At 42.8% G+C, this 122,659-nt stretch overlaps 1 protein-coding gene and 1 non-coding gene across 2 annotated transcripts; both read right to left on the bottom strand.

Annotated features, from left to right (window-relative positions):
• Positions 1-61,154: 61,154 nt before the first annotated feature.
• Positions 61,155-122,424, bottom strand: ETV5 (ETS variant transcription factor 5). The gene is made up of 13 exons (XM_043594662.1): positions 122,128-122,424; positions 118,920-119,038; positions 118,695-118,782; positions 118,484-118,531; positions 118,339-118,389; positions 93,952-94,081; positions 92,748-93,035; positions 80,690-80,949; positions 78,611-78,670; positions 73,754-73,822; positions 73,421-73,590; positions 68,955-69,056; positions 61,155-63,708 (listed from the first exon to the last, which is right to left on the bottom strand). The coding sequence occupies exons 1-13, from the start codon at positions 122,345-122,347 to the stop codon at positions 63,487-63,489; spliced, it is 1,827 nt and encodes a 608-aa protein (XP_043450597.1). The 5' UTR covers positions 122,348-122,424; the 3' UTR covers positions 61,155-63,486.
• On the bottom strand, positions 100,206-100,308 carry LOC122492444. The gene has a single exon (XR_006299631.1). It is a non-coding gene; the product is annotated as a U6 spliceosomal RNA (small nuclear RNA).
• Positions 122,425-122,659: the final 235 nt, after the last annotated feature.

Raw genomic sequence — 122,659 nt, 5'->3', positions numbered from 1 at the left:
ATAAAGATGAGAAGCCAGCTGTTTATTTTTAGTTTTTTTTTTTTTTTTTTTTTTTTTTTATAGAGAGAGAAAGAGCACATAGGGAAGAGAGACAGAGGGAGAGAGAGAGAATCTTAAGTAGACTTCACACTCAGCATGGAGCCTGATGCGGGGCTCAGTTCCATAGCCACGAGATCATGACCTGGGGAGAAATCAAGGGCTGGATGGATGATTAACCAACTGAGCCACCATGGGATCCCAAGAAGCCAGCTGTTTTAAAGAGCAAGAAACTTGGTTATGCATCCAATTTTTTATTTCAGCTCAGGTTGTGATCTCACATCGGTGAGACTGAGCCCCACATCCACATCAGGCTCTGCGCTGGCAGCACAGATCATACTTGGGATTCTCTCTCTCCCTCTGTCTCTGTCTTTCTCTCAAAATAAATAAATAAATAAATAAATAAACGTTAAGAAAAAGGTGGGGGGGAGGGGAAGGCAAGAAAGCAGTATTCCTAGGAAGGAATCAGCCAGGGCACAGAGGCATTGAGGTGAGAATGTTTGGCAGGTTCTAGGAGCCTAGAGACCAGACCATGGGATGTCAGTGAGTACGTCAGAGAACGAAGAGGGCTTGGTGCCCAGAGCAGATCTACCACATGAAGTAGAATCCTGTCTCCTTCATGACTGACTGAGAGACCCTGGACAAGTTTAACCTCTGTACTTCATTTGCTTCATCTATAAATTAGGAATTATAAGGATACCTACCTCACAGACTTGTTGTTAGGATGCCATGAGTTAGTAAATATAAAACATTTAGAACAACTGTCTAGTCCTTAAGTTAGCAAGTATTATGTAGGTCATAGAAAGGATGTCAGATGTTATTTATATGCAGTGTGGAACCCTGCAGGGGAATGGCTTGACTCAATTTTTATTTTTATAAGATCCCATTCCCTGTTGGGTGGAGAATGGGATAGAAGGGGGGGAAAATTAGACCAGTTAGGGAGCTGTCATGCTGGTCCAGGAGAGAGACCATTGTAATAGGGTGGTAACAAAGGAGATGGGAGAAATGGACAGATTTTAGATCTATTTTGGAGACAGAATTGAGTTGCCTTGGAGGGTATGGGGATAGGGATGTCAAGAAGGACTCAAGAAGGGTGGTGGTCCTCCAGACAGAGGAGGAAACCTGGGAGACAAGGAGTTTAAAGGGGGTGAAGAGAAGGGATAAGGGTTGAATTTTGAACTGAGTATGTTAGAGATGCTATGAAACAGAGTGGAAGCCTGTCAAGTAGGCAGTTGCATATAGTACAAATTGGACATACATTAAAATCTTATAATACATCTGGTATTTATAAATCATATTTGTTTTCAGTCAGGAATTTTTATGCAGCAAGTTGTAAGTAAACAACAAATTATGTACTGAATACTAAAATATCTTGTTGGCAGTTGGAACATTTTAATTGGATTCTTTTCTCTGATTATAAAAGTGATATTACAGCTTGCACGTATACCTACTGGCTGTATAATATTCTACCGTATGGCTGTACTGTATATAATTTTTTGAACAACTTTCTATGTTTTTTCCCTAATTTTTCAACATTTCAAGTAATTCTTCAGTGAATAGTTTTGTTAATAAGTCTACATCTGAATTTAAAATTTTTTTCTTTTGCTTGCTTAAGATAGAGTCCTAGGAGGAGAAATACTTTGTCAACAAGTATGATCTTTTTTAGGACTTTTTTTTTTTTTGAATAGTACAGTATCATTGTCTATATTCATTTACTCTACATTAGATCCCTTTTCCAGGACTTTTGAAACATAATGTCAACTTGCTTTCCAGAGTTGAATTACTTTACATTCCTAGTTCCAATCTACAAATGTTCACCATACCATTGCAACCCCAGTGAAGAACTCTGTTAATCTAATAAGTGAAACAGGACATCTGGAAGCCATTTAATTTAATTTGCATTTCTTATAAACCAGTGATAGAAATTATCTCTGCTAATCTGTTGCTTTTTTTTTCACCTTTTTTTTTTGAGCGAGTGCAAGTGGGGGAGGGGCAGAGAGTGGGGGGACAGAGGATCTAAAGCAGGCTCTGCACTGACAGCAGAGAGCCCCATGTGGGGCTTGAATTAATGAACTGCGAGATCATTACCAAAGTAGGACGCTCAACCCACTGGGCCACCCAGGTGCCCCTAATCTGTTGCTTTTACTACTGACTGATGGCTGTGGTTCTCCTGGCCTACAGCTCTTTCTCCGCCCCACCGTCCCTTTCACCTGGTTAATTCCTACCCAGTTCTTCCCTCCACCCTACCATGCCTCCCAGTGACTGACCTCCTCCTCCTTCTTGCTGCTAATATACGTCTATTTTCTTTGAAATATGTTCTCAGAATCAAGTTCCTCTCCTTCAGAGAACTTATTTCTGTTTGTAATTATATACTAGTGGAGGCAGTTTATCAATGCGTTGACTAAAATGCTAAGCTTCAAGAAGACAGGAATGCTTTGCTCATTACTGAATCCCCACTCAATTAATAGTTATGGAATGAGTGGAGAAAAAGATGAATAGGAAGTGAGAGGAGAGAGGTGCTATGATTGGCTAACTTGGGTCATGTGCCTGTCCCTTTCCCAGGATGCAGCTGTTACTGGAAAAAGAAATAATGGAACAAACATGGTCAATAGGAAATCACTGTTAGCTCGGCAGCTATCTCCATGTGCGTGGACCACAAGAAATTCTAAATTTTCATGTAATCAGAGCTACACATTTTCTTTGTTAGGAATTTTTTTTAATTATATTTAAGCTGAGAAAATTCTTTCTCACCCTAAGATAAATGTACCCTTACATGTCCCTCTAGGTTTTTCTTCTCATGGTTTCTGTTAAACATTTGACAGCAGTTGTAGTTTTCTTATGAAAACACAGGAGGAGGAGCACCTGGGTGGCTCAGTCCATTAAGCGTTTGATCTTGATTTTGGCTCAGGTCATAATCTTATCCTTTGTGCTGACAGCACAGAGCCTGCTTGGGATTCTCTTTCTCTGCCCCTTCCCACCCCTCTAAAAATAAATAAATAAACCTTAAAAAAATGAAAACATATGATGAAATATAGAAAACAGGGCGTGGCACGCAGGAAAAATTTTCTGAACAGGACAGAAGTGAGAGAGAGGGTTAAAACTCTCTTTGTCTTCTGATGTTTGTCTATTAGACAAATCTGATATGAGAGATTCTCTTTTGCTGATTTGCTGTGGAGAAGATGAGTGTCTTAATGTTAATAACGCCCTCATCAGAATATTTATAGGGCCAATACCATTAAAATTGAGCAGATAGAGTTTTTTAAAAAATTTAACACAAATCTTCCCAGACCACATCAGCACGGCATGGTGAGAGGTCGAGTGATCAGTTACAACACACTATAAATCTCCAGCTAAATCTCTGGAACCTTCCCTTCCATCCCCAGTCACTCCTGATTTAGTCCAAGAAGGCCCTAAGAGGGTGTCTGTCACTTGCTTCCTCCTTGTGGCATTTCTCTACCACTCCTATCCAGGACCATGGGTATTCAGGGCTCTGATTTAGGCTGCATGGCTTGTCCCTCAGCATCTGATGGAGATTCTGGTGCTATAGCTCTTTCATTTGATATGATCCCTGTTATGGTCTTAAACTGGCTACCAGTGTACTGAGAAATTTTATTTATGAAGCCTTTCCTTGATCATAAATTATAAAGATATTCTATACTTTGTTCTATTTACTGTTTTCATTTATCACATTTAGGTTAAATTCCATGTAGAGTCTACTTTTGTGTATGGTGTGAGACATAGATAATTTTACTTTTGCCCATATAGGTACCTCCTGCTTCCCCAATACTGGGGGAAGCACATTAAATAATGTGTCCTTTCCTATGTGGTGCTCCATTGTAAATTAAGTTCCCATTTGTATACAGTTTTATCTTGGAGCTGCCATTGTCCCCCATCCAGGGTCAGCAGTATGGGTGGCTCTAAGCTATGGTGGCTGTGCTCAGGGACAGTAGCCCTTGTATCTTTGCCAGTTCTATAGCATCATTTTGAGGCATGTTCTGACCATTCAGCTTCTGAGTTTGTTCTCAGAGTTTCTGAAGAGTCTAAAATTCACTGATATCTTTTATTTTTATTTTTTATTAAATATAATTTATTGTCAAATTGGTTTCCATACAACACCCAGTGCTCATCCCAACAGGTGCCCTCCTCAATGCCCATGACTGATATCTTTTGAATAATTTCCATAATCAGTGTCTATGGTTTGCAAATGAGAGTCCTGACGAATAAAATCCTGAATATACTAACATGTTTTTATTAGATTTTCTTCATCTTTATTTTTGTTCATCTTTATTTTACTCCTTAATAGCTGTCAAACTGTATGTAAAGAATTATCTCAACTATATAGAGAAGAAAATGAATAAAAGATATGGGACCAAATATGTCAAATGTGGCTCCCTCAAGGAAGGTAGTGATAGTTGGGGGAAAGTGTTCCTAATTTATACTTACTAGAATTATCCAAATCCTCTTCAGGGGAATGCATTATTTGATAAACAGGGGAAAAAAACATTAAAATCTGAGAAACAAAAACAAAAGCAAAGAGCTTCATCTAAACTTTTTCATGCTTAAAGTAGTCATGGGCTTGTAAAGCTTTTTCTTTTAGCAGGAGTATCTTTCGTAGCCAGTTCTGCAGTCCTAATTCCTATCTAAACTAGCATACCATGCCTTTCATAAGTATTTCCCTTGTTTTTTCCCTTTAACCAGCTTCTCTCCAAGTGATAAGTAATTTTTTCCCTTTTGAAAAGTCCAGCAATTTAGCTTAAATTTACTGTAATATTGAGAAATTCTTGAACAGTTATCATGTCCTGCTTTTAAAAAACATGTATTTTGTTTACTTTTGAGAGAGAGAGAGAGAGAGAGTAAGAGCAGGGGAGGGACAGAGAGAGAGGGAGATACAGAATCTGAAGCAGGCTCCAGGCTCTGAGCCATCAGCACAGAGCCCGATGCGGGGCTCAAACTCACAGACCGCTAGATCATGACCTGAGCCGAAGTCGGCCGCTTAACCGACTGAGCCACCCAGGTGCCCCTATCATGTCCTTCATATATAGAAAGGGAGGCAGTGTATTTATTGCAAAGAGTGCGGGCTTTGCAGCTAGACAGAAAGAAGAACTGAATTCTAATCTTGGCTCTGCCAATTACTAGTTCTGTGGATTTAGACGAATCCCTGGAATGTCTTTCTAAACACACTTTCCTCATCTGAAAAGTGAAGGCAGTGATACCTAAATGACAGGGCTAGTGTAAGGGGCAGATATTTTGTTAATACCTAACATAGTGACTGAGATGGAGTAGGTATACAATCTGTGACAGCACTGAATAAAGATATCTACAGTCTCAGCTGTGTAGACTGTAAGTAGATACTTACCCAAGTTAGGCCAATCAGATTCTCTCCCCTGAGAATTTGTCCCCATTGTCAGGGGTGAGGACACACACACACACACACACACACACTCGAGGCCGGTCTGGGAAATGCAGGACACCGAGGCTAGTCTGCTCCAAAGGGAACCTGCAGAAGGAAGGATCCTAGGCCAGGCTCCTACACAAAGGGAATCAACTAGTTTAAAAGAAAATGACACAAACGTGTTTTTTACTAGAGAGCAGTGCCTGCCTTGTGTAAAATGTGAGAATTTAAGATGCTCTGGTGTCCTATACTTGCTAAGGAGACTTGGCCTCACTTGCCTTACCCTAATCCTGGCCTTATTGGATCCTGTCTTTATTGAACGTTTTGATATATTTTCATCATGGATTTGGGTTTTTTTTTTTAAAGTATCTATCTTTGGGGCATGTAGATGGCTCAGTTTGTTGAGTGTCCAACTCTTGATTTCAGCTCAGGTTGTCATCTCATGGTTCATGGGATCAAGCCCCATGTTGGGCTCCACACTGAGCATGGAGCCTGCCTAAGATTCTCTCTTTCCCTCTCTGTCTGCCCCTTTCCCCACTTGTGCATTTTAAACATTAAAAAAAAAGTTTTTTAATTAGAAAAAAAATTTTAAATTCCCCTAAGCTTCAATGTCCTCCTTTATCAAATGGGGGTTATAGTAGTGTCTGCCATATATAGGTGTCGTGAGGATTAAGTGAAATCAAGCTGCTTAATCTATGCAGTACAGTCGGAAGAAATTAACTGTGTTTATCTCTCAACTGGTGTCTCACCATCAGGATAGTTGCTTCCCCACTACCTGCTCCCTACTGCAGTTCACCTTCCCCACTGCACTAAATGGATACGCACTCAAAAAGCAGCAATTGGCTTATCAAAAAGGAAAGTATGGAAATACGTCTGCCTGGGGGTGGAAAGGTATGAAGCACATTCCAATCCCAATGGAAAAGATTGAGCGGTTAGCCCAGTCTGGGGGCTCCATTTCCCTACTCCCCACCGCAGTTTCTCTGGAAGTCTGAGTGGCAGACTGGACTCTACCCTTTTCCTCAAGTCTTAATAACACCATCCAAGGAAACAGAAGCTTGGGGTTCTGGAGAGGGTGTCTTGACCAGGGTGAGGCAAGTGAGGTACTCACCTCAGTACAAAATTTAAGGGATTGCCAAAACTCCAGGATGAAGATATTTATCATTTTTTTTATTTTTAGAGAGAAAGAGAGAGAGAGAGAAAGAGAGAGAGAGAGAGCAAGCAGGGGAGGAGCAGAGAGAGAAGGAGACACAGAATCCCACTTTACAAATGAGGACTTCAAAGCTCAGAAAAATTAAACAACTTGCCTAAAGTCATACAGTTTACAAATAAAGGATCAAGATACTTCAAAAAAAAAAAAAAAAAAAAAAAAAAAAAAGAATCCAAAGCAGGCTCCAGGCTCTGAGCTGTCAGCACAGAGCCTGATGTGGGGCTCAAACCCACGAACCTGTGAGATCATGACCTGAGTTAAAGTTGGATCTTAACCAACTGAGCCACATAGGCACCCCAATGCATAGAGGAATTTTGAAACTTGTCTAAGCTCACACAGTTAAGAAGGGGTAGAATTGGGTGTTAAACCTAGTCATAGTCCACAGCTTTAATCACGTTATGGAACCTTCTAGCTGACAGTTGACTGGGTTCAGTTAATTACACTTGCAAGTAAGAGACAAACATAGGCAAGAGAGTGTAGAGCTGAACATTAGGAACAGAGAACTCTGCCCATTCTCTTCACTGGGTGGACCAAAAAAAACCCAAACCCAGGCTCCTTTCATCAAGGGAACCCTAAATAAATGCTTTGACATCAGCTTAGGATGCCTTCAAACCACAAGAAAAAGGCATCATTGACTACTCTCCATGAGAACATAGTCTTTTCTTTTTTAAGTTTTATTTTGAGAGAGAGAGAGCGAACAGGGAGGGGCAGAGAAAGAGAGAGAGAGAGAGAGAGAGAGAAAATCCCAAGCAGGCTCCAAGCTGCCATCGCAGAGCCTAATGCAGGGCCCAAACTTTGGAAGATGTGAGGTCATGACCTGAGCCAAAACCAAGAGTCGAATGCTTAACCAACTGAGCCACCCGGGTACCCCACACGTAGTCTTCTTAATGGGTCACTACTTGCCCTGGCGGGGATTAGCTTAGTTACAAAGCCACAGGTTTTTGTTTCCAGACAGCATAAATGTTTATAGGCTGGTATCTGCCCATGTTAGCTTTTCCTGTTCAGTCACTCTAAACTTATTTTTCCTTAAAACATATTTTTAAAGTAAACTTTCTAATGAAGTAGAAGATATATACAGAAAGGTACATGGTGCACAAATCTTAAGTGTATAGCTTGATAAATTTTCACACAATGAACATTATCAGCCCTGCAGAAGCCCCTTTTAACCTTCTTTCAATCACTATCCCCAAAAGCAACCACTATTCTGATGCCTATCACCGTAGATTAGTTTTTTCTTTTGCATTTTATATAAACTGAATCATATGCTGGCATTCCTTTTCTCTCTCTCTCTTTTTAAATGTTTATTTCTGAGAGACAGAGCATGAGTGGGGAAAGGGCAGAGAGAGAGAGGGCTCCGAAGCAGGCTCCAGGCCCCGAGCAGGCTCCAGGCCCCGAGCTGTCAGCACAGAGCCCGAGGTGGGGCTCAAACCCACGAACTGTGATATCATGACCTGAGCCGAAGTTGGACGCTCAACCACTCAACCAGCTGAGCCACCCAGGCACCCCAGTGTATATGCAAATGTGGCAGTACCACAAAGACACTGAAAGCCCAGGGGGAGGGGCCAGTTTTTCCTGACTATTCCCACCAGGTTGCCTCTCAGCTTCTCATGGGTCCCTGGAATGCTTTTTTCTCTGCCCCTTCCCCTCTTTCCTCTTCTACTCCCTGCCACTTCCCAGTGTCCCAAAGTCTATGGCCCTAGTGAGAGCAGGCTGAGGGCTTCGGTATTTTGACATGGTGGAGCTTCTGCTTGCTAATATTGGTGGCCTCTCATATGACACCTTAAATATATTTTGATGCTGGGAGAGCGCCCTGTCCAAGGAGAACAGTAAGAAAAAGAGGGGGTGGAGAGGACCCAGCACCCATCCTCTTGTCTCTATGTAACTCTATCTAAAAAATTTACCTTTGTCCCTTAGGGAAAGCTGATGGCAGAGGCTGCCAAATGCCTGGGTCTGAAGCATGTGACACGGTGGCCTGGAGATGGTCAACTGCCTGAGTATGTGGCAGGTTGGAGATACCACACATTGATGGGAAGGGAAAGGTAGAGGAGTATTTCTGGTCCATTGGTGTCCCCATGACACTGGTCCCCACGACCAGCATCTGCATGCAGCCTCTTTGAAAACTTTCTTACCACGTGGAAGCCCATGATTACTACACCTTGGGCAGGTTGTAGTGTAAGTTACCCCTTCTCTCCTCCCTCTTTCCCCGGCTTCCTCTCTTCAGTGGACACATGTCATTTGAATGTCTTCCATGTGCTTAGCTCTATGTGAATTTCAGAGGGACACCAGGTTGTCCTGGACTTCACAGAGAACGGGATCTTGGACTGGAAACACAAGGGGTTACACTTCTTACTGATGTTTCTTATATAAGTAGTCAACTTTGTGACCTCAAGCCTTAGATCTTTCACGTCTAATGGGAAAGTTGGACAAGATGACTTCTCCTAGCTCATCCACCTGACCTTCTGTGGCAGGAGGGAACACATTCTCCTCTTGACCTGGGTCCCATGGTCAGAATCCCTCAAGGGATGCTGACTCCTCAGGGACAGGTTCCCAGTCCTGCCTCCAGAGCCTGATTCAATCCATCTGGGCTGCGGCCCCAAAGACTGTAGTTTAATGAGGACTCCTGGTAATTCCGGTGCTGCCAGTCACTGACGAGCATCCCCCTACCCTTTGGGAGGCATTTTCTTTGTCCACAGTCCTAAGTGGCTCTGGCACAGGGAGAATACCACACTGTAGTATCAGTGCAGCAACACAGTCTTTCTTTCTTGTCACATACTGGGGACACTTCAGAGGCATAACTAGCAGTAGGCAAAGTAGACTGGAGCTAGAGCCAGCAGCATCTCCCTGAACCATAGACAACTCAGGTGATAGTTCAACAAATGACTAGATAAATGTGTAAATGTGGCCCATCCCTTCACCTTCGTTTCTTCCCATGCCTCCTCTACCAGCTTTCAGAACCCAGCTTACACAACACTTCCCAGATCGAGCCTCGGTGAAAAGATGATGTCTTTAACTTCTGATGGTACCCAGTCCCATTAGGGGCCCCAAAGTCTGTAAAACACAGCCTCAGGTATCCCCAAATCTCATCTTCCACTATAGGAATAACTGACATTTACTAATGTAAATGTAATGACACTTACTAGGTACCTGACGCTGTGCTAATTGCCTCCATTTTACAGATGAGGAAACTGAGGGACAGATACACTAAGTAACTTCCCCAAGAACCAGGACTAAGGCAGAACCAGGACTTGAACCCAGGCACTTTGGCTCCAGAGCCATATTCTTTACCACTGTAAATATAGCTGCTTTTATTTTTATTAAAGTTTGTTTATTTTTGAGAGAGAGAGAGCAAGTGAGAGAGAGAAAGTGGGGGAAGGGCAGAGAGAGAGAGGCAGAGAAAGAGGGAGAGAGAGAATCCCAAGCAGGCTCTGTGCTGTCATTGCAGAGCCCCACCTGGGGCTTGAACTCAGGAACCATGAGATCATGACCTAAGTGGAAATCAAGAGTCAGATGCTTAATGAACTGAGCCATCCAGGCCAGAGCCATATTCTTTACCGCTGTCCCACAGCTGCTTTTAAACTCAGCCCAAGAACATCAACTCTGAAGTAAAAACAAACCTCAAAGTCAGAACAGACTTGACTCTGAGTGCCTCAAATAGAGAGGCTTTACAAATAGGAAATTTAATTTAATCTAAGGAATAAGCAGACGTTTTGCCTATAAGATATTCAGTCAGGAAGCTAATTTTGTTACAAAAGACAAAATATGGTATTTAGTCCCTGGCCGCTAAGCCTGAAGTCACTTTTACGCTGGAATGACATTCGGAGGCCTTGATTCTTGCCTGAGCCGACTGCCTTCTGGCTGTGAGGCATTGGGCACGTTAATAGATTTAGTTTCTTCATTTAAAAAATAAGCATGCTGGCGTTAGGTCATGTCTACGCTGGGTTCTGGCCTGGGATTCTGGGAATCTATGAGAAACCATATCACCCCAGAAGCAGGGCACAGGCTTTGGAGTGACAGATGAGGGTGTGAATCTCCTTCTGCTGCTTGCTGGCTGAGTAACCTCAGGTAAGTACCTAATATTCGTGTGTTTCAAGGTTGTCTTGAGGATTAAACCAGCCAATATGTTTGTTCATTCATTCATTCATTCATTCAATAAATATTTGAGGGCCTATTCGCTAATCACTCATTGGGGAATCAGCAATAAAGAGTTCAAGACAGACAAAGCGCTGCCCTCATGAAGCTCATATTCTGGTGCAGAAGACAGATAATAAACATAAAACAGGTAAGTAAAATATATTGTACGTTAGAAGGTGATAGTGCTATAGAAAAACCAGGGCGGGGAAAGTATCTGTGGAGAGAGAGCAGTAAGGATGGGATGTGAGGTTTAAAGACGACCGGCAAGCCTCCTCAAGAAGGTGACATCTAAGGGGTGCCTGGGTGGCTCAGTTGGTTAAGCGTCCGACTTCAGCTCAGGTCATGATCTCACAGTTTGTGGGTTCGAGCCCTGCAATGGGCTCTGTGCTGACAGCTCAGAGCCTGGAGCCTGCTTCAGATTCTGTGTCTCCCTCTCTCTCTCTGCCCCTCCCCCACTCACACTCTGTCTCTGTCTTTGTGTCTCTCTCTCTCTCAAAAATAAATAAACATTAAAAAAACATTAAAAAAAAAAAGGTGGCATCTAAGCACCTTCTGATGGAGGTAGATAATGAGCTCTGTGAATATTCAGGACAAGGAGAACAGTCAGTGTCGTTGGAACAGAGCAAGTGTGGGGGGAAGTAGGAGGTGAGGACAGAGCTAACAGAGGGTCTGGTCCTGTAAGCCACTGGTTTTTCTTCTGAGAGACTCAGAGAACCATTGCCAGTATGGACAGATATGACATGAGCTGACTTCGGTTTTTACAGAATCATTCTGACTTTTGTGTGGGAAAGAGACTATGGAAGGCAAGAGTGAAAACAAGGAGACCAACTTTGTAATAATTCAAGTCAGAGAGAATGGTGGCTTGGACCAGTGTGGTAGCAATGAAGAAGGTGAAAAGTGTCTGGCATGCAGTAAATATGTATCATGTCCCTATTATGTCCTGGGGGCATCTTTGACCAATTTACAGCAGAGGTGGGGTAAAAATCCTAATGCAGATGAAGTCACCATGATCAATACAAAACAGGATGCCATGGGTGCTCGGTTGTGTTGACCACACTATCTGTGCTACAGGTGACCAAAGAAGGGTAGGAGAAGGCTTCATGGAGAAGTGGCCTTGAGGTGGTCCTTGAGGGTGGGCAAGACTGTGTACGGGTGGAGGGAGAGACATGCTGGTCTGGCTAAAATCTAGAATCAACATGAATGAACCAGAGGCTCTTTGGGGGAAGTAAGGAAATCCTGGTTCTCCCCTCATCTATCCGTGGAATTTTGGCAAGTTATGTAACCTCTCCAGCCTCAGTTTATTCATATGTTTAAAAAGGTTGTCACATCCCTCTCCTGAGACTGTTGCACGGATGAAATGAGTTACACATGGGAGGTGCCTGGCACTGGGTCTGGCATTTAGTGAGCCCTCAGTAGCTGATCAGGCTGGAATGGCCTGGACGAGGGTGTGGCTAGCACAGAGCTTTTACAGACCAGCAAGAGAAGCTGATAACATTAAGCACCACCAGCCATTTCTCCAAGGAAAGGGAAAGAGAACAGAGTTTCTCAGAAGGAAGTGTGTGTTTGTGTGTGCCTCACACAGAGTCTGTCAGAGCTGAAAGGAGGGCCCATGACTTCTCTCAAGCTGGCAGGCGTTAACTAATGCGCTCTTTGCCTCTCTTGGCTGCAGTTCTCCCAGCTGTGAAAAGAGTGTTTTCTCATGATTTCTAAGGTCCTATCCAGCACCAAGGTCTCTCCAGAGTAGGGGGTCCCTTCTTCCTTACAGAGTTCAGGGCTGCTGTTGTAAATACCGATTTATTGGAACACAGACACACCATTGTTTATGTATTGCCTGTGGCTGTGTTCATGATACAATGCCAGAGCTGAATATTTAGAGACCATATGGCCCACAAAGACTAAAATATTTATATCTAGCCCTTTAAGAAAAAGCTTGCTGATCCCTGTGGTAGAATGTTGCCTAGAGTTGGGGATAGAAGGTTGGTTTTGTTTTTATCTGTAACTCTTGGTCCAAGTGAGTCTTGAGGGGGTATCAATGTTCCCAATTCTGCCTCAGGTGCTGGAAATATAAGGAGACCAAGACATTTTTTTTTTTTTTTGAGGTGGGGAGCTATTACAGCTGTCAATCCAGCTACAAAACCGCATCTGGGAATCTCACTAAAAACCACACACAGTTTCGTGGAGAAAATATGTCACTCCCTGACCCATGCAAAAAAAAAAAAAAAAGAAAAAAAAAGAAAAAGGACTTCTGAGAAGATCTGCCAAGTCACTTATTTGTACCTGGGTACAAATTTGCTTCTCAGTGACTGACCCCATTCCCAGGGTATTTGCATTTGGGTATTATACTCATTTTGTCTTGTGGGGTTTGAATTCCTCAAGGGAGAAGGGGAGAAAAGTGAAGGAGTGTGAGCATATGTGTGTGTGTGTGTGGTGTGTGTGTGTGTGTGTTCATTCTCAGAGGACTGGCTAGACATTATTTTGGATGGCTCAGGACCTTCCAAGGATCTTTCAATCGTATACCTGGTTTCTGACTATTCTTAGCACATCAGGTTGTTTTAGAATGCAGCAGAAACTTCCCTGATACCGAAAGTTTGAGGGCATTAGAGGCTGGGAGTTCTACAGCGTGGTTAATGCCGTTCTTAGTTATACGTCGGACTTGATGCTCTCCACTGTCTGGCTAGAGTGGGGAAGCCCTTCTGCACCACGCTACTCTGGGAAAGGATGCGTGTGGCCACAAGGTGGAGCTCCAGCCCTGGAAGTCGGCCTTTCCCCCAGTCGGGTCAGAAGGAGGCTGTTTGCTCCATAATTTCAGTGAATGCAGGCTCCAAAGTAAACTCCCGTCAGCAACTCTGGTCTGGCTGAAATGGTCTAATCCCAAAAGAAACATTGTTCTCTCAGAAAGTGAGACACAATAGAACGAATCTCTTTCCTTCAAAAATCTACAGAAAATAATCTTTCATGTGACTGAAGGATGTTAATCAAAATTGCAGGATGGGAGGATGACCCGAGGAGACAGAAGTCATCTTTCATGCCTCTCTTGAAGTGTTCTATTTCCAAACTCACTAAAAATTTAATTTTTTTCTGATTTCAAAAATAACAAATGCTTTACTGCAGACAACCCAGAAAATTATAAGAAAGAAACTAACGATCACGTAATGCAATTTTTCAGAGATAGTAACTGTTAAGATTTGGCACATTTTCTTCTAATGTTGTTTTTAGGGTATTTATGTAATGAAATTAAAATAACACTATATGTACCATTCTGTATCTGGCTTTTTCACTAAAAGTATGCATTTTTCTGTTTTGTTACATTTCTTTCTTTTTTTTTTCAATGTTTATTTATTTTTGGGACAGAGAGAGACAGAACATGAACGGGGGAGGGGCAGAGAGAGAGGGAGACACAGAATCGGAAACAGGCTCCAGGCTCCGAGCCATCAGCCCAGAGCCTGACGCGGGGCTCGAACTCACGGACCACGAGATCGTGACCCGGCTGAAGTCCGACGCTCAACCGACTGCACCACCCAGGCGCCCCTGTTTTGTTACATTTCTTCAAAAACATTAATTGTAATAGTTGCACAATATTCTTAGAGTAAATGTATCAAAATTTATTTTACCATTCCTTTGTTTTTGGACACGTAATTTGTGTTTGATTTTTCATTATTATAAATGGCACTTGACAATCACTGTTTCAAAGAAGTTGCTTGTGTTGGTCACATTTTTTAAAGCCAAGTGGAATTGCAAGGTTAGAGTTTATCTTTGGGGACTAAAGACAGATTACACTGGATCCAATAGCTAGAAATGGTCTTTGGTGACTTAGATGGGGCAACTACTGGTCTAGTTAGTGTCAGAAGGGACTCAGGGAGTGGATTTTGTGGAAGGTGACAGTTAATGTGTGATCAGCAGCATTTGTTTGGGCCTGGTCTTGGCAGAGGCTGGGATGGTCAAAATGCCCATTTATAACCAAGAAGGGGAGTGATGATGGAAGAAACATCGGCCAGAAAGGAAGGATAGAGAGCCCAGTGGCAGAGTGAGAGAGCCTACATGCTGCATGGAGAGATGAATGGGTAGAATACCGCAGAGGGCTGCCTGGTGAAGGCCATGAGGAAATGTAGCTGGAAGGTGGGGAGGTGAAGGCGGGTGGGTACAGATCCACAGTACTTTATCCAGTACCTTGGTCCCCCTTGGCCTTCCCGCTTCTCTGGGGCTAGAAAAGATTTAGCTTTCAGAATCTTCCTGCTTTTAGATAGGTTATGGTCTACATGTATTATGTAACATCACCAGCAGGGGCTGGGGCAGGAACCTGTAATCAACACGTCAACATCTCTGCAGAAAAATAGGTGACTATTTCTATTAAATGGGATAACTGAACACCAAAAATAGCTTCACATAAGTTCAGATCAGGTTTTGCCACCAAATTAGCTCAGAGAAGTCAGTGGGCTGCAAAGTTGCTTATAAAAAAAATGTTCAGACTTTCTTGAGTTTTCAACTTAGGCTAAAGAGTTGTGGACCTATATCATCACTAAGGTGAATACTTTTCTTTTCAAACTATTTTAAATGTGGGCTATGGCATTCCCCGTCTTTTAACTTGTTCTTAAAAGATCACCCCAGAAGCTTGAGGGAAGCTGGGGTTTCCTGAATCTGAGGAAATGGCCAACATGTGTCGTTTCTATCAAATGAAGCCAGATTGTGATGTCAAGCTGACTGACCGATTAAGTAAGTCCAAAGCTTCAGCCAGTTTATCTCGGAGAACCAGGGAGCCTTGAGGGGCATTTAAACTGTTCAGACAGGCCCCAGACCACACAACCCCCTTTCTTCCGGATCCTGGTTCTCTTTACCACACAACATCCACATTTACAGAACAGATGTGTTAAAACCAATTGTTGGAAGGCCAAAGGTTCCCCTGATGCTCTCTTCTCACTAGAACACTGCAGTGGTGACCTGACATAGTAATTTGACTCACACACAACCTTCCAGCTAGCATTCAGGGTGGTACCCCTGTTTGGTTAAGTGAGAAGCCCCAAACCTACACCCTTTGTAGCTCTCCCTCCCTCATAGTCAAATTTGCCTCAAAAGGTTCTAGCCTGAGGAATTTGAAGCTTCTTCCCTAACATGAGTTGGGGGCCTTCAGCATTCTTGTTTGCCTGCATAAGTGACCCTGAACCCTGGTTTTGAAACTCCTCCATGCAGCTCCAGTGTTTCCAAGTGCATTGTCACATTCCCAATGGACTTTTAAGTAATTTTAATTTCTTCTAAAAAATGTTTTGAATGTTTGTTTATTTTTGGAAGAGAGAGACAGAGCCTGAGCAGAAGAGGGGTAGAGAGAGAGAGAGTGAGGGAGACACAGAATCCGACGCAGGTTCTAGGCTCTGAGCTGTCAGCACAGAGCCTGATGTGGGGCTCAAACTTGTGAACTGCAAGATCATGACCTGAGCTGAAGTCGGACACTTAACTGACTGAGCCACCCAGGTAGCCCAGTAATCTTAATTTCTTAAATTAAAAATCTTTGTACAGAATTTTCTCAGGAACATGGTGTTCAATGAGCAAATACAAATGTTGGAAACTCTAAAGTTCAGTTTTGCTTCAAGGATGGAAGTGCATTCTCTGATTCATTCATCAAATCATCTATTGAATCATCATTCAATTATTCATCTGTTCACTCATCTACCCTTTATTTATGCGTCCACAAGCTTTATTTTTAGCACCAGCACTGATGAAACATTTGTGGACTTCTCTCGTCTCCTATGTGTTTTCCTATTGGAGTGGGGCACACTCCAAAGGCTGCCCTTGCTCCTTTCCTCTTTGTGGTTGGGTTTGTGTCATGCCAGGGTAATGGATGCCGTCTAACCATTTAACTAAAGTGAACCCTAGAAGCTCTGTAGTAGGTGAAAGCAAGGAGCTTGAGGTGGGGCCTGGGCAAAGGTAGGAAAGTGGAAAGAGAAGATGCGGGAAGGGACTCCATAATATCTTAGCATATCCTATGCCATGCTGTAATTGTCTTACTTACTAGTTTCCTCTTGTCTGTGAGAGACTTGCACTCATCTTTATCCCGGCGTCTGACATGTGTTAGGTGATCCATAAGTAGTGATTGACTAAATGAGTGAATAAAGGTAATTGATGACATCATTATAAGAAAAGGGAAATAAACATGTGCATAGTTTGGAGAGTGGTAAGAACCAGCAAGTGGTGCTTAGTGGATGAGAAGTTGTCCACTTCTGGGAGAGGTGAGGCAGAATGGCATGAGTGCCTGTGTGAGAGCCTGCAGTGGCCTAGGATCTGACCTGGAGGAGAAAGAGCCAGGGCAGTGCTGAACAGCAGCTGTTTTTGTCTCTTAAGGCATCAGGTGGCAAGTATTTATTATGATGCAGGAGTTATTGCAATGAATGAATGATATTGAAGTTACTGCAGACACTTTTGGCTCTTGGGGGGAAGTCACAGTGCATCTGAGGACCACTCTCCTTTTCAAAGGGCACTTTCCTTATCCCCTGAGCAATAAACTCAATGCAGCTCAAACTCTCAACCCTGGGAAATGGGTCTGGATAAATTTCTAAAAAGGGAAAAGAAAAACAAAACCTTAAACTAAAAATAGGCAGTTTATTACTCATCTGGGTGGGCCGGGCAGGAAAAATGGCTGTTCTTTCCTAAATAAACCTCAACATCCCCTACATGGGGAGTGTCTGCAGGCTGGTGTATTCCCTGGCCGCCTTGTGTATTCACTGGGGTGGCAGGTGGGTCCTTTCAGGCTGTGGGACAAAGGTAGCCCTGGGCCAGCCCCGCCATTGTTCTTAGAAGGCACATGAAGCCCTTTTTGGGCTTTGAAGCAAACTTTACAGAGGCTCATCTGAAATGGGACTGTTCCTTTAAGGGCTAGTTTGCATCTTCGTCTCCCATAACCAGTAAGGGAAAAGGACTGTGACAGAAAGTCTACAATATTTTAATATTTGTTGACAGTAGACACGGGAGTCCACTACCACCTTGTCCTCCCCTCAACAATCTCCAGGCTTAGGGAGAGGATAGCTTCCCTTTGGAGCTGCTGAGTAGAGACATGGGGACCCAAGAGAGGCATGGAAGGTGGAAGTGGGGCTATGTACCACAGTGAACAAAACCATCCTCGGTTGTCCAGGGAGTGGTTGGGTGAGGGTGGGGCTGGGGGTGATGAAACAGAAGGTGGGCAGGAGATCTCTCTGTGATTTTAGAAAGGTCCCTAGAAACCCGAACTATCAAGTCAGATGATGGTGTATTTAATTCCTGCCTGTCGCACTGACGAGTGTGGGAAGTTGGGCAAGTCACTTGACTTCTCTGGGCTTTAGTTCCCATCCTCACAAGGGCCCACTGGGAGGACCAAAAGATTGAAAGCACGAAGAGCACTTGGACAGTCTTTGGCAGACAGTAAGTGCTCAATAAACAGTAGCTGTAAATATTTTTGGGAATAATTCCTGCCCTTGCCTCCTTCCTATGGCACCCTGAGTTCTGTTGGTGCCCACGGGGTGCTCTGGGTCTCCCCACCCACTGGTGGGCTGCTCCCAGATTGCAGGTTCATTGTACCCAATTGCCGTCTACGGGGGGGTCTTGTCCCTGCCCAGCTCCCTTTGCCCACCACTAGATGGCAGGATGAGTCCTCTGTTTAGAAAGGGTGACACCAGCCTTGCCCCACATGAATTCCTTCAGGGGCTTTCTTTGAGGACAAGGCTCCAGCGGACAGTTATATGGTGTGTATGACAGCCCTTTGGTCTCTCTCTGTTAGGCTCTCTCAGTCCCCCTCCAAGGTCATTTCAACAAACATGTGCTGGATACTGTCTCTGCACCTGGCGCTGTGGGATTAAGAGCCTTCTCTGTGGCTAGTTTAGGATTAAGGAAAGGAAGAGCCAGGGTATTATCTGAAGGCTCCCGCACTGGCCTGACCCGCCACGGAGAGAGGCTCTTGGGTGGAGGGGGAACCTACCATGGATAGAGGGCCCTGAGGCCCCTGCCCCAGGAGCATGGAACACTGCTCTCCAGCCCAGTAGTGAGGGGGCAGAGCCCGGGTATAGGTGCTCCTGGAGCTGGCCTCAGTGTTATTCTGTCTCCTGCCCACAGGACACTTCCAGCTCTGAAGTCCTACCAAAACTGTACAAGGAGCAGAGACACTTCCCCCAATGGAATTCAGGGCATTGTAAGGAAAAGGAAGTGCTTGCCAGGCAGACCCCAAACAAACACCATGTACTCTCCAAAGTAACTGTCCCCTGGCAATAGAGTCAACTCCTGGGCTCGGTGCAGAAGTGAATAGAACAGCAACAGCATGAATTTTAAAACACTCCAGAGAATAAGTTGTAATAGAATTTCTGAAGGAAATGCTCAGCTGGCTCTTGCAAGAGGATTAGAAATGTGCAATCCTTTGACTTGGCAGTATTATTGCTAGGAAGCTGTTTTAAGTAAATAAACACCAATATAGACAAAAATAAAGTTTGCAGGATTTTATAGGGAGGTGTTGTTCATGACAGTAAAAAAAAAAAGTGGAAATCATCTGAATGTTCAGCACGAAAGGAATGGGTAAATAAATTATTGAATCGTGAAAAAATGTCCTTGAATTTAAAATTCTTTAAAACTGGCATTCGTGAAGAACTTTTACTGACAAAAAGCTTATTATGTGTTAAGTGGAAAATGTTGGATGCGAAATCACATTATAGTTAGCTGAATTCCAACGATGTAAAACATGGACATAGTAAAATACTGAGAGGAAAAATCACCAAGATGGTATAATAGTGGTTTTCATTGAATAGTGCAATTTCGGTTGATTTCTATTTTCTCCTCTTTAAGTTTCTCCTTTCCCCTAGTTTTCCATGGTAAAAATATGTTAATTATATGTTGAGATTTTATGTAAAAAAAAAGTTTACTTTAAAATTTTAACAATCTAAAAAACAAAACAAACGCACAAGCAAAACAAAACAGAAACAGACTCATAAATACACAGCATTGGTGGTTGCTGGGGTGGGGGTGGGGGTGGGGGTGGGGGTGGGAATTGGTGAAATAGGTGAAAGGGATCAAGAGGTACAAACTTCGAGTTATAAACTAAATAAGTCACAGGGATGCAAAGTGCAGCATAGGGATCGCAGTCAGTGGCGTCATAATGACTACGTACGGTGACAGATGGTAATTACACTTATCGTGGGGGATCATTTTGTGAGACATAGAAATGTCAAATCACTATGTTGCACACCTAAAACTAATAGAACATTGTATGTCAATTATACTTTAATAAAAAATGAGTAAACGATTAAATGTAATGAACAGCATTGATCAACCTAATTCTTCCTTACGTTATGGCAAACTGTAATAAACTGCTATTTATGAGTGTTTACTTGGTATTGTCACTATGCTCTGAGCTATGTATACATATTTTCATTAAATGTTTGTACCAACACTCTAAACAAGACTATCTCCTAACGCTTTCGCCCAGATGCACACCCAGGAAAATAATGAAACCAATGCTAAGGAGGACAAGGCAGTACTTGGGGAGGTCAAAAGGAGGGCATCCCCGAAGCCACGTATGGGTACAGAAAGAGAAAGCAGAGCCAAGGAGTGACTCAGGGTACAGGCAAAACCCACGAGGTCTGAACGGCTGACTGGCAATGCTTCCAAGAAAAGGGTGCTGGGGTTGAGAGTGGAAGCCCCGCAAGGAGACCTAGGGAGCCCCCAGGAGGTTTTGGGGGGGAGGGTATCAAATCCAAACGTTTCCAAGAACCACAGAGGTAAATTCATGAAGCCGGCCGGTTGTAATCCACAGGAAATAATGGGGACCACGGCAAGGAGAGACTGTGTGACCTACCTACAGGCGTTAATAAAATTTAACAGAAACCCAGTAACGCTAAACGTAACTTACCTCAACTGTTCCTTACGAGATGGCTTTCTGACCCTGAGTTTAACTGCCGAAATTTCAGATTTTGTGGAAGGGTAGGGACCTGCTGAAGCTGTAAGGACTGGGCTTGAAAGTGAGGGGAAGGAGCAAGAACAAGATTTCAGGGTCCCCTGCTTTGGCAATGGGGAATATCGGACGGAGGCGGCGGGGATCCTGAGCCTGTTGACAGCAGCTGCTCCTATTTGTGCGTCATTACAAATGAAGCATTCTCTCATTGCTTCTAGCAAAAGTTTGGCCGTGGGGAAAGAGGGAAGGAAACAACATGTCTTGAAAGCTGCACTGTTTCATAGTCATTATTTCACTTAACCCTGTTATTGCCCTGAAAAGTTGGTGTATGTGGCAAAGACTAGGTAGATGTTTACCAAACATGTTTCCTCATCTTCCTGGGCACACACCTGGACCTTAGTTCTAAGTGTTCTTTGCAATTAATTGCAGCCTCACGCCTGTGATACAGACCCTAGCCCGTGAGTGGAATTGCCGTGTGATATTTCTAGGCTTAGTAGAAAACTTTTCCACTTGCCACAGTCCTCCATCACCTTCCTCCTACTGTTGGATTGACATCTATAAGCCTGATGACCTTGGGAGCCATGTTTAGAAAATGGCAAAGCCAGACAGAGAAAGGACCCAGCATGTAACTCCCCTCTTGGAGGAGGGCAGCCGGCGGATTAGAGACACCTGTTCTGGACTTTATGCGAATCAGAAATGAACTTCCACAACGTTAGAGCCAATTAACTTTTTTTGGTGTGTGTTTATTACAGTAGCTAGCTAGCATTGCTTTAACCAATATGGTGTTTTTAGACCCATGTTATTGAGAGGCAAACTGAGGCTCAGAGAGGTCAAGTAATTTTCCCAAGGTCACACAACTGAAACTAAATGAATTTGAACCCAGGTTTATCCAGCTCCCAAGCCCAGGCTCTTTCTATAACAATCATACTGCTTCCAAGGTAACCGGTAAATTCTGTAGTGCCTAATTTGTGATTTCTCATTCTGTTTTAACCCACCCACCCACCCCCAAATTTGATGGGTGCCTCCAAAATGCAAGCAAGTGGGAAGCAAAACAGGGGCTGGGGGAGGGCTGAATCTCCACCTCCCTCTATTATGTAGTTGCAGAGGGGGAAGTGCACAGGCAGCTCCCGTGTCTTTCTCCTGAGAGCCGGGAGGGGCCGCTGATGGCGCAGAGTGTGGCCTGATAATCCTGGGGAAGGTTTTTGATTCCCAGTGGCACTCTTGCTTGGTCCCCTTGTTCATTAACATCTGTGTCCCTCCAATTTGGGCTCTCGCTTGAACTCTGTGAACTGCTCAAAGAGGCTCTTGCTACCTCTTTGTTCAAACAGACAATGGTTGCAATCACAAAGAGGAAAATCAGATGCAGGTGAAAGTTTATTTTTAACATTTCCAAGGCCAAATGGGGATTTAACATGAAAATCAGAGCCCTCACTTCCGCCTGCCCTGTCCAAAAGTGGCTTGGGTGCTTTTGGCTGGCCAGGACTCCAACACATTTGGACCCCTTCCAAGCAAGTGCACCACTCGATGAAGTAGATAGTTCAGGCTTTCTAGGGCCTTCTTTTGGCCAGAAATAGATGTTTTCTTTGGAGGTGGTGTCAAACTTGGGCCCGCAGAGCGCGAGAAGCTTAGGAAGCGTGCTGCTCTAGCTACCCCAAATTGTGAGGTCTCTTTATATTTTAGTCAAATTAGGATGAAGTCTGAAAAAAATGTGTCATAAAGTGACAATTCTTGGAAACCACCCGGTAGAAGAGTGTGCCCCTAAGCTTGTGCCTCCTATGTGGCTCCACGGGCAGCTGGCAGATAGCAGAGCCTAGGAGGTTCGTGTGAGAAGCAGCAGGGACCGCGGGGCCAGTGTTCCGGGAGCCCCTTGCCGGGAAAAGGACCTGACCACGTTGTGCCACGATCATATCCTCTCCAGAGAGCAGAGTCATTCTTGCTGTGTTTGATCAGTGAGGAGCCGGCAGTTTGAAAGACGAGTCAGCCCACGAGTGACAGAGCATACCTGAGAATATTTGATTCCAGCGTCCGTTTTTTCCCCGATTGTCCCATAGTGTGGACAAGCATTAGCTTTCTTTACTTGGATTTTCCACCTACCACGGGGAGGCAGAAACATGCAGAAATGGCTCTGTGCTTTCTCTCTCCTGAGGCCACAGTACTGCAGTTTTCCTGCAGAAATGAAGAAATGAGAAGTTGTGGGTTCACAGCAGCCACGGTTAGAATACAATGTTTCAAGAAAACAGAACAAAAGTGAAATTCTTTCTGTACTTACTTGAAGCTAAATTGTTTTTCTGATATAGATGGCTTTCCTTTCTGATTCAGTTCTTCCATCGGCAGGGTCTTGGGCAAGTGTGGATGGAGGAGAAAAGAAAGAGGGGAGTAAGTGGTCGCAAGAGCTAAGCACTGCCTTTATTTAGGACACTTGGTGAATGTGCCTTCCTCTTGCCTGTATTTTATGCTTTTTCTTAGCAAATCAGAGAGAAGATGGGGTGACTGCTGGAGGGAAGGGAAGAGTGGAGAAGGCCAGGGTGAGGAGGTAGAGTGAAATAGGATGTCTGGGCAGGGCCAAGGGTTGGCTTTAAAGCCAGCTCCACCAGGTGGATTGGGGTGTCTGAGGCCAAAACGAGGCAATACAGGCTGCAAATGATGGTCCTATCGTTCCATCCAATTTTCCTTGTCATCTGCCTGTTTCCTCTCTGCTCTAGCCTCTTTAGACTTGGCAGTCCCTACCCACTCCTGCTGCCGTCCCTTTCCTAGAAGAAGAGGCACTCATTGACGATTACTGAACAGGTTCTTCCTAACCCCCATCCCCAGCCAGTACCTCTTATCTCACACTGCCCTATATTACTCCATTTGCATCACCAGCAACTTCTATGAAGCTCAACAAAGGCAAAGTTATGACCAGATCTTCTCTCACAAGCCAACGCCTCCTTCTTCCTTCCCATTTTTGAAGGGTCATTGCCAGTGCCCAGGACCTTGGGGCTGGAGTCACCTTTGATCTTCCTTTTCCCATGAACTCCCATAGTCCATCACTCACAAAGACCTATCTGTGCTTTCTTTCGCATGCCTCTTGCATTTCTTATTTTTTTCTAACTCCCTCTCCCATCCTAACCCAGTCTTGCATCTGCCTCTTGCACCTGCTTCTTGGCTGGTCTCCATATAGATTCTTTCCTCTCCAAACTGTCGTTCCACTCCATCCATTTATTATTTGTTCATCAGAAGGGTATTCACTGAGTACCCGGTAGGTGCCAGACGATGTACTAGGCACCAGATGCACCAGCGAGGAAGACCAGCATGGTCCAGTTGGGGAGGCGGGCAATTATCGGGCACTTACAGTGCCTTGGGGTGAATGGGGGTGATGGAAGGAGCACAGGCAGCTTAGGAAGCCTGCAGGTGGGGTCCTGGTCCAGATGGGGAAAAGTGACAGGGGACGCCTGTGTACGCGGGCCAGACGCATCATCATCCAACAATGCTTTTATCCTGTTTTAACTAAGATCGCCCTCCTATTTATTACTTTTGCTTCTTCAGGTTTGCAATGAGCTGAATGTGTTCCACCAAAAGCCGTATGTTGAAACTCTAAACCCTAATGTGATGTTATTAGGTGGTGGGAGCTTTTGAGAGGTGATGAGGTCATGGGGGTGGAGCCCTCAGGCATGGGATTAGTGCCCTTGTAGAAGGTACCCCAGACAGCTCTCTCACCCTCTTTCTGAGAAGTCAGCAGTCTGCAACCCAGAAGATGATCCTCACCAGAACCCGACCGTGCCAGCACCCTGATCCCAGACTTCTAGTCTCCAGAAGCGTGAGGAGTACATTTCTGTTGTTTATAAGCCACTCAGTCCGTGCTGCCTTGTTATAGCTGCCTCAACAGGCTAAGACGAGGTTCGAACTTTGCCACCTGAGATTCCAACCTTTCTCTCTTCAGGCCAGGCTCACCCCAGGACTCACCCATGGTAGTAGTAGTGGTAATAACGATAACAGTGGCAATAATAGCAAAACTGCATTAAGATTATACATGCCCCAGGCCCTCTACTCAGTGCTTCTCTCCTGCTCACTCCTCACAACATTCTCTATGAAGGATGGACTGTTACTGTCGGCACTGACAGATGAGGAAACGGAGGCAGGGGGGCTAAATGGCAGGATCTGTGTTCAAATCCTGGTGGCGTGGCTCCAGGCCTGACGCATAGGACCCCAACACCAGTGAACATCAGTGTAATGGCTGATGTGGACCTTAGACTCCATATCAGACACCATAAAGGCTCCCCGAGGGCCTCCCCCCGCCCCCGTCCTCTCTCTCTTGGGAATGCTCTTCTCCTTCTTATCACACCCTAGGTCTTTTACAGAGCCTCCCTCTTTGGAAGAGGAACTGGGTCTGGACTCAGTTCTGTGTTCAACTCTGTTCAACTGACCTTCTCCCTGACCCTCAGTTCCCCCATCTCTACAATGGGAATATCACTGTCCTCCTTACAGGGTCTTGCCGAGCATGACATGAGAACAATGTATGTGAGTACACTCTGCTAGCCCTGGAGTGGTACCCAAAGGTAAGGGAGTCAACATCATTTTTCCCCTTTTGTTTCCCAAAGTCAGAACATTTCTTTACAGTCCGTACTTGACCATGATGGAGTTGCTTACACACTGCCTTGCGCACACAACTCTATCTTTCTAAACCTCAGCTCTGTCATCTGTGAAATGGGCATAAAACCATCTGCCATGTAGAGCGATTTGTGGGGATTAAACGTCATAGTATTTCTAAAGGATTATGCGCATAATAGACACACAGAATGTGCATTGGATGCCTCCCAAACCTTGACTTTTTTCTCAAGCGGCCGGGGATGAATCTTTTTTGTTTCTCCTGAGAAGGTCATCTAGAACTGTGCCTTCTCTGCCTCCATTCTTTTAATAAATGAATCACACCTGTCTTGTTAGAGCCTCTGCTGTAACTCGGCATCAACAGTGGAACATTTACTTACCAAAGAAAAGTACTTTTCATGCTCCTTTTGACCGTGTGACACCGGGGACCCCACCACCAGCCGCCCATGGCCTGTTCTACGGCGGCAGGACATTTTGTGAGCACAGCAGCACTCTGTGGCGCTCGGAGTGCTTGTTCAGCTGGAATTACTTGCGTCTGGCACAGACCTTCTCTTTTGATTTTGGCAGAACTTCAGGGAGTGAAAAAGCTGGGTTAGTGTGAGGGCTGGGATTAGAATTTGAGACTCAACAGATCATACTGTTAACACTTCTTCTCTTTGCTAACTTTATGAAGTTCAAGAAAAGCTTTCTGGGGAACGGCACCAATTTATTTGCCAAAAGCTGAGATGGGCCAAGGAAGATGTAGTCAGCATTTGGAATCTCCTCGCCTTAGAATGTAACAGCCAAGGAGGGAAGAAGGATATGCTAGGGAGCCGGGGAGCTGGGGGGCTGTGGGGGTAGGTGTGTGTAAAAGGGATTTGGAAGGATTCACAACGCTGAACAGGCTTGGCTTCTTGGGATTCCACCCCCACAACATCTCTCAAGCCGTCCCTTCCTGTCCTTCCCTAGTACAACCCCCTGTCCTGGTCCTCGTCATCCTCACCAATGGCAGCGATACTTTCTGATATGCCTTCCTGTCCCTCTTGTTCTTCCTAAAAGCTGCTGTCAGTTTTTTATTCCTCTGCTTAAAAACACCCAAGGCTCCCCAGTACTTATCAGATAAAAGCCTCACCTTTAGTACAGTGTTCAGGTGACCCTAAACTACCATCTGTCCGCACCTCCTGCCTCCCTTCCTCTCCATCAACCTCGCACACCTCCAGGTAGGTACGTGCTATCACACAGGTGGGACGGTATGCGTGGTCTGTGAGCCTTTGCCCAGGCTGGTCCTTCTACCTGGATTGCTCTCACCTGGTTCCCAACTTTGCCGGTGGGATTCCTCCCTATCCTCGAGGACCCAGTCCAAATACGGTTCATTCTGAGAAGACTTCCTCCCCTCCTCCAGGCAAAGCTGAGGCCACCTCATTTCTGCTCCATGGGACCGTGTCCTGCATTTGTTTGTGTGTGCCACTGGTGACGATGGGGACAGGACTAAGCTTTATTTTGTCTTCCCCATTCCCACCTGGTGCCTTGTCCAGAGTATGTTACTTTATTTGAACCTTTGAAAGCTGATGGGACAAACTCCCATGATGCTAGGGAGGAGCCAGAGCAGTAGACTGAGTTTTTGGCTGGGTCGGGCTCACTGATTCCGCCTTCCCTAATCTCCAGAGAAGTGCAGCACACTGGGTAAATGCCTCCTCGTTTACCACGGGTAACTGCTCCCTGAGAATGTGTCTGTCTCTGAAGAGGTGTTCCAACTGGCAGACGTTCTCTGGGGGTGGGGGTGGGGGTGGGATCCTACTATGTCTGCATCTACTCCTATGATGGTTTTCAAAGTGTGGTCCCCAGACTAGAGTATATGCATCCCAGGAAAATTGCCAGAAATGCACATTTTTAGACCCCACCCCAGATCTCCTGAATCAGAAACCCTGAGGGTGAGACCCAGTAATGACCACCAGGTGTTCTGATGCACAATGAAGTTTGGGAACTACTGGGCCACATTCATACAAGAATGAAAAAGAAATGCCATGGTGGCTCAAAGAAGAAGCAATAATGTTTGATCAGAAGATGAGGAAAGCCCTAAGAGAAGAAGTCTTTCAAGAAATAACAAGTGTTGATGAAAATGTGGAGAAAAGGAAACGCTTGTGCACTATTGGTGGGAATGCAGTGTCTTGGGGCATTTGGGTGGCTCAGTTGGTTAAGCAACCGACTTTGGCTCAGGTCATGATCTCACAGTTCGTGGGTTTTAGCCCCACATCGAGCTCTGTGCTGACAGCTCAGAGCCTGGAGCCTGCTTCAGATTTTGTGTCTCCCTCTCTCTCTGCCCCTTCCCCACTCTCTCTCTCTCTCTCTCTCTCTCTCTCTCTCTCTCTCTCTCAAAAATAAACATTAAAAAAAAGAAAGAAAATGAAAACACAAATTCAAAAAGATAAATGTACCCCTATGTTTATTGTAGCATTAGTTACCTTGACCAAGATATGGAAGGAAACTAAGTGTCCATCAATAGATAAATGGATAAAGAAGAGGTGGTTTATATCTACAATGGAATATTACTCAGCTGTAGAAAATAAGGAAATCTGACCATCTGTGACAACATGGATGAACCAAGAAGGTATTATGCTAAGTGAAATATAGTAGACAGAGAGAGAGAGTATGATATGATTTCACTTATATATGGAATCTAAAAAACAAAAGAAGAAAACAAGCAAAAAAAAAAAAAAGCAGAAACAGACTCATAAATACAGAGAACAAACTGGTGGTTGCCAGAGAGAAAGTGGGTGGGGGGATGGGCAATTTAGATGAAGGGGATTAAGAGGTACAAATTTCCAATTATAAAATAAACAAGTCACAGAGATGAAATCAGGAATAGGAAATGTAGTCAACATATAGTTAACAGTGTAGGGAATATGGTCAATAATATTGTAATAACATTGTATGGTGACAGATGGTGCCTATATTTATTGTGGTGAGCACTGTGTAATGTACAGAATCGCCAAATTACTATGCTGTATGCCTGAAACTAATATAGCATTTCATGCCAATTATACTTCAATAATAAAAAAAAAAAGAAGGGGGCACCTGGGTGGCTCAGTTGGTTAAGCATCTGACTCTTGATTTCTGCTCAGATCATGATCTCATGGTTCATGAGATGGAGCCCCACATGGAGCTCTGCACTGACAGCGCAGAGCCTGCTTGGGATTCTTTCTCTCCCTCTCTGCCCCTCCCTTGCTCAAGCTGGCTCTCTTTCTCTCTCTCAAAATAAATAAATGAACTTAAGAAAAAAAAAAACTTTAGAAATGATCTATGGACTCATCACTGTAACCCAATCATCACGACCATTTCCTTCTTGTCTTTCTTCTGTGGCCATTGCTTACCCAAGCGGGATGAAAGCAGAGATGTGTTCTCCACAGACACTTCACACTCCAGCACAAGCGTTCTTCATTACTGAGCAGCTCCATTCTGCACAAGAGGCCAGAAAATCAATGTCTCATGACTTATTCAACCCATCTCCTACTATTGAACATTCTGGCTGTTTCCAGCTTCTGCTGTGATAAACATCTTTGTGTATGAAATGCTTCCTTCCACATTTTGAGTTATTTCCTTAGAATAGATTTCCAGAAGTGGAATTACAGGGTCACAGGAACAAACTCTTTTATGGTTCTTGATGTGTCTTGCCAAACTTCTTCCAAAGAGGTTTGTACCAATTTACATTGCCACCAGCAACGTGTGACAGTGCCAGTTTTCCCATATCCTTGGCAGTTTGGGCATTTTAATTAAAAATTTTTTTTTGCCAATTTAACAGGGGAAGAGCTTTACCTTGTTTTAATTTGCATTTTTATTACTTTACCTAACATTACTTAATAAATATTTTTCCATGTTGTTTTAGTGTTCTTAATATGCACTTTTATGGTTGCAATGTCTTTTTTATGGTTTAGATTTGATGAGTAGTGGACATTCCAGTTTAGAGACCACCATGAGCCATAATGCAGAATCAGGAAGTTCAAATACAGCCTATCAGGAATTGGACTCATTGTTTTCAGCACCCTCCTCCTTCTGAGCTCCCCATCTTAGTAACTGGTACCACTAGCCTGTAGTCATTCTAGCCAAAGCCTGGTGTCATTGGTGACTTCTCCTTGCTCTTCATCACATACATTTGATCAATAACCAAGTGCTCTAAATTTCTCTGAAACCCTACTGCTACTATGTGAGTTCAGACCATATCATCTCTTTCCAAAATTATTGAAGAAGCCTCCCAATGAGTCTTTTTCCCCTCTCGACCATACTCCACATTGCAGGCAAACACATTGTTCTAATATCCAAATACAACTCAAGTCAAGTTAACGACTTCCCATTACTTTCAGGATTAATGACTTCCCATTACTTCCCAATATTTCTTAGTTCATTTGCATGGCCTCCATGATCTGGACCCTGCCCTACTCTTTTCCAAGTGGTGCAGTTAGAAGGTGGTCTACATCTTTTTCCTGCTGAGCTGTGCAGAGACCATGCCCCAGACCTTTAAGGACCACGCCACATTCTCAAAATGGCTGGCTGGACTGGGAACAAAAGGTGAGAAGCATTACCTGGTTCATATGAGCAGACTCACTCTCATACCCTGTATCTAGACCAACCACCTGGATTGTGCTTTATCTGGAGCTTCTCAAAGTAGCTCCATGATTTGTTCATGAAGTGTGTTGCTGGCTCACAATGGGGTGAAGACAGGAACAGAAAATAGGTAGTTAACAACTGTTATAGCAATTTGATAGAGTAATTTTATGTTTAGAATCTAATAATAACAAAATAGTTGTATTTTGTGAGTCTTTTAAAAATTCGACTGGATTTTATTGTATTTTACAAATTATTGGTCTCTCATAAGATTAGTTCGAAATTTTAATTTTTTGTAATGTTTATTTTTGAGAGAGAGAGAGAGTGGGGGAGGGGCCGAGAGAGGGGGACAGAAGATCCCAAGCGGGCTCTGTGCTGACAGCAGAGAACCCAATGCGGGGCTCAAACTCACAAAGTGTGAGATCATGACCTGAGCTGAAGTCAGACGCTTAACCTACTGAGACACCCAGGCGCCCTGTTAGAAATTTTAAAATAAAAGCTCTTGACCACAGATGGTTTGACTTGAATTCTCCTGCAAAGTTTAGTCTGAAACAATCTTCCCATAAGTGTGGAAATACACTTTCTGGAGTAAAGAGATGTTTGAACGTCCCACAGGGAAAGTGTATTTCAAAGATTGAAGAAAACCACAAAGAGAAAGAAACCACAACTTTAATTTATATCTTAACTTAATGAGTTTCTTTTCTTTAAAATTTTTATTTATTTATTTTGAGAGAGAGAGAGAGAGAGAGAGAACACATGTGTGTGCCTGAGCAGGAGAGGGGCAGAGAGAGAGGGAGGGAGAGAATACCAAGCAAGCCCGCTTGCTGGTAGCATGCTGCCAGCATGGAGGCTGACTCTGGGCTGGAACACAAGAACTGTGAGATCATAACCTGAGCCAAAATCAAGAGTTGGATGCTTAACCCACTGAGCCACCCAAGCGCCCCAAACTCACGATTTTCATGGAGAAACTGGTTAAAATAGAAAGCTCTTGTTTCTGACATCAAGATGTAACAGTACTTGATGTATTGAATGGGACAGTAACTGGGAACACCTATGAAGGGAAATTGGTTAAGTAATTCCTAGTTTTCCTGGCCTGTTAAAATGAAGGGGTGGGATGAAAAAACTTCAGATATTCCTTTCTGCTCTAAGACCATGTGATTTGATAATTCTATGCCTGCCTACTTAGTACAACAAAATTTAAAACTTTTCTAATAAAGGTATGTAACATGGAATAATGAGAGCTTAAAAAAAGACACAGATAGAGAATCATTATTCTTACTCAAAATTTTTCTTTTCCGTTCTACAAATTCAACAACTTTTTAATGGAAGAAGCTGCCAAACATTTATCATTTATCAGAGACCTGGGTTCCCCACCACTAACCAGCTGTGTGATTGAGGACAGATGCCTTCTGCTGTGGAATTAGAAGATTGGACTGTTGCCAGCACCCCTGAAGTGTCGAGGGGTCTCACAGAGGGGGTAAGGGAGGAGGATAGAGAGTAGAAGATTGAGTACTTCTTGGGGTTTTCCCCACTCTCAGCCAGATCAGCTTCTCTTTGTATTTAGAGATCAGGCCTTGTGTAAGATTTCATTAGAGGAAATACTCCATTGCTACATAAAGTTGGGAAAAACTATCTGTCTACATGATTGCCAATTTTAGATTTAGGTCTACCTATTGGCATTGTACCACTTAGTGGCAGATGCCTGACTTACAGTCATGGTTCTAGGTGGAGGGGTTGAAAATTCAGGTGTATAGGAGACAAGCAAGCTATGAAGAAGGCTGGATGTAAGTCCGATAGGGAGCAGAGAGGATTGTGGGGAAGCAGGAAGTGCATGCCTTATCTAAAGAGAACCTCAGAAATTCATTTCCTGCCCATAGTTGCCAAGTGGTGATGTGGACACTCCTCTAGGGCCTGTGCATCCAATATGCACCCTGGAAGCAAAATGTGACTCATTTGCCTTCAGACTGTGGCCACCTGAAATTCTTAGAATTTTTGATGCTAAATAACTAGCCCACATGAAGTAGCGGTCTAGTAGGTAGTGGGCCTGATCATCTTTCTATCTGTTTAGCACTGTAACTGGCACATGGTAAATGGATGCTATCATTATCATCATCATCTTTTCTTACCTAATAGTGATGAAGGAGACTTGTATCTGTTAATAATTGCAACTGAATTATAACATAATTATACAATTTTGTGCTATTCGAGTTTAATTCCTTTAAGAGTCATATCATAAAACGAACATTTTGGAGAATTACTGACAAGAGGAGGAAGGAAATAAAGGATCCCTCACTCTGAACTTGAGTCATGTCCAAGGTAGGCCCTATGCTGTTCTGCCAAGTGTGGTCCTTCAGATGCATCATGGCTCACAATGAAAAATGTGTGGGAGACCAGCATTATTAAATACTTGGAAGTACCTGCTCTGTGTGTGTTTTAAAGCCAGACCTATTCCAGTAATAATAACACAGTCACACTCAGTTAAGGGTGTGGGTTGCTGGCTTCTCTCTCACTCACATAGAGATTTAAAAGAAGTTATAATATCTATAGAATAAGGCCCCCTTTCTTACTTTTTTCCAAAAACGTCTTGGCTTGTCTATAAATTTATTTTTATAAATTAATTTTCCAGATAAACTTGCTTACTCATATGGGACATAAATACCCAAAGCCTGATTTCAGATAGCACAGTGAAATCCTGTCTGGGCATTTAAGATTCAACCTTAAAAAAAAATTGTAAAACAAAACATAAAAGAAAAACATAAAAAAAAAATGTACTCTCAGTTTCAGCAGCCTACTACGATTATTGTCATTTCCCTGTATTCCCTCTCATCACATACTTGTACATTGTCAAGTAAATTAAAGAATCATGACTTTATTGAGTTTGTGAGTGGCTGGTAAAGAGGGTAGGTGATTACAAAAATGAGTAGGACATAATTTCTACCTCAAAGGAAGGGAGATAAAGAGGTAAAAAAAATCTTAAGATAGAATAAATAAAGCAAAGGATGGCAAGGTTGGGAGGTGGCTAGGGAGAAGGAAGCATAAAGGAGAAGAGCTGATTAACCCCGCCTATGGAATTATCTAGCCTAACGTTTGCCAAATTACTCTGAAACCTGCTCTAGCTGAAGGTTTCTGATGCTGAAGTCCCACCTGGATCCAGGGACTAGAGTTATATTTATTATTATGTACAGTTTTGTGTTTTCCTCTTATTAAATTTTATATTAAGAAGTAAATCATTTCTCATATTGCTACACAGACTTTCTAATTATTTTTGTAATCTACTGAAACATCCCTTTGTATTAGGTATGTATGTCACAATCAATTTATCACTAATATAAATAACAGTGACAGTCATATATAATAATAATATAACTAACAGTGACAAATATCTTTATACATTTGGTTTTTTATTCATTATAATTATTTCCTTAGGATAAATTCTGTGGAATTGGGATCTTGGGTTTAGAAAGATAACTATTGCTTTGAATTGTGTCATATTGCCCAATTGTCTTCCTAGAGGCTTGTATAAATTTACATTACTAATGGATTAAGAGGGTTGTCGGGCTCTGGGCTGATGGCTCGGAGCCTGGAGCCTGTTTCCGATTCTGGGTCTCCCTCTCTCTCTGCCCCTCCCCCGTTCATGCTCTGTCTCTCTCTGTCCCAAAAATAAATAAACGTTGAAAAAAAATTAAAAAAAAAAAAAAAGAGGTTGTTTTTTTTTTTTCTGTAGACTCCTGGGGATTTGATTTGATAAATTTTTGTTTTCATTGTTTTAACTTCTGTGTCTTTGAAGACCAGTAAAATAGAGGATCTTTGAAAACCTTGTTTGTTATTCTTTCTTCTTGTACTCATACTCCATGTCCCTCACCATTTGTCTAATGGGATTGAGGTGACGTTCTTGTATATATTTTTCCCACTTTCTCTCTCTCTCCCTCCCTCTCTCTCTCTTTTTTAAAGTAGGCTTCATGCCCAGTGTGGAACCCAGCTTGGGGCCTGAACTCACAACCCTGAGATTAAGACCTGAGCTGAGATCAAGAGTCCGATGCTCAACCAACTGAGCTACCCAGGCGCCCCTTTACCCGCTTTTATATGGATAAATAATAGCTCTTTGATAATTATTTTTACAAATAGTTATACTTTTTAAATCTTAGTTTGACTGATTTTGTGCCAAATACATCCCGGGCTTACATGTCCTTTGTTTCTGTCTCATCAGGTTGTGCTACAATTATTGGTTTACAACTCTCTCTCTCCTAGTGAGCCACAAGTTCCTTTCTATATGCCCACCGTACATAGACTCTGGCGCATAATAAATAGTTGCTCAAATTACTTGTTGGGTTTGGAAGAAAAAGAACACTTGATTGAAAGAAGCAAATGGGGAATGCTTTGCAGTGATACTACCATTTTGAATTTCTAGAACTACAAGGAGACCCGGGTTTTCTTCCTTTGGTCAGGAAGATGAAAGGAAAACGCTGGCTGACCCTGTGGGGAGGGCTAGTGGTTGGAGAGCAGGTCTTCCTCTCTCCCCTGGGGCCTCACCCAAGACTCAGGTCTTGCTTGGAGAGTCCCTGGGGGGTCCGGGTGGGCAGCTGCTTTCCTTTGGCGCCACTTTCTGGGCAAAAGGTTCCAGTGTTTGGATTTTATTAGCCAGTAAAATTAAGGGAAAATGCTGGAAAAAAAATCACAGCATACTGTTGTTACTTTTGTGAATGAATAACATAACTCGCAACTAGACTATTAATGTCTAAATGGATTTTCTGTGCTCCAAGCCAAAACACATTTCATAAAGTTGCACAGAGATGGACGGTGTCCCAGTTAATAAAAACACTTGTGGGCGAAGGATGCGTGGTCTGATGGAAGGGAAGCTGACTGATGCTAGGTTGCGGGGATTGTTGCATTTCACAGGGATTTTATTTATTTTTAAATAAAAAATAAACACTTTATTAAACAGTTGAACTTAAACACTGTTACCAAAACTTAAAAACGTGAATTTACTGAGCAAGTGTTTGGAGATATAAATACGTAGATGAGATTTTATGAGTTATCTTGAATAATTTTCAACATTGCATGATCAACCACTTTAATCCAATCCTAGTTTGTTTCTAGGCATAAGAAGGGATATTTCTTTTAAATTTACATTTAATTCATTTGTTGGAATAATATCCCTTCCAGAATTGATGTGTAGCTCCGGAATTTTAGTCTATATTTAAAAATTAAAATAAACAGAGGCACTGGGTGGCTCAGTCCGTTAAACTTCCAACTTTGGCTCAGGTCATCATCTCTTGGTTCGTGAGTTCAAGCCCCTCCTTGGGCTCTGTGCTGACAGCTTACAGCCTGGAACCTGCTTTGGATTCTGTGTCTCCTTCTCTTTTTGCCCCTCCCCCGCTCACACTCTGTCTCTGTCTCTGTCTCTCTCTCAAAAATAAATAAACATTAAAAAAATAAATAATGCTACAGATTCTGACAGCTACAGATATCTTAGCTCAAATAATTATTTTTGTGATTATCTTTCTTTACAACCTATTGTGATAATATATTTCAGAGTGTGATTTCTTGAGAGCCTCCTTTAGTCCGCTAAAGAAGAAAAGAAAGAATGCAAGTCACTGTACAGAAAGCCTAAAAACCCCAGGACTTTCATCTGAAAAGGTAACTTTTCATTCTAAGAAAACTTCCCCATTCCAGTGGATCTCTGTGGTAATTGGTGGCTGGTGGCTGGCTATCACCTCAAATTGCAAGGGCTTCTTCCAACATAGCTATTTGTAATATGGCTAATTTTACAATTAGTATGTGGTATGGGAGGTATGGGTATGGGTGTGTGGTATGGGAGACTGAGTAGACAAAGTAGTTAGAATCATATAAGTATATTATTATATATAAATATACATTTATATTTATATACAATATACATTATTTTCCTTTTTAATATTTATAAGATAAATGTAAAAAAGTGATAGAACATACAAAAATAAAATGAGGTATATGTGGATATGCACCAAATGTGAACAGTGGGTTACTTCTGTGTCATGGAATTAGGAGTGATAGTTATTGCTTGTTTGTATTTTTTCTGCACTAAGCCTGCAGTTCTTGTATTATGGAAAAGGGAGCTATTTTTCCTTTTCTTTAATTTTGGAAAAATTTAAGTAAATATAAAAACAGCAAGACTAGATGAATAAAGCTAGGCTATCACCTAGATTTGTGCACTGGATTTCAGACTTGCTCGGGACCCATGGCCCCTTTTTGCCTTCCTCTTTTTCCCTTTTGGACTGGGACTACCTACCCCATGCATGTCCTACCATTGTATTTTGGAAACAGATAAATTGTTTTCCAGTTTCACAGGTCCTCACATAGAGCAGAATTTTGTGTCAGGATGTACCATATCTCAAATCTCACCCCATAAAATGACTTAGATAATGAAATTTGGGCCTTTTGGAGTTGATGATATTTATTTATTTATTTTAAATTTCATTATTATTTTTTTAATTTTTAAATATAAATTATTATCACATTGGTTTCCATACAACACCTAGTGCTCATCCCTACAAGTGCCCCCTCAATGCCCATCACCCACTTTCCCCTCTCCCCCACCCCCTATCAACCCTCAGTTTATTCTCAGTATCCAAGAGTCTCTTATGGTTTGCTTCCCTCCCTCTCTGTAACTTTTTTTCCCCCTTCCCCTCCCTCATGGTCTTCTGTTAAGTTTCTCTGGTGAATGGATAAAGAAGATGTGGTTTACTTTTTATTTGAGAGAGAGAGAGAGAGAGAGCATGTGAACAAGGGGAGGGGAGAGAGAGAGTCTATAGAGAGAGAGAGAGAATTCCAAGTAGGCTCTGTGATGACAGCGCAGAGATGGGGCTTGATTCCACAGCCTTGGGATCATGATCTGATCTGAAATCAATTGTTGGACACTCAACCAACTGAGCCAACCAGGTGCCCCTGGAGTTGATGATATTTAGATGAGATTTTGGATGTAGAGCTGATACTGGAATAACAAAACTTTTGGGGATGTTGGGCTCAGGTGAATATATTTTGTACATGGGACAGATGTGAATTTTGGGGGGGTCAGAGGGCAGACTATATTAGGTTGGCTAGTGTCCCCCCGAATTCATGTCCTTCCCTGGAACCACAGAATCTGACCTTATTTGGAAATAGGGTCATTGCAGATGTCGTTAAGATGTAAGTTAAGATAAAGTTATGTTGGAGCAGGGTGGGCCCATAATCCAATTATGTTTGGTGTCCTGATAAGAAGGGAATATGCATATAGAGAGACACAGAGAGAAGGCCACATGACAAGGGGCAGAGAAAGTAACTTCAAGGACTGCCATTAATACCAGAAGCCAAGACAACGGCGGTGGAACCGATTCTCCTCCAGAGCCTTTGTAGAGAGAGATCTTGCCCACACCTTGCCCTCAGACTTCCAACCTTCAGAACTGTGAGACAATCAATTTCTGTGATTTTTAAGCCATGCAGTAAGTGGTACTTTGTCACTATAGCCCTAAGAAATGAATATAATTTGTTCATAGGCTCCTGTATTGGTATATTATGCACATTCCAAAACATACACAGAAACAGATATTGAAAAATGTATAAAGATGAAAAAGCTAACATTTAAAAAATAATGTAAGCTTATTTATTGTTTGCAAAGAGTTTCGTCTAAGAGAGCAATGGTACGGAATATTTGCCATGTTTAAATAAACTTACCTTGGAATAATTTTGCATGTACACAAAAGTTGCAAAGACAGTACAAAGAGTTTACCAGAGACTTTCCTGGTGTGGATGGGGGTGGGGGCAGCAGACAGTGCCTGTGACACAATAGGCAGCTGTGATACTTAGGAGAGAGCCCTGACTTTGGTGGAGGAGACCACCGTGAGAGCCTCACTCTGCCACCCACTATCTTCCTGCTTGCCTCAGTTTCCTCACTGGGGAAGGAGGACGATAAAGCTACCTCATAGAGTTGTGAAGGTGAAGTAAATTCTCACTCTGCCCTGTGCTAGCTAAATGAGCCTAGAGAAGATATTTGACTCTAAGCTCTGTAAAGTTGGGAGGGTCCTGTCTTCTCTATCAGGTTGGAAGGGGGTGAGGGGTTGTTCAACTCTACGCCACCAGGTCATCCCTTCTCCCTTTCTTTGGGCCTCTTCCATGTTTTCTAGGCTTTTCCTTAAACAGAGTTCTTGGTTGTGTTTGCAAAAAATGCCAAAAGGCAGCCCAAATATCTGCATGGAATGTTCAGACGCACCATGAAAACTTGCTCTGAAACATACAGCCTGTGGCACTAACATGATTGAAATGTTGGGGGGCGGGGAAGGGGGTGGACCTTCCAGTCTTAGGATTCTTTGTATCAAGAGAAGCAGAATCTAGGCTTGATGCTTTTATGCTGGGAGTAGTCCTCAGCTCTGTCTGGAAAATTCCAGGAGGAGGCTTCTTCAGTACATATGTCGGAGAAGAGCTGATTTGTTCTAAAACTAGCAAGTGCGTGGGTTGCTACGCACCACTGCTCCTCAGCACCCGCCCCTCGCCCCCACTTCTGCGACGCCCGCCTTGCCCTCCGAGGAGGAACCTCTGCCACCCCCGCTCCTTTCTCCCCAGACTCCCTCAGGGAGAGGGGGCACTCTCCGGGGTCTGGGCTTCAGCCCTTTTCTCCTCTTTCCCCTTGATGGCAAAGATCACGGAACAGGGATTTTAGAGCAAGCTGCTCTTTGATCATGTAGCCTCTGTTTCTCAATCCTGGCTTCTCTTTAGAAACTCTTGGTGGAGATTTTAAAGCATACAGATTCCTGGGTCCCACCCTCAGAGATTCTGAGGAGAAGCCCAGATACTGGTTTTTTTTTTACAAAGCTTCTCAGATGATGGGGCACCTGGCTGGCTCTGTTGGTGGAGCGTGTGACTCTTGATCTTGGGATTGTGGGTTCCAGCCCTACTTTGGGTGTAAAGATTACTTAAAAGTAAAATCTTAAAAAAAAAAACAATAATAAAATGCTTCTCAGGTGATTCCAAAGTCCAGCCAGGATTGAGAGCCAGTCCAGGGTTTTCCAACCACCTCTTTCTGAAAGCAGAGATCTTGTCTCTCTTGCATTCTTACCAGCACAAATATTTGTTGAATGAATGAATGAATGAATGAAACATATTCCTCAGAGCTTTGGGCAGTTTCTTGGATGCCCCAGAGCGTTGGGGAGAGGAAGGCCAGTTTGTTAGGCTCCAGGCCTCCATCCTTACTTCAACTGGACCCCTCACATTTATCTGTTAATTTTTTGGTATATACTTCCAGGTAAGACATGGAAACCCTTCATTTACTGATAAAGTCTGATTGTTCTAGATAAAAGAACAGGGAAAATCTCTCCTGATGCAACAAAATGGCCTAAGAACAAGTGTTCTCATGATAAAACTGCAATCCACGTTCATTAACAAGTTTTGTAATTTAGGAATAATTTAAGAACACATTTGTGGAGTTCAGTACAAACTTATACCCATTTTTCCTAACAGACTTTAAGTTTTAGAACAGTTTTAGATATACAGAAAAGTTGTGGAGACAGCACAGAGTTCCGATATAACCTGTACCCAGTTTTCCCTTACTACTAATATCTTATGTTAGTAATGTACATTTGTTACAATTAATGAACAAACATTGATACATTATCATTAACTAAGGCTCATACTTTATTCTGATTTCCTTGGTATTTACCAACGTCCTTTATCTGTTTCAGGATCCCATCCAGGATACCACCCTGCACTTAGCTATCGTGCCTCCTTACACTTTGTCTCGGTTGTGACAATTTCTCAAATTTTCCAGTTTTGGAAGATTCTGACCAGTTTGAGGACCAATGCTGGTCGGGTTTTTTAGAGTGGCCCTCTATTGGGATTTGTCTGTTTTCCTCATGGTTACATTGGGATTATAGGTTTAGGGGAGGAAGGCCTCAGAGGTAGAGTGCCATTCTCATTTCGTCATATCAAGGGTACATACTCTCAACATGACTTATCACTGTTGATGTTGACCTCCATCACCTGGCTGACATGGTGTTTGTCCAGCTTCTCCACTTAATTATTCTTCCTATCCCTGCCCTTTCTCCACTGTTTTCTTTGGAAGGAAATCATTTTGTGCAGCCCACACTTGAGGGGTGGGGAGTTACGTAACCCTCCTTGAGGGGGCAGTATCTACATAAATTATTTGGAATTCTACTTGGGAGATTTCTCTTTTTCTTTTCATGCTTCCTTTCTTTTTATTTATTCAATCATTTATCTATATCAGTGTAGATTCTGGATATTTACTTTATATTCTGGATTATAATGAAATACTTTTTAAATTTTGTTTCTCAAAATGTTCCAGCTTTGGCCATTGGGAGCTCTTTCAGTTGGCTGTAGTGTCCCTCTGACATATGACCATCAGTTGTTTTTTTTTTTTCAAGACTTCCTTACTTTCTGGCACTACAACATGCTACAGGCTCATCGTGCATATATCCTGCCCTAGAATATAGCCATTTAAAAATGTATTAATATTATTCTGTGTACTCGTTAATTTCAGACAAATGTATATTTAAAGAAAACAATTTTTTTAGCATTTATTTATTTTTGAAAGACAGAGAGACACAGAGCATGAGCAGAGGAGGGGGAGAGAGAGGGAGAATCCGAAGCGGGCTCCAGGCTCTGAGCTGTTTGTTAGCACAGAGCCCTATGTGGGGCTTGAACTCACCAACTGCGAGACCATGACCTGAGCCGAAGTTGGACGCTCAACTGACTGAGCCACCCAGGCGCCCCGAGACTAATGTATATTTTTATCAGAATTGAAAAATTTTAAAAATATTAGACAAGTGTGTCAGGCTGTGAGGGATTTTACAACGTTGGTCAGCTTTTAAATTTTGTAATTTGCTATGATTTCTTTTCTTGGTCAAAATTAATATTTTTTTATACCTAATTCAGTATTCATGATTTTGTTTTTCTTTAAAACAATTTTTTAAATGTTTATTTATATTTGAGAGACAGAGAGAGAGAGAGAGAGAGAGAGCAAGTGGGGGAGGGGCAGAGAGAGATGAAGACAGAATCTGAAGCAGGCTCCAGGCTCCAAGCTGTCAGCACAGAGCCTGACATGGGGCTCACTCGAACTCACGAGCTGTGAGATCATGACCTGAGCCCAAGTTGGACGCTTCACCAACTGAGCCACCCCAGTGCTCCAGATTTGTTTTTAAAAAGTCCCTTCAATTATAAAAGTTTTAGGCCCTAGTGAGGCCTTTGTGCCCCTTGCTTGTTCAAAGTGAGCCAAGACATTTGGGAATGAAGTCTAATTCTTCAATAGTCAGGGTTAAGAGAGAGAATGACAGAATAGAAACATGGGAAAAACTGGCCCAGCCCATGGGCCAGGCCAGCTGAGGCTCCTTTAAACTGGTTGTTGACCTTGGGCCTTTGCTAAGAGCACTTCTTTGCCAGTAATGTAACTTCAGTTGTTATTTTACTAAGCACATGGCACCGGTGACTCATTCAGTAAGTGCTCAGTGAGAATGTCTATGTGTTAGGCATCTTTCTGGGCTTAGTTGGAGATAATGATAAGACAAAGTCTCCAACTCCAATGGACAGTGCAGAGAAAGAGAAAAGATGGAAGGAATATGAATAATTACAAATGCAGTGTGACAGGTGCCATGAAATTCTCCAGGAGAGACTTATTCTATCTTGAGGGGCTAGGGAAGGCTCCATAGAGCAAGGGATATTTGGATTGGGTCTTGACTAATAGATGGAAGTTTGCCAGGCAAAGAAAGGGTCATTTCAGGTTAGGGAGTAGGGTAGCTGCACAAATAAGACTTAGGGCTGTGGAAGGGCCTGCCAGGCACACTAGGAACCTTAGGGAGTCTAGTGAGCCCAAGGGGTAATGAATGATTCTTTTAGTATCCTTTCCTAGATTGACAGTTCCTGCGCCAGATTCATCTTTGTTGTTGTTGGGTTTTTTAGATAATTTTTTAAAGATTTAATTAACTAATTAATTAAAATGTTTATTTATTTTTGAGAGACAGAGGGCAGCGAGACAGAGAGTATCCTAAGCAGGCTCTGCAACACAGGGCTCGAACCCACGAACCGTGAGATCATGACCTGAGCTGAATCCAAGAGTCAGACGCTTCACTGACTGAGCTACCCAGGTGCCCCTAGATGCATCTTTATAACTCTAACACCTAGATGGTTCATGGTGAAGTGTAGGTGCTCAAGAGCAGTTGTTGAATGCATAAAAGAAAACATACAGCATTCGTTCAAAATTGACTTCTCTAATGTATGTGAGTATTTGGCTATAAAGATGTCCGGTATAGCATTATATATAATATTAAAAATCTCAAAAGAACTCATATTTCCAACAAAAGTGGATTGGCTAGACCAAGTATGGTATATTCACTAATGCAATAAAATTCTATATAACCATTAATAACAATAAAGATAATATTTATGAATATGGAACAGGATTTATACTATATTGTTGAGTGGGAATAGGAGATTATAAAAACAAAATAAACAATATGAACCCAGTTTTGTAAATTATATGTGTGTGTATATGTGTGTGCACGTGCGTTGACACACATATATGTATATAATATGAAAGCTGGGCAAGGAGTTTTGCAAATTATAGATTATTTCAATTTCCCCCGTGGGACTTCAGCTCAGGTCATGACCTTATGTTTCGTGGTTCAATCCTTGCACTGGGCTCTCCGCTGTCAGGGCAGACCCTGCTTTGGGTTCTCTGTCTCCTTCTGTCTCTGTCCCTCCCCTGCTCGCTTGCTCTCTCTCAAAAATAAATAAACATTAAAAAAATGCAAATACTTGTGTGTGCATGGATGGATGGATGCTTGTATACATGGTGTAGCTGTATCAATATTTTAACACCTTGTTGCCCCACAATGAATGGTCTTTTCCTAACCACTGTCTCATTTGATCTTTACTGCAGTCCTGGGTTAGAGAGGCCAGGTTGGCATTACTGTGGGTGAGAAGATGTAAATATTTCAAACTGACTCTCACAGCCTAACTCCTGCCTGCGGGCACACAGCTGGTAACAAACTGGCTGAGTTGAAACTCATTCATAGGCCTTTTGACGCCAGGGGCCAAAGCATTCTTCTTTCCTTGTCCAGACATTATCTGATTGGGAGAGGGACAAAACCTAGGCATATTAGTACCCTAGAGCTTTTTCCTGACATCAATACCCTTTAAAAATCATACCAGAGGGACCCCTGGGTAGCTTGGTCGGTTGAGCGTCCGACTTCAGCTCAGGTCATGATCTCCTGGTTCATGAGTTTGAGCCCCACGTCCGGCTGTGTGCTGACAGCTCAGAGCCTGGAACCTGTTTTGGATTCTGTGTCTCCCTCTCTCTCTCTGCTCCTTCCCTGCTCGGGTTCTGTCTCTCTCTGTCTCTCAAAAATGAATAAACATTAAAAAAATTTTTTAAATATCATACCATAGACGGGCACCTTGGTGGCTCAGTCAGTTAAGTGTCTGACATAGGCTCACGTCATGATCTCGCGTTTATGGGTTCAGGCCCCCCTTGGGCTCTGTGCTGACAGCTCAAAACCTGGAGCCTGCTTCCGTGTCTCCTGATCTCTCTCTCTGCCCCTCCCCCACTCACGCTCTGTCTCTCTCACTCTCAAAAATAAATAAACATAAAAAAAAAATTAAAAACGATACCATAGACTCTTTGATCATATACAAACAGGTCCGTAAAACATTCTTGAGTGATGAAGCCACTTACAAAAGTGTGATCCCGTTTTAGTAAATGTTTGCATAAACACAGGAAAAAATCTGAACAATGATATATTATCAAGAGCAAAAAGTTAGATGCACTATATGTGGTAGGCTGCCTCTTGTAGTTTGAGCCCCACGTTGGGTAAGGAAGGTGTCAAACACGAAGTTTTGTTTGTACTTGTAATTTGCATTAAGGAGTGCTACAAGGATACACAAACAACCAAAAAGATTTCACCTAACAGGATGGGAGTGGGTGGGAAACAGATAGATGGAGGTGGGGTGGGGACAACACTCTCAAGGAATGTCTTTTCAATACCACTTTGTTTTGAACCATTCAAAAAGACTAAAAATCACGTTAAAAAAAATTGAGTAGACATACCAAAATGCTTATTTTGGGTGGTGGAGAAACATGCCATGTTTATTTCCTTCTTTTAGTGCATCTGCATTTTCTCAATGTTTTTACACGTGTAAGAAAAGGAGTCATTTTAAAACCCTTTTTCTAAACTTATTAAAGTCTTTGTACCCTTCGTTGAAAGAGATGTTGAACGAGATTTCTAACGGATTTTGGGGAAAAGTGGTTCTGTCAGATACTGTAAACGTGGATCCTTCTTTCACCTGAAGCTTTTCTTACTTCAGGCTGCCAGGTTGCAAGGGAACATTCTGGACCTGGTTTCCATTGTAAGAAGAGCAGGAGTCCCCAGAATGCTCTCTGCAACTGCATTTAAAATCCCGCTCTGGCTAAAAGATGAAATGCAGATTTCCCACTACAGGCCAGTCCTTCCCACTCTCCGCCCTCAAACGTTGATTCAGATAATACTTTAAAAAGAATCTCACACCACTTGCTTTCAGGGAAATGGAAGAAGTCTAGTCCAGAGGCATTCTCTGGGCCTTTAGCATTTTTGATTGATTGTGAATTCAATATATTTTTAACTCAATTCAAGTGCTTCTCTCTCAAGAGACTGCTCCTCTTTTTCTTGTCTGTGTTGCCTGAGTGGTAGTCGGTGAAGTTTGGCTGCGTGTTTGTTGACACATTTTCTGGGCAAGGCTATTTGAGAAATACTGACATTTCCTCTGACTTTCTCTTTAGGCATCAACCCAGTTTGTCTCCCCATCCCTGTTGGGGCTCCAGTTTCTTTCTTGGAAGAGAAGAGTCCGCTTTCGTTTTCACAATTGCTTTCAGATTTTTTTTTCTCTTTCTTTCTTTCCTTCTTCAGACTTGTCTCTATTCCACAGCCTGGGCCTCTGCCCAGCCGGCTTCCGAACCATGCTGTCTTCCTAAGCACGGAGTCCTCTGCTCTCAAATTTGGAAGGGACCTCAGAGATCTTTTTAACTTGCACATTAGGAATCTCCTCTACTACATCTTTGCCAGGTAGTCATTCAGTGTCTTCTTAAACACCCCTAGTGACAGAGAGCTCACTACCTTTCAGACCAGTTGGCCGTCTATTGTTGGTGTTAGGAAGTTGTTTCCTCAGGAAGCTGAGAGCAAGTCTGGGGTTATCTTTCCTGCTCTTTGGTTGATTTCTGATCCTAGCAAAAAGAATGGCCTAAAACAAGAGGGTGGGGGAGAGAGGAGATTATTGCCCAGCCTCGACCAAAGGGACCAGAAGACTGGCATTTGTCCCGAGGGCAATGGTGGGAGTAGGGGTGGGAAGGAGGGGGTCCGAACTTGGCCTCAGAAGACAGGATTTCATCCCTGCTCCATCTTTCACTTACTGACCCGTTATCTAGGGAAGTCATTTTTACTCTGAATCTAATTTCTCTCCTTTATAAAATTGGAGCTGTAATAACTTCTTCCCTGGGCTAATGGAATGACTGAATGAAATAATCCAGGTGAAAATACTTTGTAACTGTAGAGTTTTACAGAAAGCACAGTTATCATCTAAATTCCAGATGTCTAGCTTCGGAAGTCTGTGAACCAGCCCAGCCCAAGGAGGTTACAAAGTGGAGGCTTTGGGGATTTACTCGGCCGACACTTGTGTATCATTGGCAGAATCAGCCTGGTCTCCTCTGAGGGGCTGTTGGTCTCCTCTGAGGGGCCCACCCAATGTGATGACAGAATCTGGGCATGTCAGAGGCTGAAGGATGTGAGTTCCCATTTGGAACGAAATGCTCATTTTCAAGATGAATGAGAAGAATTGGTGCCTTTCCCAGTCACATGGCTCAGTAATGGTGGGCTGGTTGACTGTAGACCCCAGAAGACTGATTTTTAGGCACAGTTTTTCTGACAAAGGTGCAGTGGTATTTTGGATAGTACCATCTTCATTGTGTAGGACTTCTTGGATTACTGTAACAACTTTAACATTTCAGCTCCCCATGCACTAAATGGCAGTAGTATTCCCTCGTCTTACGATGATCAAAAAGGATCTCCCACATCTGCCATTGCTTCTGGGGGCAGAGCCTCCCCTGGCTGACAACTACTGGGGGCTTTCCTCTAAAGTGGAAAGAGCACTGGGTGGGGAATTAGAAAGTGATGTTTGCCCTCAACCAGTTCCGTAATCTAAAGGAGATAATTTGTGTCTCTGAGCCTTAGTTCCCGCATCTATGAAATGAGAGCCCTGTGCCTCCTTCTGGCCTGCCTGTGCCAAAACAAGTCCATCAGTGAGCCTTCGTGTTAGGTCTTGTTATGATGGGTGATTTGTATTCTTTTATACATACCTTTCCGTGTTTACCACATTTTCAGCTTTGAATATTTATTCTTTTTTATAGTCTCAAGCATTTCCTCATCTGTTCTCTCACTCGTTTGCTCTTCCTCTCTCTCATGGACACTCTCTCCCCGTTTACCATGTGCTCCCCACTACTGCTATCTTTATTTAAGTAGGCTCAAGTTTCTCTCATTAAAAATACCCCAGGGGCACCTGGCTGGCTCAATCTGTGGAGCATGATGACTCTTGATCTCGGGGTTGTGAGTTCAAGGCTCATGTTCGGTGTAGAGCTTACTTAAAATTTTAAAAAGTCTTACAAAAATACCCCAAACCCTCCGAACGTTTGACCAACTTCTCTCTCCTTCCTTATCATAATCAAGGCTGTTTAAGAAGCAATACAAAGAATTCCCACATAGGTATTGCCAAGATTTCCCAAATGTTTCCAGCTTACCACCTTTGCTTTCTCCCTCTCAATCTAATTTCATTTAAACAAATAAATGGATATGTTTACATTTATATATTTTATTATTTTCCCTTAATTTATTCATTATGCTTTGATTTATTCTTTTTTTTAAGTTTATTTGTTTTAAGAATGAGAGAGAGAGAGAGTAGTGGAGGGGCAGAGAGAGACGATCCTAAGCAGGCCCCGTGCTGTCAGCACAGAGTCCACCAATGTGGGGCTTGAACTCACAAACCTTGAGATCATGACCTGAGCTGAAACCGAGAGTCAGATGTTTAACTGACTGAGCCACCCAGGCACCCCTATTTGATTTATTCTTAATTCTACTATTTTTCTGTTTTCTAACACATTGATTTATTCTTATACATTTTTTCCTGAACTGCTGCACACAGGATGCTACTTTACCCCTATATACTTCAGTATATATTTTGTATAAACGTAAGTCAATGATAAAAATCAGGAAGTTAACATTAATATGTTATCTGATCTATGGACCTTATTCAGATCTATCCATTGTCCCAATAATGTCCTTTATAGCAAAGAAAAATTTTGGATCGTTTTGGATTCATTTGTCATGTTTTTTTAGGTTGTTGTTGTTGTTTATCTGAACATACTTCCTCAGCTTTTTCTTTCTGTTTCACGATACTGACATTTTTAAAGAATAGAGACTGGTTTTTTAGTAGAAAGTCCCTTAGTTTAGGTTTGTCTGATGTTTCCTCATGATTAGGATAAGGTTCTACTGCTGTGAAGGAATACTACTGAAGGGATGCTGTGTTTTTTCATTGTGTCATATCACGGGGTGCTGATTTGTCTTGTTATTGGTGACATTAACTTTCACCGCTTGACAGTGTTAACCATCTGTTAACAGATGGTTTTTCCTCTGTAAGGTTACTATGTTTTCCATTGCAATTAATAAATATCTTTGGGGAGATACTCTGAGACTATGCAAATATCCTGTTAGTCCTCAAACTTTTCACCTACTAATTTTAGCATTCACCGATGGTTCTTAGCTTGCATCAATTATATTATTGTAATGGTTGCTGAATTATGAGTTTCTAATTCCTTGACTCCTTGTATATTTATTAGTGATTTAAATGCATGCTCTTTAAATTTTGTCAAATGCCTTTTCAGTGTCTATGGGAATGGTCATATTCTTTTTCTTCCTAGATCTGGTAATATGAATTATACTGGTTGATTTGCTAGTATTGAACCATCCATGCATGCATAGTCTATTCTCATGTAGTCTTTTTTTTTTTTTAATTCTGTTGTGGTCTGTTAATATTTCACTTAGGATTTTTGTATCTATATTTAGAAATTTGATTGACCTGTAGCTTTTGTGTATGTAATCTTTGTTATTTATCTGTATTGGTGTTAATTCTCACTATAAAGAAAAACATTTATAAGGTTTTAATTTTTTCTGAAGCTGTGGAACAGTTTAGATAACATTGGCATTGTCAACTCTCAAGAAGTCTGGTAAAAAAATTCCCTGTGGGGGTGTGTGTGTGTGGGCGGTGGGGGGGACTCCCTGTGAAATTCTCTGAGTTTGCTGCTTTTGGAGGGAGTAGCTCTCTGATACATTTCTCACCTCCTTTTATGGAAATTGGTCTACTTTTCTTTTCTACCTGTTCTGGGGTTGATTTTAGGGAATTATATTTTCCTACAAGTTTATCAATTTCATTCAGGTTTTCAAAGTTATTTGCATTGATTTAGCAAATTAGCCTCCTGATTTTTAAATTTCCTCTAATTCTAAGGTATAGTTCTGCCCTGTCAGTTTTTGTTTGTGAAGTTGAACTTCCTCATTGTTTTTTAGTTTTCTTTTGTTGCTGTAACAAATTACCACAAGCATAGTGACCTATTATCTCACATTTCAGTAGGTAGGAAGTCTGACTTGGGTACCACCAGGTTAAAATGAGGTTGTTGACAGGGCTTTGTTCTTTTCTGGAGGCTCTAGGAGAGAAGCCCTTTCTCTGCCTTTTCCAGTTTCCATAGACCACCTGCATTCCTTGGCTTATGGTCTCCTATTTCCATCTTCAAGCCAGCAATAGCATACCAAATTCTCTCATACATCTCTCTGACCCTCACCCATTGTTACATCTCTCTCTGATCTCAACAGGGAAAGGTTCTCTGATTTTAAGGGTTCATGGGATTAGGTTGAACCCACTTGGATAATCCAGGATACTCTTTCCATCTCAAGGTCTTTCACCTTAATCACATCTGCAAAGTCCCTTTTGCCATTCATAGGTCCTGGGGATTAGAGTGTAGACATCTTTGGTTGGGCCATTATTCTGCCTACCATACCTGCTTTTTTACTTAATAGATTGGCAAATTTAATCTATTTTATTATTTTCCCCTTAATTTATTCATTATGTCTTAATTCATTCTTATTTCTATTATTTTTTCTCTTTTCCAACATTGATTTCTTTTTCTTTCTGGTTTCCTATAGTTTCTGTTGTTCTTTTTCTAATTTTGAAATCAGATGCTCAATTGTTTTTTTCTGTCTTCTCTATCAGTATAAACAAAGTTATGGAATTTTCACTGAACACTGCTTTAAATCTAGCCCATAGGTTCTATATATAGGAGTATGTTGTTTTCATTATTGCTGCTTCTAGATAGACTAGAACTTCAGTTGTCATTTTCCCTTAAGCCCAAGAAATGTTTAAGACAGAATTTTAACATTTAAAAAAAATTTTCTGAAGGTGGAAGAGTCTTTTTATCTTCTGACTATATTATCACTGGTATTTTTTTACATCGGTCTGAGAATGCTTTCTGATGGTCCAATACCTGATCAAGTTTCATGAATGTTTCATGGACCCTTGGGGGAAGGGGAATGTATTCTTTATTTTCAGGGTACAGAGTTGAAATTTTATCTATCAGAACTTCTTTACTAATAATTATATATGTAAGGTCTTATCTATCATTGCTCATCTATCATCATTTATCCACTTGAACTGTCATGGACTAAGAGAGGTGAATTAAAGTCTCCTTCTAATGTATTTGTGTTTATTTCTTCTTGTATCTTTTCTAACTTATGCTACATGATGGTCATTATTACATTTCTTGGTGTATAGATTTTCAAACTATTATATCTTCATTGCAGATCTTCCTTACCTCACTCAGTGTGGTATTTCTGATGTACAAAAGCTTTTAAGGCTTTATGTACTCAACTTTTATCAATATTATCCTTTTTTATTTCTGTGTTTTGTGTCATGCCTAAACAGTCTATCTCTATTCCCAACATTTAAAATTATTCAGTCATGCTTTCTTCCAGTCCTTTTGTGGTTTTGTTTTTTACATAAAGAATTTTAAAATCATCTGGAATTTGTTTTGATGTGAAGAGTGAATAGGTGCCTTGCTTTACTCCCTATTCCCCAACGTTGGTCTTTTCAGATGGCTTATCAGATGTCTAAACATCTTTATTGAATAATCAGTTATAGGAGACATCTGTTGTTTCTGCCTCCTGCCCAGCACCCTTTGCCTCTCCCTTTAATAACAGCCCCTCTGTTTTCCTTGGGGAACCACCTCTCAGTCCATATGGTCTGTTTGGAACTGAGACACTAGCTCCTGCTCCAGGACTGGGTATGTAAATCAAATGGTGTCATCACCCTGGCCACAGGCATTGGCTCAGAGATGGGGCATGACCCAAGCTAAGACAATCAGAGTCAAGAAGACTTCGCTCTAAGACTTTTATTGGTATTATTTCAGAAGAGGTAGTCTTTTTCTATTGGACTTGAAGCTGTCAAGTGTAAGCCTGGGCTTTCAGGGACCACCATCATGTGTAACCCATGAATGAAACCAACAAAATGAAAAGCAGAGCCTTGTGTGGTAGAAAGAGACTAGGTACTGGGGAAATTATCTGAGCTTCTGGATTCAACTATGTGTTACCCCTGGATTTTTCTGTGATATGAGCCAAGAGGTCTACTCACCTTTCAAGATATACCAGGAAATTGACATTGGACAACATCCAATGTGTATATTTATTTACTCAGGCAAGATCATCAGAGGATGATAAAATCATCAGGCAAAATTTAATTGGGGAATGGGCTACCTGTTAATCACATAGGGGAAAGAGTAATTTTATAATAGAAAGAACTGGCATCATCACCTTAATCAAGCGATCAGATTCAGCGTCAGTATTATCAGGGCAAACTGACATCATGTGCCTCTCGAGGTGATGTGATAGGCAGTACACTAACACTTAAGTAGTATTCCTGCCAAGAATGTCTAACCTGAATCTAATTATGAGAAAATGTCAGACGAATCCAGCTTGTGACACATTTTCCTAGACAATAGGCTTGGTATAGTCCTTGCAGCTCAGGAGCTTTCATTTTATATACCTTTATGAAAAGGTAGAAGGTTAGATGAATTTAATTGACATGTTTACCAGTGTTTATTGTATTATTCTTCCCACTTTTCACAGGTTTGAGATAAAAAAAAAGAAATTTGCAAACAAAGTATCCTTCATGCAAGCGCACAAAATAGGTGCTATATAAAAATCTCATGTGTTTCGAATTTGCTATGCCTCGTTCAATAAAATAGTTCAAACCTATTTTGTCAAATCATATTATGAAATGTGCATTGCAATTATAGCCAATACTCATCTTATTTCAGCTTATAATGAGATTTTCCAGCTCTTATTAACAAAAAATAAGATTATATGCTAGCTGCTGGACCAATTAGTTTTAGCAATATATACCTTTCTTTTTCATTAAATACATGTGAAATTTGATCATAATGTCTAATGAAATTAATGGAGCTATTTTGGCCTTTATAATGCATCATTTTATTGCATTATCCCCAGAAGCTGTCCACCAGGGTTCAGTACCCACATGGATATACACTTACTGAAGGAGTACCTTGCCTTCAGTAATACTCATCACATTAATAATAACTGGTAGCTTTAGTCACAGATCATGCTGAATAATTATAAAGTAATGAGTACTACCCTTATCATCTTGTTCTGGTAACTTAGATGTGATCAATTATATTAGATATGCATCCATTTAATTTTGACGTGACTGCTTTTAGTAATCTATCTTACCATACATGCTATAGAATGTATTATTCCAAGTTGTTATGTTATTTCTTAAATTTCAGATTAACACACTTATTTGAACTGAAAAATGACACCTGACCTTTTCTGACAGAAAGTAAGTCAGAGTCAGGGTTGGCTGATTGGACTGACCATGAGGCCCAGCTTTGCAAAGATTATTCTAGTCAATATTTTTCAGAATGTTTATTATTGAATGACCTAAATGGTACCTCAGAAGTTTGGTAAAATAGAGTTAAAGCATGTGATGAAACAAAGGCACTTAAACAAAAAGTACTGAGTGATGTAGCAGACAGGCGATCCCTACTTCCTGGTATTCTTGCCTCCATGTAATATCCTCCCCTTCAGTGTGGGTGCAACCTAGAATTTGCTGTTAAGTAAGAGAATAGGGCAAAGGTGATGGGATGTTTATATGATTTTGTTACATGAAAGTGTGACTCCAGTTTTGTTAGGAGAGACTGCCTTGCTGGCTTTGTAAGGCAAATGGCCATATTAGGAAGACCTCAAAGTGGCAAGGAGCTGAGGGTGGTCGCTAGCTGGTAGACAGAAGAGAACTGTTCCAACGATGATGTGAATTTAGAAGCAGATCCTATCCCAGCTGTGCCTCTGATGAGACTGCCGTCCCAGCTGGCACTTTGCAGCCATATGAGACGCTGAAGGAGGGGACCCGGTTAAGTCATGCCTGGACTCCTGAACTACAGAAATTGGGAGACAATAAATAGGTGTTTGAAGCCACCAAGTTTGTGGTAACATCGTTATGCACTAACAGATAACTAATACAAGTGGCAAAGATACGTTAAAATGAATATTTCAATATTTGAATGCTTTTGGAAACTATCAGATTACATACCAGTCCAGGAGAAAGAATTACAGGTACAGCATATGGTAAGGATTCTTAAACTTCAGCAACAGAATTGCTGAGAGAGCTTGTTTGGTAAAACACAGACTACTGGTTTCATCCCCAGAATTTCCGAGTCAGTAGGTCTGGGTGGGGCCTAAAAATATGCATTTCTAACCAGTTGCCAGATGATACTGATGCACTTGTCGGGAATCCACACTTGGAGAACAATTGATGTAGAAGCATTTGGTAGCTAAGTCTTGTTAAGAACTTTTTTGGTGTACTTATCAGATATTGAGGAAATGATTAGATTCTAGTGACTGGTAACTTCTGGTTTTATAAGTTAAATTGATTCTAATCTTTTGTTGTCAATGAAGTTGAAGGAGGACCTAATAGAATTGTCAATTGGTAGGTCATTTAAAATAATTTCTGATGAATAACAGTATGTGAAATTTTGGCATGTAACATGGGAGGACTTGTAATAATGGAGTGATATTTCTACTAAAAACACACACAGCTTGGACTTTTAGGTGGCTCAGTCACTTAAGCATCTGACTCTTCAGTTTGGCTCAGGTCGTGGTCTCATAGTTCATGGGATTGAGACCCACATCAGGCTCTGCGCTGACAGTGTGGAACCTGCTTGGGATTCTCTCTCTCCTGATCTCTCTGCACCCCACCCGTCCCCCACTCATGCTTGCATGTGCACGATCTCTCTCACTCTCACAATAAATAAAAATTTTTAAATATTTTATTTTTGAGAGAGAAAGAGAGAGACAGACAGAGCATGCAAGGGGGAGGGGCAGAGAGAGAGGGAGACACAGAATCCAAAGCAGGCTCCAGGCTCTGAGCTTCAGCATGGGCCTGGATGTGGGGCTTGAACCCACAAACCCGTGAGATCATGACTTAAGCCAAAGTCAGATGCTTAAGTGACTGAGCCACCCAGGTGCCCTTCAATATAAATAAATAAACATTAAAAACAAAGAAACAAAAGCATTCTCAGCTTATTCCATTCCTAAGTACTTGTTTAAATGAACAAGGCATATTAGTTAGGGTAAGTTAAGCTGCTGTTACAAATAGATTTAAACATGGTTCAAACATAACCAGTGTGAGTTTAGACAAGTTTTAAAAGTCCCCTAAGCTTTGGGACACCTAAGTGGCTCAGTCAGTTAGGTGTCTGACTTTGGCTTAGGTCACGATCTCATGGTTTGTGGGTCTGAGCCCCGCATTGGGCTGACAGCTCAGAGCCTGGAGCTTGCTTCGGATTCTGTGCCTCCCTCTCTTTCTCTGTCCCTCCCCTGCTTGTGCTTCGTCTCTCTCTCTCTCTCTCAAAAATAAATAAATGCTTTAAAAAATTTTTAATAAATAAATAAATAAATAAAATCTAAAAAAAAAGAAACTTTGATTATGTTTGAATCATCTTTAAATCTATTTGTCAGATTTGGACATATATTTACGTTGTTTTGATAAATTGTGAACTATTAATTTAGTAATCACTCAATACAGAATAATTTTTAACATCTAAAGCCTTATTGCCAAAGGAAATTATTTAAAACAATTTGTTGTAATAGGTATGATAGAGTAAGATTAAAAGGCGGATAAAAACTTCCAAGCATAGGGGCGCCTGGGTGACTCAGTCAGTTAAGTGTCTGACTTCGGTTCAGGTCATGATCTCACAGCTTGTGGGTTCAAGCCCCACGTTGGGCCCTGTGCTGACAGCTCAGAGCCTGGAGCCTGCTTCAGATTCTGTGTCTTCCTCTCCCTCTCTCTGCCCCTCCCCCACTCACACTCTGTCTCTCTCTCAAAAAATAAATAAACATTAAAAAAACAACAACAACAACTTCCAAACATAAAAATATATTGTATCAGGATAAAATTCTTTTGGGGGGTGTACATGGAAATATGGATTTAAGGATAAAAAAGAATGACATGGGATGCCTGGGTGGCTTAGTTGGTTAAGCCTCGGACTTCAGCTCAGGTCATGATTGTGTGGTTCGTGAGTTCGAGCCCACATAGGGCTCTGTGCTGACAGCTCAGAGCCTGGAGCCTACTTTGGATTCTGTGTCTCCCTCTCTCTGCCCCTCCCCTGCTCACGCTCTTTCTCTCTCTCTCAAAAATAAGTAAACATTAAAAAATTTATATGAGTAAATAAAGAAACAAATAAAAGAATGACATAAAAGTCTGTGAAAGAAGAGATTGTGTAATTTGGTGATAATGAATGATGAAAATTTAGTGATGGTGATAATTAAATTGCTAGCATATATAGAACCCATTGTTAAATTGGAAAAATAATATAAAATGTAAGAATTTACAATAAATTAGAGATTATATCCTTTTCAACCTTTCATAATATAATAAAAAGTATTAAATGAGTTATTAATTTTAGCCATTCTAATCAGTGTGACGTGGTATCTCATTGTGGTTTTGATTTGTATTTCCCTGATAAGGAATCATGTTGAGCTTCTCTTCATGCGTCTGTTGGCCATCTGGATGTCTTCTTTGGAAAAGTCCACAACCTGTTTTTCCCATCTTCTCTTCATGGACGTTTGTGTTGCTTTTGGTGGCTGTTGCGAATAAAGCTTCTCGAAATGTTCTCACAGAGGTCTTTTTATGAATACATGTCTATATCTCTCTTGAGTAAATACTTAAGACTAAAATTGCTAGATCACAAGGTGGATGTATGTTTACCTTTATAAGAAACCACCAGTTTTCCGAAGGAGTCATACCATTTTACACACCCTCCGTAGTGTATTCTTGCCAACATTTGGTGGTGGTAGTCTTTTTAAATTTTAGGTGTTCTAGTAGGTGTCATTGAAAAGGCTTAAATGAAGGAATGGCTTGGGCTTACAAATCATCAGTCTGACTAGAGTAAGGAGAAGGGTCGGAGGAGGTAAGCATGGATGTGGTGAGATGTGTTAGTTGGTGATGGTAATAGTCTGTGAGTGGTGATTGTGGATGAGTTATGACAGGTGACAGAGCTGGATTTGAGAGATATCTAGAAGGTAAAATTAGTACTTAGTTATTAACTGGGAACACAAGAAAAAGCCCCAATTCTTTTTTTTTGTTTGTTTCTTTGTTTGATTTTTGAGGATGGAGAACACTTGGACTGGTTTTGGATGTATGTTTATGGTACCTTAATTCCCAGCAAGGGGACTGCTCAAAAATGCTGTAATACTTATGTACTATGGAACACCATGCAGGCATTAAAAATGATTAAATACTCCCAGATTTGGAAAGATGTTCAAACTACAGTGTGGAAAAATAAGTGACAAAACTGTGTTCACTGTATAGCATGACCTTATTTTTATAATTAAATAACAGTGCCGAGAAAAGCCATGTGGAAAGATGTACAATAAAGTTTTAACTGTGATTTCTAGGTGGAGTTCTCAGAATAGTTTTAAATTTGGGCTAAGGTCTTTTTTTCTGTTTTTCTACAAAGAACATATGCTAATTGTGTAATATGAAAAAAAGGTTATTTAAAAACAGTTAACATTTCAAAAAAAGAAATTTAAGAGCACAAAACAAGAATAGGGTCCCATAGGGATGGCAAAAATGGTGGTAACAGCATAGTAATCTTTCCTCCTTTATCCTTGAATGGCTCACCCAGTACCTTCTGGTCAAGACACCTGAGAGGGATGCCCACCCAGGGCTCTTTCAGACTTTGAGAGTCAAGGAATGGAAAGAAAGACTAGGGAGAGAGGCTGAGCTGAACTCAAGCCCAGGATTCTGAACCCATGGAGACTTCTCTGATCTCTGCCTCCAACTGAGAATAAACTTAACCCCCCTTGTATTATTGTATTATTCAGTTCTGTCTCTTTCTTTCACTCTGCGGAAATGCACAAGCAACCTATGACCTCCAGGTTGCCAATTCAGTCCCCGTCCTCACCCTACTGACACATCAGAAGCATCAGCCATGTTAATTTCTTTTTTCTCCTGGAAATACCATTCTGATCATCACTATTTGACTAGTCACTTTTTTCCCTTCTCCTCTGATGGTTCTTTTTCATCGCCTCAGCCTCTTCATCCTGAACTTTTCTTGTGAATTTTTCTTTTTCTTTTAATCTAGGTATATTCCCTTAGTGATCTCATCAGCTCAGCTTTATATACTCTCTTACACACTGATGACTTCTTTCTCTAGTTTGGATCTCTCTTCTGAACTTTAGACTCGTATATCCAAACCAATGCTCCCATCTGGATTTCTAATAGGCACCTCAAAGTTAATATGTTCAAAACAGGATACCTGTTCTTCCCCCCACTCCCACCCCCGATTTCTCCTCCTCTATCTCAATAAATAGCTGTAAATGGCAACCTCACACTTCCTTAATGCTCGGACCAAGAAACTTTGAAGCCATAACCGACTCCTCTTTTTCTCCCACTCTATACGTCTAAAACCTATTGGCTCTACGTGAAAAATATATCTAGACTATGGCCTCTTTGTGCCCTGGACCAAATCATCATGTCACCTCATCTGGATTACTGTCTAGCCTACTACTTGGCTGTTCTTCCTCCCCTGTTCTCCTACCATCTATTTTCAACTCAGCAGCCAGAGCGAGCCTTTAAAACAGAAGTCCGATTATGTCAAGGCTCTGCTCAAAACCTCTAACAGTTAAACACGAATAGAGCAAATGTCAGAGTCCTTAAAAAGCCTACATGGCCCTTGATAATACAACCACAATTTATTCTTGGTGCCTTTGTTTCTTTTTTTTTTTTAACGTTTATTTATTTTTGAGACAGAGAGAGACAGAGCATGAATGGGGGAGGGTCAGAGAGAGGGAGACACAGAATCTGAAACAGGCTCCAGGCTCTGAGCTGTCAGCACAGAGCCCGACGCGGGGCTCGAACTCACGGACCGCGAGATCATGACCTGAGCCAAAGTCGGCCGCTTAACCGACTGAGCCACCCAGGTGCCCCTTGCTGCCTTTGTTTCTTACTACACACCCCATCACTGTGACTCTGATCTGGAGTCACAGGCCTTGCTCTTTTCCATAAATATTCCACGTATATTCAAGTTTCAAGTCCTTTCACTTGCTCTTCCCTCTGTCTACAAGCTTTTGCTTCAGATGTGCATCTGGCTACTTTACTTTTCTCAAGTCTTTGCTCAACTGTGAAGTCTTCCCTGATATCTCTATAAGCGCAACCCATGCACCTTACCATTCACTATTTCCCTCTCACACTTTATTTTTTTCCATAGTACTTACCGCTGTCTAATGCATGTCATCACTTACTTGCTTCATTTGTTTTTACCCTCTTCCCCACATGTAAGATCCCTGAGAGCAGAGACTTGTCCCTATTTTTTTCCTTCCACTAGTCCTAGAGCGATGCCTGGCATAGAATAGGCACTATTTATTGGATGAGTAATAGTAACTTATAACTTGTATTCTAGTTTCATGTAGAAAAATGTTTTCCCCATTTGCCTGTGAGCCGTTTAAGGGGAGGGTGGGTTTCACTGTGGGACCCCCACCCCCACCTCAAAGCGTCTATTGCAGTATGCAAAAAAGATGCTTGATATATGCTTGTTAACGGAATGATGGAAGCAAAGAATCACTCACCTTCAGTATGGAGACAAAGAAACAAGGTCATCCAGGAGAGCCCTGCTAATGTGGAAGATAGGTATAGCAATCATCACGACACCTGCTTCAGGTCCCCGCAGCCCACCTGCATTACTGCATCTGCAAACAGCTCCCAGCTCATTGACATCTGGGCTTACCCTCTTCTCTTCCTGGTAGGAAGTACACCAAGGACTTAACATCCCTGGGAACAACCCTCCACCAGCAGTGGCAGTAGATAAATGCCCAACCTCAGCCTCTGGTCAATGTGGTCAGAATAAGATGGTGTCAGGTGTGTTTAAGTATGAGCAGCTGTGAGCTGGTGAGTAGGGCATTTAAGGAGTCATTGCATGTATCATCGTTGTCAAGAACAGGGCTTTATATAAAAATGCCACCTTCAGTCATTTATTTTCAGTATCCAGCAGTGGCTGGCATCTAGTAGGTATTCAGTGGATGCCTGGGAAATGAACAAACATATTCCTTTAATGGTGGACTCAGCAGTCTTCAGAGCTTCCTCAATGACTGGAGAATGTCTTTAACTGTTAAACCTGTGCACCTGTGTTTCCCAGGCATCCTTTGGCCTTGAATTCCCAAAGGAACTCCTTCTCCCATATCTCCTAAGAGCTCTGGAAGTAGCAGCTCATCAGTGCCCTCCCTGACCTGGGAGGTTAGGCCAGGATGCCCCTGAGATCATCTGGTTAATCCAGCCAATCCCAGAGCTGGGGCCAGAACCCCTGTGTGTAGCCCTCTTCCCACAGTGGCCACTGTGGACAATCCAAGAAAGTACTTGGGGAGGCTAACAGCCGTATTTTCAGATTCAATTTCAACAAAGTGTTGCCATTTAAGAAAGCCTGCCAAAAAGATAATGGGGATGAAAGAGTGCTCTGTAAACTGTAAAGTGCCATTCAAAGGTTAGCTATCTGAGGTTCACTGCCAAGGTCAATAAACCAAGGCCTGGGTGTAGAGCCAGGTTTTAAACTGGAGGAGCTAAAGAAAGGCTGGTCGGTCGCTCACTGACCAGTGTATGGGACAGGAGTGTATCTGCTGGGACGGGGACACAGTGGCTTGTCTGTATGCCACGCCCACCCCCACCGCCTATTTTAAGTACAGTGCGCTTAGGCTAAATAAAACCAATGCTTCCATATATATGTATTATTAAAACTGATGATTTTTATGGCTTTTTTTCCCTTTTGCTTGTGTTTCAGAGGCTGCACACTGAGCTCCAGCCACCTGCACCACTGGGCAACGGATTGTCTAAGGTTTCCAACCGTCTGGGTACATGAGTGTTTTTCCTCCACATTAGTTTACATTTGTCCCAGCTGCATTAGAATTTAGATTCTGCACATACTCTGGCTCCCATAACCACATTCTTTTGCCCTCACACTACCTCTTTGTCATCTAACGACTGAGTGAGCATTGTTTGCCTGGCTTGGCTCATGAAAGGGGACCTCGACGAAGAGTAAACTTCACATTTTCTGGGCTTCCTTATCCTCGCGCCCGACACTGGAAGGGCGGCCCAGTGTTTGGTGACCTCCCGCATTAGGTTAACGATCTGGGTCTGGGCCCAGGCTGGATAATGAGCCCGTGAATAACGGGGAGCTGATTGTCAGAGCCTTATCTTGGTGAAGCGGAGAGGCAGAGCTCCCTTTGTCCTGGGCTCCCCTGCCTTCTCCCCAAGCATCTTTTCTTAATCTGTCGAAGCTAATGGGTTTATGTGGCAGGCATTCATTCCTCACAAGCTCCGATTCAAGCGGCTGTGCACCGATTCAGTCTCAGATGTTTCTCCACTTAAGGGCTTGTAAAACAGTGGAAGAAAGATAGCAGATAAACTTACAGAAAGGCTTCTGTTATAGGCCTGGAAAAAGGCTCTACTTATTCCTCTATGGTAACAGGAGTCTTGAAAAGCCCACATGAAGGTACAGAAAAGAGAGTGAAACAAGAACACCACGGGGCCTAGCACTGCACACAGTCTGCAGACTGTATTTTTCTTCCACACTTTCCCCAAGCGATATATGCCTACAAGAAGGAGACAAACTTGGAAGAAAAATTCTTACTGCTGCACGGCTAAAACCAAACAACAATAACAGAAAAAAAAAAAAAACAGGCTAGAAAAAAACTTCCTAAGTTTTTGTTGTAATTTTCAAGGGAACAGCCTGATTTTAAAATTAGGAACAATTTCACTTCTTAAGATCAAAGCTTGTTGGGGGAACATTAGTATGTAAGAATTTCTTAGGTTCTTACTGTTTTTTCAAGTATGTATCCAAGGGGCTGAGCTAGAATCACTCTGGAACCCCTAGTCCTAGCCTGGTTAGTAATCTTTCACACAACCCAGGGTCCAAACATGAGCTACACTTTAAAAAATTGTTACTAAGAGGGGTGCCTGGGTGGCTCAGTCAGTTAAGCGTCTGACTTGGGCTCAGGTCATGACCTCATGGTTTGTGGGTTCAAGCCTCGTGCAGGCTCTGTGCTGACAGCTCGGAGCCTGGAGCCTGCTTCGGATTCTGTGTCTCCCTCTCTCTCTGCCCCTCCCCCACTCACACTCTGTCTGTCTCTCTCTCAAAAGTAAATAAACATTAAAAAAAAATTGTTACTAAGAGTTGGCAGGTAGGTGGGCTTGAGGGGGTGGGGTGGTCTCAGCTCACCACTGGCTGGGAAGAGGACTTCTCTACCTCCTACTCCTTCAGCTCAAATTTTTAGCCACAGTTTAAGAGGGGAGGTGAGGCCAAAGAGCACTGTGCACTAGTTCCAGGTTCCTTTAATTCCTCTCTAAATATCTGAGGGGGGGGGTAATGGATGGAAGTGGGGGGAGAGAGATTGAGAGAGAGAGAGAGAGAGAGGAAGCCAGGTGGCTTCTGCTTGCTTTAAAACTAGAACACTGAGGGGCACCTGGGTGGCCCAGTCGGTTCAGAATCCAACTCTTGGTTTTGGCTCAGGTCATGATCTCCCAGTTCTCGTGTTTGAGTCCTGTGTCAGGCTCAGTGCTGCTGGTGTGGAGCCTGCTTGGGATTCTCTCTCTACCCCTTCACTGAACTCTCTCAAAATAAATAAATGAACCAAAAAAAAAAAAAAATTAGACCACCGAGGGCAAGAAAGAGGCAGGTTTCAGGCACTCGGTAAACTGAAAGCAAACTTCTTTATTGTACACAGTACAGAATATAACGCAGCTTGGCAGGATGCATACGGCCCTGCGCAGGGGAAAGTATTTCAAATCAACTGGCAGGTTAAAGCCTTTCTGCACTGTAGACTTTCCACACTCTGGAAAAGAAGCAAAAATAAAACAACAAAACAAATAAAAAAACCAAAACCATCCGGGAGGTGCATGAGTCCGATGGGAATGCAACGGTGATGCCGCCATCCTAGGTCCCGTGACAGCACAGGCCACGCAGTTACAGCCGGGGAGAGGGGAGCTCGGGCTACAGAGGGTTATTTTCATACTTGCTAAGACAGCGTAAATTCATCAAAAAAAGAAAACCCAAACCAGGATAAGTAAAGAAAGAAAAAACAAATCCTATACAGCATTTACAACAAATAAATCTCTAGCCAGCTGGGGGTAAAATATGCATCTATATATAGACTATGTGGAGGTTAGAGAGCTATAAATATGGTTTGGAAAGAGTCCTTTGATTAGAGTACAATGCTAATTAAGGCCCAAGCTAGAGGTTCAATACCTTTGTGGGCTAATTAGCTTCCAATAGAGGAAAACCTCCTGTTTTCAGAGCTGTAAAACGCACCCCCTTATCCCTAGGACCCTCTTCACAGACATGCTGCTGGTCTTAAGGGGGACTGTTTGAGACGGTAGCGCACCCCATTCGTAGGAAAACAAATCAAAGCCCGTTTCTTCCGCTCACCGTGTCGGCACGGTCTTCCCCGTTTGAAGAACAGCAGTCGTTCCTGACGTGCTGAGTGCCGCGGGAAGCACGGAATCCTACCAGCAGGGCAGGTAGCAGGGTACCACCACCTCCTAAGAACTTTTCCTCTACTTCGAGGCCAACTTTCACATAGCTTTAGCTGGGTTGTTTAAAACTTTTCCAATATAATACAGCAATCAGAATAGCTTTTTTTTTTTTTTTGAAGGTGGCAAGAAACTAAAACGCTAGCACTGTTTTTACCTGTCAGTGTCACACGTACATCTGAAACCCTATCGAATCATATGCAGGGTTTAAAGTCCAAGGATTAAAGGAAAAAAAAAAAAAAGAAGGAAACAAAACAGACGAATGAAATGGAAATTGTCATCAGTCACGCCCAGGGGGAAACCCCCAGGGTTCCCACCAGGTGGCCAGGTTTCAAATGGACATGATATGTATTATGTACATATGCTTTCCAGAGAGGGCGTGTTAGAGAACGCGGGGAACTATACACATAGAATCTCAGTGGGGTGTCCAGGCTGCCCTGCACACCTCAAAAATGTACAACTCAGGTGCAAATGTTCTGTCAGGCTGTCTGGTGCAGAAAGCACAAAGCAGGCAATAAAGTGGGCTTGGACACTGCTAAGGGCAAGCCCCCAGCAAAGCCCCTTTCAAGCTGCAGCGTCTTCATCGGTCGGCACCGCCCTGCTAAAGGACGCAGTGCGCAGTTACCAAAAGGTTTGTTTTTTTTTTTTGCTTTAAATACCAAAACTACAAAAATCAGTTTATAAACTGTTTTTCCAAAACAACCACCAAAACAAAACAATCCCCCGAATCAAAGCAAAACAAAATACTGTCAAAAGTGTAAATCACCCTTCTGAAATGAAAGCCATCCACACACGGCCGTGTGACTGGGAAGAGAAAGGGGGCTTGTTCTACTTGGTGACCACATGGCTAGAAGGTTCCCAAGAGTAGCAATGGTTTATTATTTGAGAACCATGGAGTGGGTAACAGCTGTTCTGACTTCCCCCCCGCCCCCATCCTTCTTTCTAGACCAAGGGGGAAACATTTCAGATTGAGCTAGAAGAACTCTCCAGAATTTAAGATCTATTTTTAACCCTTCATGGTTTGAGCCTCCCCGACTTCGTAGCCTACCTACTCTTCTACAGGTTTGTCATTTCTTGTTCAATAAATTGTGCAAATCAGAGCCCTTCTACGTAAAGGCAATTAGTAGTCCGTGATCAATGCAGATTGTCACACACTCCGTCCTGGTTTGTGGGCACTAACCTGAACAAGGTATTGCTTTGCATATATTGTCCATGAGAAGGAGGCTCCATTTCAATCTCTTCCCAGAAACCTTGTCAGGGTCAGAGCTGAGGCACCAGCCTTTTGGTGGTTTCTCTGCCCCTCCTCCCTGTCCCCACTCCCCAGCCAAGGTATCGGTCTTTAAGGGTGCCAATCCAGAGACAGCTTGAGTTCTCCAGATAATACTCAAAGGGCAAGCTTTAGGAACAGCCAAAAACACAAACAAAACCACTGCCCTCATTTGCCTGAATGGGAACTGCTAGCTCTAGGGTTTGGCCGCTTAGCCGCTCAGAAACTTAGTAAGCAAAGCCCTCGGCATAGGGGAGGCTGCTGCAGCGATCCACGTCCAGGAGGTAAGCCGGGTTGTCTTCAAAGTGGGTCAGTGGCAGGGTATCCTCCTCGTTGAGGTGACACTCAGACTCTGCCTTCAGGAACGGACGCTGGTTGTCAGGGAAGGCCATGGAGAAAAGGGCATCCGGGTCACAGACAAATTTATAGACGTATCGCTCCCCAGCCACCTGAGAGAGAAAACACGCTTTATAAGGCCCAGCTGGAACAGGGCATGGGGGGGGGGGGCGGGGAGGATGGGAACCAAGGGTAGGATAATGAGATAATTGAACGTCATCAAGTTCTCAAGGAGCCAGGGACCAAAGGAGGCTCATTAGTAGTTGATTGTCCAAATCATTCAGATTTACTTTGATAAATCTTGGGGACCTGTTAGCTGCCAAGCGTTGGGTTGACACCACAGCTCGGCACTTGAAAAAGAAGATACCCGAATTTCAAGATCACACTAGATAGGCTATTTTATTTGATAGGCTCTTTTATTTTAAATTTTTAAATGCTTTTTAATTTGTTTTTGAGAGAGGGAGAGGGAGAGAGAGAATCCCAAGCAGGCTCTGTGCTGCAGAGCCTGGCGTGAGGCTGGATCCCATGAACCTGTGAGATCATGACCCGAGCCGAAATCCAGAGTCGGATGCTTAACTGACTGAGCCACCCAGGAACCCCAAGGCTTTTATTTAAACAATTTTTTAAGTTTATTTATTTATTTTGAGAGAGAGGGAGAGACTGAGTGTGCGTGAGTTGGGAAGGGACAGAGAGAGCATCCCAAGTGGGCTCCACGCTGTTGTGCAGAGCTGGACATGAGGCTCTAAATCAGGAACCATGAGACGGAGACCTGAGCCAAAATCAAGAGTCGGACGCTTAACTGACGCAGCCACCTAGGCTCCCCTAGATAAGTTCTTTTAGAGAACTCTCACTGTGTTATACTCATTACCTAGGAAGAAAGCTTACGATGAGGCTCGTGCTTAGTGTTACAAGGGGGACTGAAAGGTTAAATGCAGCACAGGGACCACGTTTTCCGTTACCTCCAAGGCTCACAGTCTTCACCCTACAGCTTTGTTATTCTGAAGGGCTAGGAATTTGATCAGAGAGCCTACATGGGAAGTTAAATTTGTCCTAAAGCCAAGTAGAGTTGCTTTTTGGCTTACCTGTGGTTTTTACATTATGCATTCCATGGTTCTGCTACACTGAAGAACTGCTAACTACCTTTTAATGAATTTTATGCATGATAACATTATTAGAACCAAAAGATCTTGATTCAAAGGCCTCACAATGCAGTTCGAGGAGCCATCTAGGTCAATGGGATCACCTGTTCTCTGCTGGTTGTTTAGCATCAGCACAAGAAGGCACACACCACTCAAAATCAAACCTGATAATGCGCTTCACTTGGGTAATGCAAAGGGGTAAGGGAAGGCAGCTAAAATTACTGATAAAATAAACATTTTAGGCTCAAAAATTCAAAAGATTGAGTTTAACCCTGCCCTTCGGTCATTCTGTTGTGATTGTAAAATCGTTTTTTGAATTTTTAAAAATCTTTATTTGTTTTTGAGAGAGTGGAGGAAGGGCAGAGAGAGGGGAGACACAGAATTCGAAGCAGGCATTAGGCTTTAACCTGTCAGCACAGAGCCCAGTGTGGGGCTGGAACCCATGAACTGTGAGATCGTGACCTGAGCTGAAGTCGGACGCTTAACCAACTAAGCCACTAGGCACCCCATAAAATCTCTTTTTAATTGCAGAGATATGCCTTTGCTTCCAAATCTTGGGTTTAACAAATCTGTGGCTACAGAGGCAGGTTGTAGAGGTAACAGAATTATCCTAATAGGTCTCGGGTGCCCGGGTGGCTCAGGCAGTAAAGTGTCCGACTCTTGATTCTGGCTTAGGTCATGAGCTCACGGTCATGAGATCGAGCCCTGCATTGAGCCACACGTTGGGCTCAACGCTGGGCATGGAACCTGCCTAAGATTCTCTCTTTCCCTTTCTGTCTCTCCCACACTCACGCTGTCTCTCTTTCTTACTGAAAATAAATAAATAAAGCTAAAAAAAAAAAAAGAATTATCCTAATAAGGCCTAAAAGCTTATTTTATGGTGATACTTCTGTCTAGTCACCAGAACATGGCTGTCTGCACCAACGTTCTTTGGAACTTAAACACTAGGAGTTAGGGGCTATGTATGAAACTGGACAGTTAGGATCTTCACCAAAGCAAGACTTAAGGGTGGCAGATGTACACAATTAATCATCCCTATTTAGATTTTTTAAGCTATAGATTTACACTAAATCTTGGATTCCCTCCCTCAAAAGCCAGTACATGTATGTAGAAGAGTGAGGCAGGAGGGCATAGTGGAAACAACATAAGATCAGGGGCCAGGACTTCATAGCTTCCTATCCTGGTTCAGTTACTAATGAGTCTTAACCTCCGTGAACCTCAATTTTCCCTTTCAAGAATTGAGGGTATGGGACTATAGCTTTTTAAAATTTCTCCCCACATGGGCATGCTATCATTCATCTTTAATTAGTTCTCATTTGGGGTGCCTGGGTGGCGCAGTCGGTTGAGCGTCCGACTTCAGCCAGGTCACGATCTCGCAGTCCGTAAGTTCGAGCCCCGCGTCAGGCTCTGGGCTGATGGCTCAGAGCCTGGAGCCTGTTTCCGATTCTGTGTCTCCCTCTCTCTCTGCCCCTCCCCCGTTCATGCTCTGTCTCTCTCTGTCCCAAAAATAAATAAACGTTGAAAAAAAAAATAATTAGTTCTCATTTACTCATGGGTCATGTGACCAATACAACAAAAATCCCTTACACTGACTGGATAGTGCATTACCATCTCTGGAACATTTTCCCATAAATTACCCTGTGAAATTGCTGCAACATTTTTCATCTCCATTTTTATTGGGAATAGAGTCTTTGGGAGGTTAATACAAAGCATACAACTAATAAATGGGAGTGTTAGGATCTGAACCCATCCAAGTTCACTCCTGTGCCTTCCTTTACTCTTTTCCTGTTTTATTCTCAGAAATGAAGTTCTCTTCTACTTCCTTAAAAAACAAGGACCTAGTCATAGGGACAACTAGTTCAAGTTCCAGATTGGATCTGGAGTTGGAAACAGCAAAGGAATAATAGCTCATCTTCCTGAATTTAGGATTCCACCTGATAGTATGAACATTAAAATGGTGGCGGGGGAGAGGAGTATGTGTATGTGTAAAGTTTGGGGGAAAGCGGAAAGTGATTGCTAATGGGTTTAGGGTTTCTTTCTGGGGTGATAAAATGTTCTAAAATTGATTGTGGTGATGGTTGCACAACTGTGAATATATTAAAAAACCACTGAATTGCACACTTTACAAAAAGGGGAAGTAGAATAGAGTGATTGCCCATCCTAGAGTCTCTATCAACGCTGTGCCAAGCACTGAAGTGAAACCCTCAGCCCTGTCCCAAAGGAGCTTGCACTCCTGTGAGGGATACTGACAAGTAATGAGTAACTTAGAAAAAAGAGACAAGGGCCATGATAGAGATACATGTAGGTGCTGCTGGAAGCAGGAAAGGGACCCAACCCAAGGACTTCAGATTCTTGGAGTGTTAAGGTGATTATTGGCTGGCCAGGCAATGAAGGGACTAGGAATGTTCTAATTCTTAAATAGGATGATAGTTTAATGTGTTTTTTTTTTCATTTTTTAATATGTTTGATGACTTACATGCATGTGATCTGTATTCTTTGGTAAACAAATACTACATTAATTAAAAGAAGATGTCTGTGCAAGTGACAGAGGTCAAATGCAGGTAAGGAAACAGATGTTAGGTGATGGTGCCCAGACTGGGAATAGCCTTACAGTCTACATGAAGCACTAAAATACCGTAAGACTTTATTTTTATCTTTACCTTACATCTTTATCCAGAAGACAATGAAAAGCTGTTTAATATTTGTTAAGCTGGTGAGAGGAATATGGGGTCACATTACCACCTGCCCACGAGAAAGATAAACCTGGCTTCAGCATAGCCAGGTTCTCAACAGCAATGGCCATATGCTTCTGCCAAGTGCATCTTATCGGCCACCACCAGACTGCCGCAACGTGTAAATGTTAGAGTCTGGGTTAGAGCACAGCATAAAACATGGTGGCTACGAATGATGAACCAGTGATCTGCCATTGCCATCTTCTGCCTATCCACAGGATTTTCAGACTGTGGTCCTCTCACCGGCCACCCCAATAAGTATTTTGTGCTGGCTTCCTCAAAATACACTTCATCCTTTATTCTGCAAACAACCTGCTACCAGGTGATTCTGCTGCCATTTTATAAACCTTGGGTTTTTAACTTGAGTTCCAGTTTCTATAGGTTCGGAGAGAGAAACAGGGTTTCCTTATTCCTCTAACACTATTGAGAATATTAAACCTGCAGCTGCTCTGGAAAATAGCGTGGAGGTTCCTCAAAAATTAAAAATAGAACTACCCTATGATCCAGCAATAGCAATGCTAGGAATTTACCCAAGGGATACAGGAGTGCTGATGCATAGGGGCACATGTACCCCAATGTTTACAGCAGCGCTTTCAACAATATCCAAATTATGGAAAGAGCCTAAATGTCCATCAATTGATGAATGGATAAAGAAGATGTGGTTTATATTACAACAGAATACTACTTGACAATGAGAAAAAATGAAATCATGCCATTGGCAGCAATGTGGATGGAACTGGAAGGTAGTATGCTGAGTGAAATAAGTCAGTCAGAGAAAGACAGATATCATATGTTTTCATTCATATGTGGATCTTGAGAAACTTAACAGAAGACCATGGGGGAGGGGAAGGGGAAGGGGAAAAAGACAGTTACAAACAGAGAGGGAGGGAGGGAGGCAAATCACAAGAGACTCTTAAATACAGAGAACAAACTGAAGGTCAATGGGGGAGTGGGGGAGAGAGGAAAATGAGTGATGGGCATTGAGGAGGGCACTTGTTGGGATGAGCACTGGGTGTTGTATGTAAGCCAATTTGACAATAAATTATATTAAAAAAATAATTAAATCAAGATATTTAGAGGTCTAGGTGTTTTGACAACTAAAGATTTCAACTCAGCACTTATGGGAGTAAAGACCTTCAAGTTGATTCCCTGATGTACTCATGTACTATGGATGTAATAGTTGGCCTAAGTTTCTGGACATTTTTGTAATTAGAGGCAGTTTAAATAAAGCAGAGGAGCCTAATTTTCCCATAGTGTGCTCCACATGCAACCTCTGGTTTCTGTGTACCCAAGAGCATTAAGAGTGCTCTTTATATCTCATTTGACTCTTATCTTATGTTTGTTTTCCCAAGATTTTTTTCCTACAGCAGAATCACTTATGAGGCTGACATTTTCTCCCAGCCATTATAAACAGTCTTATTATGGAAGCCCTTGGCATTTTCTTTGAAAGTGGTCAGAGCGGTCTAGGTGTCTCTCATCATTGCTCACCTTCTGCATGATGCCCTTTTCGTAGTAATAGCGTAGAGAACGGCTGAGCTTGTCATAGTTCATGGCTGGCCGGTTCTTCTGGATGCCCCAACGCCGAGCAACCTAAAGAGACAGGAAGACAGAGAGCAATGGAAACTCATTCCCTGGGCCTGGTGGTTTTCTCCCAATCCCAGGAGAGCCAGTTCTGTAATTTGACTGCTTTGGTCAATGATCCATTTCCCTGACCTGGAAGCAAAATCACTTAATTCCCTCAAGACCAGATGTTCAACAAAGGTGATGATTTAGTCACAACTGCTAAGAGGTGAGATCTAGAGGTGGAAGAATCCTAGCACTTTAAGATTGCAGAGGGCTTGGCTAAGGTCCCAGAGGAAGCAGGCTCTCTAGTGTTTCTCCACATATGAATTATTGACCAATACCCATAGACCATTAACATGTTGCCATTAAGTGCTATGGCTTCTGTAGCAGTCAATAAGGAATAATTAGAGTGGTCATTCTTGAAACATTAGAAACACACTAGTGAGTTGCTAATGGGCCAGCAGAGCAAAAGTTCAATTCTAATAAGATTGGCGAGGGGCTGGGAGCTGTTTACTCACTGCAGCTCATGGAGTAAGGGGGAACCGGATCATTCCAGCCCACTGCCATCCAATCCCCTGCTCCCAGCAGACTTACAGAATGGACATTAAGACATGCAGCACCATTATCCACTTAATGAAAAATTAACAGGGCTTCCCAAACAGTTATGAAGTGCATTATACCCAACCCAGGCCACCTGAGGTGCAGTGATGGGGATGTAACCGGAGCTTTGGGCGAAGAAGCCTTACAGCAAGAAAACTTCCTAGTAGGCTTTCCCAATCATCAGGACAGCCAAGCAACTTCTGTTCTCAAGTATCTCAACATCCAAACCCTACCTGTAAGGATGACTGTCCAAGGAGAAGAATAACTCCAGACACATGAGTCTCCTCAGAGGTCTTTAAGTGTATGTAAACCAGGGGTTCATGTTTTGAAAATTTGAGATCGCTTTTGGAAACTTAAAAAAACAAACAAACAAAATAACTGTATTCCTTTGATCTTTAAAAAACCAGATGTTACACACAAAATGGGAAGTAGGAAGACTGCGAACGGGAAAGTGGGTCATAAAAAACGCATTTCACTTAAAGTTATTTCCTTAAAGTATTTGGGCAGAATGAAAGCAACATCTTCTGAAGTCAGGATTCTAAGCTGACCTTTAAAAAAATATCAGAAATGATCTGATAAGCAAGGAAGAATGCGTCTGTCCTAATTACATTAGAATAATTCAATAGCCATGATTCCCCTCTGCCTTGCAACAGGCCATGTGAAAGTTAACTTTCCATTTGTTTGCCTCACGCCCCTATGGCAAACACGATGTCCCTGGCTCTCCCTTCCCCATACTGCACCCATTCAACTCCATCTTTGAAATAGCCAAAAAGGCACAATTAAGCAAAAATCCATCCCTTGGTTAGAGAAGATACAACATTTTAAGCTGGAAGAAATAGTGGTAAAAGGGAAACCGGCTAAACCAGTTCAGGTCTTTCTACCCTGTTCAAAAGCAATGACACCATAAAGCTGTCCTTGAAGTACTATGAGCCGTCAAGTGACACAGGGGGCCTTACAAAAGAAGCCCAGCCTCAACGTCTTACTGTATTCGGTGGTGGAAACCAACTCTTGAACATTCTCCAACTTCAGCCTTGGCCTCTCCTTGCTGTCACTTGCATATGCAATAGCTTACTGGAGAGAGGTTGTGCATATGCGCTGACTTTGAAGCAGCTCTGGTAGCCATAGTTACTGACTCATCCTCTTGGGCCAGGGCCCTGTGATTCAATAGCCCTCCCCAGGGCTGCTCTTTCCACAGTAAGGCATGATACGGCACACTGAAGGCTGCTGGAAATGAGGGCTGCCCCATTTCTGGGGGAAGGGGAGCAGGCAATAGCTTGTCAGCAGCTCTTTCTTTCATTTTTTCCGTTCATTACTTCGATAACATGCCTCTTGAGGACGGAGGCTGAAAGAGTTAAAAGACTCACATTTCTTTTCCTCCCTTTTCAAGAGAGAGCAAGCCGCAGCACAAGGAGCGGCTCTTTCTAGCAGCCCATCCTTTTAAACCTCCCCATGGCATCAGTTATCTGCCACATGTTCAACAAACAACCCTACCCCCCAAAATATTCATTAATGCAGATTCACAGTTAAAATGGCTCCAGATTAAAGCCGAGTCAGTCATAATTGAGAGGGTGCTAAGCTGGATGACTATCAAAAGACATTTGATTAGGGGGCCTGCCAAAACGCAGTTCTAAAACCACAATTTCCATGCACAGTGTAATGGATATTATGGATAATTACCCAGAGTGCACTACTCAGCCACACAGCTGCCTACAATTACGTCCCAAACAGCTTCCTCCTCCGCTTCACCCTTCAAGCTCCCCCCATGACAACGTCTTACAGCCTTTTCGAGGAGTTGGTATCTTCCTGACTTTAACAAAGAGTAGGGATGGCCAAAGTTATACAACCAGTAGGTTAAGAAAACCAAGGCTGCAGGCTGTGTGTCCTGAGGCCCAGTGCACACACAGAACAGAATCGGTCCTAGAACATCAGAGAATAGAACATTCAGAGTTCAGGGAATGCTGGGGGATTTCAAGGTGGAGTGGAAGGAAGTACTTCCTGAAGAAACAAAGCTGTCCAGTCAGCCGAGGGAGGCTCAAGGCCACCACAGGCCTCTGGTGCGACCTGGCTACTTGACATTTATGAGCATTTTGGACTAATATTAGTTTCTCTATTAAGTACGAAAGCAGGGGCCCTTTACCATCTGTTCATCGTTGTCTTTACCACTGGTAGGAGAGCAGAAGATTCAATAACAGCTTTATAAAGGGTCATAACCAGGTTTACCTGCAGCTGCACAGCCTGTGCTTAGGCCTGAGGCAGTGGCAATAAAGTAATAAAAGCTCCTGCTTGTGAAATGAGATAAATCAATAAGGGCTGCCCACATGACAGATTTGCTTTCGAAAAGCCTCAGTGAGTCTAGGCAACATGCTTTCCTCAAGCATCATATAAACCTGGCTGTGATATCAGGAAAAGGATGTGGGGTGGGGGGCTCTCCAGTAGGGCTCCATTTGTACATGACTTAGCCCAGAAGAAACCTTAGAAAAACACAGTAGTACTAAACTCTGGCTTTGAAGGGAGACTGAGTCTTAACAGAAACTGTTTACGATAGATGTTGACGCATTTCCATTTTCATGAATGATACAAGACAGGGAACGCCATATAGCTTCTTTTTATAACTGCCTTCAATGAGGCCTTTCTTATCAGTCCTATCAGTCAGGATTCTTTATAAATTCCCAATCCACATAGTCTCCTTTTCTCATCTTAACTTTCAGATCATTTTCTTTTTCTAAACCAAGTGCCAAGTGGTTACTTCCTGCTGTTAACTCCCAGACCGACTATCCCCTTGGTGTGCTGAGTGAGCCTTGGTGTTAATCAAACAACATCTAAAACTGTAGTTCTTGTTCAAATACCTTCCAATAGGACTGTTCCCATTTCGATTAAACCCAACCCAAAGACAACTTCTGCTCTGCTGGTTTAATATATAATGCCTAGGTATATGCTACCAAAAGAAGCATATGTCAAGATCTTCAGGGCAGGGTTTTTTCCCCCCCATTTATGATCTCTTTAGATTTTAAATCAAATAGAAATTTAAAATCAGTGCTTTTGGAATATGCCAAACTGAAACCATGATTTAATTCACTTTGTTATGTGATATTCAGGAAAGGCATTTTGTGTATTTCCTCCATTGAAGAAATGGTATTGGTACTATCTGTAGGCCTATCTGTCAACAGTTCTGGGCAAAGGACAGTAATAATGTTTCTTTGTCTATTAAAATAATGAAGGTTTGGGGTCACCTCTCAACTATTGTGATGCCACGTGATAAGCTTAAAAAAAAAACTAAGCTCATAAGACTGACCCATTTCTGATCACTTTATTTGTCTAGGTTAGAGCCATTTGAAATATGCTGTGGGGAAGTTGCATCTTATGTTACCAAAATGTCACACAGTGTGTCTGCGTAGCCTCAAATGTAGCCTGACACATACGAGGACCAACACCAAAACAAGCTGGTATCACGAGACAACACTTGAGAGAGACTTTCCAAGACGGAAAACAGACGTTCTCTAAATGCAAGTCTTTGTGGCCTCACTCTATAGATTATGCAGATGTTTAACTAATACTTTTTGTGTTTTCTCCAGTGGAGAACCCTGCGTGTCCCTGAACTGTAAATTGTCCTATCGATAGGAAAAGAACTGCCGAGCCCATTGGCCAGGTCAGAGCGTGAATGAGAAGGAAGAGTGTATTTCATACAGTGAAAAGCCTCAATGGAGAACTAAACGAGCACCCGTCACCATCACCATCATCTTCATCATCATCATCAGTGGGTCAAGTATCATCCGAGTCTAGCCAGTGCTTACCTCCTCAGGTTCGATCAGCTTAAACTCCATGCCACGACCCGTCCAGGCAATGAAGTGGGCATTGGCTGGGTCATCAAGCAGGGTAACCAGGAACTGCCACAGCTGAAGGGAACCTCGTCTCTGATAAGGGGGCCCCTCCCGATACATGGTGGGCTCTTGTTTGACTTTGCCTATTTGGGACAAGGATATACATGCAATACTTTAGTCTTAAGTTTCTCAGGCGTCTCAGGCATGAAGGAGTTGTTCTTGCCAACTCGGTGTTAACAACACTGACTGAGGCGCTCTGACATCTCCAACACTCTGGCTTAGCAACAATCTGGAGAGGCTACTTACCTTCCAGTCTCTCAGGAACAACACAAGTGTCGTCAAAGTACAACCGGGGATCTTTTTCATATGAAAAGCCTGAAGGAAAAGTTAAAAAGAAAAACCATGTTGCTTGACAAACTCGATCTGTATTCTACTAACACTCTGGATTTAAGGACTAAAATGGAATTCTACTATTTCAGGTCCGAAGGCCTATTAATTGCGGTATGCGTGCGAGTCTGAATTTGGGGGGCTTCAAAAGGACTTAGGCATTTGTGTTCTGATGTCTTAGTCAGAGAGGCATCGATTCCTGCTATTCGAGCTAAGACTGCAGGGAAGCGCTGAGTCACGGGTGAGTTCCTTCACATCTTGTTATGAGGTCTGTGTGGGTCATTGTTGCTGTGGCTAAGCTTTTATATCTGAAAAGGCATCTCATCTATTTCCATTGGCCTAGCTGGGAGGATTTGGTTGATCTGCACGTAGTCTTGCCATTTTCCTTCTAGCAAATATTAATTTCAACCTTTCCTACGAATCGTCAAGGCTGCCACTGTACCCCATTCAATTATGAAGGAGCTTAGAGGGTAGACGATGTTGCCAAAATGAGTAAAGACATGGGCCTGGGGAGGACTGTGACCAGCAATAAGTTTAAAAGCAAGTTGGCGGTATTATCACCAGACATATGGAGGAAATCTGAAGAGATTTCTTCTAGCAAGAAAACTTATTCATTGTCTAGACAATAAAACAGAGGTCAAAAAAGGGGAGCTGATGGGCTCAACACATGGAAATGGAAATGAAAGGAAGGTAGGGCAAAAAATGAAAGGGGTCAAGGAGAAGGAAGGATGGCCAGCATTCTCAGTCCACAAACCCTTAATAGGCATTCGATGCTGACCACCACGTCACGTCACCAGGCACCCTGACAAGATCAGTGTTCAGTTCAAAGCTGGTTAATAGACAGGCTTGATGGGGACCACATCCTTCCCTGTGGCCTAGCCTGGGTCTGACGTGTGAGCATGCCAAGCGCACTGTCCTCTACCAGCACGCCCCTCAGGAGAGAGCCCTAGCAGCTCCTGTGTGCTAAGCCATGCGCCCCGTTCCATTCATCTGGCTGCGGGGTACAGGCTATGTGTGTTGGGTATGTCGTGGGGAGAGGCTGGGGGAGCTGCTCTGCAGTGAAGGACTGGCATTAGATGCTGAGAGGGATTTGCTAGGACTTGAAAAACCCGCCGGGGAAAGACGCCAAGAAATAAATAATCTGCTGTTCTTTAAGATCAAGTTCTCGGCAGGACCAGCACCATTTTTAAGAGGCCTGGGACGGGAAAGCACTGCCCAGCTTGGAGGAAACTGAGATTATTTTGAGGTTTGTATTATTCTCAGCCCCAAGCGCTATTTCTGTTTATTTAACAACATCAAAGGAAGCATATTTTATTAGCATTTATTTATTATTTAATCCAATAAATATTTATGCCAGGCACTGTGCTAGAAGGGGGTAGATAAGAAGAATACAGACTCGGTGCTTGCTCTCATGGAGCTTGTATCCCGACTGGGGGACACACAGCAAAAAGGCGGGGGGAAAAGTGAGACACAGGGTAGTGTGGAGCATTAAGGAGTGTGGGCCCTGGAGCCAGACTGATGGACCTAGATTAGCTGCGTGACCTCTCTGTGCTTGTTTCCTTATCTGCTGACAGGGGAAGATAGCCATTGCTACAGTGTTGTGTGAGAATACAATGAGTCAATATATATTCTGTTACATTGATCTGTTTTATCTTTACGCCAGGGTGCCAAGAGTAGTTCCTGGCACATAAATGTACAATAAGTGATAGTTTAAAAAAATGAAGAGAGTAATTGTACATCGTGATAAGTACTATTAAGAAATTAATTGGATAATGTGAGAGCTTTCTTTTATAATTCTCTGTCATGGATTCTAAATTCCTTGAGGATAAGGACCATGTCCCGAATATCTTAGTATCCTCATATCACCTTGTACATAAGTGCTCAACAAATCTTTGAATGAATGAATCCATTAAAAAAAGATTTAAAAATACAATACTAACTTTTTTTGAGAGTGAGAAAGAGCGCACACATGCTCGTGAGAGTGGGAAAGGGGCAGGGGGAGAGGGGCAGCATATGAAGCAGGCTCGATGCTCAGCCCTCCATGCAGGGCTCGATCCAACAACCCCGGGATCATGACCTGAGCTGAAATCAACAGTCAGACACTCAACAAACTGAGCCACCCAGGCGCCCCTACAATGTTAACTTTTAAGTCAGGGATTCAGTGACTCCTATGATATATTTATTTTCCAATCTGGTACTAGGAAACTGACTTTATGACAAACTGTTATACTTTATATTAGCAACAAGAATTACATAACCCCTCATGTTTCTTTCTTCTTCTTCTTTTTTTTTTTTTTTTTTTTTGGCCTTGGCTGCTAGGAAGCTATATATTTCCTGACTTTCCACATGGATTTTAACACTCCAGTGATGTCTTAATGGCCTTTATTGTCAAGTCATCATGAATAAACTCCTTCAACGTTTACACATCTGTCAAACTTGCCATGCTATTTTTGGCACTGTTCTTCCTCTAGGTAAGGATACTACATTCACAGCAAACAGGGGAAAAAAAAAAATGTACATCTAGATGAAATCCTAGGTTTGGCTTTCAAACCAATCAGATGAAGGTCTGCCGGTGAGAGTCGTTTTGGTGTCTCTGTGGTCACTAGTCCCTGCCACGCGAGGTTCTCTAAAACATCTGCAAGATGCTCTTGATTTAAGTGAAATTTAAGTCAGTTAAATTTGCACCAGCAGTTACATCAGTTGTGGCCACAACCACCAACCACTCCACTGAAGGTGGCAGGAAGGAAGGACCTGTGTGAAGAGCCAAGTGGAAATGAAAGATTCACGCGCTCTGCAGAGATTCCAGGTGAACGCTAAGGCGGGCCGGCTATCTTAGTAATCACAGATGCCAATCAGAAACACTTGTTCCACTAACTGGCGCCTGTGGTCAAGCATATATAAATAAGAAGGAGAAAAAAACCCACGTCACGGTAATTTAGAGCAATTAAGAATGCAGGTCTCTTTGCAAGTAGCTTCCCCGATGTGTGTGGGGTCAGGGAAAGGAATGGGAAAGAGGAGGGGGAAAACACATAAACTCGCCAGATATTCTGTGTGTAGTAAGCAGCCCAAAGCTTTACTAAAAATATTTCCTTTAAGAGCATGCTCCTTCCTAAATGTTGTAATTATGCAAAATGTTTTCCTCCCTCTCTTCCCCCACTCCCTCCCAGTCTGCCTGCTGCAGACATCAATTGCTGCCGCAGAAACATTCGGGAACCTGGAAGAGAGCCCCGCACAGCTGTGCCGGTCGCAGTCAGAGGTCCGGTAGACAGCCCTTCCTTCCCAGGGCTGGACACGTACTCAGAATATTCTCAGGCACCCAATGCAACCACACTGGGTCTTCTCTCTCACCAGGACAGTGGGAAGCAGCTACCCATAGAAATCATGCTTGTAAACCGGTAGCTTACAAAAATGAGCAGATGCTTCCTAGTGCTGTTTTATTAGCTTTTTCAAACCTCCTCAAAACCTCTAGAGAACAGTGGTTGTCAACCTTGGATGCACACTGGAGTCACCTGGAGAACTTTAAAAACTAATGCCTAAGCTCCACCCCAGAATTTCTGAGTTACTTGTTCTGGGTGAAGCCTGAACACCAAAAGTTTTAAAAGCTCCCTAGCTGGGGGGCACCTGGGTAGCTCAGTTGGTTAAACGTCTGATTTTTGGCTCAGGTCATGATCTTGCAGTTCGTGGGCTCGAGCCCCGTATTGGGCTCTGTGCTGACAGCTCAGAGCCCGATTTGGATTCTGTGTCTCCTTGGCTCTCTGCCCCCCCACCCCCCCAGGCGCGCATGCGTGTGTGTGTGTGCTCTCTCTCTCTTTCTCAAAAGTAAATAAACATTAAAAAAAAATTTAAAAGCTCCCTAGCTGATTCTAACATGCAGCCAAAGCTGCAACTCATGACACAATAGTAGTTCTAAAACTTGAGAGCCCAGGGGCGTCTGGGTGGCGCAGTCGGTTAAGCATCCGACTTCAGCCAGGTCATGATCTCACGGTCTGTGAGTTCGAGCCCCGCGTCAGGCTCTGGGCTGATGGCTCAGAGCCTGGAGCCTGTTTCCGATTCTGTGTCTCCCTCTCTCTCTGCCCCTCCCCCGTTCATGCTCTGTCTCTCTCCCAAAAATAAATAAACGTTGAAAAAAAATTTTTTTTTAAAACTTGAGAGCCCATCAGGATCACCAGGAGGGCCTGTCACAACACAGAATCCTGGACTCCAGCCCTGAAGCCTCTGATTCCATTTTGGTGGGGGGGGGGGGGGGGAGCAGGTCCTGAGAACCTGCGTTTCTAACAAATCCCAGGTGAAGCTCATGCTATGGGTTTGGGGAATCACACTGCTCTAGGTATTTGAAGACAGATATATATGACAAAAAACAAGACAAACTTCTGTGGAAAATGTTTTAAGAAAAAAACCCATTTCCTGTTTAAGTGTCCAGAGAAGAAGTCCTAAACCCACCATCTCAAGTTGTGACGTAGTTCCCAGTTCCAGTTTAGGCCAATAATGTTATATATACAGCCATATAAAACCTCCTTGAATGGAAATGTGGAAACCAGCTTGGTTTACTTTTTCTTCATGTTATTCCATAAACTCCTAAAAGTTAGAGTCCTTACTATTGAAACTGATGGTGGCGCTCACTGTGTTCAGGAGCGTGCCTCAAGATAACTGAAGATTACCATCAATTAGCTCCCATTTTCATGACTTAAGAAAGGCTTAACCTCTGATCTCACATCTGAGCCTGGAAGCTGAGCATGTTAAGCTTCCTTGAATATTATTTTAAAAAGCATTACTTGCCTTCATGGTTGCTGGAGAAATACCCCCCTCTGATATAGGACGACTGGCAGTTAGGCACTTCTGAAAGAGAAACAGACACACACGTTGTCAATAGTTTCTGCAGGTGAATCAGCATATGGGTTGAACTGCAGCTCTCCAGTAAGGCCCCCTAAAGCTTCCCCTACCCCAAGGTCATGTCTTTTTGGTCCTGTCCTAGGAAAGAGGTACCACCCTAATAAGTAACATGGGGAACACTGTCACCCACCATTTGAAAGTAGGACTCTTGACTCCTAATCAAGAGAACTAGGAGGGAAAAACAATGCTTCATTCTCATAACATTTTGGAAATTTGCTAACACAGTTAATGGTAGAAAAAGAAACTGGCTATCAAAAGGCCAAGCTTGGCCTTCTGTTTCTAACTGACTTGGGAGCTTTGGGGTTTGGAGAGGGAGGAGGGGTGCTTTAGATCTTCCCTAATTTGCCCCCCTTTACAGCGGATGGTCACATTCAATTCTACTCTAATGGGTGAAGGTGCTTTTTAGGCCCAAGAGATGAGGGGATTTGAGGTTAGGAAGCTAGGACAAGAGCTGGCAGGAGGGAGGGGATTGTAGTTTGCAAGTACATTTCCCCATGTTGGAGCTGGTAGAATCAAACCCATGCTCAAGTGAACTCTTCTTCAAGCATTACATTATCAAGGTGTCTATGGAGAGGAAAGCTGGTGAGCTGAGTTGTGCCCAGTTGGGACACACAAATTACAGATATGGTAACATCTGCTGAATGTCTTGAATTCAGGGATAGTCTGGGGTGAAAAACTCATCAGGACAGATTAAAAGGTCAACCCCAAAGGAAAAATGTTGCTGGTCATGCCTGCTCCTGAGAAAAATACATCAAAGCCTTCAGAAGGAAAGCCCAGTGGGAATTTTATAAGCTATCAATACCTATACACTTGATTTTTTTTTTTTATCATAAAGCAACAGATGTCTGCCTTCTGTCTACCTCCCCAGGCTTTCTCATAACCCAATTCTGCCTGAATTAATCAATCTACATATTATCTCCCAGAAGGCCAAGAGCAAATTCTATATCCTATTCCATTTGCAAAAACCATTCAAATACATACTGCCCCACCCCTCCCCAGAGCCTTCAAGAAAAACACCCATGGAAAAGGCTGAAAACCCACCCACCACCCTCAAATTCCCTTAGCACCAACTGCAAGAAAAGAGTGAAAAAGTTTAAGCAATTTCTGAAGGAAGAGGAAAAGAGGAGGAGGAAACAGTTTCTAAATGTGCAAACTGTGGAATTCCCACCCTCCTCTCCCCTAATGACCTCATTTAATGTGTCTGGCCTGTAAAGTATGTAGTTAGTGAGTAGTGTGGGGGGTGGCAGGGGGAAAGCTCCCAAGTACAGCTTAAACTTCCTGATATGCTTCCATTTCTAGACGAGAGGTCCCATAACCAGACAACGGGTGCCCTAAGTGCCCTAACATGTTACCTCTCCCCATGTACACCAGCAGCCTCTGAAGGTTACCAGGAACTTCCCCCAATGAAAGCACTGCAACAGGGCAGTGAATCCCACGAAGCAATCAAGACCACCTTTTCCATGGTGCACCCAGCACTCTGTACTGCTATGTCACCCCAGGTGTGTTCTCAGAGTACCATTCATTCCAAGAACAGAAAGAATCCCACCCTCCATGTGGACCCTTTTCCTTATGCTCACACTGGGAGTTTATGAGTCTACTGTATTCAAAAAGAAATCCATGAAGCTAGGGGCAGGACTAAAACGCAGAAATGGTATTTCCTTTGTCCAGTGACCCTAAGATAAGGGGTCTTAAAAAGGGCATTGCCAAGACTGGAGCTTCAGTCTTGGACTCGGACGAGTACTCCCTACCACTTTTGAATGCCTCCTGCACTTCCTACCATCCGATGGCTTTTCTGTTTTGTTCTGTATCTGGTTATGCATCAACAAGTCTGCTTCACTAGCTCCTAAGTTCTTAGAGGGTGATTTTTATAAAATGATTCCCTAACGGCCCTGCACACAGAAGACAATACCGACCAGACAGATAAATGAGAGAATGAAGAAAGGAGTGGCATGATTTTATGCTAACCTGAATCAACGCAGTAATCCCGGGGCTCCTGCTTGATGCCCATTGGTGACTGGAACCCATGTGTTGGGGGGCCTGGCATGCCTGGGACCCCATGTTCATAGAGTGGATCATGGTATTCTTGTTTGAATCCCTGAGGGGGTGGGGGAGCTGCAGGGACAATAGGTTCGGACATTTGCCGGTGGTAATTGGGGCGATTATCTCCAGGAACTCCTGACTGAGGAGGGAAGGGGTGGCAGGGTTCAGACAGTTGTCTCTGAAATCTGTAAGAAGAAAGTAGTTACAGTTTTTAACTAGGAACATGATAAATACCTACTATGATTTAGCACTGGGAATTAGAAGTTCAGACACCCTCTTCCCAAAATTATACGGCATATTTCAGACTTCTTGAGTAAGGGAGTGGCAAAAAAGCAATCAAAGCAATGACATGGTAGCCTCTTATCTCCCATGCATGTTTATTTCATGCACAGTCTATCTGTACAGTTGGGCCAGATTATGTACCTAAATATATCAGACCACTTATCTGCAAACAGTACTAACATATACATATGTTTACTAGTTCATTCATTCTTTCCCCTGTAGACAGAACTCAATTTTAAAGACCAAAGAGTACAAATTCACCACTTAGGAAATGTAATTTAAAAATCCCATTCATAATAGCAATCAAAAACATAAAACCTCAGGGATAATCAGGAAATGTGTAAGCCATATAAGAATAAAAACCTTAAACCTGGGGGTACCTGGGTGGCTCAATCAGTTAACCATCTACCTTTGGCTCAGGTCAGGATCTCACAGTTCGTGATTTTGAACCCTGCTTCTGATTCTCTGCCCCTCCCCTGCTTGCATGTTCTCTCTCTCTCTCTCTCAAAATTAATAATAAAAACCTTTAAAAAAAAACCCTTAAAACTATTTTTGGAGGAAAAGAAAGAAAATTTAATTAAAGAGGAAATATTTAGGATTTTGAAGCCATTGGTTCCCTGAAAATTATTCTGTAAAAGCAATGCCTTCCCAAAATCAACCGGACAAAATGATTCTAAACTTTATTTAAAATATTAAATAATTGTTGAAAAGAAATAATGATTTTCTATTTCTATTAGATATTCACAACTTTTGTAAAATTGCAATAATTAAAACAGTAATACAAGGAATGAAAGATAGGCATATCAAAGGAACTGAATGTGAAGTCATAAAATGTCGAGTGTATTCTAAAATCTAGTACTTGCTAAAGTTTTAGCATTTCAAATTAATGGTGGAAAAGTTAGATCCTGTTTTATACCATATGTCAAAACCAACTTCATATGGATTCAAGATTTCAATGTGAAACCTTAGTGGTAGAGTAAATATATATATGAAAATATATGATCTTGGAGTGAGGGAAAACCTTTCTACACATCATACCAACAGCAGAAATCATCAAGATAAATATGGATATTCCTCATTGTATAAATCTCTATAGTTCAAAAAACACCACAAACAAAATAAAAAGAAAACAAACTGAAGAAAACATCTGTAACAGTCAGAAAATACCAGAAAAAATAAACAAAACCCAAACTAAAACAAGCTGGGGAAAAGTCTCTAACAGATACAGCACTGTTAAATTTGTTGACAGAAGCAGCCTTTAAAAATCAGTAAAGAATGAATATCCTAAGGCGCCTGGGTGGCTCAGTTGGTCGAGTGTCTGGCTTCAGCTCAGGTCATGATCTCGTGGTTGATGAGTTTGAGCCCGAGCCCCGTGTCGGGCTCTGGGCTGACAGCTCAGAGTCTGGAGCCTGCTTCAGATTCTGTCTCCCTCTCTGTTTCTGCCCCTTCCCCGCTCACGCTCTGTCTCTTTCTATCTCAAATACAAATGAACATTAAAAAAAAATTATGAATATCCTGGTAGAAAAAAATGGGTTAAGAATACAAATAGGAAAATCAGTAAAGAAGAAATACTAATGATCATAAACAAACAAAAGGTTCAAGTTCATTAGTAATTGAAAATGTACTAAGAGAGAACAGGTTTGTCCTGGTTACTTGGAGGATGAACAGGCAGCTAATAAATCTGTGCCTGGCACATAAAAAGCGCCGTAGCTAAAAGGATGGGCACCAATGTGGCTCAGTACATTATGACATGGCTACTCAGTTGAAAGCAACAAATATGATGTAACATACAAATATGTAAGAACCTGGAAAGGTATTTTTGATATATTGTGAAAAAGTACGAAGAACATCAAATTTTTGCAAAAATAAAAGTACTTACGAAAAAAAAAAGTATTTGTGGTGTCATACAAAATCCCGGGAAGAGCTGCACCTAAATGTGTGAATACTGCTTATCTTTGGTTGATTATGATTTTAGGTGATTTTTTTTGTTCATCTACAATTTAATAAATATGATTATTTTATAGTAAGACAGAACCATAAAACGCTTTTATTCTTAATTGAATATCATAACATCCTTTAGCTGTCGGAGGGACGCCTGGGTGGCTCAGGTCGGTTAAGCGTCTGACTTTGGCCCAGGTCATGACCTCACGGTTTGTGGGTCGGAGCCCTGCGTCTGGCTCTGTGCTCACAGTGCAGAGCCTGCTTCAGATTCTGTGTCTCCCTCTCTCTCTGCCCCTGCCCCGCCTGTGCTCTCTCTCTCTCTCTCAAAAATAAACAAACATTCAAAAATTAGAAAAATTATTAAGAAAATACCCTTTAGCTGTCAGAAAAATCTGAAATGGTGCCAACTGGCCTTTCTTTGTTGGAAAGGCAGTGCAGTCAAAAGGAAAAGTGACAGAGGGCAGATTTTCTTGGCTTCAGTTTCCTCCTCTGTAACATGGGGGTGTATCAGCCACCAAAATGCTGCTGGAACGATGAAATAAAATCATGCCTACAGAGCCTGGTTTCTGCCACAGCCATACGCACTGACACACTGGTGTAGACTTCAGCGGGGCCGGTGTAGAAGTCAGAGAGCATAACCCTCGAAGAGAGATGTCAGTCCATGAAATACGTATTAAGGCACTCATCCATGTGTTTAAGGAAAAGCATTTCTGAATATATGCCCTCAGGTAGAAAGCAGAAGCCAAGGTTCAGGGAAAAATAAAAAACTGAGACCTAATTTCACTGGTATTTAAAAAATCAACAATAGAATCCTGTCATATTAAGGCCTCCCTCCAAATTTAGCTTGAACCCTATTAATAGTTTTCCTGAGATAATTTAAACTTGATTTGAATCAATCTGTGGCAACAGGTGGCCAACAGATTTGTAGAACATCAAGATTTGAAATCCTTAACTGAAGAGATCAGGATGCATATAAAACATCGTTTAGATCGGGGTTTAGCATGGCACTCACTCTGTGTGACTCCTTACTACCTTACCAAAAGCAGCACCGGAAGATCACGTCACAACATGAAGACCACCAAACAATTTTACAAATACCTGTCCTTTCATCCCAGACACCAAAGGCATCAGGATTTGTCTGGCCAATATATGAAGCAAGCTTTACAAACTACGGAAGCTTCGGCGGGCTGAGAGCCTTTCACCGGGGCGCCGACTGCATTGCGGTGCAACTTCATCAGGAATGCGGATTTTCAAGGTTGCTGTTATTTAAGGAAACCTTCCATGGTCTTTGAAGAAGTGCAAGTTTGAAACCCGGGTTTAGGCTTGACATTTAGAACACAGGGCCCAGCAGCACACTGCAAACCTGAAATTTCTGAAGCAAATTCTGAAGAAGTGGGCAGAAGAGAAAGCTGAAGATACTCTCAAGGCCTTATTTTTATCAGGTACCAAACCTACTGCTATCAGGAAGGAACAGTAACAGGGGCACGTCTTCCACATTCTCTCCTCTCTGCCACCATCTTCGCACCTTCAAAGGTGACCTCCACAAGTCACTTCCTTTGATGGCGCCGAGAGGGCACAGAACCGCTCAGTTCTGTAACCAGAGCCTCTGCTGGCAGGCCTAAGCCCTTCCCTTCCTCTCGGTGCCTATCTTCTCAGCTTCCAGAATGAAACTTTAGAGTCGGCCTGGTGTGGTCCCTTCAGGAAAAGGTACTTCCATATGGGCACCAGCCAGCAGCCCCTGTCCCTCCCCCAAGCTGCACTTGAATGGTGCACGGTGCTTAAGGGCCTGGGATCTGCAGAACAGAGTCTATAATTGGGATGGTTCAGGCCGGGTTTGTTTTGAGGGAGTGGCAGTGGCAAAGGGGATCTTAAGGGTAGGTCACGGAACCAACATACTTGGAGAAAGATTCTCTCAGAGCTTGCTGTTGATAATGGCTTTTATTTGCAGAGATGAGTAAAGTAATTCCGTTCTTGTCCTTAAAATACATCCCGTGAACTTTACTCACTGCCCTTCATTTGAACCCCTTCCCCTTTCCGCAATCCTTTTGAAGTATCTAAGAATGTGTTGTATATATAATACAGCAATGACAAAGATGCCTCTTGTTTACTGAGGCAGGCAATCATTTTCAATGAAGAGGCAGCTTGGTTCCTAACAAACCCCTTCTCCTGCTCACCCCCCTCTCCCCCCTTCCTCCCCCAACCCGTCATCCCAAGAGAACTCCCCAGGCTGTGGTGAACTCACAGTTGGGGAGCAAAAGGAGATTTCTGACTATTGGGTGAGCTTAAATTCAATAGGTTACGGATTAAGGCTTTTTCAGTGCCAGTTTATTTAAAGAAACAGTTATTTATTTATTTGTCAGATTTATATAGCGCCTTTCCTCCCAAGAGCTCACCCACGCTACCAACATTTGGTTTACGTTATGAAAACCGTTAGATGCTTTTTCTGCATTTCCTTTTCGGTTTCTGCTGCCAACACACAGAGTAAACACAATGCTTAGAGGAAGAAAGGAGAAAAGTGTGGATCTGATGAAGGCTACACAGTGGCTATGGGTGCCAGGTAAAGTAGCCATGGTTCAGAGGCCAGCTGGGAGAGGATACATAAAGTCGGCCAAGAAACCAATACCATGTACTTAACGTTTCCATTTAGGCTAAGAGAAGATACAACAGGAAAGCAGCAGAGCTGGGTAAGAGGCTGTGGCTGTGAAGGCAGAAGATCCTGGGCTGAAATCCAATCTTTACCACTTATTGGCTGTGTGACCTTGGGTGAGTTATATAACCGCTCTGAGCCTCATTTTCCTTGTCAATAAAGTAAGGACAACCCGGATACCTCTCCAAAGGTCTGTTGTAAAGATTACATAAACCAATGCATGAAACCACCCCTGGCACACTGTTAAGTTCTCAATATACACTACCTTCAAACACCACCATCAACTGCCCCATCTCATCCCCCAACCCCCAATAAACTAAATTCAGAAGCTATACAAATGTAAGGGGAGATCTTAAGGAACTGGGAGAAAACTATCACACGCACATAACAGAGTCCACTAGCTGCCTACCCAAAATCCATTCTCCTTTCTCACAATGAAAGTGCTGATTTTCATTCACATTTATTTCACACTAATGTTTATTTTCCTGCCATAAACCAAGAGCCAGACACTGTTGCAAAACAAAACTCAAACACTCCCTAAAAGCACAGCACAGAACTCTGCAAAAGCTCTCAGGGCTCTGTGAGGTCTGTCAGCACTGTGTACACGCAAACTGGACCATCTAAACTGTGATAAAACATTGATGGAGGAGGAACAAAATATGCCCTTTAAAGGCCTGGATGTTTGTCTGGTTTCCCAACATCAAACATGCAAGAAGGAAGGTGATGGAAATACAAGATGTCCCCAGAGTATCAGCTGCCGAAAGTATTAGTTTTATATGTACAACACTAATAAGTCTGACGATGAAAAGATTATAGCTAAAGGGAGTTTCACCCGTTAAAAACCTAGCATCGACCGATGAAGCATCAGAAGTTCCTAGGTTGTGGTATCTGTATCATTTTAGGAAGATTCCTTTAATAGCTTTCTTTATGGATTATAAAAGCAATCTTTAAAAAGTAAAAGTGTCATAGAAGCTAGCATTTATTGAGTACCTTCTCTGTGCCAGTATGATTTCATTTAACCCACCCAATGTTTCTATGTGGGAAGTTATCTACTCTTCTTCCATTTTCACATGAAGAAACCCAAAGCTTAGACAATTTAAGTGCCTGCCTGAGGTCATACAGATAGGAAACAGCAGAGCTCCCAGGACTCAATCCCAGGCCTAACTCCGGAGCCCATACTGTTTCTATAACTGCTTTTAAATACTCCCTTGATGGTATTTAAACAAAAATCATATAGTCCAGACAGCTAGAAAACTCCCATGTTTGGAAATTAAGAAATATATTTTTAAAGAACTACAGGATTGAGAGAAAAAAAATAGAAAACACTTAGAACTGAGCTTTTAAATCAAATCAGAATTAATTTAAGTCAGGACTTGTGGTATGCAGCTGAAGCAGGACTTGGGTAGGGAAATCAAATAACTGGTTATCCAAATCAGGACATTTTGGGGAGTAAAAAGGAAAGGTAGGAGTAGTGACTTCCAGATAAGGCATAAACCATATTGACCTGGGAAAAACTGAATGTATGGTCACCCCAGCCTTAGGAGAAGTTTTATTTGGTTCTGTGTTTATACTATAAAGACAAAAAGCTAAGAAATTAACGAGTGAATCATCCAACCAAAGCAGTTAGGAAAAGAAAAACAGTAAACTGAAAGAAAGTAGAAATAATATAATTATTTTCGTAAGAGCTGAGAGAAATCAATGAAATAGAAAACATCTAATAGAGAGGATGAGCAAAACTGAAGCTGATTTGTTGAAAAGACAAATGATATTGTCTGCCAAGGACTAACTAGAGATTTCACGGCAATTAATTTTAAAACTCACACCAAATGGAAAATTTCCCAGAAAAAGTAATTTATTAAATTCACTCAACTAAATAGAAATTCAGAGCAGGACTAGAAAAGTGAAGACGCTTAACCAGTAATTAAAAATCTTCCCATAAAGAAAATACCAGGCCCAAATGGTTTACTGGTAAATTCTTCCAAAAATTCAAGGAATAAAAAAATCCAATTTCACATGCGCTATTCTAGTATACATTAAAAGGGGGACACCCTCTACTTATCTGATGAAAATTACTTTAATGTTAAAACCCAACAAGGATAATACAAGAAAGGAAAATTATACATTATCCTCAATCATAGGTAGTGATGCACAAGTCCTAAATACAGGGGCACCTAGCTCAGTCAGTTGAGCGTCTGACTTCAGCTCAGGTCATGATCTCGAGGTTCGCGAGGTTAAGCCCCGTGTCAGGCTCTGTGCTGGCAGGAGCCTGGAACCTGCTTTGGATTCTGTGTCTCCCTTACTCTCTGTCCCTCTCCGATTTGCACTCTGTCTCTATCTAAAATAGATAAAACATTAAAAAATTTTTAAGAAGTCCTAAATACCATACTGGAATACAAAGTCCAGCGATGTTAAAAAAGGTAACCCATAACCAGTAAGTTGGGTTTATCACACGAATACAATGCTGGTTGCATATAAACCAGTGTAACTCACCACATTAAGAAATGGAAGGAGAAAATTCATTTGATCAGGTCAACAGAGGCAGAAAAAATGATCAAATTCAATATCCATTCATATTAAAAACTGAGTAAACGAAGAATACAAGGAAATTTCCTTTAGCTTGACAAAAGGTAACAACAACAACAACAACAAAACCTATAGTAAACACGGTGAAATGCTACAAACAAGCCCTCTTAAGATTCAGAACTACAAACACCCCACACTGTAACCATCAGAAGTACATTATTCAGCCTGTCAAAGAAGGTTCCATTAAGCATCTCAGAGCCTCAGTTTCGGATCCCAAAGTGAATGTGTGCTGCCATACATAACATGCTATTAACAGCCGTGTGTGGAGAGGAGATGCGTCAGACACATTCACTTCATTCCAGGCCAGGCTACAAATATGACTCACAGTCAAGTTCCTCCCTCTCTAAAAACTACAAAATCTAAAGGACAAAAATGAATGGCAATTTATTGGGGATGGACTTTAAGAGGGGAAGTACAAACAGCAGAAAGACTTGAGTATATTAAACATAGCGTCTTCAGGGAATGAGTAGTTATCTATCAAATCACAATTCCAGAACACTTAAGCTCATTCCTTTAAGCTTTGAAACCTTGATCAGAACCACTGAGGGAGAGAACTTTCTCAAACGGGTTAGGCGATTTGCTCTTCTAGAAGATGCTGTGCCTAACTGACCCTTTCTTGAGGACTTGGGAGCACTCTATCAGTTTCAGCAGGATAGCCTATTACAACACTGATGCCTCTGGGGAACATCAAGAAGCGGGGGATTCTTCCACTAGCAGTACTCTCTTAAATGTTGTGCTTCTTGATGCTGGGTGAGAGAGCAGGGTATCCCAAAATTCTTCGATGATAAATTTCCTAGTAGAGCCCTTTCTTTTTAAAATTTTTTTTTTAACGTTTATTTATTTTTGAGACACAGAGAGACAGAGCATGAACGGGGGAGGGGCAGAGAGAGAGGGAGACACAGAATCGGAAACAGGCTCCAGGCTCTGAGCCATCAGGCCAGAGCCCGACGTGGGGCTTGAACTCACGGACCGCAAGATCGTGACCTGAGCTGAAGTCGGACGCTCAACCGACTGCGCCACCCAGGCGCCCCCTAGTGGAGCCCTTTCAATGGAATTGTGGGGACTCCTTCACCTTGAGTTGTAATGAGAAATGGTATATAACGAAGGACAAAATCATACCTGACCGGTACAATGGGTATATAAGGTAGGAACATTTTCTAAATTCTTCCACCTAGCCCATGTAAACATCATAAACAGTATGATGAAAAAACTTTTTGAGATCAGGATGGCTGAACAAAAAACACACCCACTCTTTAAGGAGCGGCTGGTCTTTAAGGATAAATGGAACATGTCTCAACATGCCAAATTACATGGTTTGTTTTTTTTTTTTTCCCTCCTTGTCGGGGAGGAAATCACAAATATAAATCATGGCTTCCAAACACAGTATTTATCTTCTAAAAATAACTTATGAGTTGTGAAGAATTATATACTAAGAGCATTCAGAAAATTAAGAATATACTTTTGCCTAGATTATGTTGTTTAAAGTATAATCCTAGCAAACTGCTATCACTATCAATAAACATACACTGAGGACAAGTAAGATACCAGGCCAAGAAGGGTCTAAAGCATGGTTTTTAAACCTCAAAAAGTTTATTCAACTGCAGAGATAAGGCATACTGTGAGCAAAACAAAAAAGATACCTGTCACAACATGAGTTTAGATAAGTGAAGTAGGAATTTAGTAGGATTTTGTAATTTAAGACATGGATAAAGTTCTGGCAGTGAGCAACGCTCCCCCCCCGCCCCCCCCCCCCCGCCATCATAACCAAAACAAATGGTGCAGTTATGAATTAATGTTTTGGTTTCTAAATGTAGGCCCTTGTATTTGGCTATGTGACCATTAGGAAGTCCCTTAGCTGCTCTGAGGCCTAATATTCTTATCTATGAAATAGTGTATTTCATTCTGCTCTGTTACAGGACTGTTAATAAAAAGCTCAAATAAGACCGTAGTTCCTTCTATCCTGCAAAATGCCATATATTTTTGTTAGGGGGTTACTTTTGAAGTAATATTGCTTAAATAAAAAGCTAGCAAAGAGTAAACTACAAAAAAACGTAATCTACCCCATTTCAGGCAGGCGTAACAATTATTAGAGGTGGGATTATTAAGCTTGTTCTCACATACACGCAATTATTGTTACTTTTACAAAATCAGACCAGAGATTTTAGTTTGCCTCATTTTCTGTGTGCTCTCCAGTATCTACAAGCAAAATCATTTGCCACATTTCTGATGTATTTTGCATCACACAAATATCACATGGACACCCCCGTTAATAACAGACAAGGGCAAGAGAACAAAATTCAGAGTACTGGGTACCTGACGCTTAAGGAAAAGGTGGGGTGGAGTAAGAATGGGGGCAGAAGAGACAGCCGGATAGTGATTTCTCCAAGTGGGACAGTGAAGTATCCAGGCTATGCCCCAGACACACCAAACTCAAAATCAAGGGTGGAGTGAGGAATTTGCATCTTGAGTAATTCCACGGGAACTCCTGCACCCTTGCAACTTTGCAACTACAGTGCCCTGGGGTAGAAGACTAACTGCCTCAGTGGTGCTTTTACTTCGTCGATTTAGGACTTTGCCCTTCACCCCAGTTCTCTCAAGGATCTCTGTACCCGCCCAGTGTGTGCAAGGTCTTTTTATTCTAGACCCATATTCCCAATGGCAGCGGGTAGGGGAGGTAAATCCAAGACGGACAGGCAAAGTTCAGGGAGGAATCCCCCCTAAAAAGAAACACCTGGTTTCTGGTCCCTGCCTCTGTCTCTTTGGACCCCTGAGGGAAGACACTCCTACATCTCAGGGATCAAACCTCCCCCTTGTGGGAGGGGGCCGGGTAGCCTGGTGACAAACCTGTCTGCCGGGGCTGTGGGAGGACAAACATTGTCCTTACACAAGCCCCCTGGATAAGAAACAGGGATTGAGGGGGGACTATGAATCAAAGAGATTTAACATGAAATAATTTCCCCTTACACGTGGTAGAACGTTTGTTTAAGTATTTCAAATACCAAATCTAATGCTCCACCTCATCCCTCCTCCTTACTTAATAATCCCTGCAGACACACCAGGAAGATACTGTTTAAAAACACAACACCAAAAAAAAACTATTGAAATAAAAATGGTGTCCAGGCCTGAGTTTACCAACTGGCAGGCCTGCAGAGTGATTCTGCCCACAGGGAGGTTTTGTTTAGTCTGCAGAGAGTTGCTGTTGTTTTTAATTTGAGTTAGTTGCCAACCTAAAAAGAAAAACCACACAACCTGGGGTTTTTACACAAAAATCCACATTTCCAAATTCTCCTGAAGAAGTGCAAGGCTGTTAACAAGGTAATAAACTGGCAACACTTCGTGGTGGCTGTCTCCTTCAGATGGGCTCTCTACTGAAACCAGGGCCCTCTGCTGAGCCAGTCCCCCAGTCAGCGCTCGCCCCCTGGGGCCCTATGTATCATCAGCGTTCACGGCTCTTGGCCTCACGAGGGGACTAAAGACTAACCAGGCAAATTATGTAGTTCTTTAGGGTGACTTTCACAGCAGGGGCGGGGAAGGGGATCAGAACCAAACAAGAACGCTTGCTTTTTTTCTGTATTTCATCTAGAAATAAAGTGACCCTCAAACAAATTTTGGGAGGCATTTGGGTTGGACCAGGCCTGGGGAGGGTATACTCTTCCCTCCTCCCTCTCCTGCCCCTCACCTCCACACCCACACGAGGCAGAACAAGAAAGACAGAAAGGAAAGGCAATGGTCACCATCTTGCAACCCCTGGTAACATCCTCACTGATGACTCTTCACCTATATACACCCCAGAGAGACTTGAAAGAAAGAAAAAGACAGGTCCCGGAACACCCTATGTAAAGGAGGGCCGCACGCATCCACAAAATTCTAGAATACCCTAATAAAGGACTTACAAGGCTGGGACCTAAAACATTAAGTTTGATGTTTGCAGGTAGGTTACCTCCCTACTGGAGTTTGTTCGACAAATGAATGACTCTGATGCCTCAACTTTCTTATTAGGAATGTAGAACTACCTACCTGGAATGAAACCAGGAGATTTCTATCTCAAAAGTAGGTAATTACAGATAAGGTCTTTAGCTAATTCCCTGTTAAAATGTGTTAAAATCAGATGAGTGATAATACCTTTTACAATTCAGCAACCTTCTATAATACGCAAGTAAAATGTTAATAAAGTATTTATGGGTAGCATAAACCAAGGCTCAATTCTAGTAGGCAGGATCCAATGAGGAGCCAGGAGACTTGCCCTCAGGGAGGGTCAGCAGGTTGTGTATCCTGGTCAAGCCACTCTGCTTCTACCTCCATAATGGGGGGGACAGTACTAATGATCTCTCCCTTATCTACTTCATAAATCATTCGGAGTGCCTCAAGAACAGGTCATATTCATATTATCATTCATCTTACCTCACAAGGGGCTTCGATGCACTGAGATCTTTAGAGGGACCTGGTAAATAGGACTATCTGCTTCCTCTCTCCCCACAGGGCAAAGGGGAGGCGATGGAGGCAGTGAAAGCAGCTCAGATCAGTACCCACCTCTGTTCCGACGGATACTGGTTTTCAGGCATCATCTTTGGCATCTGCAGGGGCTGATGGGGTGGCCGGGGGACCGCAAAGGTTTGCTGCTGTGGTCCAGGTTCAGGAAGCGAATGAGGGGCGGGGGCGGGGCCCACACCTTGTACCGGGCCAGCTGCAGGGGCATGTGCAGAGGTGGGCAGAGTTGCCTGAGGTGGGGGAAATAGGGAGTTCTGATGGGTGGGTGACAGGGGGGTGGTGGGAGGGGTTAATGGCTTGAACCCAGAGGGAGGCTTCCTATCATAGGCACTGTAAACAGAAAAAGAGAAGGAACCGTTAAGCTGCAATGAAGCCATTAGCATGGTCACCAGATCCAGCAGAACAGCTAGGCTAGGTTGCAGTCCATGTTGCCAGGAAATGACAGCATTAACATAGTTAAATTGCTGGCAGCCCCGAGGGAATATTTGTACCTCTGAAAAGTGACAAACACACTGCGTCACAGGGACTTGTTTAACACTTCTAGTGATTCTTCTCAAAGATAATTTTAGCCTCTGCTTCCGGTTTCCTTTTTCCCCCTTCTAACAGAATTCTCCATGTATGCGTGTGTAGGGATGGATGGGTGGGAGAGGGGAGAGTTTTTGCTCTGGGAGGTTTCTGGCCCACTCTCCCAAGTATTCCAGGGTTCCCAGGAACTAGTCAGAATCTCTGTTGCAGATAAATTTCTGCTGTAACATCACTTGAATTAACGACTCTTCTCCCCGTTTCAGGCAGATCTATGTTTATCTTCTAGAGCAAAGAATGATTTAAAATTAAAGCCTCATTCCTGGGGCCTGGATATTCCTAAGTAAAGGGCACAAGCCTTGGGACTTTTTCATATATTCTGATTTGAAGATTACTTCTTTGGTGCTTAAAGTTCACATTAACATATGATAGACATGAAGAAGTATATATTCCCTCCCTAGAAGCCACAGATCAAATATCCCAGTATTCAAGGTTCTTTCCCTTAGGAGGGCTCAGTACCCCATGAACTCAGTTCCCCCATGGAGCCAGTTTAGCAGTTTTGCTTTTTATGTGCAGCACAAAGGCCCCATTTGGACTGGCCTACACTAGGGGATTACGTTGCCGTGAAAGACCAGGAACGCTACGCTGAGTGTCTGCTGAATAGTACTTGAAACGGTCGGCCCGACGGCTCCTTTCTGGCCAGCCTCGCTCTGGCTCCACTTACCAATAGCTGTAGAGGCACTTTTCTCCATAGTTAGCACCGAGAGCCTGCTCATGGCTACAGGACGACAGCTCACAGGAGGGGCTGTGCAGCTCCCGTTTGATCTTGGTTGGAGGTGGGGCATGAAGCACCACTGCAATCAGAAGAGGGACGAGGGGGGAACGGAGAGAGGACAGCCGATTAACAGGGAGCACAAAGCTTCCTTCTGCAAACCCTGGAACTAGCTGATTGTTCTTGGGAGTCAGGTCAAGTCTCATGCCAGAGAAAGCCAAACGCTTAAACACAGAGCCTTCCATCTAAAACCAATGAAAAGTTCTGTAAAGTCACAATTCAACATCATTTTGAATAGCCATGTCTTTCCCCCCAATTTCTTTGGTGTTGGGTCTGCTTCCCAGAGGCTTTGAAATCCTTAAAAATTCCTGCAGGTGATGGTTCGTCAAGAAAAATGCAGGTGTGAGAGAATACCAAGAGTTGCAGACAGGAAGAATTTTGTTTCCAAAAAGGGCAAAAGAGCCAAAAATACATCGGTGGACATTCCACATTAGCTTATCAGAGGCTTGAGACTGCCCTGGCAAACACATTTCTTACTCAGAGGCATATAAATTAAATATATGACTTTTTAAAAGTCCTTCCTAGAGCGGCTTTAAATATCAGCTCTGAGTAAGAAATACTCAACTTTAAGGGCATTTCAAAAAATTTAAAAGCAAAGGAAGACAACAATGGACTAAACCATGATCTAGGAAAGGCTAACTGCATAAGGACAAGTCCTGGAAACCTTCATGCTTTGTGCTCATGTCTGCTCTGTGCCTTTCCTACCGACCAACCAGGAAGGGCAGGTTTCATAACCAATCCTTTGAGATAAGTGCCAATTACTTTTCCAAAACTGACGAAATGATACACAGAGCTCTTGCGTAATGTTTGGAAGTCAAGGGCGTGTTCCATATGTGATTCTGAGAGGACAAATTGTTTAAAATCGAGATGACTTACATGGTAGCAAAATGAAACAAAATAACACCAGGTTTTCCCTTTCTGTCTTATCTAGGAGCCAAGTCATTTTACAGAGGGCATTTTACCCAAGGTAGAAGGACAAACTCTAAAAGACGCTACACCATGGGGGATGCCTTCTTCTACCGAGGAGTTAGAATCGCTGTTCTCTGTCCAGCTATCTTGAAGGGTGGGGGAGGAGTTAAGTTTTGTGCCGGCTCCTCTCCAGTGTATCAAAGGTCTCATTAGATAGCTAACCACAGTCCGTGCCCTGGTGACCCACTTAAATTTCTGTATGACTCAGGGCTTACTCCTAATATACTTTCAGGTGTTTGGTTAATTCTTAGTGATTATATTAGGCAGAATGAGCGTAGTGAGCATCTGTTTTCTTCTGCTAAGACTGAACAATCTTCTGGCCAACTGATTTCTCAGGTGCCTTCTCCAACCCCAAATTTGGGTCTCAGAAGTAAGCAAATGAGACAGATGACTATCACAGATGATAAATTTATAAAGCAAAGTCCTGCCAATGACTGACTGGAAAGGATAGGTTTTTATCTTTCCTTTCCTACATAATGCCAACTGCTTTTCCTAAATACATGAAATAAGCTCGGAACTGTAAGATTATATTTAGAAGTCATAAGAGTCTCATGATTTTTTGATGGTGACATCATGGCAGCTACCCCTCAATTGTTATCAAATGTTTTTGGACATTTTAGACAGAAAATGACTAAGCTTATTGTTGTTAGAATGTTGTTAGTAAATGAAAAGGGAGAGTCAGACAACTTGACATAGAAAGCACTTCTTCCGGGTGCCTGGGTGGCTCAGTCGGTTAAGTGTCTCTTGATTTCAGCTTAGGTCATGATCTGGTTCATAAGTTTGAGCCCTGTGTTAAGCTCCACAGTGACAGCACGGAGCCTGCTTGGGATTCTCTCTCTCCCTTTCTCATTGGCCCTCCCACCCGCACACTCTCTCTCTCAAAATAAATAAACATTAAAAAAAAAGAGAAAAGACTATGTTAAAAAAAAAAACAACAAAGCACTTCTCCAATGCAGTGCATATTCTGGTGGTTCTCAGCACTGTCCCTTTGTCATTCGTCACCTTTCCTCTCATAAAGTTTTGGAAAAGTAATAAGGAAAGGTGTTGATACCCCAGTGTAAACAAAAGTTACGTGTCCTTGAAAAGTCTACTTTTCTTTATCTAAAGAAAATCATTTATAATCACTATTTTACCTACGTTTAGAAAGTAAGCAATTATGGTATCACTCAATTTTCCTATTTAAGCTTTTGGAAATGTCTTGACATTTTCACAATGTTATTTAAAAAGTTACCAGATCTGCTGACGAGACTAACACCAGAGGATAAACCAGAGTTGTCCAGAAAGAAAAACTTTATAATGGCTTCAGGAACCATATATACCCATTTTAAAAGAGAATCTAAACTGCCAGCTAGGTCTAATGTCTTGATTTCTTCAAATCCAGTGTGTATCATATCATTTTGCCTGCAAAATATATGATACTTTTTACTACCCTCAAATTGTCTTCTACCTGAAATCTTATGTTCTCTACACAAAGGCAGAGTTCAAGAAATATTTGATGAGTGCTCTGGTCTGAATGTTTGTGTTCCCCGCCCCCTCCCAAGTTCCTATGTTGAAATCCTAATCCCCAATGTGGTGGTATTAGGAAGAGGGCTTTGGGGAGATGATTAGGTCATGAGGGTAGAGCCATGTGAGGACAAAACGAGAAGAGAGCCTTCACCCCACCATGCCGGCACCCTGATCTCAAACTTCCTGCCTCCAGAACTTGAGAAATAAATTTATGTTGTTTATGTTACCCTGTCCGTGGTGTTTTATTACAGCGGCCTGAATGGACTAAGACATTGAGCGACTGAATGGATTATGTTTCCAATGAATTCTTAACCTTGAAGGCTGGGACTCCATTTCCCCTACAAGGCAAAGCAGTGTTAGTCATAAATATTTTTTCCCCAGGAATGAACCATTCGAAAGAGAGAAAAGAATGTGGAACACGGCCAGAGTGAGATTTAAAGTTTCTCAGATCCCTGACAAGAAAATCATTAGGGGCCGTTGGAGTGGTAAGGAAGAAGGCTCAGCTCTCTACAGGGACCAGGGGATGTGTGAAGGAACCTAATTATGGCATGCATTAGTCAGAGATAGTGGTGTATTTAAAGCAGGAACTTAGAAGCCCAAGCAATGCTCCTTGCTTTCAGTCTGTTCCCTCCTTTGTAAAATGAGATATGTGATGCTGCCTTGAGAAATAAAATGGCACAGCACCTTGCAGATGGTGCAATGATGTTGTGTATTAATACACTGTGCTTTCAAAAATAGAGTATTTAACTTCGCACAGGCAACTTACTAAACGATGACAGAGACCCAGGACTACAAAGCATGGTAATGAATTGGAATTTAAAAAGATCATGAACTCCTAAGGAAATTGGAAAATAAATGCCAAAAAAGTTGAGTATGTAAGTTGATAAACATTTTCTACAATTTAAAACTCTGAGTTTAAGCTCAGAGTTATAGAAGATGGGCCCATAAAGCCAATGGTGCCCTGACAAATATTCCTGGTGAGTATGGAACATATTCATTGTTATAAATATTTCATTATTCATTCATTCATTCATTCATTCATTCATTCAATCATCCATTCATCCATTCACTGAGCATATTCTATGAGTCAAGCATCCTGGAGATGCTGAGGACAGGACGGTATGCCCAACAAACATGGCCCTTTCTTCATGGCATGTACAATTTTGTGAGGAATCTGACTTTTAGCATCATCTCATAGATGCGTGTATAGTTAGACCTCACAGGGCCTCACAGTTCACTTCATTCAGGCCCCTACATTTATAAGGACACTGAGACCCAAAGGAATTACAGTAATTGTTCAAGGTCTTGGAGCTTCTGCTATTAGAGAAGAGAGGAAGCAAGAGCTTCTGTCATTTCGGTAATCTACTGCACTGACAGAAATGGGAGACATTTCACTCCTCCACTTTGTACATTAAAAATAGAGTACATAAACCTTTTTTCAACAAAAACAAAAATATCACATTACACCTGGTTGAAAGAAAGTATTCTAGAACAAAGAAAAAAATGAGTAAGAACAAACCTCTGGAAAAGAACAAGGTAGACAGATCAAGACAGAGGCAGCCACATAGACTCCTTAGGATTTACTTTGCACCGAACTGCTCCTACATACATTATTTTATTTGATCTTCCCAACCCAGTGAGAAAGCTACTTCCAGTGTCCCCTCTTTATAGATGAGAAAACCCAGACTCAAAAGGGTAAGTAATCTGTCACAGTCTCGTAGCTGTAAGTGGTCAGGATTCCTACCTAAACACTGCTTAGTGTTCTACCACATTGCCTCCTAGAGGGAATCTGAGAGAAAAAGACTAAATCAAAAAGGAATTAAAAGGAATAGGGAAAGAGATGGAGAAGAAAGACAACACCAGAGAAGAGAGTGGAAGAATACTTTCTGCCAACTCTCAGGGTCTGTATCCTCATGTTTACTCTGCATTCTTCAGCTGGAGGGACACCTGATAACACCTGCATCCACTCGACTCACACCTTCCCTCTCCCGAGGCCACTAAAATGCCCAGAATCCCTCCCCCACTCCTACTGGCAACCAACATTTCTTGACTCCAGTAGCCTTTACTTATTATCAGTCCTTGCCTCCCACTCTACCTAAAAGATCTCATTCTCCCTTCTATATTCCAGTTGGCCAATATCTTCTGCTTATTTAGACAACTGCAGGAACTTTGGAGACCTGGTATCTTCCACAGTCAGTCACTGACTGGCCAGATAACACATTGCTACCATGGATACCATTTCTCTCCCCAAATGTCTTGTCCCTCCTGCAACTGACTCTAGACAATGCCCTCTCAATGCCACGTGTGAGGCAAGAACACTTTGGACTATCTGTACTCCTACTGGAGTATAAGAACTCTGTTAAGGATCCATGCACAAATATACATGGAATATTTATATATCCCATATAAATATGGGATTTATACCTCTGCTTGTCAGGGGTAGGAAAGACAAGGACGGCTATCTGATTAGATTTAAGCCCACATCTGTGGATATGCACCATAAAGTACAGTGTATTGCTTTGTAGACCAGCACAACACCATTTTAAATTTAGATATTATAGTTCACAGACCAATCAACTTAACTTATTAGAAAACTCCTTGGGACATTTTTCTGACACAGTGATCAAAAATCAGGCCTGATCCTGGGGCACCTGAGTGGCTCAGTCGGTTAAGCATCTGACTTCAGCTCAGGTCATGATCTTGGAGTTCATGAGTTCCTGCCCCACATCGGGCTCTGTGCTGAGAGCTCAGAGCCTGGATGGAGCTTGCTTTGGTTTCTGTGTCTCCCTCTCTCTCTTCCCCTCCCCCATTCTTTCTCTCTCTCTGTCAAAAATAAACAAACATTAAAAAAAATTTTTTAAAAAAATCTGGCCTGATCCTAGCCAATGCAATAAGTCAAGAAAAATAAATAAAAGGCAAAAGGATTAGAAAGGAAAAATATAACTGTCATTATTCACAGAGGGCCTAATTGGGTATGTAGAAAATATAAAAGTATCCACAAAATAGAAGAATCAATAGGCTAATTTATGAAGATGATTGGCAACAAGGCTAATGTGAAAAAGAACTATTTCTGTAGACCTATGAAATCTAAAAAGTAAATTTATAATAGCAACAAATAACATCAAATACCTGGGAACACATCTAATAAAAGACATGTAGGATGTCTCAGCTGAAAACTACAAAACCCAAGAAAATCACAGAATTCTCCATAAATGGAGGACTATATCATGTTCATGGGTTGGAAAGCGTAATATTATAGAGATATCAATTCTTCCCAAATTTATCTATAGGCTCAATGTAACCCCAAACTAAACCTCAGCACTACCCAGAAATGAGAATAAAGAAATTACAACTACATGGACAACATGGAATCTCACAAATATGTTGAGTGAGAGCCAGACACAAAAGATTTAGGCACCATTCAAAAGGAGATAGAACCAATATACGGTGTTTAAAATCAGGATCGAGGTTACTCTGAGGGTAGTGCCTATTCAGGGGCCACAAGGGGTCTTGTATTCTGAGAAGCTTTCTGGGTCCTGATCCAAATGCTTGTACAGCTTGTCAAACTGTACTCTTACGATTGCTCTACATTATTTCAAGTCAGTTTCTTTTTTTTAATTAAGTATTAGAATTCTAATACCAGGATTGTTCACATACAGTGTTATTTTAGGAAAAATATGGAACGCTTCATGAGTTTGTGTGTCATCCTTGCACAGGGGCTGTGCTGATCTTCTCTGTATCGTTCCAAGTTTAGTATGTGTGTTGAAGTGAGACCAAGTTCCTCATTTTTAAAGAGAGCAGCCCTGTTAAACAGCATCATTGAGTTAATACTTATGAAGATTTCTCAAATTTTAAAAAATCTTTATTCTGTGAGGGTAGAGAAGCAGTCTTCCAAAGAAATAGCCCAATTGTTTTAAAATAGAAAAAAATAGACAAACTGGCCCATTCAAGAGAAATAATAATTCCCTCTGCTGACAAAATCTGTTTCCTGCCCACAAGTACAGGCTTGTGGACTCTGTCCAAGGGAGCTACCCCATGCCAGTGCTGGCAGTGAACTTCACTATTACAGCACATACGATCAAAACAAAGGAAAACACTTTTGTTGAATGTTATGATGAACGACAGTTTGATTCAAAATGAATTTCTTTTTTTAAGAAAGACAAAACCCACCTCGTCTAATAAGCCTTTCCTCTAGTGTTTCATAATCATCCAAGTTTCAATTTGCCACTGACTTTGTTGTGAATACATGTAACATTTAGGTAGTTGCTGAGTGTTAAAGAAATTGCCAATCAGTTACACTGCAGTCTGGGTGGGGTGGGGCGAAGACTAGTTGTTTCTCCTGCTTCACACACAGGCTTTGCCCACCGTCCCCTGGTAATCGTCATTCAGGTTTTGCTTTGGGGTTTTCCTCCTCCCTTCTTCAGTTTCAATACCTTCATCTGGGGCAGACTAATCTTTCCCAAATCAGCTGTGCAGGCCTGCCCTTGGGGGAGGACCTTATTTGGTCACACTCGACAGCCACGATCTTCTTACTTCACATGGAAAGTTGTGTCTCATGACGGAAGTTGACCAGAATACCAACACCTGCCTCCAAATGGCATGTCCACGAGGCTGTGTCTGAGGTGGCTAGCCTATGTCTCTCGAGCCTCTCAGAGCCCTTCTGAACAAACGTGATGCGGAACATAGTCGTGGTCAGAGACTTCTCGAGATTCCAGAGTCGTAATCCTAAAGTGAAGGTCTATTCTTAAGCTTACTACTCTCTTTGCCGCTGGATTTAGGTCACTGTTCCTCACTTAGACCACTACCATCCCACTTCACTTCCCTCCACAGAAAGGAAATATGTACTGTTTAGTTCAAGAATGGGGGCGGGGGGTGGAGAGAGCCCAAGACGTCTGCCCATACTGTTCTTCGGTTACAGCAGTGAGTGGAGCATGAGGAAAGAAGGCAGAGGGAAAGACCATCAAGCAGAAGGACATGTGAGTATGAAAAGGACACTGGTCAAATAGAACCAAAGAAGCCACCCAGAAAGAGCAAGTGTGATCTCTTCTCTTCTCATTTACCCTCTACTTGTCAGAGTACCCTACTGGCAAAGACCAGAGGGCTTTAAGTCACCAGATGTAGTGTCCCTTGGGACCTGTGGTTTGAACAGCACAACAAAGCCAACAGGCCTACTTTCCAATATACCGTTGCCTTTCCTTAGCTCTCGCCTTTTCTGGACAAATTTTGAGACAAAGCGCAAATAGCTAGTTCTAAGAAAAAAAAGATTAGATACAATTAGGCTTAGTTTTTATATTCTACCATATTACCAGAAGAGGTCAGAAAGAGGTCTTTATTTTAGGGCTGAGTAGATTAAAAATTCATTTCAAGCATAAAATATATTCCTAATGTCTCAATATTCTTTGTAATTGCTATCGCAGTCCTGGTGAATGACAAGGACAGGAGATAATACCCTGTTCTGGGAACCGAGAAGGTTTAAGGCAGATAAAGTAAGTGGGTAAGTTCTGGCACTTCAAAAGAGCATCTGGAAAAGGAGATGCCTTTTGGATTTCCAAACCAAATAAAAAACATACTCAAACCCATTGTAATAGTTAACGTTAATTTTGCCCAGCAACGGTTTCCAAAAATAAAAATTTGAAATGTTATCAAATGCAGTTAGGGGGCACAAGATCCAAAAGCAGAATTGGAGGAGGTATGAGACAATGTGCTGTTTTCTTTCATATCTAACACAGCTAACCTTGGTAAGCATAAATTTAAAAACTGAATATAGTGAAAAATCATCCATAAATAGTAAAGTCAACTATTTAGTAAGCTGTGCTAAAAAATTTCAATGATTCCCTCCAAAGCCCTCTCCTCAAACACGCACAAGCTATCTCTGACCTAAGTATCTCCATCTGACTTGCTCTGTTCTTTTACCAGTATTTTAAAGTCAACACATGGGGCGCCTGGGTGGCGCAGTCGGTTAAGCGTCCGACTTCAGCTCAGGTCACGATCTTGCGGTCCATGAGTTCAAGCCCCGCATCAGGCTCTGGGCTGATGGCTCAGAGCCTGGGGCCTGCTTCCGATTCTGTGTCTCCTTCTCTCTCTGCCCCTCCCCCCTTCATGCTCTGTGTCTCTCTGTCTCAAAAATAAATAAACGTTAAAAAAAATTTTTTTAAGTCAACACAATAACATGGATATAAGAGTGAGAGAATCAGCACCCTATAGGACATTTCTGTGCCTCAGGCCAGCATTTCTATATGTTTGCATTTCTACATATCCTTTAAATGCACCCCCAAAAGTCAACAGCTAAAAAACAACTGTCTAGGGCCCTTCAAAAAAGGGTCAATGTTATGGGGGAAAAAGGGATAGACTGTTGTAAAGAAGATAAAAAAGACATAACAGTAAATACAATATACGATTCTTACTTGAATCCGAGAACAAAGCCAATGATAGTGTCAGCTAGAAAAGACATTTAAGGGACAACTGGGGAATTCTGAATATTACTGAATAAAAGTTAATTTTCTTAGGTTATGTAGAATATCGTTAATCTTTGAAGATGTACACTAAAGTATTTGGGGGTGAAATATTATGTCTACAACTTGCTTTTGAATGGTTCAGAAAGAAAAAAAAATCTATACACAGAGAAATGAAGCAAATACAGGAATATGTTTTGAAAATCAATCAATAAGACAGATATTATACCCCGTCTCCTCTGAGATACTCAGAGGAAAAAAACGCCTTTTTTTTTTTTTTTTTAATTTTTTCAACGTTTATTTATTTTTGGGACAGAGAGAGACAGAGCATGAACGGGGGAGGGGCAGAGAGAGAGGGAGACACAGAATCGGAAACAGGCTCCAGGCTCCGAGCCATCAGCCCAGAGCCCGACGCGGGGCTCGAACTCCCGGACTGTGAGATCGTGACCTGGCTGAAGTCGGACGCTTAACCCACTGCGCCACCCACGCGCCCCAAAAAACGCCTTTCTTATGGTTGACTAACAGGTCAAAAGTAGATGTGCTAAGAACTTCAAAACCATGCATTCACACATGAAGAAAGCCACCCTGGGCCCATTACCAAATTGGAAGGATACTATCCCGTTTATCCCTGACCATGTTTGGGTGATGCAGCCCAGGGAATCTAAAATTACACCAAGACAAATGTTGGTTACATTCTAACATCTAAGCCAGTAGTTCTCAAATACTTTTTTTGGCCTTGGTCTACTCAGGAGAAGAGAACACCCAAGAGAGGGTAAAATGAAAAGTGCCACTGCTATCATCATGACTATGGTCCACGGCCACCTCTACCACTGCCTGCGTAAAAAGACAGTAATTACACAAGTACAAAATATCAAAAAAAGTAAAATCTATCAGTAATTCCACATACACATTAATACATACATAATGGGAACTAAAACATATGCCCAACTCAAGACCACAAAGCATTCTTACTCCTTGTAAACACATGTAAATACATACGCACAACAGGTTTAGAACATTACCAGAACAGGTGGACAACTCCTTAGATTTTATCCCTAGAGTCCTCAAGAGGACACAATGTAGTCATCACCAATCTGTGAAGGTTGGGAGAATGAAAAAGAATTAAAGTTCTCTTCCTTGAGGTTCCTTCATTCTCTTCCCTTCTAAGCAGCTAATTTGGCTCCTTCTGTCCATAAAGGGTGGGCAGGGCCAGGAGAAGCAGCTTGAAATGGGCAGCCTTGGCCTTTGGTGCTCTGAGCCTTAGAGAGAAAAGGCACAAGAGTTTCTGGAGGCTCCAACTGGTCTAACTTAGCCTACCAGGCTAGATCAGAAAGGTATGTGGACTAAAGACCCAAGTTGGCTTAGAGAATCCCCCGTGCATTTATGTTTTGGGAATCAAGGATGGCAGTAGGACTCTGCTGTGGAATCAAAGCTCTCTATATAACTCATGGGAAATATGACAAACATCTGGTGCAGCCAACATCTAGGTCAGCATACACATGCACGGACTAAGATTTCAGGACAGACTCATTCTGCAGTCCCAAACTGTAAGAATGGCTGCATTCGTCCTCAGCAAAATCCCACATTAAGAAAGCAAGGCTTCCTCTCCGGGATTGAATGTGGTATCAGTAGGTACAGGGAAAGTTCTCTTCAGGATTAGCACAGTGGCAGTATTTTCAGATTGGTGATTAATCATGGTGGTGGTTACGGTGTTGATTACTCCAGGTTATATTTTCCTACTTGTCAAGTTGCTTGTTGGGGACCAAAGGACTGAATATCATCACCCTGGTGGTCTATTTCTGGGCCCCAAGGTAGAGAACCAACCATGAGGTAGGAGAATTCATCAATTAGCAATTATAGAAGCCCTTCTTATATGACCAATATTATCTTCTGTACGATAAATAACGCAAGAGCCAAATTAGGATCTGATAAAGCTAGTTCCCGGAACATCTGGCTTCAGGAATCAGATTTCTTCTATGCAGTGGGGAAAACGTACAGTCAGCAAAAGAGAGGCTTCAGGAATTGGGTGTGTGGACAACAAACAAACAAAAAACCCACTCTATTTTTTCATGATTTAGAGCTAAAAACTTGGGGTAACACAGTAAGCCGAAGGAAAAAAAAAAAGACTTTGACCTTACTATCATGACATGAATTATGGAAAAGGCAGATCCAAAAAGTAGGGTTAGGGTTACACTGCTATTTGAAAAGGGCTAACCTAAGAGTGACATTCAAGTCTTATGACCCTGCATGAACATGGCTGGGGAATACTAGAGTGAAACAACAACAACAATAACAACAACAAAAAACCCCCAAAATGATGACAAAACAAAACAAAACCCCAAACAAACAAACAAACAAACAAAAAAACCCTGGAGCCAGGCCTTGCTCAAGGAAAAGGGTGAGGGAAGAAGATACCTTTCTTTGCTCATAAGAGTGGATGAAGTTATATCAAATATTTGGAAATTCAAGAGCTGGAAACTTCTTGGGGATGCAAGCTTAGGAATCCCATTGGTGAACTCTTATTAAAGATGATAGGTACTTACTTGAAAGACAGGGTGGAGATTTGGTCTCTGGAGAACTCACTCCCAATTCACAAATGGGGTGGCAGAAAAACAGGGTTAGCGGGGACATCAAAAGATTACTTCAGAATTCTGAAAATGGAAACCCAGAGGCCTTGCATACAAGAGTTAGAAATTAAAGGGAGGAAAAGGAGCTTAGAAAAGAACTGGCCCAACTTTGAAAATGTATAAATAGCTTTGGTGGAGAGTGGTATCTGAAATATCTCTAAGTGGCCACCTGCAAAGGCAGTAGAATTCCTCCCAGGGTACAGGAATTAGAGTTATTGATAGAACTTCTTCCACCTGGGTTTCAAATCAGACAACAGAATTGATACCACGAGGCAGTTAAAACCACGAAGCCAGGCTGTGTAAGCCCCTCTTCCATTTTCTGTTTACCTTGGCTATCCCTAAATCTCTAGGGACTGGAGCTGACGGCAACATGGGTCTAGGCCGTGCCATGGATACACGTGGAGCTTGCAGAACATTGCTTTCTCTGGGGAAAGGCTGGCTGTTCACAGGATTGGCATCGGATCAGTGACAGGATGCTGCAGTGCTCACACTGGCTCTGGAAAGCGAAGGGTTTCTAAATTTTGTTTTGTGTAGGGCCGGCGTTATGGCATCTTATGCCCTCACGACTCCCTGGAATGTGGAATGTATGATGCGAGACAGAATCAACTACAGAGAAATCTAGTTCCAAGGATGCTGAACCACATCTGCAGTTCCAGCTCAAGGGGCCCCCCAGCCTGTAGCTTCTGTTAGACCCTCACACAAAGCCCTTCTGGCTAGGGTAAAAGCAGGAAAAGACAAAAAAAAAAAAAAAAAAGAAGAGAAAAAAAAAACCACGGTGGTTTTACACTTACAAGAGGTTTTAAGTTTCTCTGTAGGAAAGGGGGATTGACTTGACAGGGATTATGCTTCACAGGAAAGGGCTTTATTGGGGTGTTTTCTACTGTTGGGATCATATTATTTGAGCTATAATGTTTATATCATCTAGTGACTTCATATAATGGGGAGGGGAAGGGGGTGGTTTGGAGGTTTGCCTCTGCTAGGCTCAGCTCAACGATTACAACATCCCGCAAATAAATGGCCTCCCTCCCCTCCCCCTTCTTCCACCGTCTCTTCCAGCAATGGCAGCAGCTGGCTGGCAGAACTAGCACATGGTATCTCAGAATCAAACCACCAACCGAAATACTACTCGCCATAAGATGAAAAACTAAATTTCGCCCACGAAAGTCAGTTTGGGAGGTCACTGTGTAACGTACAACTGTATTACCTCTCAGGCCGACCACTCAGAATATGGGGGCGGGAGGCACCCTAGCCTCCAGGCAGGGGCTCAAGGCTTCCCCTGCCTCTTTACTCCCCCTCCAGAGAGGAGAAAATGTGATCCAAGTCAAGGATGACACCCAAGTTCTATAGGAGAGACAGCGAGGGGGACAGCTTTGGCTCAGAAGAGCAGAAGTGATCCTCAGAGCTATTTGTGTCTTCTCTTGCAAGGGGCTGGAAGCTACTCTCCACCGGCAAAGGCTGAGTGGGCCCCGGGAAGAGCTCAGGTCGATAATGGCCTATTATAGGCCTTAGGAGCAAGAGTCCTCACGGCTGACCTGTGGTCCTGAGGAGAGTTTGCCAGGGTAAAAAGTTGGCTTGTCGTGTCTTTCTCTGGTCATCTAGGAGGACCAGTTGCTAAACGGAATTTGGGATACTGATCTTGTCCTTTCTTTACCTCTGTCAGTATAATCATAATGACACAGGTGATTTTTAAAGGTTTCTATTCTAAATCTGGCTGAAACACAAGGAAATCGATTCCGTACATGAATCCTCCTTAAAAGAGGTGGTGGCGTTAGGAGGAGGAACCCTCTTTGGAGGTAGGTACTGAATCAGGAATGTCCTGATTCACAGATGGGAAACTGTGGCTAAGAACAAGTGTCCATCACGGAACAGCTCCCTCTTGTCCTCAGCACAAAATTGCAAATCTTCCGAATAGTCATTTCCAAACAGAAAACCTGCTATCAAAGAAGGAAGATAATTTAATGCCAACGGTAGCAGAGTTGTTGTTGTTGTTTTGACACAGATGAATTAGTTGCAGGTTTACTTCAGGGTCACATTCTCCATACCACAGTATTATTTTTGTAACAGCCTGGATCTGGGTAGTTCCTTCTCTTCAAAGGACGCATTTATCCCAACAATTTAGAATTGTTCCTTTAGAATTTGAAAATGGAAACCCAGAGGCCTTGAATAGAAGAGTTAGAAATTAGACGACAAGGAGATTCGAAAAGAACTGGCCCAACTTTGAAGGAGGGCTTGTGTATTAACAGATATGAGGCTCTTTCACAGAACGAATATATCTAATTGCATAAATGTGTCACATCCCCAAATTTGTGGGCCGTGGAGAAACCAAAGCATCTGACAGTCAAGTAAAAGGCTTATGCGAGTGTACAGAGCTGACTCAGAGGAGAGTCAGGATAAAAATAAGCGGTTCTTCTGGCTTTAAATGCACCACCCCGTTACAACTACCACGGGGTGGGGCTTTTTTAGACCCACAGCCTGGAGAACTGGCTTCCACCTGGGGCATTTGGTTACTTTCAAGCTTAAGAGACCAGCAGGAAGGAGCACCTGGGTGGCTCAGTCGGTTGAGCATCTAACTCTTGATTTCAGCTCGGGTCATGATCCCAGGGTCGTGGGAGTGAGCCCTGCATTGGGGCTCCGTGCTGAGTGTGGAGCCTGCTTAAGATTCTCTTCCTCCCTCCCTCAGTCCCTCTCCCTCACTCAAGCTCTCTCTTTCTCAAATTAAAAAACAAAAAACAGAACACAGACAGAGGGTAGTAGGATAAAAAGGTAGCTGACTGGCCTCCTTGCCCCAAAAGGAAAATTTGAACATTGTTCTTATTAATTCCTTTCCTGGGGCAGCTGTTCAAAGAATTTTAATATTCGACTTTTGCCAATATGACAGACAACTTATTTATTTACTTTTCATTTGTGAGAAATAGGTCTAAAGAGAGCCTTTGTGGGGTGCCCGGGTGGCTCAGTTGGTTACGCATCCTACTCTTGATATGAGATCAGGTCCCAATCTCCAGGTCGTGAGTTCAAGCCCCATATTGGGCTCCACACTGGGTGTGGAACCTACTTAAATAAATAAATGAAAATACTTAAAAAAATTTTTTAAGTAAATAAATACTGAGAGCCTTTGCAGCAGAGATGACAGGATGGCTTCCTCTACTGTGGGCCTTATGTCAACGACAGCAGATTTTACCACGGAGAGCTGCTCATCGGGCAACACACCAGCAAGAAAAGGGGAAACAGGGCATTTTTCCTGAATGGTGAAAAAAATGCAACACTAAACCTTCTTCAACATCCCTCTTATAATTTATTCCCAATTTACATGATTCTTCTCTAAGCCGGCATTAAAGAAAAGTGCTAATAATACTTTTATTATCATTAAAAAGTCTTTTAAGTGGGACTTAGGCACTGTGGACAATTTCATCTTTGACTTCAAACTTAAAATCTGACAGGAGAAAATCCCAACTCTAGAGAAATTAGGAAATCAGCTTCTCCGAGAACTGTTCTATCTATGGCCCTCCTCCTAAAAGCAGAAACTGGGCAAGTGCGTCAAGGGTGCCTACACTGTGACTTGTTCTGTAGCACATGCAGTTTTACTGGGAAACATAGCATTAGCTGCACAAAGTCTAAATGCAGCCTGGGAAGAGTTGGCTTGAGGATGTGTTTGAAGGAGGAATCAGAAAATGAGAACTAGTCCTAACTAGTTTTTTTCCTATTTATCTCTGAGGTCATCCCAAGGACTCTCAGAACTGGGGTTTTGAGATCCTCTACTGCTCTAAGCGGTTAGAGGCTGGTGTCGGGGGCTGTTGAAAGACGGGAGTGGGAAGGGTTCATAACAGAGAGCGGGCTGGTGTGCAAAATGCATTCACCAAGTAGTGGCTGTGTGCAGTGCTCAGTGCTATGGCTCCAGCAGTTATAAAGAAACGTAGCACAGGGATTCTCTGCTTTTGGAGACACTTAGAGCCTAAGAGAAATTGTTTCCTGTTTCAACAAGAATGTGAGTCGGGAAGCAGGGACTAAGTTTAATATTCATCAAAATACAGAAGACATTAAAACCCAATGCTGCTTTTTCCTTATTCCTCAAGAAAGATTCCTTGGAGAGGGAAAGGAATTGAGGGGCAGAAATCTTCTGACTTGAGTAGCCCTCGTCACTGTGATGTCATCACCACTAAATTATTCTCTATTAAGATTCAGATTTCAACACTTGGGGTAGGCACTCCAGGATCTGGTCTTTACTGTGGGCCTGCAGCCACGTAGAAGACACAGCCTCCTCGTCTATTCTACCTTTTCTATGGGAAAAGTATAAAGGACCCTCATTAAGTGCCCTTTCAGGCAGTCACAAAGCATTTCCAGGCACTCAGCTGAAAAGTGTTTATGTAAGCTGAAGTCCTCCTCAGCCCCTCCCGAGAAGCACAGATATCAGCATCCTCTTACACAGCTGATATCTAGGGTTACCTCCTGAGAGGTTTCAAAGTCTCTCACAAAAGAACAATCTGCCCAGGCCTGTTCTTTTTTTAATGGGGAAAGGAAGACATTCCTGCAGGCCCAATTTATAGTGAGGGAAATATTTCAGGGGAAAAAAAAAAAACACCACGTTATAGCAAAACAGAAATGCAACAGTCTCATCTCAGTGGTGAGGATGAGGGATAGGAACTCAGAAGAGCTCTTCAAAACCCTGAGGCAGCTGCACTGAATCATTACTACTAAGTTTTGGGTTGCTTTTTCACGGATTGTCCTTTTCATGCTTATCCGGTGGCCCTGGTTTAGCCCGCACGGCCCTTGTCCTGACCGCACGTGTCTGTGAGCTGTTGGCCAAGATGGTGGAGGATGTCTCAGGTGGGTGCAGCTGAGGCAAGCAGACCCCTAGAACCTGGCCTCACTTCAGGGGAGGAGGCCTCTCGGGTTTTGAGGTTGCACAGAGGCTGGGTTCTTTCTGGTACTTCCTGTGATGTTCATTTGAGGAGACAAGGCATTTGATGAGTGCCCAGCGGAAGGGTCACAGCCGGAGTGAAGCTCCCCCGTGGCTGAGTAACAGTCTGGGAAGTATCATTTTAAAATGACATGTATCCGACCACAGTGGCAAATGAAACAGGACAGAGAAGGCCAAGGAGTAGGGAAATTACAGCTTTGTCATTCCCAAGTCCAAATGTAAGCCTGAGCAGGAGACCTCTGCTGCGCTGTGGCAGGCAAACACCCGAGCTTCAGTCCCGGAGGCGAGGCCGGAGCTTGGAGGGGAAGAGCAGGCAGCAATCTTCACTGGGAGCTAAAGCCACAGCCCCACGGCAAGCGGGAGATAAAAGGGTAATATCCTTGGATCAAGTCTCAACACCTCTCTCTCCAGGGAAGCTAAACCACCCTCTCCTATTAGCACCCCCTTTAGACAGCTACAGAGACAGAGACAAAAAGAGGCGGGCGGCCTCATTGGGCAGTAGCAGCCCTACCCCAGAAGCCCAGGCCGGCAGCCTGGCAGTGGCGGGGTTAAAGCCAGCACTTAAAAGAAAACTGGAACCCCATTAAGCCCGGGCTCATTAAGCCCAGGCTCGGAGAACAGGGAGCAGCGGGGAAGCCAAAGGAAACTAATTTTGGAGGTTCTCCAAGCTGCCAATCACAAGCATATTTCTAACAGTCCCAGTGTTGTTTGAGTTGGTTGTTTTTCCACAGGCTGCACAATAGGGTCTGGTTATTCATTGAAAAAGTCTGCAAGGGAGCCCCGCCCTCCATTCACAACCAATTTGGAATGCTCCATTCAGGCAAGAGGGGGACTCAGCAGCTCAGCTCGCTGGGGCAGACGGAACAGAGCCCAGCTGTCGCCACAGGGACGCTTGCTCGCCCAGCGCGCTGTGTTTATGTAAGAAATTCAGACACTGCAGGCGCCTGCCTGCTCTGCACCCTCCCTAAGATTCAGATGGCCAAGACCCTGGCTGAAATCTGAAATCTGCAAGGATGTGCAAGTCAGCTGTAAGGTCAGCAAGTGCCCTCTGGCAAAAGAAAACTATCCAGTGCTGCCCTGTTCAGAATCTGACTATAGCTACCAGCTGAGAGAAACAGACTTCACAGGTATTTCTCCTGCCTCCCGGGGGCAAGCTGGTTTGTATTAGAGGACAGCTCTCTATGGAACTCAGCCTTTCCAGACTCCCTGCTTTTCCATTCACTGCCAATAGCTACATCAGGAGCCACCTGGCATCCTCCCCAAGGGAGAGGGTCTCTGGAGACACTACTAGATTCTCTGGCTGCAGAGGGGGGAGGGTGCAAGCCACCTATTACGAACAGCTTCACAGTTCTTTTACTGGTTTCACATCGGGCTTGGAAGGTTTATAATCTGTGCGTGCTCACACACACACACACACACACACACACACACACACACACATACCATGCCCAAGAGACATCAAAAGGTAAGAGCATAAGTATCTGGGGTTGGCGGGTGAAAACTACTCCAAGGACAACGCAAAGTACAAGGCTAAAAACTGGTTAGGTTTCTTCGAGAATTTTTCCCAACTTTTCAATAATTACCCTGAAGGAGATCTGATAAAGCCAGTCTGACAGCCAGAGTTTATTGCAAGAAAAGCATACTACTTTATGAAAATCAAATCCAGGAGGTAAATTAGCACATGGGTTGTTTCCTTTTTTCCATAACACATTTGGCTATTTTCAAATACTTTCTGTTTACCTCTTCTCATTGCCTGCCCCCATTACCAACACTAGTGAACCCAGATGGAGACATGGGAAGCATTCCTCTATAGTTTTTCTGACCACAGAATCCCCATTTGGTGCCTTGGCTGCTCTGCAGACCAGTGGCAAACTCCTGGCCTCTTGATAGCTAGATCTTATCTTTCTCCCTGGAGTCTTTGCACCCTACACTGCCGCTTTCCCCCAGACGCTTCCTCCTCCTGGGCAGGGGAGCCCCCTTTATTTGCTATAGAGGGGCTCTTCTCCTTGAGAGGAGCTGCTACTCCATTGTCATCTACCTGCCAAGCCTAAAGGTGTTCTTATATTGTGGTTACACACACACACACACACACACACACACACACACGCACACACATTCACACGCACCCACCAGTATCTACACTAGGGGCCAGCATCTACACTACGGCCCCTCCTTTAAGCTGAGCCTCTCAGAAGGCTGGGACAATGACAGAAACCGACGACCAAAGCCTCTGTTAAATGAGCTTGATGAGTTCACAAAATGAATTTTTAAAAAAGCAACCTAATCCGGTACTGGCATCAGCATGCCTGGCACTTGTCCAAGAGCTGGGAGCTGCAACATGACAAGACTCTGAGCTCCTTGGATTCCAAGAGGAGAAGCACTGTGTGCCAGGGCACAGATGGGGCCCAAGCTGCCTCAAGGGCAGCCATGTGCCTGAGAGGGGGCTGTCAGCCTCTGAGCCTGGAGGTACTTTACCACCATTGAAACTGGAGAAACATGTGGAGGGTACAGTCTCTGGGTAGAGAATCCCACACCCCACCCAACCCCACCACCACCAACGTTTTTTCCTGGGACCGAAATTAAAACAATGATACTCTTAGATGGTAGAAATGGCAGATAATACAAATTCTCAGCTTTATCATGCTATCTACGTCTTAATCTTATAAAAGTAAAGAATGCTGAAAACTGGGGATAGATGGTAATTTCTCAATTGCTACCAGGATTTTGTTACCTCTGGAATCTACATAAGCGATCTGCCTGGGGCAGACACACATGTAATTCCCCATCCCAAGTCTTTCTTGCCAAGCACAAAGGACTGGGAAGGTTACTGGGTCTTATTAGAGGGCTAAGAGCTGTAAGACATCGAAGAGGAAGAGAAAGAGAAAAATTCACTGGTTTCAGTACGCCTGACTGAATTAAAATGAGATAAAATGGATTCTCTGTGAACATATGGCTCTCTTAGGTAACCAGGAACTCTAGGTCTTGGATCCTTAAGAGTCCTGGTCTAAGGATCTTGGAGGCTGGCTATCAAAACAGGAAGGATTTCAAGTCACTTAGCACCCTCTCAGTGGTAAGGTAGTGGGCTAGCTAACAAAGACTTTGAAAGTTACACTGTAGCCTGGAGTCAAATAACCTCTCCCCCCAACATATCCCTCTGGCTTCCTGGATGTAGCCCTCTTCTGTCTTCTACCTTCAGAACTCTCCAGAGCTCTTGAAAAAGACAAACTGATAGCCTTGACTCCTTCAAATCTCTTATTTTCAAAGTGCCTACTGTTGTTTTCTTACTTTCCATAACAAAAAGAATTTGGGATGATCTTTTCAAATAAAAATGGCCTAAGGCCACACAGAAAGTAAACCCAGAGTTTTGTTACAAACTGGGTCCAAAATGATGTGCCCTTTACAAAAGGAAGACACTGCCTCTACTATGTCAATTTCATATGTAGTAAAAAAAAAAAAAAAATCCAGTTGAATAATCTCATATTGAAACAAGATTAAGATCAATGTGTTTTAGGATCAAGGGCTGCCATAACAGTTCATTCTATTTTCCCAGCCACCTATTACAATGTATTTATGAAAAGTCGATTTTATCAGTTAATTAGCCAGTCCTTAGGAAATTACTAGTACTTCCTTCAGTCGGTCCAAATTCTTTTTGAAACACAGATCTAAAAAAGAACACTTCAAGGGGAAAATAAGGCCATTTGGATTTTCCAACAATTCTCTAAATTATATTTGCTATGGAAGCCATGGTTTTATTTTATTTATTTAAAAAAATTTTTTAATGTTTATTTATTTTTGAGAGAGGCAGAGACAGAATGTGAGTGGGTTAGGGGCGGAGAGAGAGGGAGACACAGAATCTGAAGCAGGCTCCAGGCTCTGAGCTGTCAGCACAGAGACCGACGTGGGGCTTGAACTCACGAGCTGTGAGATCATGACCTGAGCCGAAGTCGGTTGCTCAACTGACTGAGCCACCCAGGTGCCCCCAGAGGCCATGGTTTTAAAATAAGATTTTTATCATGCTTTTTTCCCCAGTGTAAAATATTTTTGTTGTTCAAGATGCTGACAGTTAAATATTCACAATATCACAATTGAAACAAATGCATGAGATTAAAAGTAAAATTAGAAGTGAAATCTGCATTTAAAAAATACCACTATGAATATATGCTAAAATCTAGTAATATCCTTAAATGCCCAAGCATTTAGCCCAGAAAAATTAATGTAAGCCCCCCACAAATCTAAGCTCTTTGAGTTCCAATCTTATCCATGGCTTTGATTTATAGTTAATTCTATGAAAGTGTGTGGTAAAAATGTACACACATCTAACTGCTGACCCAGATTTCCTGGTTTGTAACTCTGTGTGTTAATATACATATCTAGCTACACACACATTTATATAGATATACATGCATTCACACACTTATTTATATAAGATATATACACACAGCTTTATCTGTATGCACATTAAGGTGTCTTGCAGAAAAGATGTCAGTTTTATAATTTTTCTGTTTTATAGGTCTCTTTCTTCCAAATCCTAGATAGAAATACTCAAAGCACCAAGATATTTAATCCGTCTCTCAGCATCATGGAATGAAGAAATCTGAGGTGTCAGACTGGGTAGCCGGCAGTTTCCCTAAGTCTTTCCTGAGTGCTGGCTCTAGGTCTTTGAAATAATGAGGGAGAGCCCAGAACTCACCTGTACATGCCAGTACCCCCTGGGTCTGCAGCTTTGTGACAGTTTCTTTAAGGATCTTATTGTATAACTTTTTCCTCTTCATTTCACCTAACCTCTCCATTTGCCTCAAACCACCAGTCAGTCTCTCCAGTTACCTGGACCTTATATTAGCCCCTCTATAAAATGAAGGAGTTGGGCAAGACTATCTCTACAAGGGACTTGCAGCACAAACAATCCAGAATCTTCAATTACTTCTCAGGGCCAAGGAACAATGGGGACACTGGTAGAACTCCTATGGTCTACAGGCTGTCCTTTCTGTTCCCTTGAATTTGACCTTTAAGAGTTTCCAAAGGGGGATGCTTTACTAATGTCTGTATTTGTGACGCAAAGTGAAATCTATACAGCTAGAAGTAAGCTGAACATTTCTAGAAGACAACAATGGTTTCATTTATTCAAATAATACTTATGGATGGATGCCTATGGGTAGGAACCCAAATCTGGAAAACTTACAAAATACAATCTCTTTAGAAGCTGAGCTCATAGCACTTACTGAAAAAAGTAAGCTATAATCTTCAAAATTGACATTCTGAAATAAAAACAATTACCCAGATTACTTAGTATTTCTTTTTCTCTCATACATACATACATACACACAGACTCTCACTGCCCCTCTCTCTCTCTCTCTTACACACACACACACACACACACACAGTAATCAAATGATCGTTAAAAGGAAAGGTAGACTATAATCAGTGCCAGGCCACAGAAACATACTTGTTACAAATGTTTTTGCAACTACAGGGAAAAGGTTTGTTTTCCTGGGCAAGTGCAAGTTTGGTTTATAGTTCACTGATTGGCTGATTCAAATCAACTCATAAGATTGTATTAAATTTGAGTGAGTTTCTCCCCCCTCCCCTGGCATAGTCATGGGCTCTTCCAGAAGGTGACTACAGTGAAAGTTAATCCACAATCCAAGGCTGTGACATGTGCTACCGGGAGTAAGCCCAGCCCAAGGCTCTGCCAGCTCCCACGCATCTACACTGGCCATCCACAACCAAAGGCAAACCAGTCGCACTTAACAGTAAGGATGAACAGCTCAAAGACATCCCACCCCACACTTGTATTTTTACCTAACCTCTAAGGCCAGGTGATCTATTTGAAGCTATCCTTCTTGAGGCTCTATCTCCCAAAATAAGAGTCAGAGAGGGGGAAAGAATTATTAACAGACTTTTTGAGGCTTCTCAACCATCTGTTTTATCCTTAAAATCCAGGAAAGCTCAACCTGAAGAAGTTAAAGCAAAATGCAAACAAAGTAAAAAACACATCACACTTGGTAAGCAGAAATATCTCCCAAAGCATGTCCATTTTAGGTAGGTATGGCAATTTAATTAGAGTTTAGCACATGCTATTCGTTGAGCAGGAATTACTTCTAAGGAGCCAAACAAAACACATTTATTGATTCCTTCTCTTTAGCCTAACATCTCTCCAAATATAAATCTTGTTTACGGACATCTTTCTCTCAAGAGTCTACCTTTGCTTCAGTTACATAAAATAAATTTGAATGAAGTCACCTCATCTCCCTTTTAACTCTTTGGGTTATGGAGAAACAAACAGAAGTGTCATAAAAGCATTTCAAAGAACTTCTGCCAAGAAAGCTCCCAGGCTGCAGTTTCTGCTGCTCTGAGCAGAAACGGGAAAGGCTGGGCCAAATTGTCAACACAGAACAAAGTGGGATTACAAATCCTGTCTTTTATCTTGCAACACACACACACACACACACACACACACACACACACACACACACATCTGGGTTATCTTTAGCCTTTTAGTGGCAAGCTTCCCAATCACTTGAAAGCAATCAAAGGGCAATAATTAACATGCACTTACTGTCCTATAGAAAACAACTATAGCAAGCTGTGACAACGCTAAGGTAACTATGCATCTGTGGGTTATAGTTTATCCCCTTTAAAGGTTTCATGGCATTGTGCCTTGAAAAGGAGGTCTATCATTAAAGAATGTTTAGATGGTCCATCTGGTCTTTCATCTAATGACTCAGAACACCCAGCTTTTACTTCGATACAAAGATACCCCCTCTTTCCAGTGGCATTTACACACACACACACACACACACACACACACACGATAAAACAAAAAAACAAAGCCAGGAAGAAATTTGTTGGTGCAAAATGAGAAATCGAATCCTTGCCTGGCTCAGGTGTTTGCTATTATAAACTATGACTAAGAGACATGAATTTCTCTATGATGCAACTCTCAAGAGAGGCAACGTTTTCTCCAGGCCTCTCTTAAACCTGCTCACTCGCCAGTGACTAATGCTCTCTAGAGCTGCCCTGTGCCACTCACATTTCATCAGCCGGCTTTGTCCTTGATAGCTCTGCCTAGACCATAAAAGCTCCCAAACCTGTTGAGGACAGCCCCGAAAGATCAGTGCAAAGCTAACCATGTCCTTACCAGTGCCCAGAGCCATCTTTTGAGCTTCCTGCTGCATTTGGTATCTCAATGATAGGAGCACTTAATGACCATTTGAAGAAAAAGTTTTCACTCCCCTCTGAAAGATAAAGTCCTGACAACTGTATGAAAAATAAGGGTAAATCAGGTCACGCTGTGACCACCCTCTGTCAACCCAGAAGTAGAAACAAAATTGACAACATGTGGGGAAGCTACAATTAACTGGAATCTTCCATTAACTATTTTCTGCACCTTTTAAAAGAGAAAGAATGTCAGGTTCATGATCTGCATCAAGGACTTAATTTATAAAACAAACAAAAAACACCATATAATAATGTCTGGTTAATGGATGCTAAGGCCAACATCTTATATATATAATGTCAATCGATTTATAATTTTGAGTTTGAAGCCTTGCAATATTCTTAGGCAAAAAGAAATTTAGGATGAAACTGTGTTCAATAAATCTCACCTGCAATAGAATAAAAGCAGTTTAGAAATAACTCCAACAAAGAATGAAACAAAAGTTTTGGGGGTTAACTTTGAATTACTAAAAGAAACTAAATGCATTCCACTGTCCGAATATGCTGGCGACGGCCGAAAAGAGTTTTCCACGCATGGATGTTCCAAGACCAAATATTTTCAGAACAAATGTGCCGCCACCAGAAAGGTACTTACAGTTATCAGACTGGAAATCTGGGACAAACTGTTCATCATCAGGAACTTGTGCTGGAAAAGAGATTTTTTATTTTAGACCTTGAAGTTTTATTAAAAAGCACAGGAAAATGTTTTCTATGGAAACTCAGACAGCCAAGAAACTTGCCTTCAGCTAACCAAGCCTCTTGAAGTTGACTGAGATCCTGAAACAACTCTGGAATTGAAAACAGAAGACACCAGCATGAGAACTCCTGGGGGTGGGGGTGGGGGTGGGGGTGGGGGCAGAAGACCGAGGGCGAGTCTGCCCTCCGTTCACAGAGGGCTGTGCACAGAGGGCCTTTGGAGGAAGCCACAGCCCCAAGGGAAAGCTTCACTACCTTCAGAATCATGGGCCAGATCTGTGTCCAAAAACTTCCTCTTTCTGTCAATCACAGGCCGCCCTCTACATTCCTCTGACCGAGATTTCTGAAAGAGGCCAAAAGACAGTGAAGGCTCAAGGGTAAGAAAGGGGTCAAAAAAGGGGGTTGTGCCACTAACCCAATAAGGAGAAGATTCATATTCGAAGAGGGGGAACAAAACAAACCAAAGCCACATAAACTTACCCCTGGGACCATAAAAGGGACTTGCTGATCATAAAACCCATCCATGGTGCTTCCAACGCCTCTAATATCACTTTGAAAGGTTTCAGCATTGAGTAATTTCTGGGAGGAAAGGGGTCCTCCTGTAATATGAATTTGGGAGATTTTAACTGAGAGGGGGGATGGGAAGAGAAATGAAGTAATTACTATTGCTTTCTTTAGGGGTTGTGCAAAATCACTACCTTTCTCTAAGGTACTTAAAGCCTGCTCAAGGTGTGAGCTTTACAGACTAAAAGTTCTCTTGGTTAAGGGCATCAAAGGTTCTTCACGTACTTGAGTCACATTGATTTACCTACCTATTGTTCCTTCTCTCTCTTATCGTTAACATGGTAAGTTACCTGCTACTAACTGCTCCCTATATAAACAAAGCCCCAAACCCCTTATTTTCATTATAAAAGGGTGATTTCAAGATTCTCTCCAATAGAAGATTCTCCTGGGCATTGGTAATGTTAGGTCTTTTTTTTTTTTTTTAAATAAGTTCATTCTTGACAGTACAGTGACAGGAAGTAGAGAAAATGGGTTTAAGCATTCCAAATTATTGGCAATTAAGAATCTGACATACATAGTGTTTCTAAAAGTAGTTTGTAGGTCAGTGGTAAAACACCGCATATAGTTCCAGGGATATATCGATCAGAAGTATACTTAATCTTCACACAACACTCTTTTAAAACCTAAATCTTCCGTGCAAACAGATATAGTGTCTGTCATGTCACAAATACTCCTATGGCAACTTACAGAAATATCTATGATATCACCAATTTCTAAAATAAATAAGATAGCTACGAAAACTAAGGGATAAAGGAAACTAAATTCCACCACACATATTTTAAATGCATCTTTACCACAGGTCTTTAAAAACAAACATTAAAAGCAAAAGATCCATGTAAAGAAAATTCAGTTTGTTTCTTATCGTGAAGTCAATTTTCCTCAAACTTGCCAAAAAAAAAAAAATTAAACTTGTTTCAGCACTGTCCAGTCTTGCAGCTAGGAAAACAGGTTGAAGGTCAAAATGGAAAGGAGGGAACTATTTTCTAATTTGGGAGGAATCAAGTAACAATTTTAGGAAGGTACCATCTTCCCAAACACTTTGTTTCATTCTCCAAATAGTGATGCAGTTAAATAAAAAAAAATGGAGAAAACAGGAATTTCATTTACCCCATCTCCAAACAATGCAAAATGCTTAAGGATAATTCTTTTGTTTGCCTTGTGTACAAATTTTTAAAAGGGAACTTTCTCTCCGTGGGCAATTCCATCCAGTGTGTTTTTCACTTTGTGGACAACATCAATTTTTTTAAGTGAGCAGGGTACAAGAAAACCCTTCGTGGCCAACGTCCTCTCAGCACTGGGGCCCAAGTAATCAGGTATTTTCAAAGTCAAAGAGAAAGAAGGAGAGGAGCAAAACTGCATACAGTCCATAATTTCCTAGAAAAACACTCCCGTTAGCCTGCCTGCGTGCCTTCCAAACAGCGCTAAACGTTCAGAATAAAGCCTCTTTCTCAAATGTCACCAACCCGTAGAGAAAATCTGAGAAACATCGGCAGTGAGTTCAGGGCCATGAAAGTGAGTCCTCTGTAGCTTTCAAAATCTGTCAGATTAAATCGTGACCTTAGAAATTCTGTAAATATCTATGGGGAAAGGGGACAACGGGGAAAAGATCGGAAGGGGGACATGTTTTCAGAGCCTCACGATGAAATCAATTGCAAAATACTTCACCAAGAAGAGCAAAAATACCTTTTCAAAAATCAAGTAAAAGAGAGAATGTACCATAAGCGAACCCAAAAGAGGCATCGAGGATGTTTAAAGCAGCTCTCAGAGTTCAAGGGCTAGGAAAATCGTGTTCAAAGTATAATTTTTTAAAAAACCTTAAGGGAGTTTAAGCCACTTCCTTTGTGGTCCCCCCTTCCCGGTGCCCCCAGGAAAACTTTAACGCGGCGCAGCGGCGCGATCGAGGCCCCTCCCCCGCGGCGCGCAGCGGGCCTGGTTTTATGAATGGGAGAGCGAGCCGCGGCCGCCACATCAGGTAAAGGCTGTAACTGGATCCTTCGCGCTGGGCCCCATTCACAAAACAAGACACACTTCCACCCAATTCCCAGCCTTCCCCATTCATGAAAACTCCTTCAGATGCACCCCCGCCCCCACTCCCAACGCACGCCCAGCCTCCGACGCAGGCCCCTCACCCCAGCGATTTAGGAAGAAAGCTCAATGCTTCATTCACAAAAAGGGATAGAAAAAAAAAAAGCCGCAGGGAGCAACGAGCCAACGAAAGAAACCCGCTTCATTCATAAAGTCATCCACATTCATAAAACCGAGCTGCGGCGCGGGGCGCTACCAACCTCTTCCAATGCCCCCAGCCCTCCAAACCTCCAAACATCTCTCCTTGGCACTGCTCCTCAATAGGAGTTCGGTTCCCCCCAGAGGTCTCCTCTCTGAAAATGCGGACAGATCCCTAATCCAGTGCGAGGCTCCAGCATCTCTCCATCCCCCCCCCTCCGCACCCGTTTTCCCCACTATTCCCAGGCCGCTGCTCCGATGCTCCCCGATTTCTCGAGAACCGCGGTGCAGCCTGACGCCCTCAAGCTGCTGGGGGTGGGAGTTGGGGGATTGAGTGTCCACTTTCCACAATTTGAAACTTGCAAGGCCTGCTTAAGTTCCTGGCCAACCCCCAACCCCTCAGGCTGCACATGCCTGTGTCACTTAACCCCTCCCGGTGCTTTGGGGGACATCACCTCTCAAATATTCCACCTTCAAGCTGCTTCCCGCCCCCTCCTCTCCACTGCAAAGCTCCGCCGGGCGTCTCTTCTCGCGAGCCTCCAAGTCTCCCCCGGGTTCTCAGACCTCCAGAGATGGTAAAGCCCCGCAACTCTGCACCGCCCCCCCCCATCCGCACCCAGGAGCCCCCGCATCTTGCACCCGGACGCGCCTCGGGGCGACGTGCGGAAACCCGCTCTCTGCGCGCTCCGGAACCGTTAGCCCCCTCACCTCCTCCCAGAAACCGAACCGGACCGGGCCACGAGAGGAGGGGGCGCCCGGCTCGGGGGGTGGCTCAGTTGAGATAGAAAGTGCACCCCGACTTTGAGGATTCTGAATCAGCCAGTGAACTCTCGCCGGCTGGGCCCTTCGGACCCGTTCCAGGACACCCCGATGCCCCCCTGCCTCCTCGACGCCCCCTCACCTGAGGCAGCCGCTTTCCTCCCGTTGCAGCGGCCCCGGGGCGCAGGCGCGCTCACGCACGCGCGCACCGGGCCTGGGCGCCTGGGCGAATGGCTGGGCCGAACCGCTCCGGGGACGCTGAACCGCTCCGCGCACCAGCGGCTGGACTCTGCGCCGCAGCTGCCAACCAGGCTGGAGCGCTGGCCCGGCCCCCTGGGGCCTGCTGCTCCGCCCGTCACCATTGGCCAGCAGTCCTACCTCAGCCTGGTTCTCATTGGTCCGAGGCCGCCCCAGCGCCTGTCCATCACGTCTTGTTTACCCTGTCTGCGGGCAAATCCAGCCAAGCCGCCCCATCAACTCCAGTTCCCATTGGTTAATATTGCCTCCCTTCCCACCCCCTCAGGGGTCTGTTTTACATAATTTATGCACCGGGGGCCATTGGCCAATCAGCACAAGCTTGTTTATATAATGAATGTAAGGACGTTTTTCATTCATAAAAAACGCGACCTGAGGGGGAAGCTTAGCTGAGTCAGTGAAGCACTTAAAGGGGCCGA

This window comes from Prionailurus bengalensis, chromosome C2 (assembly GCF_016509475.1).
Source record: "Prionailurus bengalensis isolate Pbe53 chromosome C2, Fcat_Pben_1.1_paternal_pri, whole genome shotgun sequence".
Lineage (NCBI taxonomy): Eukaryota > Metazoa > Chordata > Mammalia > Carnivora > Felidae > Prionailurus > Prionailurus bengalensis.
This window is presented reverse-complemented; position numbering and strand designations above follow the sequence as displayed.

What these genes read in the sequence shown, in the direction of transcription:
- ETV5 (XM_043594662.1), bottom strand. Translation starts at nt 122,347, where the DNA reads ATGGTGACGGGCGGAGCAGCAGGCCCCAGGGGGCCGGGCCAGCGCTCC. An exon ending in AGAGGCTTGGTTAGCTGAAG is followed by an intron (nt 118,390 to 118,483) that starts GCAAGTTTCTTG and finishes TCTCTTTTCCAG; the next exon opens with CACAAGTTCCTGATGATGAA. An exon ending in CAGTATCCGTCGGAACAGAG is followed by an intron (nt 80,950 to 92,747) that starts GTGGGTACTGAT and finishes TTCTTCTTACAG; the next exon opens with ATTTCAGAGACAACTGTCTG.